This window comes from Tympanuchus pallidicinctus, unplaced genomic scaffold (genome assembly GCF_026119805.1).
Source record: "Tympanuchus pallidicinctus isolate F22 unplaced genomic scaffold, pur_lepc_1.0 scaffold11, whole genome shotgun sequence".
NCBI classification, from domain to species: Eukaryota; Metazoa; Chordata; class Aves; order Galliformes; family Phasianidae; genus Tympanuchus; species Tympanuchus pallidicinctus.
Genome location: NW_026294627.1, coordinates 16,260,076 through 16,377,827, shown reverse-complemented (window position 1 = coordinate 16,377,827; position 117,752 = coordinate 16,260,076). Strand labels below are relative to the sequence as shown.

Here is a 117,752-nt window from a genome sequence, read left to right as displayed (position 1 = left end):
ATTCTGACAGATCATCCTTTGCTGCCATCTGTCACACAGCAACAAATGTAATGGAATATTGGTGGGAAGGTTCAACCTCTACTGCCACACCACCAACATCTGCCTCTGGGGGCCAACATGATACAACGAGCCATTACTTTAATGACTTTAGTATTTAAAGGGTGCTATAAGAAGGAAGCACAGACCCTTTAGCAGGGTCTTTTGTGGTAGGATAAGGGGAAATGGTTTCCAACTAAAAGAGGGGAGGTTTAGACTGGATATAAAGCAAATTTTTTTTTACACTAAGGGTGGTGAGGCACTGGCACAGGCTGCCCAGAGAGGTGGTGGATGCCCCATCCCAGGAGACACCCCGACATAGCGGTAGGTGTCTCTGTTCGTTGCAGGGGAGTTGTAATAGAAGATCTTCAATAGTCCCTTCTAACTCAAAACAATTTTCTGATTCTATGACTTATGGAACAGCCTGTGTAGGTTTCACCAAAAATATATTCTACAAGTAATTCTGCAGGTTACACAAATTCACATGAGCCAAAAGCTATTTTCAGCCAAGTGTACACCCACATGCACCTTGTGGGCTTTTGAAAGCAGCTATAGTAGTCCTGTACTACAGGATTACAGTTTTGAGGTATAGGAAGGGCATCTTGCTACAGGAAACCAATTGAACTGTCAATCAGTAGCTTAAATCCAAGGAACTTTGGTGGTAGATTCTTGACAGGTATGTTGCCATATATCTTTGTGTCAAAGTTTCAGAAGTTTCTTCTCAACAGCATTAGCACCTGTTTGAAAAAGGATTTTACACTTGCATCAGTGACAAGAAAAATACTTTTTAATAAAGAAAACAGATTTTTGAATATTAGTGTTCAAATCGTTATCAAAATAAAACTGCAGTGTTGCTTTGAAAAGTAGGATTTATTTAAGAAATATTAATATATTGTCTGCATTCAGTTAGTACTTGAGTTGCTTTAAGTGATATTTTAATGAAATAAATTGTAATTGTTACATTTAAAGTAAAAAAGGGCAGTACCAACTTTAAGATTTCGTATTACTGAATACTTTGAGGATGGCTGGATTTCTACTTTGGCACACTGTCAAACGTAATAGTTTAAAAATAAACTTGACAGCCAAAGTGGATGTTTTCATTTCAGGAAGATATTTTTGTAACTGAGTTGTTATTTTTTACCAAACCTGTTTGCCTTCCTTTGCTTTGCTTTCAAGGTGTTTTAATTCAGTAGAACTGGCATAGTATTTTGCTTACTTTTACCACTTACAGATGAAGACAAAGAAACTCTAGGTTAGGCTCAGTGAAGCCTCACTGTAAAGCATAGCCTAAATGCTGGGAAGTTGTGGTCAAGAATCACTATTCCTATTTTCAAATAGTACATTTCACATTCTTGGAGTCTTGAGAAGATAATGGTGTTTCACAAATGCTAGCATCCATTTAAGATGAGTTTCATCTAAACACAAAAGGAGAAGCAGATTTTTCAAAATGTATAAAGTTTATTCAAGAACTCAGTTTTCAGTTTAATGTCGCCATTTCCTTTTGCATAAAGCTTTATAAAAAGATAGACAAATGTAAATAATAAAGAACTGAAATGGAAACAAAGAGGGCTGGGTCTGGACAATTATCGGTAAGTGTTCACTATCATTTGACCTTTTTAATTTTCCAACATGCAGTAATCTCAACCAGCTACAAGAACCTTCATAATTCTTTTTTTCCGGGGGGAGGAAGGAAGGGGGAGGTAAGTATGGAACAATACAGTTCACGATACGATGCTGAATGGTATTTTTTTTTCTCCATTTGTTCAACACTTTTGAAAATAAATCAGAGAACTGCCTAATCTTGATTTCCTGTGCTGTAATTTTCTGTTATTTACTGCAGTTTGATTCAGGTACATACAGTAATCTTGAAGTATTTAAAATTGATAGTAAGTTGTCCATATGGAGATGTGACAAATGATGATTTAATGATGTATGAATGACACTGACTTAACAATTCAGATGATACTGTCAACCGATTACAATGCCATAGTTATCATAAGCTTAATTTCTTCACTAACTGGAATTAGAAGAAAAAAACCCAATATGTTCTTCAGTAACAAAAAAATTGTTATCCATGCTTAAAAAAAAACCAGTAGTTTTTCTGCTTACAATTTAAAAATTGCTGTTATGTTTTCAATGTCCATTTTGTAGCTCAACAAAAAGAAGAATGAAGTCTAAAATAATGGAGAGAAACAAACATGATTTGGATAATCACCCAGCTCAGGACACAGCAGATCTCTGCACTACTCAGAATTCACCTCTGGACTTAGGCAAGTCAAAAAGTCACAGAAAGGCATACCAGAAATACTTCAATGTTTAACTGAGGTGTCATAATGCTCATGAGTGCTATTTAGCCAGGGAATGGCATGCCAGTTTTCCTGGGTGTACACCACAGCTTTGTATGTGTTAACTTGGAACAACTTCAATGGACAAAGTTGCAACAGAAATTGCTTCCAAACACCCAGCATTTTAGGCATTAGGTGAAACATGGAAAGGCTGGATCCAGTCCCTTCCTCTGCATTAAGTGGCAATTCATGTTTGAAAACATGCCCACAAAGCAGAAGCTTAAAATGAATAACTCAAATTGCTATGTTTTCATGGGCAGCAGAATATGTAGATTGTGAACAACACATTTAATTTCAGTCTCTGGCTAAAATTTAGAGATTAAGACTGGTAGATCAGTAGTTTGGTACCACACAGAAATGGATATATGGTCCTTACTTTAAGAATCATAGATATGGAGAAAACTCAGATGTCTGAAACCAGATGGTGACTGAACTCTCTGAGGACTTTAGTCTCTGTTTCACTGTTGGGCTATTTACAGATATTACAGTCCTCCAATTTTTTTTCTAGCAGTGGATTGCTGTCCTTTACTTATACAGATTTTCCATTCAACGGATAAACAAAGGCTACTCTTAATTTGGTCTGAAAGAACTTGTATGTGGAGCTGTAACCACTTAAACTGACTTTAAAGAAATGCCAAAGACATGTTTCTGTTAAAGCCTGTTTCAGTTGAGGATTTAGTTGCATTATTCAGTAGTAGGGAAATATTTCCCTCTTTAGAGACAAGAGCCCTGGGCTCAATCCTGGAGACAGATCCCTGAGCCTGGGCAAAAGGAATTTCAGACATGGAAGCTGTGTGTGGCTTCTTGCTTTGCCCTTAGGCATGATGTTAACAGTCAGAGCACTCTCCACAGAATATGGGAGACCTTAATTCAATTGCCTTCTTGGCCCGAAGGGACCCAAAATTTCAGCTCTCATGTCTCCTATCTTTTCCCATTGAAGCTCTCCTAGTTTGCATGAATTGCTGAGGATTCCATCCTGCTAATGAAAGGTAATTTTAGCATTGTACACTTCCATCATTGGACAAATGATAAAGGCAGCCCTTGAGGCAGGGACTACCGAAATTTTACTACAGAATGAGTGGATACTGTTAACTGACGGCTTTTTTTTTTCAACTCAGTCTTTTGTAGGTGTCTAGGATCCGAGACCAGCATTGATTTCTCCAACTCTCCAGAAGAGCCGAAGCACCAAGTGTAAAAAATGGCAGTTTTGGTCATTCTTTTGTTCTGATTCTCTAGCCTTAAAAGATGAAGCTTCTTTTCTGTGAAGGATGGGTATTATGTGGTTTAATAATTATTATGGTTTAAAATATTTCTGTAAATAGACTCCAAGGCACTATGTGATAGCAGCTCCTTCTTGGGAGAATATTAAGTGTATACAAAACAGCATCAATGGCATTGAAATACCATGAGATTACTAAATACAAATTCTGCTATCTGGAGGTGTGCAAACAATTTATTAGTGTTCAGTGCAACACTGTACAGGGGAATGAGTCTGCAGTCTCGTTTATCTGCAAGGTCAATAAATGGTTTCTCGGCTCTGGTGAGCATTTACTTGATACCTAAAGTCCTAATATAAAAAAAAGAATAAAGAGTAGTTTTACTCTCCCCATTTGTGGTGGAGTCCCACTCTGACAGCATCAGAGATATCAGTCAACAGCTGCAGATGGAAATGGAATAGTCCTCATAACTGAATCCCATGGGCTGCAAAAGGATTTTTTTCCCCCACCGCCCAAACGATTCCCTGCAGCAGACAACCTGGAGCCACATTAAGAATTATTTCTGTCAAGCTGGCAATTTGCCTTGTTGAATTAGCATGTGCTAAAATTAAAAAGGAGTTTTAAAATGAGTGTGATGGTACAGGCAGTACAACTATTGCTATTATAAAATATACTGACATACTTCAGTGAGAAACTTTGAAGACAAGGGAAGGTAAATAACTCCTGGAACTTTTGCACTGGTTAGTGAATCTTAGTGATAAGCAAATCAGCATGTATGCTGCCAAATTAAAATAGAAAGCTATCAACAAATTAACACCCTTTACACAAGACTTATACAAATAGCACATCTTTCATATTTTGTGTTATTGCAAGAACAAAATTGCATAGACCTTTTGTTGGCACTGCCTGAATTCCCCCAAATAATGCTTTGTCTTATCAAATAGTTCAAGTAGTTCACCCAATTTAATGTAACCCACTAATGCAGTATTTACATGTAGTGAGAGAAAAAACCCACAGAGCTCAAAAATATTAGCAATTACATAAACATCTGACTGAATAATAGTTCAGCAAGAAAACATTCCTTTTATTATTCCTTACGCTGTCTGTCAGGCTGTTTTGAAAGTGTGACTGCCAGAATGTATCGTCAGGGTCAAGCTACTCCTCTGAAGTTGAAATGCCAATTGTGCTCTTCTTCCCCCATCACCCTGAAACCCAGAGTTGTAGACACAGGTTTCTTTCTTCAGTAGCAGGTTTTTTTTGTTTGTTTTTAAAATGCTGAAAATTCCACTTTCAGTCGATGATCTTTAGCATTAATACAAAACTGGGAATTGCGAGGGCGTGCGCTGCCTGTTGTGGTGCTTCATTGGCAGACTCGGCTGTACTCCTGGCATGTGGAGCCCAAGCCAGCCACCGACAAGTAAAGTTTTCCATCTGGGCAAACGCAGATTTCATACAGTCCCTGGGACACCCCGGGTCCTCCTCTTGTACCCTCGGGCAGCTTAGGCAGTCTCACTGTTTCTGCATCGAGCAAAAGCTGCATGGGAGCAAGCAGGACAAACGAGTTTGTTAAAGATAAGGATGCATTAAAGCGTGCCATAAAAAGAAACTGATTTGCTGAGCCAGTTCCATGGTATCATAGAACCATCTGAGTTGGAAGGGACCCTTAAAGGCCATCTAGTCCAATACCCTGCTATGAACAGGGACACCTACAGCTATGTCAGGTGCTCAGAGCCCCATCCAGCCTGACCTTGAGTGTCTCCAGGGATGTGGCATCCACCACCTCTCTGGGCAACCTGTGCCAGTGCCTCACCACCCTTATTGTAAATAACTTTGAGGAATATACCTGAATATCTTCTGCAGAGCCTTGTACCTTGTTCAGTGGGACTGGGGCTCTGCTCTGGCCGAGAACCTCTTGGATTGCTACATCCAGGCACTATGGAGCAGCTGAGTGCAAGCAGGATCTTATTAAAAGAAATTTCTCTAATTTAATACAATATTATGCCAATTGATAGTATTATTTAATCTCCGCCATAAGTAAATATCTCCTCATTGGCAACATTAATTTTAATATCCTCTCTCCCAACACCTCGGAAACTTAATTAGCAGAACTTGAGAAAAGATTTGAAGTTATCCATTATTGCTAACCACAGCTGTAGAAACAGAAGGGCTTGCACTCACCACACCATCACTGCTGTGCAGTTTGATATCCATCTGGGAAAGAGCTTCAATATTCCCCGCTTGTGCTTTGATGTTAATGCCTCTCGGAGCATCCATGCTCAGAGACCGAGTTGGTGACTCCAGCCTGAAAGCAGAAGGAAATCCAAAGTAGTGCATTCTCATACATCCCTTTAGCTTGAGAAGTAAGTAAGCTTTGAGCAAGCACCTCACAGATCTCATTCAGAGTCACAATGAAGATGCAGCTGCTTTCTTCTTCAGGCAGACTTCAAAAAGTAGATGATTTAAGAATACTGAAGTGTACCAAACGAAAAGCATAACTGAATTCATAATGCAGATGTAAGGCACTATTTCAGACCTAGCTTCAGATTGTTTCAGTATCATTAATTTATTAAAATTCAAACTCATTTTTACATTGAATTTGTTTTCTTTTGTGAATATAGAAAACAGTATAATTAGTGCAGCCTTTAATCAATGAGAGCTTTGACACTGCTGCCAGTCACTGATTTCACTCCTTCTGTACGTGTTACTTAACTAGATGACACCTGAAACTTAAAAAACAACAGCTTAGCTTGAAATAAGAATTACACACTGTAGAAGTTGTACCCCTTGGTGCCAGCAGATGGCAGGAAAGCACCGTGTGAGCTCAGCCCTCACCTTGGCAGGGCGGCTGTGAAGGATCAGCGACAGCTGCTTGCCAAATAGCTAAGGCCTTGTTTCTTCAGAATCCTGATGTCATTTCCACAGTAGGTAGCAGGGATAGGAATAGTTATTGAAAATCATCACGAGGAAAGAAAAAGCCCAAGCTCAGCAATGAGCTGGTGATGTTGAGTGTTATGGGAATACTGTGGTGGCCCGAGTTTCCTTTACGCCTCTATTATCCTTTCTGTTCATTCCTTGCACAAATACAGAATAAGAGGAGCTGGGATGTCACAATACCTCCGTTGTGATTTGTGTACAAGAGCATGAGCACAAGTCTGTTCCTCATCAGAATTCTGTTACACAACCAGTTATGTCTACTAAGATTTGTCTTTGTGATTTAGCAAATTTTCTGACTTCTTGCTCTAGATCCTTACATTTATATGTTTGTGAAAAGGGAACTTGGTGCATATTTTTCTGCACTGTACAATTGACTCCGTATTTTCAATATTTAAAAATTAATACATTTTCATAAATTAATGTCAAGGTAGTTGTGTACAAGAAATGTTTTCTCAGTTCCTGCATAATGCAACTATTTTCTTAGCTTGTTTTAGGAAAAAGCTCTAAACACTGACATTTCTTATGTTTTTTTTTGTAAAGAATTTCACCTACATAAATAATCTATAGGTAGGCATGCATTTTTCTATTTAAGCTCTGTTACATATTAGAAGGAGGTGGATTGGGATAGATTTTTGAAGAGCTTATCAGATCAGGAAAAGCAATCAAGTGTCAGAGAAATAGATTGGCTTGCTATCAAACATAATGCTGGCAAGAAGCCTCCAGACTACAGAAGCAGTTATGGATTTATGACTTACACATCATTTAAATTACACAGCAGGCTTACATGTGGCATGTTAATCACAATCCCAAATGTCTGCTGCTTATATGGGACTTATTTCTAACTGTCTAATTAAGAAAGTCATTGGAGCTTCTTGGCAATGGAAGCTACAGTGCAACTCAAACAGCAAGGAGGAGGCTCAGGGGGATATTATCACTCTCTACAACTGCCTGAAAGGAGGTTGTGATGAGGTGGAGGTCAGTCTCTTCTCCCCAATAACAGTGATAGGAATGGCCTTAAGTTGCACCAGAGGACATTCAGGTTGAATGTTAGGAATGATTTCTTCTCAGAGTGGTGAGGCAGTGGCACAGGCTGCCTGGGGAGGTAGTGGAGTCACCATCCCTGGAGACGTTCAAGGAAAAGGGAGATGTCACTCTGAGTGAGTGACTGAGCTGACTTTGAATATCCCTTCGCAATGAAGGGCACAAGACTTCATCAGCCCTTAGACCTCAACTTAAAGTCACTTAAAATGGTTAGTTGGTCACAGCCTTGAGGTTCAGTGGTGCACAGGATCAGACTTCTGCTGTGAGCTTCAGGGTCTGGGGAGTGCAGCAGTGTAGGAACCCACATCGTCTTGGAAAGAGATGCTTCAATATGCAAATATGTGAATAGAGCACTGCTAGTGTTTCAAATGGCCATTAATGGGGCAAAATGGACTTATTATTAGTAACCTTAAAACTGTTGGCAGTTGCTCTGCACTGTGTACAGTTTGGGTCAGTCAGGAAGCAGATACATAACTGTATACAGATAATGGCTGATAATAAAATGTCAAGATTCTTCTCCTAGAAGATAAAAGGAAGAAGAGTGTAGAGAAGGTTGAGCAAGAGGCAGATGCACATCCCTCAACTTTCTTGGCAAAACAGAAATTCACCTTGTTTGAAAAGTGAGAAGATGCATAGAGACTTGCAGGGCAGATGGAAGTCCTGGAGTTTGTGGTCCATTGTTAGTGTTTGAATTCATGTGGCAAAATGATGAGGGAATGTATTTTTATCAATCACTTCATACTTTTTACTATTACCTTTTTATCACAGGCATATAAATCACATTTAACAGAATGGAGCAAGGATCTTTTTCATCTAGAGGAATTAATCTGTGTAATGCGCTGCTCTAAATGAGACATCTGTCACGTCTGTGTCTCTTTTGGGATGACAGAATCAGGATTTAGGAGTAGCTGCTGGGAGCCACGGTAGCCGTCACAGGTACATTAACACCCGGTGCAATGCAGGAGGAATTGATTGGGACCATACAATATTTGATGCCAAGGACCTGACACACACTGTATGTGTTCTGGGGTGTGCCCTGGATTCGCTGTAGCCTGGCTCTGCAGTCTGAAATCCCAGAAGAATGGCTTTCAGGCTGATTTCTAAAAACCATCCTGTTCATTTGCTCCAATGAGTTCCATGATGAGGACCAAGATGTAAGGACTGTGGGCAGCTGGAAGATTTCCCTCAGAACTATCTTTCTAATTTGAGTTGAAATCCTCACGTAGATTTCGGTTTGAAGTGTGAAACAATGGGAAAAAAAGGGAGATCTTATAATTATTAAGAAACTAACATCTCTAGGGTCAAAAAAGTAACCTACAGAGGATTCTGTGGGCTTAGTTGGCAATGGTTCTCTGCACGTGTCTGCGTTCAGCTTTGCTCTCTGATTAGTCTGAAGGCAATCTAATTCATCAGCATTGCAGCCAGACTGTATCCAGAGCATACACTAATTACATGGGAAAAAGAAACTGTTCATATTTTTTAATGGAATTTTAAACCTTTTTCTCTTTATTGAGGAAGCAGGATTTCCATTGACATGAGCTGGGGGAAAATATTTTCTAAACTGTAGCTGAAAGGTGGATAGCAAGCAGCACACACACACACTAATGCCTGATGCCAAGTTCCAGCCCATTTTCACTTATCCCCTAGCAATGTGATGTTTCAAGATCAGGCACATGAAGAAGGCAATAAGAATGTAGGAAGAGTATGACTGCCCACAGCTATGGATCTTGGTGTCCTGCGCCGTGGCTTTTGGTTGTCTGCCAGCAGGTCCAAAGGCAAAGAAGGACAAGACAGCAGGATTGAGCTCTCAGTCTCAGTGTATGCCTCACTTCTGTCTTGTTTTGTTTTGTAGAATTATTTTTGTTGGAATCCCTCCTAAAATTTCATCTATGTGCAAACAAGAAAGATGACTTTCACAGCATCTTCCAAAAACTGCATATATAGTAAGGACATTCAACAAACAGTTAGCTCTTACTGAATGTCAAAAAATACAAAATATTAATGACTCATTAAATCTTCCCTGATCATTTTCCACACAGTAATGGAATCACAGTTGTTATTCTGTCAGGCCTTGGCACAAAATTCTGATTTGACATAACTAGTGTAAATCTTTCAAATGTGGACTGACTTTTTTTTCCCCCAAATACTCCTCACATCACATACACTGAATTTCTTCATTTAAAGGTGGAACGATTGCTTCCTACCTGAACGATGCTGTATTCCATATTGTTCCATTCACTTTGATGCTCAAAGTCTTAGTGTCACTGATTTAAACTAAATGAACCGTAATGAACAAAATTTGACTGAAAAACAGCATCCATTTTCTCCAGTCAAACCCATTACTTGGTCAGTGGTTATATTATATCATCCTAATTTTTGTAACTTAGTTCAAAGAACCCATTTTCCAAGAGTTATTGCTGCTGGGAGTCATCTGCATTAGCACACACATTTGTTTCAATCAGACTAATGTCAGTATCTACAGGTCCCTCATACTATATCCCAAGTTAGTCTGTCATTTACACCGCAGTAAAATGTAATGTGAAAGATCAGTATGAAAACAGAATTACAATTATTTAAAATAAAAAGAATTTCTGCGTTTTTTTTTTTTTTTCTTCCAGCTTCTTCCAAGTACACCTGGTTGTTTCATTTCACACTAATTCACAGGAAGCATTAAGAATGCACAAAATGCAGCTTAATAGTAGGAAAACGTTTGCAACTCTAGAATGCCAAAGCTAATTCTCCTCCATAAGAACATTACTGTGCACGTCATAAAAAATGGAATCACCAGTACCTTGGGAAAATACAGAAAAGATGACTGAAAAGCAGAAAAGGAATAGGATACAACTGAATTCAGAGCAAGATACTATGAAGGTGCCTGTTTAGAGTTGTGCATTACACAGGAAATGTGTTAGGGAAATAATTGGCTGGAATGAATGAGCTGTACATAAATCAATTTTTTCTAGTAATTATGAAACTTTTTTTTTTTTTTTTAACTTCAAAATCATGGAAAAAATTGTTCTAATTTGTTTTTAAGAGTTTATTTTTAAGAGTCCCTCTTTTCTCAAGTCTCTTCTGCTAACTGATTAAGTACAATAATGAAAACATCGTTCTGGAAGGTCCTACCATTTTATCTGCATCTACTTGGGAAAATCTCAAAACATACCAGGCTTTGCTGGCAGTTTGTAGCATCTCTAACCTGCAGAACATAAACACAAACACACACTGTAATGCACTGAAACATCTCACATACTTTAGTTAGAGCAGGGCTACCCTGTAGTAATTACACAAGGATATAGTATGTTCTGCTCTGTCCAGAAGCTTTCTTCCTTAGGATGGCAACGTTATTATTACTTACACACACACACACAAACACACACATATATTAAGAGTCCAGATGTGTGGAACATGAGCAGTTTTTGGACAATATTACTCAAGATAAGCTGTTAATAGTATAACACAGGACTTTTGCGTGGCACATGTAAAACTGCTGCAGGATTATCACTTAAAATTTGTTCAAGTTGTTGAAAATAAAACCATCAGGTATTTATCTAAAATCAACAAGGTGTGAAAGTATGGTTACTAAGCTTAAAAATAGCCTGTTAAAGAAAAAGCAAAAACAAAAAACCCCCACAACTCTCTATGTTTTTTCACCAGGTTAGAAAGAAAAGGTACTTCTTTTAGGAAAATATGATGGTGTCATAACTTTCCCCAAAAGACAAAGTTCTATCACGGTCAGGGCATCCCAGCTAATTATTACATCAGAAAGGCTCATTACCTTGTTGCTAATATCAAACAAGAGTCAGTAATTGGCAGCATTTACTAGTCCTAATTACAAGGCTATGTAAAAATGATCAATAATTTCAATGAGTTCCAGGAATATAGGGGTTACTAGTGGAAAAAGCTTCACTCTGGGATTTGAACATAGCCCAGGATGGCGTGTGGTCTTGTTACATCATTGTTTCTCATGATGAATTTTCACTTCTTCAGAAGTTAACCAGACACAGCACAGTTGGTTAAGTGCGTGATACCTCTTGACAAATGCAGCTGCCTCTAGTAACAAGGACAGGCCTTCCCTTCTGCATTCTTCAAAATAAATAGAGAGAAATCGGCACTTTAGAGTTTAATTCATCAGATCTATTTTAGGTGTCTCTCTTGGGATAAAATGTGTAATTCCCTAATAATACTTGTTGCTTTCCACAAGGAGATGATGAGATCCGGTGTCTGAAGATGCACTCAAGATGCAAGAATGAGTTGAGATCAATTCAACCTGAACTATCTATCCAAGCAGTTGTAAACCACTGGAGCCATAATCCAAGAATATTAGCCCCTTTGAGAAAAGAATTTATGTGGGTTGTTCATATGTAAACCTACTGATACAAAACTATCAGAGAGCATCCAAAGGAAGGCTAAAGAGATGGGGAAGATCTGAAGGGGAAGGGGTGTGAGGAGAAGCTGAGGACCCTTGTTTGCTCAGCCCAGAGCAGAGCAGGCTGAGTGGAGGTGGCTGCAGCTGGAGTTGCAGCATGGTGGCTACAGCTGGAGTTGAACTCTGTGGTCCTTGTGGGTCCCTTCCAACCTGGTGTATCCTGTGATGAGAACCCTTCCCACTTCAGTGAATGAACTGTGAACGAGTCATTCTGCTTGCAGAGAGGGGAGAATTTTAAATCTGGATGAGCACCTGTGATGCATCTCTTTATACTGGGCAAACAGGTTCTTTATGTTTGGATTCTGTTGTGCGAATGCAGCTTGAATATATAAATTGAATGGTAACCAGAAGCATGTACTGAACAAACTGCATCACACAAATGAGGTATACACTTAGGATCATCCAAAGTGTTGACCAGATGCAGGTTTTTTTTTTGTTGTTGTTTTTTAAATCTGTTCCATACATAGAGGAAGTGTGGTCACTTTTCAAATAAATACCTGTATTATATTGATTTTTAGTTTATGTTGCTTTATGCTAAAAATTATCAAGGAGAAAGGGCAGATCCCTGAGATGCTCCATTCCTTTTGGATGGCATTTTAAAATGTTGCGATTATTTGCTGTTCTTTAAGATGTCAGCTGGTATCTGGTCAATTTCTCAGCATATTTTCCATTCCTTTAATCTAAGTGAAATTTTCCTTACGTTTTTATTTCTTGAAGTAGTCTACGTTCCAAATTTATAATCTAAATCTGAAAGGAAAGGTGACAGATGATTCCAGCAAAGTTCAATATGAGATTCTGGATTCAAGGGAATTGTGAAGCATAAGCACAGCAGGCACCAACACTGCTTACAGCTTAGAGAGGATTTTTGTACACAATTAGAATTACAAAGCCAGATTTGAATAACAGATGTTTCCAGTTTCTAAGGTTTTGGTGCACTTACAGATTTTCTTTAAAAGGGGATAAAACATTGCCAAGTTTTAATAATACTTTTAAAGCCTATAAAAGCAAGATTTTTATGTTTAAATGTTTAAAACAATATTTTTAACCTACTCAAGAACATAGGAGGTGTGATTATTACAGTGTGGTTATTTCTTTATTAGTGCTCCATCCATCTTACATTCTGAGATGCGTTATTCCTATTTGTCCACTGTCAGTCAATCCAGAGATATAGAAGGAATGAGAACTACATATCAGAACTGAGATATGATTAAAGTAAAAGCTTCTCTCAAGATGGACAGTTATGATAAAGAGTGGTAAGCAGGGCTAATTCAAAGAAGGTTTTCAGGACGACCTCAATTTTATGACTCTCTAGGTAATTAAAGACGACCAAGACCTCAGTGAACATGATTGAATCTGACACACCACAGAGGTTTCCAGCATGATTTTTCTCACATAACTATAATGACTTTAACTTATTCTAAAATTTTACTTTGATATAATAAGACTATTTGTATCACTGTTGTAAAAATCTGGTTAGTATTTTCATAAAATTGTCTTCCAGGATGAAATGTGCCATGCCTTTCACTTTATATACTTCAGCTAATGTATTCTTTGCTATCTAGAAGAATAGAAAGATTTCCACTCACTTGAATTCTTCACTATGTGCTGTTCATAATGTCCACGTGTTCTTCTCAAGTGAAGAGGCCTTTGCTGATAAACTGGTCATGCCCTTTCTCTCTTCTAATTCATTAGCACAGTGACAGAATGTGCCACACTCTTCATCTTCCTCACCACAAAGCCCTTGGGATAGGGGAAAGAACCTGAGTAGTGACTGTGCACATGCACATTGTATCATGGAGATCCGCTGTTGTGGAAATGCTCCCCTTTCTTCTTTTACATTTGCCACAGGCACTTACTTATGGTGGAAGACTCCTGCTTCATGCTTTCCCCAGCTCCCTTGTGTTGGCAGTTATGTAAGTGAAAAATAAGATAAGGCACTCCACCCAGTTCAGTGTTACATCTAAGACCAGTGACAGCACGATCACAGACTTAGAAATTAAGCTCCAGGTGGGCATCTGCAAGGCATCAATAACTGTGACAATTATAATGAAGTTTCTGAGGTAGCTTGCGCCCAATCACTGACAGCAAGTTCCCTTTTAGCAATCTTACAGAATCATCTGACATCATCAGGTATGCAGTTCCACAGGGCAGGGATAGTTATACCTTTGGTCTTCGCACTATTGACATAAGCAATCAGAACATGCAAATGGCCTTGTTTCCTACAAGCAGCAGAAGCCACTCCTATGGATTTAAACATGTTAAGTGAAATCTCTGACAAGCTGAGGCCTCAGGAAGAACATCAACCACTTCACTGGCACAAGTGAAAGTCTGTTAAAACAGCAGGTAGAAACCTGGCATCTGTTCCTAGGTAAATCTTTTCTAGCAAAAGTTTACTAACACTGGTGTGTGGATCTCCTCTATTCCTTTTACTGAGGTATCACTGAAGAGTTTCAGAGGGGTTCCCAATGGTCATCCAAGGATTCTCCCACCCCAGGAGGGAAGCATCTTCTGTGAGAGCAGGAGAGAGTCCCTTTGCAGACTCAGCATTAACGGACTATGATCTGATGAGCAGAGGTAAGTCGATCTCCTATGGTCGGATGGTTCATTTGTCCTTCATCAATTTATTTTGTAAGATTTCAAAAAGCTCTTAAATCAATCAGTTGTGGGTGAAATGACGAGTGACCCAGTTTTATCTGTGTGTATTTCGAATGGAGGCTCAAACTGTTCCTGCTAGCAATGGATGGCTCTTATGAAGTGCTGAATTTAAACAGAAGTGTGTTCAAAGTGAAGCAAGACCTCTCAGCAATCAAGACCAAACCCTCAGCCTGGAATCAGCAGATGACTTGGTGCAGAAGAACAGGCCTGGGGAGCTTTCAGAAGAAAAGCAGCAAGGACCCTATTCTGCTGCCAGCTCTGATATGTTATGCTACTACAAGCTAATCAAATTATGTTCAGATCTAATAAAAAAACAGAATCAGAAGAACAGTGAGAGAAGCATGAATAACCTCATTAGGAAAGAGAGCACACTGAATAGACCACTCCCACGAGCACCAAATTGAGAGCATTCTGCCTGCTGTAAAACTCACCAAAAGGAATTTGAGATAACAACTGTGTTGAGGTGAATGGTTAATGGCTGTGTTCTCTGGGTTGATTACTGTATTACTGCATCTGTATTGTTTGTAGTCCATGCATATGTATGCAGGTAGCTCCAAAAGCTATGCTTCCTATTTGTTATGCTGACCCACAACGTCAGAAACAGACGCTGGCGGTACAGCAGTGGAGGCTGAACGTTCCCACCAATATTCTCTTACACAGTGTGGCCGTGTGACAGATGGCAGCAGAGGGGCGATCTAGCAGAATGGCATCTGTCATGGAAGTGACTACAAGGAAAAGGTGTGTCAATGAATTCCTTCATATATACAAAATGTCACTCACTGAAATTCATCAGTGCTTGCTGAATGTTTACAGAGACCAAAAAGGGAATGTGAGCACAGTGAGATGGTGGATAGTGCATTTCAGCAGTGATGACAGTGGTGTGAAAGACAAATTATGTTTTAGGGAGCTATGGAGAGATTTGGGAGCATGGCATGCAGGATCTTGCTCATTGGTGGTGAAAATGCATAGCTAATAGTGGTTGCTATGCTGAAAAATAGTGTTTTTCAGCTGAGAATTTGCTCTATCAAGTGGTGCTATTGTGCTCTTTGTAGCTTTTGTAGCTTCCATGGAAATAAGTAAAAGGCATTACTTTTGGAGCAACTTACATACATGCTTACTGGAAATATGTGCTCACAAATAACACAGTAAAGATGGAGTAATTAAATACTGGGGAAAGGTCACACTGACAGATGAAAACTTCAGGGTATGTGAAAAAGGGTGATTGCTTTGAAGTACATTTCCTTGAGTTCCAAGTTTGAACAGTATGTTGATATTTCTCCTGAAGAGAACACAGCTCAACAGATCACTCTTTTACTTGAAAATCAGTATGTGGGCTCTCTTTTCCCAATTATTAACTTTTTAATAACACACTAGAGACATATGGCTAACATATTCAAGTAGACATAAAGTACAAATCTAAGATGTTACAAATGCAATGCCTGAAAAATAAGAAATAATCAAACATGACCTAAACTGGCTTATAAAGAAAGGTCTCTGAAATGCTGACAAAGTTTATGAGAAATGATATGAAGAACTACTGAAATTAAGAAAAAAAAAAAAACACAACACTGTAAATTGTAAACTCAATCCCAAGATGTTTCAAGAGCATGGGTCCAAAAAATAGCTTGTAAACCATGATGCAGAAAAGATATTTCATCTGGAAAATTATTTTCACTGCAAGATTCACATTTTCAAGAAAAGTCAATGTTTAAAAGATCAGATACAAAGTACTACCCAGGTCTATGCTAATGAAGTATTTTATAATATCTGAGTCAGAAATGTTTCTGAAAAGGCAATAAATATGATGTCCTGTACAATCCCACCTTTTAAACTAGTCTTTTCATATATTTGAGTTCATCAACTGAATGAAAAAATAATCTTTTATGCTACCAAAAGAAGTATTTGACAGTGTTTTCAGCTAATGTGAATACAGCATAATATATGAATGTAAAAGGATAACTAGTAAAATAATGCCAGGGCTCATAAAATTATATTGGAATAGAAACATCTCACTAGTCAAGGAGCAGAGATGCTTTGCAAATACTGACTCATAATTGCAAATTCACTTTCCCATTATGTAATTCACTCTCTTCTGATTGATTGGGCTTTTGATTTGCATAATGAATGCAAATAAAATCTCTGTTCTTCAATTAGTCAAATGCTACTTTTAGTCAATTAGCATGTGAGCATTAGTATTACAAATATGATTAAGCAATTATTTTGTGAACATTTTTACCCTGATTGGCTTTTATACATCTCCTCTTAGATTTCCTTCCTAGATCTTCCTAACAAAACCCCACAGAGTCAGTTTACACTTTTCTGTCTATCTGCTTTACCGATAGCAAATGTATCCTTGGAGTGCAAAAGGAAACATGTTATGAATGATGAAAAGATAAAAGTAAATCTTTGTAGAGTCAAAGAGAAGCAGAAGCCATCAGAATAGCAGAACTATTGGCTGCCACAAGACATAAGTTAAAATTAAAAGGGATGTATTGATCATATTTTATTTGAATATAGATGTGAAGGTTTAGTGGCAACCAACCAGTACAGCAACTTGCCTTAACTAAATACTGAGAAGTATCTATATAAGTGAGCTGTCAAACTGCCAGTATTCTACAACATGAATATCAAAAGCTAATAAATATATGTTTTGGTGCTTTTTAAGCTTTGAACAGAGGTACTTCATCAAAATATGAAGCAACACTTTTAAAATTATTCATTTCTTTATTTTGTTATGAATATCACTATAATATATTTGTTTTAAATGAGGCCATTTCCCTAGGAAATACTGAAATGTTCTCAGAAGATTGCAGCTCATAAGCTGTTAAATGCAGCCATATTCTAATAACATTATATATACATTTATAACCATGCTCTGACAAAAGCTGACTCTCACTCTCTGGAACAGTGACATCATTCCTGCTATAGTGCTTTTCAGATTCAAGAAGTGTGGAATGATGTGGGTCCTTTTCGACTTGGATGTAAAACCTCAATTGTAGAACTGGCAAAATACCACAGATTGACTGTAATAACAGTGATTTCCCATAGGACTTGTGCTCAGAATGCATAGTTGCTTGCTGTCAGACATCCATATGTGGCAAATATGTGAATAAAGCTGGTACTCATCCTTGAGCATTGTATTTATTAGGTACAGTATATGATTGGTTAATAAATGGTATCTTATCTAGACGTAAAAACTTTACGACAGCAACTAAAAAGTAGGCAATGTTATACCTAGGGATGCTTCAATTGTGAAAAGCAGAGTTTGTTACTTTATACCATTTGGAAGTAAGGGCAAGCACATCCTTTTTTCTTTACAAGTGAGTCATGAATTCAATCTATAAGACTGGAAAAGGTTTGGTGTGCTTCCTTCCAACTACGGAATGAAAGGACAGTTACTGACCACAGTATAATCGCATTGCTCTGTCTCCACTACTTAGCTATAAAAAGATATGTTCTAACACTTATCACTGTGTTTCCAGAAAAGCAGTCTATCTTGAAATTTGACATTTGGACTGTAAAGCCAGCAGAATGTGTAATTCAAGAAGGCCATTTGTGTCAGTGTTGTTGGTGATACTGTTCTAAATCAGAACAACAGAGAATGTGGTCCCTGTTCATACGATGCCAGCTGAAATGTTACAATCAATCACGGCTTTCCTGTCAGCACCTTGAAACACATAACTACATCCAAAGTGGATGGGATTTCTTGAAGCAATATTCTCTGTTCCCAAAGCTGCATGTTGTGGCCCTTGATATCACGTTCATCAATGACATGACAACGGGATCAAACGCACCCTCAGCAAGTTTATGGATGAGACCAAGATGCGGGGTGTGGCTAATGCCCAAGGGATGGGATGCCATACAAACTCAGACCAGCTTGAGCAGTGGGCCCAGGAGAACCTCATGAGGTTCAATAAATGGAAGTGCAGGTCTAGCACCTGGGACCCAGTAGCTTACAACAGTGTAATTGTTTTCAAATTACATTCAAAGAAGAATTCATACTTTAAAAGTAACACAGCACAATGGCTATTGAATAAAACAATTAGCTTTAAGCCTATTGAAATATTGTTAATTGATAATCTATTTAAAGCAAAGTAACAACCACATAAAATAACCAATATGTATCCAATTAAAGTTATAGAGAGCTTCTTGATGTGTAATTAAAGATTTCCATGTCAGAAGTGCTCATAAATACTTCATCAAAACAGACAATCATAGGAAATTAAAAAATTTACAACATAATCCGACCACTCCCTCCAAAACCAATGTTCCTTATAATGTAGAACTCTAAATATTGGCCAAAGTCTCTCATCCAAATTCTACTACAGTAGAAGAAAGTGGAGATAAACATGCAAAAAAATTAACATCCCAAGGCCATTCTGTCTCAAATGCAAGCACATGATATCTCACTGTAAATTAATGTTATATATCAAGAAGAAAATTAGAAGTGTCTTAACAAATTTTCCCTCTCATTTGCAATTCTCAATTTGAAAATTCAGTCAATAAGATACAGACAGTGCTCTTGATAGTTTAAATAATCTTCTGCTACTCTCTAGTAGTTTTTCCTATTGGAGAAAGAACTAAGAAGAGAAATCATGACAGAAAGTAGTAGACTGCCAAGGTACGAAAGGACAGAAATAAAATTACAAAGAACATTTCTTCATTTGATTTTTCTTTGAACCAACTTGTAAAGTGAAATAGAAGATTTTCATGAACTGAATGTAGATTAAGTTGAGCTCATAATCAACATATTATAAACTAATTTGAGATCCTCCAAATTACACAGAGTAATGCACAAAGAAATGCCATCCCAGGATTAAGGAGTGCTGAATCATAAAAGATACTTTATAGAGATTTTCTCACCCCAAATCATTTTTTAATTATACAGAGTTTTGCACCTTTCTAAATGTTTCTTACTAATCTGGTTCCTGAGACTGATAGAAGTTTCTAGAAATCTTTATTACTCATAAGTCCAAGACTGATTTCCTAAAAGCAACATTTATTTCAATATGCAGAGAAAGTCACTTATGTGTTCTGAAATTGTAAAATCAAGGTATATAGAAAAAAATATATTCAGTATATTATGTATTTTTTTGATACTTTGAATATTCACCACTGATAATAAATCATCTCATATTATACTTCAAAATTGCAGACCAATGTAATATTTTCTCGAAAAGCATCAATTTGTTGTATAAAATGGAATTTAGTAGTGGTTCTATATATTTTGTTAAAAATGCCTTGATATGAAAAATGCGAGCACATATAGCAAACGTGCTTATTAGACTTCTGTTTTGATGCATAAGTTCTTACCTTAGCTGTTTAAAAGCTTCTGCTTTCACGAGTGGTGTTTCTACAGAGTGTTCAAAAAGTGCTCCTTCAGGCCCTGGAAAGGAAAAACCCACCTGTACTGTAAAAGTTCAACTATGACAAATAGTGACAGGGAATTACAGCTACTTTGAGAACAGAAAAAAATACAAAAATATCTATTAATAACTGATGAAATAATTATTATGTAGATACTGTTTTGCTATTACTGTATTGGCTGGAACTACAGAATACAGAGTTAATGTTAAAGTACAGGTGTAAAGAATTAAAATGATGTTTAATGAGTCTGAAGACAGACAAATGTTCTACTACTTCTGACAAAAAAATGTAAATAGGATTTTTACAATGCAACTTCCATTAGAATTCATAGAGATAAGTAAAACTCTACAAAACCTTTGCAAATATTACAGACTTACATAATCACATTAATTTTAGACTATAGCTAAGGATAAAAGGTCAATTGCCATCTTGTTTTAAGCTCTATAGGAAAGGCTGGGCATTTGGTACCACTGGTACCCCGGAGAGAAAGACTTATCAACTGGCTTCTTCAGTTGTCAGGAGAAGGTCTCCTCAGCTTCTTCTTAAACAGGCTTTCTGCAGTACACACCACAGTGAGGCCCAAGTTGATCTGCCCTTTAATCCTGACCCATAAGTTCCCAGCTTCGTCCTCATCCGAAGTAAAGCACCACGAATTCCCGCTGCTCTCACAAGTAAAAAGGCAGCTCCCCCCTTGCCAGGCTGTCTTTCTTGGAAGACCTTTATTCCAGTGAAGTATTAGAGTGGCACATTTGACAACAGAATCAACTAAACCACAACAGCACCTTATCTGTATTTTGTAGCATCTCATTGCTGTAGATACAATTCTCTGAAACTGCCAAAAAGCCAGTGCATATTGGCACATCTCCATGGAACCTAATGATGTGACACTGTTTCAGTGCCATTAAATATCTAGTATTCCAATTGTATTTTTATAGATTTTCCTGTTATTTACATGTGCAAAAAAATCACAAATTTCAAAAATCCCATATTCATTTGCAATAAACCAGATAGATTGCATTATTATAAAAATGTAGGAAGAATACAATCACTTCCATTAATATTTTGCACAAGTACTAATAATAGGTATTCACAGAAATATGAAATCACGTATCTAGATATCAAAGTAATTATCAGGTAATAAAAGGTAAGTGGAGTTCAGCAGTTTCTTTATATGAACACATCTACTATGTTATGCTGACAAATTCACAGAATGACAGAATGGTTGGGGTTGGAAGGGAACTTTGGAGATCATCCAGTTCAAGTCCCTGCTAAAGCAGGTTTCCTACAGTAAGCTGCACAGGAAAGCATCCAGGTGGATTTTGAATATCTCCAGAGTAGGAGACTCCGAAGCCACTCTGGGTAACTTGCTCAAGCACCCTGTCTCACTCAATAAATAATGACATCAAAAGGAACATAAATGTGTCTATATCTTGTGAATTTTGTTTCCACATTAGACATCACCAGCGTGGATAGAGTCTGTGTTGTGCCTGCTTTACATTTAATTCATCTGTCATCTTTAGAATGCCATACAATAGCTATAGCTCATCACCAACTACCTGTAGTTTTGAAACTGATTCAAGTGGATTTAAAGGTTAAATGTATGGATGTTTCTATTCCTGGCTTTGTGGAATAACATGAGAAATTCAGTTTTACTCTTTCTCATACATTCATCTGAAAGTCAAGAAGCTGAGGTACCGGAGTATGAAAAGTGAGTATGAAATACTAAGGTCCCCTAGAAGATTAATTAAACATCATCATCTGCACTCTTCTTGCACCTTTTTTGTATTCAGAAAAGCACTGGTTATGACATTATTAAATACATCCATATCTTTAAATTGCAAATGAGATGACAAGCTTGGTTGATAAAGGTAAAAGTATGGGCGTAATAAATTTCCATAGGCATTTACTTTGATGCTACATCACATTTTGATTAAGAGATTACAGCAACACAAATCAGCCTGGAATGCATTACATGGATTAAAATTGGCTGATGGGCCTTAAACGTAATTGCAAACAGAGAACCACGAGTGAAGGAATGTGTTACTAGTGGGGCCAAATGTGATGTAACATTTATTCATGGATTTATATTTTTAAAATGATGAATTCAGGTGATAAAGATACTGTATGTGTAAGAGGCAATTAGAAGATTTATTTATATATTCTAGAGCATGCACCTCTAAGAAAAATTAAGACCTTGCCTTCCTGTGAGGAAACGTCTTCATTAAATAACAGCATTAAGTACGGCACACATACTGAAGAAAATCACCTCACAGTAATACTTCTTGGAAGATGACCTGAATTGATTTCTTGTGTACTTTATAACTACTTTATTTATACAAAGGAAAGATAAAGCTTTAAGATATGAAATGAATATTACTATATTTGGTATTTTATAGAATATAAGAGCAAGATTTTTTTAATGAGAGGATTGAAGCCAACGTTTCATTAACACCCCCAGTACACACATGCCATCAAGCAAATGCTGCCTATTTAAAGACTGACAGAATTTTTTTTTTGTCACATACTTAGCTTCTGAGCAGAAGCATTTAAATTTAACAAGAATCTTCATATCATGTTTCAGTACAGCTATTTACACTGAAAACCCTCCCACACAGCACAAGGAAACAAAATGGTTTAAGTGTGTTAACTCGGCCACTGTATGAAAGTGACCTAAATGAGCCACTGAGCTCATCCTAAAGACCTCATTGTGGCCTTCCACTAACAGAGAGCTAATAAACAGAAGAAAGGCAGACTTTTTACATGGGCAGATTGTGATAAGACAAGGAGGAGTGTATTTAAACTAAAAGAGGGGAGATTTAGATTAGATTACTCGGCAGAGATACGCCAGCACAGGCTGCCCAGAGAGGTTGCGGATGCCTCATCTCTGGAGACATTCAAGAACAGATGGATGAGAGGGGTGTGGAACTGGGTAGGATTTAAGGTTCCTTCCAACCCCAGCCCTTCTACGATTCTATGAAGACAACTGTACTTCATCAGCAGAAGAGATATCTGCCTAAGTATCCCCTACAGATGTGAGCCAAATCATACTGCAGGTTACACTGGCTGTTGAGTGAGGGTCCAGTTCAATTGTCTGAACATGTATATCTGGATCTCTGGGGTATCCAAAACTCTTTGCTGATCATCACTTTTCCCATAGATTTGGTCCTCTTGGAAGAAATGGGAGAAACACTGCTACAATTTCATTCTACTACATGTAACAGAAAATGACTGGACTGAAATAGCATGAGGTCAAGCATACCAAACTGCTGGAAAATGACAGTTCCGGAGGTGCTGGGTTGGATTTGCTTTTTCTTAGACTTTCATTTTTTCCTGAAATCACTGACATTGGTTCTCTGCTACACTGTATTTTAGTTTAAAACCGCCACGTTTTCTTATAATTACTGACATTTTCACAATTCACATAAATCACAGAATCATGGAATCACAGAATGGTTTGGGTTGGAAGGCTCCTTTAAGATCATCTAGTTCTAACCCCCTGCTATAGGCAGGAACAGCTCCCACTAGACCAGGTTGCTGAAAGCCCCATCCAGCCTGGCCTTGAACACCTGAGAAGTAAAACCAAACAGTCCCCCATATTGCATATAAAAAACTGCAAAATGTTCTTTGTGTATTTTAAGCCCTATAGAGTCTGTTTCTGCATAAATTTTCCAATTGATCTTCCTCTCTATCAAAAAATGTTTCAAAAATTTATCTCAGTGCACCAAGTATTACTAACTTATCCTTCATGGTAATAGCATCATTTAAATCACAATTTTAATAAATAAGTTTGAAGCATAGTAGGCATGAACCTCTTCTCACTAATGTTAATTTTACACGGAAATAACCTCACTGACTTTAATGGATTTATTTTTGATTTGTACTACAGTGTAGAAAAGAAACGAGCAATGTGTGTTTCTGCAGTATCTACTAAAGAAAACAGTTATCCTTGTAAGATTCATATTGACAAGTCAGAATACATGTTTAAGCATAACAATCTCTATTCATGTACAAATGATTTTACTTTGAGCAGAGAGAGATCTTTTCTAAATCAGTTAACAATTATGCAGTTTTTCATATCTTTGTTAAACATGTTTTTCTATTAAAGTTTAGCATCCCTTGGGCAAACAATAATCATTTGATATGGTTTCCTGGTTAAACAAAGTTGTATTTTCAATTAGGTTAAAAAGTAAAAAAAAAAAAAAAGAAAAAAAAAAGATAAAACCTTCAGGCATAAACAAAATTTATTAACACATTTATTATAACTCAACCTTTGCTTTGAAACATGAATCAAATGTGCTTAATATCACATCTGTGGTTCTGCACAGGGAAATAATATGAATCGATCCATCAAAATTAAGACCTCAAGATTTCAGAGGATCAATAATTAGCAAAAACGACAGTTGCAATAAAGTTAAAAATATTAAAAATGTAACTGAAAGCAAGTTACAGGATTATTTCAGTATTTTCTTTGACAGAGTCCTCCAGATAAAGGGAAATCACACACTGATGTATTTGTTTTAATGCACCCTTAATCCTGGAAAATGAAGGTTGATTTTATCAGGTCATATAAGAGGAAACAGCTTTTTGTGTGACAATTTTGACATCGTACTTTGTAAATGAGTACTTCAGTGATTTGCAGAAATAGCCCAAAGCAAACCTGTCTTTTGACAGATGACATAATAAATACACTATAAATACTATAGTGAGACATATATACTACACATAGAGCTGAAATACAGTGGCTTTCACCTTGAAAGAAAAAAACATATAAAAATGCCAGAGTCTAAAACATTTTAAGAAACAATACAGCTGATTTTTCAAATTGAAATGTGCAAGATTTTTTCATCATCATTTAAAAGTATGCTCTGAAAATGTTAAATAATTTAGAAAAAATATGCAAGTACAGTTCCAATCACTAACTATGCTTGAACATGGCATTAAATTAAATTAAAATACATATGTAGGCATATATGCATTCTTATATACACATATTGGTTTTCCCTTAAAGCTTTTGATTATTTATTGGAAAAGTTAGAGTACTTTCAGATATGTAGTTTCCAGTAAGTTAAACCCAGTATTTTTTAACATTTTTAACATGGCTCATTTTAAAATTATTTCATTATTCTCATGGTTAATAGTTGGGCATTTCTTAAGCTGCTACAAACCTGTGACTCGAAGTTTATCTGTTCCAATGACAACCTCATTTTCATCTACTGTAAAAAGTGGCTTGCCATCCTTTGAGTTGATCTGAAATTGCTGGCTGTGGAATTCTACCATTTTAGGACCTGCAAAACACAGTAGAATAATGAAATAATTACATCAGCTTTCTTTAACTTCCTATATAAGTTGCTAACCACGTTGTGGTCTTAATTTTGTGACTTATTTAACAATTAATGATCATGAAGCATTCAGACAGTGGCTCTGGAAGTACCAAAACTGAATGCGCATATTCACATTTTCCAACCTGTTGTTCAAAACTGTGCCTGGAGTCATGTTATCAAGTTGGGTTTCAAGACAAAATTTAGGAAATCCCTCTCAAATTGGTCAAGACAAACAATGCCTCGTTGAACCATTTGTATTCTTGGTGTTGAAGCTGCTTTGATCTGTTTGAGTATAGCAGTTTTTCTTTTTTTTAACATAGAAAATAATTAACAAAGTAATCCCTTTTGATTAGGGAAGCTCAAATGCTTTAAAATCCAATAAAAGGGCAGGACCCTCAGCTGCCAGTTTAGCTCTGTGTATCTAACAAATATTATCCTGTCATGTTCTTAGAGGATTTTCAAAAAGCTGGGAGTATTGTCAGTTGGATTTTGTGTGCAAGAGTCTTTACGTATCACAAGATCCTAAGTCCAGTAAAACATTTTGTTCTACATTTTTTCTTGGTGAGCAAGTATAGACTTAGGCCTTTATATTTCACATTTTAAACAATTAGATCAATTAAAAATTCACATCACATAAGTTTGAGTATCTGTTTAATAGAGTCATCATCAAATTCTATGTTCAGAATGTAAATTGTAGATAATTGTAGATAATGCTCTTCTCTAAAGCTCCTTCCAAAGCACATGCCTTCATTCCTGAAATTGCAAAAAGAGCTCAGAAAATACCAGAGAATACCAGAAAATATCAGAGAAAAGGTGTTACTCACAGGCAGGTAGGTAAATGAAACAAACGTGGTTCCATATTAATGCTTTAGTAGAGAATTGCGGTTGATTTATTATTCCTGTTCCTGTCCAGAAGCAGTAAAGAGCGTGATCTTTTGTTTATCCAAACAAATAAAAAACTGGCTGTTACTGTCTTTAACTGCTATTGCAATGGCAGTCTTTTCTTTCCTGCCTTTCATTCAACAACCACAATTACACTGCACAGCATGACTTTGGGATACACAAACCTAAGCCTCTCCTATCTGAAATGATAGAGGTCAGATGATTCAGGTATGCTGAGGATACAGTTTATTTAGGAGTGATTTTCTGTCTCTTTTATTGAAGAAGGTATATTTGGAAGTATAGAAAGGAAGGTATTATTTGGAGCTTTTATATCCTAAATAGGAATGAAACCCAAGAGACCAGCTTCCATGGTCCATAGCCAGCTGTAGAACTAATGGAGAAAAGTTGTGATTGCCACCATGTCTTCTGATCCTGGTTATCACTGGAGCTCGTTCTAAAAATCATGCAGTAGATGAGATAGAAATGAGAATGCTAATTTCTTTCTCATGCGAAGGTTAGACATTTTTGTTTTCAGGATTCTAAGTCTTTTGGTAGGTCTGGAATGCCTAAAACAATTTTTGTTGTTGTTGTTATCTAAGAATATTTACTGTTTAAAAGAATTTATAAGGAAGCAAGGATCCTGAAGATTGACATTTTGGTCATAAGTACTTTAGAGCAAATTAGGTGCCCAAGACCTTTGACAGGCTCAGTTCTAAGTTGCGAACTCTTATAGTATGTGAAATCTTTAAAATACAAATTGGAAGCTGACATAAGTGTATCTCAATTACTGTGAAAGCTTGCAAACGATAAGGAGCATTATATCTAAAACGCAACTCAGAAATGTCTATCATTAATATATATTTCATTTTTATTTATTTGTACATGATCACAGAAAAATTCTTGATAATGATGAAGACCCTGTATGTTTAGGGGGAATCTACTGATTTCTTTGGTACAAAGGGAATCAGCTTTGAAAATAAATTGCTGGGCCTAAATAGCAGAATCTCTGCTCTTTCCTTCTCAACACCTTGGTATATACAGAAGTTTTCACTGATTATAAATCACTTGAGAAAGAAAAAAGTAAATTTGAAAGAACTGAAGAAGTGTGGCATGATTTGCACCAGGCCTAACTTGATCTTGTCTATGAGTACATTTATCTTATTGATTTCCTAATTTGCTGAATCTATTTCACAAGCAATCTTGTCAAAAGAAGATTTTTCATGCCTCTCCTTGCAGGAAATGGAAAGAACTACCTCCAACAGAATGAATTGAAAAATGTAATTCGTACACTTGCATATTGCTAGAAAATTGACATTTAAAAAAAATTAGATTATTATGGAATGTAGACTAATTCACTCTGCTTGTATATGCAGATATGCATATACATATGCTGTATAACTTTTGCTCAAATCTTTTGCCCGAATAAACTTGGCCCAAATTCCATTTTCTCTCATCTAACCAAAGCAAATAGGAACAGCCAACACAAACACGTGTTGTGCAGACCGACTTTCTCAGCCATCCTGTCTATTTAATACCAATTCTGGCATAAAGAACATCATATGATACAACCAGAGCTGACGTATGTATTAGTTTAATTAATCTAGCTCATGTATACACACTCAGATCTAACAGTAATTGGCGCAAGGCTGAGATTCACTCTTTCTACTCCCAGCTAATTGTTCTTAACATTAGATCACATAATCATATTTTTGGTCCCTTCTCTATTCTACTCTATTAATACCTGATTATTCCAGTCAAATCAGTATACCTTTAACAGTAGAAATGGAAGGTGTCCTACTCTAAAATAATGAGATATAGGAAGAAAAATATACTCATATAGAAGAGAAACACAAGGCAAAATGGTATATAGATAAGTGCTCATCCTAGATGAGCTCCAAGTTCTAACAAGATAATATCTATTAGAGAGAGCCAAGGCAGAGGAGACACATGCATCGCCAATTTCTGTTACTCTATGTTCCTTGGCACAGCCTAGACCTGTACTACACAGAGGCCTCCAGACAATGTATGGCTGGGTGCTGCTCTTCCCAGACAGGATAAATGAAGTTCTCCATCTCTGGAGGAAAGAGGGTTTAGCTGTACAAAGAAAGTTATGATATGCCATCTGCCTCTGCAGCAAACAGTGTGTCCTGGCCTGTTCCGTTCGATGCCTTAATTTTTTTCCTCTGAGCAAGCTACAGGAATCTAAACGCTGAATTTAAGCACGCAGAGGGGCAGTTACCCAGCATCCAAGATGGGTGCATAGTGAACTACACACATTATATTTTAAAGCTATGCGTAAATAAGAAAAAGTGCGACAAGCAGTGAAAACATTCATTCTCCACTACATGCATTCCTAAAGACTCTAGAGTGGAGGCTGTTTGAAAAACACCAACCAATGGCCTTGCTTATGGTGGATTTGCATCCAGATTTTTCTTCTGGTCCTTGCAAACTTGATTAAATCTTTAACAAAAGCCATGTTCCATGGCTTTCTCAACACAAATGCACCAGTAAAGTGGAACAAGGACTGTCCATTAGATAATCCTCATTATGAAAGAATGATATGGATAACATATTACTTACTTTAAATCTTTGAATAGTATGCTAGAGTAAGCCAAACTAAAACATGTGTTTCAATCTTAGGGAAGAGACAGCTTAGTACATGTGGAACAAATTTCCCAAACCCAAAAATAGACTTTTAAAGAAATGGAAATATATTTCTTAAATCAAAAGTAGCACTGTATATATTGCAATACCATTAATTGTATTGTGATCCCAATAATTTTCAGCTCAAAACCAGCAACCTAATTCAACATCTGCAAGACTAATCTCTGATTTTCTAAATGTATTTTGTTTAGCAGCCTGGTATATAAACCCTAGTATGCATGTACCCTACCTGTAAGTAAAATAATTCTATTTAATTATGCTTCCTATTAAAATACTACAGTTAAAACTGTTACATGACTGAGCATAGGTTGTGGAAAGCGGTTGAACTATTTTGCCATTTCTGCCAGAGGTGCCACACGAATTTTCAGGTGAATGGGTTATTCTTGCTGTTTAGGATGACTAATAATTGCCCGTTGTTACTTTACATTTCCTCCTTTAATACAAGCAGCTCTGATGCAGACCTCAAGTGATCATCACATCATCACGTACCTCCTGACACTGAGGATGCCAGTGCAAATGATGAAAAATGGCCCTTTAATAAATGTGTTTATTTTAAGGCATGTGACCTTCCAGTTTTTCCAGTAGTGCATTGCCATAAATCTCTGCAAATGGGCACACTGCTAAGCTGTCTTCCTTTCTGTTTTGTCTCCTCACTCCTGATTCCCCTGGCTGGTTTTCCAAAGAAGGAAAGTCTTATGCTTCATGATTCCATTTTGGTATAAAAGCATTTGAAGTACTTCCCTTTTGTTGCTACCAAACCTTTGAGTTCCAGTGCAATATAAATGTAGAAGGATCTTTTATCAAAAACAAGGCCTGCCTGCTAATACTTACTCACAAAGACTTAACATCAAAAAAATTGGTAGTATGTAGGTAAATTCTTCAAAACCAGTTAGCTCTGCCTAGCATTAAGCACTTCTAGTGCATCTTCAGATTTCATGGAAGAAGAGGCTTTCAAGCACTGAGTTTTTCTAATATCAGATCTTTTCTTATTCTCATACCATGTATAACTTTGATAATTTATGGCTGTCACCTGCTCTGTGTGCTTCATTTCCCTCCTACCACCCAGAATCATAGAAGTTTTGAACATAAGACAAAATCCCAAGTGCTTTGGGGTATTGCTATGCAATTGAATTTTTTAGTTGATTATTATATTAAAACACCTTATTTAAAATAAGATCTCATTAAAAGTGCATTAAAAATGTAATACTCCTACAGATTCAGTTCTAGTTCTGTAAGTAATAAAGTACCAATAAATGCAAAGCCATTACATTTAGAGCCATAAAATTAATCAAATTTTCATATGGAATGGTTTGGAAGTGCCTGGTGATCTCTTATTGCAACAAATACATTATTAGAGAGCACATGCAGCATATTGGGTATATACATTTTATCTCCGTATCATATATCTCTTATCACTTTAGAAGCATTTCCTACAAAGGATATAAGCACACCTTACTGCTAGCACTTCTTACACTTTGTTATTCCCTACAGTTGAACAAAAGCCTTTGAAAAGATCTTTGAAAATCTGGTTCTGAATGATCAGTGCAAACACTAATCATATATACAATTGCAACCCAATCTAGTATAATTTAGGTGGCAATATTTCTCCTTCTCAGTATGAGGTAACTGAATGTCTTTATACATCTGAACATTTTCATTGCTCTGTTTAAATATAACGAAAAATAAAAACATGAAATACGTGATTGTAAAATTGATTACTGCATGTAGAAACAATGGCAGGAACAGATTACAGTGTCTTGATTAAAAATATATGATGCCATCATTTCTGTTGTCATTCCTCAGCAAATCCTTGAAGTTTCTTGATAAAGATTATAGTTTAATTCTACGAAGTTCTTTATCCTTTAATACTATTAAAGAATACTTTATCTTCTGCATAATGAATAATTGCATTACCTTTTTTTCCTCCAATTATACTTTTTTTTTAAAAAGAAGCCGTGGGTTAATTTTCATAAGATCAACCCAATATTGTTCTTTAAGATTACTGCCTGTGTACGCCTGCTGGATCTGGGCATAAGACTCAAGGTGAGAGGACCAGTTAAACAGAAGGAGAATGACCCAGCTGCCAAAGCACAGCTGTTTAGTGCCATTATGTGTACTCTAGTATTCACTGATCAGTTTTCAGCATATTATAGATGCCCCTGAGCACCTAAGACGAGGGCTAGGTCTGACCTTGGGTCTGTAAGTTTTCTCAGCCCTTGCAGAGTGCCAGATGAAGACAGAACCATAGACGGATGCAAGTCAGAAAGCACCTGTGGAGTTTGCTTCACCCAACTGCCAATGCACAGCAGGACCAGCTTGGCTGGAAATTAGCTCAGGGTGCTCAGGAGGAATGTTAACACCTCTAAGTAAAGGCTGTCCTTCCTGGGCAACCTGCTCCAGTGCTTAGCCATTTTAATAGTGATGTTTTCCCACACTTATGTCCAGTTATACTTTGTCTGACTGCAGCTATTGCCTCTTGCCACTGTTCAGTTCATTTTTCTGTGTGCAGAGTCTGGCTCCATCTTGCCTTTAGCCCTTCCCTGAGCAGCAGCAGGTAGCAATTAGAAGGCCATCTTCTCTGCAGATTAAAGTAAACATCACCTTCTTCAGCTTCTTATTTTTCATGTGCTCCCAGTCCCTGACCATATTAGTAATGCCCTGTGGGAGTCTCCCCAGTTTGCTGATAGCTGCGCCTTGCTGGAGGAGGTGAAGTAAAACAGTATTCCAGCTGTAACCTCAGGAGGAGGATAATGCAGCCCAGAATGCTATTAGACCTCGTTGCCACAAGGGTACACTGCAGATACATGTTCAACAGTTCGCTGAGGTGGGGGCTTTTTTTCTGCAGAAGGGCTCTAGCAACATTTTTTTTAGCTGCTAACTGCCATCCAGAGTTGAGTCACCTTTAAAAAGAAAGCACTGTTACACTTTATACCAGCGTTTCAGATATACTTAATTATCCAAATTCCATAAAAGATTTTAGTCACAATAAATTTCAGCTATTTATGTTAACCTTTATGAAGTCATCTAGCCTTAAACAGTGCCAATAATTCAATCTTCTTATTACTTTAAAGGAAGAAAGTACCAATTTGTCATATTTAGCATTAACTTCTATCCTGAAATTCTCCCCCAGTGACTTACATTAATGCTTACTATATGATATGAAGCAAAATATGTTGTTTGGGATTGTAAGTTTATTGAAGACAACAAAAGTGGAGGAAGATATAAAGCATTTAATAATTTGATTTTCTTTACCTATTTTGAATTCCTTATTCCCATGAAAATAAAGGAGGTAGGGAAGGAATTACTCAGAGAGTAATTGCTCTCTGACAAAAGCTAGGTATGCACAATCTGGTTCTTTTTCCATATAATAATTCACAAAAACACAATTTCCCAAATGTTAACTTCTTTACAGCACTAAACTGTCTTGACTTACACACAAGTTGTTTTTAATTCTTCAAGACACAAAAGAAGGGACAACACAGGACTCAAATCCCCTTGGACAGGTTAAACTTCCCCTTAACTGTGATGCTTACATATTTAAGCAACTACCTGATTGATTAACTTTTAGATAATTTTAAAGTTTGGTTTAAGTTAGCTTTGCTGACCCTGAAGATCATCACATATTTCGTCATAGAGATTATCACATTTGGGACCCAACAATCCGCTATGTTAAGCACCTTACTGCACACAGGATGTAAACATCCATGAATGGTAACCTTTTTCCAGAAGGGAATATCACTGAAGTCTAGATATTAAACTGGTTGTAATGACTAAATCACTATTTATATAAGTAAGCTTTTGTGGAGAAATACTTAGCTAACTTTCACTTAAATGCACACTGATTAGCACTTAGTATTTTCCATGATTTCTTCTAACATTTTCCAAAATTATAACCATTTAAATACACAGTAGTCTCACAAAAGTTTAAGAGTGTATGCATTTAATATAGAACAGAGACACATCTGTCACAAATTAAAACAGGAAATTAGGAAAAAAATAAGCAGCCACCTGCTATTCTCTAAATTTTGCCTGATCTGAGTCAACTAAGCTTTCCTTTTATATAAAGCTAGAATGTATGCCTTTATATGATCAGATTCATTGGCAGCTAAAAGCATTATACCCGGGAGGTAAAAGTCCCTGCTTTCATCCTCTTGGAACAAATAATGTAAGCTCTTGATCATAGGAAGACTTAATCACCTCAAAAATACTTCAGTGAAGTTTGCAATTTATCTTTCTATTAATTACTCCTACGTTGTATCTTTCCTTCTTATAACCCAGCTGGACAGCAATTAAAGTTGTGCAAATAATAATCTTGCTGCAGTACAAAGATCTTCAAGAAATATTTTCTGGCTTTTATCTTAAAGATAAGAAAGAACTTATTTGGACAAAAATTAAGTTTTTAATGAAAGCCTTCTGGGAAAAGTAAAGAAGGAAAAGCTAAATGATTTTACAATGCTATTAATTAAGTCAAATTTATAAAACTGGCTTCAGGGTTTTCCCTATAAAAACACCATCAAATTCCTCTTCCACACATCATGCTTCATTAACACTGTTTTCTTCCTATTATGTCTCTAATGAAGAAAAATACCATTGCTTGAGAATGAAATATCAAAACGCTTATAAGAAAAACAGTAATGATTTGACATTGGGGAGTAGCAGTTTACAGATGGCAATTAACACCAATGAAAACATATCTTAGGTACTGACAAACATCTGCTTCCTCAGAATGTTGTTCCTGCCTGAAAGAAGAGGGTGGAATGGCTAAGATTGATGTGATGTATCTGAAAAGACTCTCTAGGCAGAATTTTGACTGTAATTCTGTTTTCAGACTGTATAAACCATTTTGAATTTTACCATATTCACATGCTTTCACAGTGGTGCTGATTTCATGTTTTAAAGTGCGTAACAGCTTCATCACATAGTTATCTAAATCAATTCCCTCTAGTTTTAATAATTTAAACTGAACTCATGGCCTGAAGATACTGACATCACTGTTTCTTGGTGCACTATTTGATAGAGCAGATTCTCAGCTACAAAACACTAGTTTTCAACACAATTACCACCATTAGCTGTGCATTTTCATCAGTGATGAACAAAAGCCTTCATGATGCATTCCAAAAAATCTGTACCAGTGGAGGTAACCCACTTTTGCCAAAGCTGTCCACCATGTAACTGGGCTCACATCCACTGCTTGGTCTCCATAACTGTTCAACAAGCTTTGATGAATGTCAGCAGGTGACAGTTTTTCTGTATGAAGGAACTCAGTATTTAGTTGCTATTTATTTGTTTGTTTGTTTGTTTGTTTGTTTTTCTGACAGGCTGTTGAAAGTATTTGCATTCACTGAGGCTTCTGAAAGCAGTGTAATTATGGAACAAAGTCCAAAACATAGCAAAGTATGCAGCATTTATAAAGAGTCACAATGTCCAAATAATTTCTGCTAGAGGTATGCCATGCAGGTAAATTTAGGAGAATGTAAAAGTTTTCAAACAAGTGCTTTAAGGATAAAAGCTGCTCACATTTGAAGTGATTCATGACAGAAACCTTGTTCATTCTAGGATAATACATGTCTATTATTTCCATGTGAAGAATTCCATAGAAACTCTTGAAGATTTGTGTCACATCACTCTTGCGACTTCTACTGAAGACACTATTAAAATCACATTTAATAAGTCTTTAGAATATTGAGTAGATCATCTGAATCACAATCTTCTGTAAGTTAAAAGGTATTTTTGTTATGATTTTACAAGTGATATTAGATTATATTGTCATCTTTGGAATGTTCTCAAACTTATGTATAAAACTGCTTCTCTGTGGTAACTGTTCATACTGACGAGATGAAAGGAGTATTAAGAGGCAATTTCAGTATGCAGGAAATTGTTAAAGGCATTGATTCTTTAGCAAAGGCTTGTGCATATGAATTGAATTAGCTGCACAACTATTTTTCAGAATTCTTATAAGGGAACATCAACTTATCTACAGACACTTTGACTGGCTATGAAGAACAGCTCAAAATATCAAGCTAGTTGTAGATGGTCATTTACTCTGGTAGACTGTTGCTTGCACAAGTCACTGCTGCTTGACCACATCTTTAGATACTGAGATTTCTTTACAGTTATTAACTTTTTATTGGCCATCCAACACTTTTCTATCAGTCTAAAATTAGTATTATTTAATAGTAGTAATATTTGATGTCAGTATTTACAATGGTACCAATTACCCCAGTTATAATTATTTAAGACCAGTTACTAATGAATTTGATGAATAGAATTGCTAGTAAAAAAGAGATTACTTTGACATGAATGAAGTAATATGCAAATACATTTTCAGCACTTTCTTTAGGTATATTTTGATTTTCTCTGGTTGAGTTTTCTACTCTCTAACCTAAATATATACTGTAGCAGCTCTCAAAAGAGCAGGCCAAAGTGATGTCAGAAGTTGCCTGCTTCACTGTTGAACCTGAGATGCTTTAATAGTCAGACTTCCTTTAAGATATTTGAAATGTATGTATTGTAGCTTAAACTCTACTCTTTCCTACTTGTTGTCTAAGCCAAATACAACATGTCTGGACAGCACCAACTATTGGGCATTCCCTTGGGAACAGGTTAAGAGGCAGAAGATCGTAAGTGAAAACAACATGACTTGTACATTACTGAGAATGTGGACAGAAGGATCAAGTAATACAAAGCAGAAAAACAGAATTAAACTATCAGTGAAGAAAGAAAATACTAAATAGAAATGGCACTTGCTATAAAATAAGTCACTCTGTCCAAGACTGCTTCTGTTCAGCAGAAGACGCCCCTCTAAATACCACAATCCCAGTATGAACATATTGACTCTTCCCAGCCTATTGGGTATTCAGCTTGTAAGCCTTCTTTGATTCAGGTATCTCTGGATATCTACTGAGCATCTAGTTTTAATTCTTCAGGTATTTAAGAAAGCACATATCCATGTCTTTTTCATCGTGCACTTTTTTAATGCTCTCAGAAGAAGCTTATGTGGTGACTTAGAAGGGAGAAAGAGGAAATGAAAACAGAAAGGTCTGAAATTAGTTGTTTTCTTTGCAAAGCTTTGTTTTCTAAAGGTATGATTCATACTCAGTGGCCAGCACAATAATAAAAACACCTTTCTTTTCAGTAAAATACATCCTGTATGCTACATTCAGCATTGCAGCTCTCTTTGCTAATTAGAATTATACACTACAGGTGACTATTTCAGACTGCTCACTTAAGGACCTTAATTATAGTACATATCAGTGCCTGTATTTTTTTCCCTGCGTTGCTTCTTAATTCTTCATGCAGAAATATCTCCATGAGAAGTGATGGATCTTCTTCCTACCAGTCGTAAGTCATGTTTTTGGATTGAAATATGGAGGAGCATTATCTCCATAGGGGCATCATTCCCTAATTGCATTGTAAGTATATTAAAATATGGTAACAGAACTGAGTCTGGCAGAAATCAAAGCAGCTTTTTTCACTTTTATGGAAAAGAACCTACTAATGATGGGGTCACACATTTCCCAAGTGCCTACACTCAGGTCATAATATCCACACACATATTTACAGCACAACATTTCTACCAGCAGTTACAGGTAATGCAGGTTGGACACAGCCTGTCAAAAAATTCATCAGGCTTTTGGGTTACTGTATGACAAGATTTTAATAGCAAGTTTTGCAAACTGGGCAGGGATGAAGTTGGACAAATTAGTGTGGTGTTAAATGATCTGCTCTGCAGTCAGCCCTTCCCAAAGGGCACCCTGAGAACTTCTCATCAGGCAGGTTGGGAGCCGTATCTCAGCACAGGAGAATAGCCAGTCCCATGATGTGAATCCACAAGCAGAATGGAGCAGACAAATCATCTGCATATGTTCCATATCACTGAAATTTTGACCATGTGATATGTAAAGTTTTGGTCATGAAGTCACTGTTGTTATTTATTAAGTGGTAATCAGATTATTCAAATATAGCCAAACAATAATTAAAAAAAAAAAAAAAAGAGTCATGTTTAACTTTTTGTATTGTCCAAGATCCTTACAAGTATTTATTAAAATATTTCTAAAAGTAATGATAAGACTTACCCACGTTTAATCTGCCTGTGACTTCTCCATTGGAATTGCGAGCATTCACAGTCACATTGTGAGTAGACTGGAGAAGCAGTGATGAGTCCTAAAGCACGGAGAAAAAACTGTAGATTCAGCAGAATGCTTAGAAAAAGTAAGCAATTCTCAAAACACATAGTCTCATATTCATATTACAACCATCACTGAAAGTGCTTTGCAGTTACAAAACCATCCACAAATGTTATCAAATAATTTGGACAAATATTTTTGATTATTTTAATGATATCAGATTTAAAATAAGAAAGCAATTACAGAGAATGTTTCCAGTGGCCAAAAACTACAATACTGGGCTGATGAACATGAATGCTAACATATTATTTTTTGGAAAAAAAAACTGTTTGAGTATTAAATTTACTACTTTTCCATACACGATTGAGACTTCCTGTAACATCGTGAACATTAGCGACAAAGAGGGTATTAGCAAGCTGCCTGTTTGTGATTTCAAAGGGGGTCCTCATTCCCAAATGAACAGGTGAGTTTCTAACTGCTGGAATATCGTAAACCATAGAGCATCTAGGTTGGAAGAGACCTCTAAGATCATGAAATCCAACAGCCTCTTTCACATGTACGGTGTCTGGCAGTTCTGACTCAAGCCGGCATCTTGAAAGGTGAATCCTTGAATATCACTCCCAAGTCATGTTCCTGTTGTAATCTACTGCCTAGAGCATGAGTTAACCTGATAATTTTGTACACATTTTATGTGAAGTACTTTGCTATAAAAACTTACCCAGTAACACTGGTAAAAGCAATGCATGATTTGGAGTGCAACTTAGATATTTTTATTAAAATGGATGTAGGAAGATAGGCTATCTCAAAAGAAATTACTAAGTGAGCAGGATAAATGAAATGTGCTTTATAAATTGTATCAGATAGCAGTTATAAATCATTATTGTTAGTTCATGAGTTATATCAGCCAACAAAGATCAGGTAAATGTACTACGTTTAAGTACTGATGCTAAATCACCCACAGAGTTGGTCATCTCTGTTAAACTTATCCGACTGCTGTTCATCTAAAAAATGAATTACTCATTTGTGATATTGATTTTAAGTATGAATAAAGTATACTGTAGACCTGCTACTTCCACATGTTGTTGACTAATTAAAATTTAGTAACATATTTCTAAATGCATATCTTTCATCATGCTATGAATATGTATAAGCTAAAATGAAATGGTATTGCCCACAACTCTGTGTTGCCGTAATGAAGGCATAAAGTTGTAATAGGCTCCAGAGATGATGCATAGCAAGTTGATTTTCTGCAACATATTTTCTCAGCACTTTGGAGGCCTCATTAGGTGAGAAAAGCTGTTAGAAAACTGCAAAGAGAAAACACTTAAGGCAAGAGAGAAAGCTGCTATGATAGCCCAATTCTCTAACAGATGAACTTAGTAAAAGAAGCCATAACAAATAAGCAACTTTATGATAATAAATATATAGAGTGACACTCAGGAGAGCAAGCTACAGGCAATTAAGCCTCTCTGGAGGCTTATGCTCAATCGAGTTTAAATGTTTTAAAAACAAGGAAGCAAGCTAACAAGCAAGCAAACAAACAAAATCCTGATGAACGATCAGTTCATAGGGGGCAGAGACATCCAGTAGCCTCCAGGCTATAATTAATACATGCTACTAATGATCACAATGGGTCATTAGACAGCTAAGCATATATTAGATGTTGCCACACCTCTTGCTTTCTATATTTTACTAAATCTACTAAAAGATGGAAGGAATATTAAAAGAGCACAAAGGACATCTGAACATTGCACAACTATTTTTCTGGGCAGAGGAAATGAAGTACTAGCTATGTTGGTTTTAAAAAGTTATGTGTCTTATTGGATAAACAACCTCCGGGGAAATTCATGTAAGCACATAAGCAGTGTTCCCACTGCTTCTGAGACAGAAGAGAACACAATATAAGAAACAAAGTGAAAATACAGATTTAGTAATAGGATCTCTATGTCTAAATGAACTGTTCTTCCTACTGGAAATATTTATTGCAGAAAGAGAGAAAAAAGAAGGCTAAATAGACATAAAGTACATTGGTACCGCTGGAATTTCAGTTATGGAGCATTTCAACCAACTCATTCTAAATTCAGCATTAACCAAGTTATCTGATAAATTTATTTAATTTTTCTCTTGCTGTAGTGATTCCAATGCTTTCCCCTTAGTTTCAGAAGTCTCATACCTGAATGAGACTCATACTATTTCTTTCAATGACCTGATGAGGATAGTTATGTGTCTGATGGAATAAAAGAGTCAAATTTGGCTTTTAATCTCATTGAGGAAGACTTTATTCTGTGAAATATCCCACTGGTTGATTATATTGTTCATAACTGTTTGGTGAGTTTGGATGACAGAAGATATTTCCAAAAAGTATTTCTTTTTGTTGTCAAGAAACCAATATTGCTCTCTCAGAATACCAATATACCTGTGTAAGTTTCAGTATTCACGTAAATAACTCAAAATTAATTCAGGTTCTTTCTTCTTAATCAAAATTAATTACTCCAATTGAAATCTGCCATACTACACTCAGTGTTTTAAAGTCAATCTGCTTAATAAATGCCTTCTTCGACCAAGTACGCTATTCATATTTTCCCCCAATAATACATTTTTCAGTCTATGTAAACAAAATGAAATCTTTCAGTTTAGTTATGTAAATTTTATAAATGTACTTATTTGAAATGTCATACTTCTAATACTGCTGTGCAAGAATTGGCAAAAATTGAGTTTAGTAGAGAAATAATAGTTTTTCCTACGAGATCTTCTGATTTTATAGATATTTGAAGAGTTTTATGAGCTTTTAATGAATGAGTAAACAAAACATGCAGTTTCATGGGGTAGCATGTGTGAAAAATAGTCCCAGTAAAAATAATAAACTTTCTATGCACTTCTAAAATTTTAGCATCACTTGTGTGCATTGACCTTCCTAATTCATTACTGACCACTTTTTAAGCATGTACCTACAAAGTAAAATTTGCAGCAATGTCAGAACAGTAACCCAATGATCATGCTTGTAAAATATTTATCGTATTCTTGTATCGTACATTCAATACAATGTTCACATATTTCTAAAAGACTCTTACAAGCACGGAAAAATGTGTGTATATAGTATGTATTTCATAAAATGTATATATATATTTTTTAGACATTATTTTTTCCTTGACAGGTACCTAGACTTAGCATAAATCCAACTGTTCATTACTGCATTAATTTTATTCCAGCACTATATAGAACAACTATTTGCTTACCACTCGAGAATGGATTTCTTTGGCATAAAGTGGGAATAAGAATTCAGATTCCCCTTCCAGACGAAGGCCTTCTTTTGTAACACGTAGATGTCCCATTCCTGTCTGAGGAGTAGAAGGAACAATTATATGCATTTTAATATTGTTGCTCTATTTATTTATTTCTTTTCTTTTCATAAACTGAACATTTCCAGAGCTCCCTGCCTCAAACCTATAGGTAAAAATACAACTCATTTAAAAAGGTGAGAATTTCTCATTTATTCCTGGTGCGTTTTTCTTTAATGAATTCTAGCTTTCAAGAAACAGTGAAGTAGATATTTTTAAGGAAAAATACAATATTACAGTCATTATCTCAAAAGGAAGTGCTCTTGTACTGCCTGAGCTGAAATATCTTTTGTATCTTCCTTCTAAATATATTGTGAACAATGAAGTTTTACACAAAAAAGCTCAAAACCAAATCGTATGGTCAGTCATAACTCATCATCAATCAGTGGTATACTTCACACAGGATGCAATACTTTTAAGCCTATTGAAAAGACAAAGGGAGATTTTTATTTGCAACTGTTTTCAATAACGACTGTTTTTTTTAAATTCATTTTTCTTTCTCAGATCTGTTTCTTCTCCTCTGACTGTAGGCTAAGGCTCCACCTCTCACACTACTACATTTCTTCCTGTTGCTTGCGAGTTCTTGTACCTTCCTCTTTCTCACCTAATCCCTTCCTCTCAATTTTAGCCCAGTTCCACTTTCTGCCCTTTTCAACCAATTTAAAACTTTTCTCTTTTCTCCACCATTACCACAGAATTGATAACGTGAAAAATGAAGACTTCCAGATATCCCAAGGTATTTAGCTAATTTATAAAGGATTTGCCCCCTGCCCCAACAATGTAAAAACTGGGAAAAATGTTGACAAAAAGTACTTCAGCCTTTACAACTCAGCCACACATAAAATTACTCCAAGTACAAATGGCCTAAATATACAAGAAGTTGGTGGGAGGTCTAGATTAAAACAAAAAATCCCAAAACAATTTCCATTCCAAAACACTTTTCTATTCCAAATATTGTATTTTATTTTATCCATTCCAAATACTTTTTTCTCCATGTAAGGAGAGATAAGGCAATATACGATAGGCCACTTATGATATATCAGTGACCTATTAGATGATTAATTAAAAAATACTGTTTTTCATCCCAAAAATGGCTTTAGAAGACTGTGGTTATTTTCTAGTTTTGCATGTTCTCACTGATGAAGTTAATTATTTCATATGCAAAACATTAAGTAACATAACTAACCATCATTTGGTGAAAAATATTTTGTAATTATTCCTTTATAGGCTTGAAGAGAGATGAACAGAAACAAGCATGGCTCAAACTTTGTAAGGTATGAAATGTTTGTGTTAGTAGTACATTCCACAGAAGAATACAATTGAGATTCCTATTCAGCATGGATTTATTTAAAGAAAGAGGCTTTTAAAATAGCTATTTATGGAACCTGTTATTTAGTTTCAAGTATTTTACTGCTTTGAAATACACGATGTACTGACTTTTCTCAATGGCACTAGATTAAATTTCTAAATTCTAGCCATTGCAAAGCTTTTAAAGAGTAGCTAGTATAAACTAACAGATCTCATGAGACAAAACTGAAATAATATCTATGATGAGCCACCTATGGCTTTTGTAATCAATTCCTAGGCACCACTGAGTGATATAGGGATATGTTTTTTCCAACTTGTAATGCAGAACAGAGATAATTTCAACACTATAAAACACAGAGGTATTAAGACAAACAATTTTGAAAAATGTGATAAGAACATATTAGAATATTTAAAAGAAATAACATTAACAAAAGCCTTTAATTTAATGAACTAAAGGTAGGATCTGATTATCTGCTCTTATCTCATGCCTTTTCACATCAGGTGAAAGGAGATTATAATAAATTTCATAAGGTTTAAACACTGTTGCTTATTTTTCCTGAAATATGAAGAACTAAATATGCAATATTAACACAGAATCATAGTATGATAGAATGGCTTGAGTTGGAAGGGACCTCAAAGATCATCTAATTCCAAACCACTGCAGTGGGAAGGACTGCCAACCACTAGGTCAGACTGTCCAGGAACCCATCAAGCCTGGCTGCCCAGGGATGGGGCAGCCACAGCTTCTCTAGGCAGCCTGTGCCTGTGCCTCACCACATTGAGTAACAAATTTCTTCAAAAACAGCAAACATTTTCTAATGGCTCAGGTATGTCTCTTTTTCACCAGATATTCTACTGAACCATTGTCACAATACTCATGTTCTGAAATATTTGAGTAAGAGCCTCATCACCCATTCTCATCAATTGACCATGGGAAAATTCTATTATTCCCCAGTGATAACAAACAAATTGGAGTTACACGGAATGACAAGAGAGGGATTTAGGATAAACAGCCACCCTAATGCATTGATATCCAATGATTAGTTCCATAAAAAGAAAGAATATAATAGCAACACATGATGTTATTTCAACAACCATTCTGCTTCTCACGTGACGACTTAAGATAAGTCAGTTATTATTTACTGAGTATTGAGACTTCCTTGGTGATAAATAATCTTGCTGGTTTTGATTTCAAAGATTTGATCATGTTCTTATTCAAGTCCTTGAATGAAAATATTTCTATTGACCTGAGGAAAGAGTCCAAAGGTAAGTTAGATGCAGACTTTAACTTTAATGCAGTTATATCATATGAGAGAGAAAAAAAGAGAATGTTTCATTAAACACAGATGTATGGCAAGCCTGGACTTCTGTTATCCTGATGGTGGTGACTGTCAGTACCTGAGTGTGCCAGTCCTGATCTCTAATACACCACTGTGCATATCATCCTGAGACTCTTATGTTGTTTATTTACCCAAAGCTCTCAGCAAAGCACGTACTAAGCTATATAGGAGAATAAAATGGTATCTCTCTGTATACAGTGAGCAGATTTTGCAGTTGCTGCAAGCTTACTGATATGGGAACTGCTAGCAGCTACTAAAACCTTATACAGTAAAGACGCAGTTCAGCATTAATGTTTGCAATGGTGGAATCAGTTATTCATTTCAAAACTGGCAGATACTAACTGAAGTAACAGGATGCCTTCCAGTGCAGTAGAAAACTTTTTTATTGCTTGGAAATGCTCCTGAGTACGTAAAGACTTGTAGAAAGAGAGACAAGTGATTCTATAATAAATGCAAGCTCTGAGAGTATTCAAGCCCCATAAAAGCTCCCAAGAGACCAAAAGTCTCCTTGATTCAGAATCTTGGTCTAGGATATTTGACTGCTATTCAATCAATTACCTCCATAGAGGTACTCCAAGGTGTCTAAAGTAAGTAGCGACTACTACTAACATCTTAGCTAAGGCCATTACACTATGGAGCATTTGCATGGGAAGACCATCTTGGATGGACTGTCATTCTCTTAGACTCTGGAACATGACCAATGTGAAATATTTTTCATCTGAAATCATAGGGAAGCAGCTGTGTGCTCCACAAGGCAAATAGAGATGTCCAGTATGTCCACAAGATGTGGAAAAGTCCTTCCATTTCTTCCAAAGGATAGTAAAGGATTGAGTCCCTCAAGACCAAAAAGATCCAAAAGACTCCTGATGGGCCTGGTGGTATGTCCCTCTTCTGCCAACAGATGTCTGCCTTTACTAAAGTGCAGAAATGACTTAATAAGGTAAATTTGGCTGGATTGGTATGGCTCGCACAAAAAGGACTGTCTTCTCAAAGCATGATGCAGTCACCTTCTCTCACTGAGTTGCTGTCATGGTAGAATCTGTTGCTCTAGCTGATGGTCACTGGTGGGTAAGGAAAGAGCAACTGATGTCCTCTTGGAGTTGTGCAAAGTATTTGATGCTGTCCCACATGACATCCTTATCTCTAAAATGATGAGACATGCATTTGACAGATGTATAAGTTGATGAGTAAGGAATTGCAGAATGGTTGCACTCAAAGGTCTGTGGTCAATAGCTTGATGTCTGGGGAGAGATCAATTATGTGTGGTGTTCCCCATGAGTTGGATGTTGGGACCAACCCTATTTGCATCTTCCTTAGTGACATGGACTGTGGAATTGAGTGCACCCATTTTCCACATTGAGTGGAATTGAGTGGAAGCAAATCTGCAAATAATACCAAGCTGTGTATCTAGTACTCAGCATACTGGAGGGGGAGGATGCCAATCAGAGGGAACTTGACAGGTTCCAGAGGTTCAATGCCTATGTGAACCTCATGTAGCCCAGTGTGCAAGGGTATATGGGTCAGGGCAATCCTAATACATGAATACAGGCTGGAAGATGAGTGGATAAAGAGCAGTCCAGTGGAGAAGGGCTGGGAGGTACTGGTGGAGCAAAACCTTGACGTGAAGCAGCATTGTGCCCTTGCAGCTAGAAAGTCAGAGCTGCATCAAAAGAAGCACGACTAGCAAGGCGAGGGAGGTAATTCTCCGATATCTGCTCTGGTTTGTGAAGACCCACCTGCAGGACTGCATCCACATCTGGGGCCTGAAGGATAATAAAGAAATCGATGTGTTAGAGTGTGTCCAGAGGAGGGTCACAAAGATGATCAAGAGGACTGCAGCACTTCTCCTATGAAGAAAGACAGAGAAACTTGGATTTGTTTAGCTTAGAGAAGTCTTTGGGGTGACATTTATACCCAGCTTTCGATACTGAAGGGGGCTGGAGGAAGTATGGGGAGAGACTCTATCAAGGACTGTAGTACCAGTAGAAAGGTAATGGTTTTAAACTAAAGGAGCATAAATTCATATTAGACATCAGGAAGGAATTCTTCACTATGAGGATGGTGAGACACTGGAACAGGCTGCCTGGAGAAGCTGTGGATGTTCCATCCCTGGAGGTGTTCAAAGTCAGGCTTTGGATAACCTGATCTAGTAGATGTCTCTGCATATTGCTGGGGGTTGGATCTTTAAGGTTCCTTCCAACCCAAAGCATTTTATGATTCTATGACCAAGAAAGTCGCATGTAAAGAGATGCATGTAACTTTGGGAGTATCAAAAGTAGAAACAAGCAATTGTAACTCCAGGGCTCTTGCACTCATAATGACTTGCTCAGCTGAGAATCATGCAGACTATTGCTTAAAGATTCAGAAGAGAATCAACTGTACGTTCAGGATTTATTTTCCAAGCCAATGTAATAATATAGAAATCTCCTATTGAAGGCACGCAGCCTTTAGAAATGAGATGAGGGATAAGGAACTTTCATTCATTCAGTTTATCGTGTTTCTAGACATCTAAATTCAATCAGTAACTTTAACCTGCATTTTCCTTCCAACACACAAACTGATATACATGTATTCACTATATTGCAATAACCACTACTCTAATTGTATCATATCATTACAGCTTCTGCACCTACTCAGTCTGTTACTCTCACACTCTTCTAAGTAAAGGAAAATAAACTTGTGGTCTATCTATCAGTTAAGAGATGTACAAAAAAAAAAAAAAAAAAAAAAAAAAAAAAAAAAAAAAAAGCATGTTTTCCAATTTTGGGAAAAAATCGAATACTGGAAAGAAAAGCACATCCACATTTTCGGATGGCTGAAACAGTAAAATCATTTGTTTTAACACACACTCATCTCAAATTTAAGTATTTCCTGTCTCAGGATTCAGTTCAGCTTCCTGAGTATTCCACATTTTCTGAACAAAAAGTCCACACATACTTTAGTTGCCAATAACAATATTCACTCCAGAGTAGATTAGATGCAGTATTTCCATGCAGGTAAATACTTTTTCTTACTTACTGAATACTTATATTGTATGTTTAGGTCAACCCAGGGAAAGACCTTGGCAAGTTCAAACTGAAACACCGTTTGTTGTGCCCCAAAGGTAGCTCAATTAATGGCTTTATAGATCCAGCTTTCACTGCAGTATTTCTTGCAGCTATTACTATTTAGAGAACTTGCTTTGCAAACAAGAGTGCACTGTTTCATTGAGATAATAGGGCTGTGGGTAGAGATTGTTAAAGAGCAATCTGCAAAAACAGGATTGGTAATGAATCTGATGAAACTCTCTGTTTGACTTACAATATCTATTTTCGTGCTAAGTACGTGCTTGGTATAACAACATTACTGATGCCTCATCTCATTTTCTTTTGCAAGGACTCTGTTTCCTGAGCTCAGATGGAAAAGGTTATCCAACTTTTGTTCTCAGACAATAATGGAACCTTTTCTGTCAAGAATATTGGTCAAATCAGAGCAGTTAGCAACAGCAAGCATTCCTGGTACAGAAGTTAATCCCACCTGAACCACAAAGAGTTGGATAAAGCTTGAAACACAACTTTCAGATGTGCTTAGAATAAGAGCTGGTAATATTCCACAATCTAGAAAAGTAGATGGCCATTCAGAGCTCAAGAATTTTGTAAGGAAATGGCTATGGAAGATGCTGGAAACATTTTTTTTACCTTTGATGAGATTCCTTTTATAAAATACAGTTAATATTTATGATGCAGAGTTTCAAGGTACTTTCAGGTAATTTTCTGTCGTGACATACAGAATAGCAGTCCTTCTGAAATCAATATTTTAACTATAACAAGTACTGCTCAAGAGGAAAAAACCAGCTTCTCAAAACAGCTTCACATCCAGCTTCATTTTCTTTTTTAGCAAGGACCAAGCTCTTTCTCTACTTCAGATTCAAAGCTGGATAATTGCTAATAAAAATCCCATTACATTTGGCATTATATTCTCTGTGACTGGTTTAGTCAACTTTAGAAATACATGCTGCTGTTATGCATATTTATTCAGGAATGGAGTTTGTTATAAATCATCTAATTAATCTGTAATTGTAACATTTACAATCATGCAGCTTAGCCAAAGAAAAGGAATTAGATTTCTCCTATTCGTAAAGCTTGGCAAAAGGATTTTTTTTTTCTGAATAATACATTTCTTGAGTATCTCTGGTGAATAAGGGATATTTGCATGGTGTATGTGATTACAGAGACTCTGGATTTATTCAATAATGTAATCCTATCATTTGTACTAGGGGACAAATCATCTTTGGGTCTCAGCACCTTCTGTAAGTACACAGTGTCAGACATCTCCAGCCTGACAGAATTTGCTGTCTAAATAGTCAGGATGACAAAAATGTGAGATGAGAAAAGGACAAAGACACATCTCTCAAGAAGCCCTGCTGAAGAAGTCTGTGTGAAATGAATGAATTACATATTTTCTCATGCTTTGTCTTCCAGCTATGATGAAGATTTTAAAATTATATACTCATATTAAGTGGTAATGACTGCAATTATAAATAATTAATCTCTAATAACAACCCAACCCATACAGGTATTTTTGATATAAAAATAAAATCACCTTCTATAATGGTTCTCCAATGACATTATTGATAAGAAAATTGCTGTCGTTCCTACAGAGCACAATGGGAATCTACTTCTTTTTCAATTTTCCATACAGTGCATCATAGTAAATCCTGGTGTGGAACTGACAGTAATACTTCCTTTACCATAGTGGCATTAATACAGCTAAATGCTATGAATTAATAACACAATAGCTTAATATGTATATTGTATAAATTAATTATACTATACGTCTAATAAATAATAGTAATGATGAAGAAATTAAGTATGAAGTTGAAAATGATGAGAGCTTTTTGCAATTCTCTTTTAGTTATATTTAGAATTTTTTTCCACAAGTGGTACAAATCCTTGCCCTACTCTGTAGCTATGATCTGATCACACATTTTCAAAGATATGATGCCTTATTTTTTCAATTTTGGATAGAGATGAATTAAGAAAACTTTGAAAAGCACATGAATGTTTTGTACTTGTGAAGCCAACATTTTAAAATAGAAAGTAAAGGGAAAGCTTCATGACATATTTCCCAACACAGTTAATGAGAACTTTGTTTACATCCTAACTCTATATTAATTAAATTATATTTATACATTATTGAATACATTTTCCCTACAACCACATATATAAAGAAATAAATATTTAGAAAAGTGTAGTAAATAGGCACATATGAGGCTATTTTAAGAGTGGAGAAATATGAATTCTCAGAATCATTTTGTTTGAGCAGGCAACGAAGGACAGACCAGCTTTTCAACTGGAAGAAATTTTAAAAGCTATAGAAAAAGAAATTTCTTTCAAATATATGAGAACATTGCAAGATGTACACAGCTTATGTAGAGAGATGTTATCTGTACTAAAAGTGGAGGACAAATAATCAGACTTCGAAAAAATGGATGAAACGGGTAATGTAAATGTTAGTTAATTAATGAAGAACAAGGTGTGAAGATCTCGTACTGAACTTTGAAAAGCCAAGAACATAAAGGTTTTTCATTTATTTCTGTGGGCATGACAGGTAGATTTCTTAAAGCAAGCAAACAAGCAATTGGAAAGCTTGAGTGGAACAAACTGGAGGAGTGGTGGATTTGGGGATTTGTAAAAACAGTAGTAAGGCTACTAGTAAAATCTTTATTACACTCAAAACATCTTCAAAGACATGTAAAGGTATCACGGAAACCACTGTTAAAAAGTGGTTAAAAAGAACTGATAAAAAGAACCACTGTTCTTTTTAATTTGAATCAGGGAAAAATAAATTACAATTTAGCCAAAGGCTACTGTATGATTCTGAAGAATGATACATTCTGTTCTTTGTTTCCTACATACTCATCCTCTTAAAAAAAAAAAAAAAAAAAAAAACACCAAAAAAACACCAAAAAAACCCACCTGTAAATTACAGAGTTTCTATTGAGAATAAGAGAGAGAATCAATGGAATCCCAGAAGTATGGTTCGTTATTAATACTACTGAAATTGTCCCGCAGGCAGATCTCTATAGTTAGGTAAATGGATTTCTAATTCAAACCTTACCAAATGGGAATACTTATGTGGAAAACTGATTGTTAGATAATATCCATTGCTCTTTTCTAATCTTTTGGTGCAAACAGGTCCCAGTCTTGATGGAGGCCCCCCTGTGCCAAGCACTACAGATTCTGATCTGATGGCAGGATTTCGTGCATGAAATCACTTGTATGCAGAGCATAGAAATTTAACAGTTTGTCCAATTTCTCCACCTCACAGCTATTTCAGTATGTTGGGTTTGACACTTTAGGTTGAGTGGAGAGTAGATGTGTGCTGCTACGTGCTTCAATGGCTTTATTCCAATGGAGGTTCTCTGGAAGTCCCTGATCCAATATTTTGTTTTCATCAGTGTCTTCTACCTCAATCATTCTGCATCATCTCTCGTTATTCTGAGAAATGTTACTGTAAATCTTCACTGATTCTGTGAATCTCTGTAACAGTGTTGTTGAGTATATGACTATCTAAAGATACATAAGAAGACTTCAAGAAAGGTAACCTCTGTAACGAAGTCAGCTGACAGAACTAGGAAAAAAAACCCACATATAAAGTTTCATGGACTTATGTCACTCGTGAGCTCCATGAATTCTAAGTGCCATCATTACTATTTCCTACAGCAGAATATCTCCAATTGCTCTTGGGAGCAAATATACACGTAAGAAAAAAGTAGTTGCATATTAGAAGTTACTAATTGCATCATGACACAGCAAAGAAGATATGCCAGGCCAAGAGACCAGAACTTCTGCTATTCCTTTGGCAGAGGGTTTGTCAAAATGTCATTTAAATTTGTAACTTAAAATTAGCAAAGCAGCATCAGCATTTGAAATAAAGCTCTCATGATTTCACTTGCTTGTAAATTTGCACGTACACTAAAATCAGCGTTTTAAAAAACCTTAATCAGTATTATGAATTAATCCAATAATTGTAAACTTAGATTTATTTTTATTTTAGCAACTATTCTTTCATACATTTTACATACTAACGATCTGATTTGTAATATAATTTAGATTAATCAAAACCACAGATCACACTACAGAGAAGTTCAAATTTCTTGGATAACTGATTTTCTGGAGTATGTAGTTCCCACATTTTTTTCAGCTATTATTTTTTCCATAAAACAATTAGATATTCACTATCTGATAAAGACAATGAGAATAACTGTGATCCAGTTGGAGCAAATTATATCTAACTTAATTGAAAAATGGAAAAATAGAACTCTTCAGGATGGTTCAGAGTGGAAACTACAGAATATTGGTGTTCCGATATGAGAAGTCTTCAGTAAAAAATAGGATTAGGATTGGTGAATAATTAAATATTTTTTATTTTACTTGACTATTAAAAATGTAGCATCTTCAAAATGGCAACTAATTCAGTGAAGCATACATTTTTAATGATGAAGTGCATAGGAAAGCTGTACAGGTTCATTAGCAGATGTCTTTTTAGTGAAGGAAAACTCTTGCTGTGAACGACTGTTCTTTATCATACACTTTTATTGCTGTCTAGTCTGGTTTTAAATGTTCCAAATGATTGGTCACCCACAATTTAATAGGACATGCTATTGTACAGTCTAGTAAGTCACGCTGTCAGAGAGTGTTATTTGATTTCCAGTTGAAAAAAATCACCTTTCTTCATCACATTATTAGTTTCATATTTTTCAAATTTCCTTAAGCAATCTTTTCCTTCTTTAGTGCCTGAACTTATAAAGTGGTTAAATAGTTGTTCAAATAATTATTTAATTACATAGTAAGTTAATGTCTTTCAAACTACGACTGCTACTACTCAAAATAGTCATAGACAGTGAGAGTGTGAAATCACAGTAGGCACACCAGAGGAGAATTACTGCATCTTCCAATGTTAAAAATGTTATACAAATGTTATACAAATATATATATAAATATATATACAAATATATATAAAAGGTTGGTGGCCCTGCCTGTGGCAGAGCAGTTAGAACTTGATGATCTTTTGGGTCCCTTCTAAGCCAAACCATTCTATGATTCTATGATCCTGTGATCTAGACCTGTACCGTTATCTACCACCTAATGCATATATAAAGCTAGTTAACTTGCTTGGTATAAAGTTACCTCTTCAATATTTCCTCATACAAATGAATGTAAATAAATTGACATTGCCTTATGGAAAACTTCACAAAATAATTTAAAAGATCAAATTTAATACTTTGTCTACAGGGAATATTAATTGCACATGAGAACTAAAAAAGATTAGCAAAGTGGAAGACCCCTCTCTAGTCAACAAATACAGAGATCTTCCCAATTCCCATTGTCTATGTCAGTATGTCTACCTGAAGCGAAGATACAAGAGCAGGTTAAAATTTAGAATCATAGATCATAGTCGTTTGAGTTGCAAGGAACCTTTAAAGATCATCTGGTTCAAATCCCCTGCAATAAACAGGGCAAGAGCCACGATCAGAATACATCTTGATGAACTGCATCTTGAGTGCTTGGCATCCATATACAGTTGGCTGCTGCCATAAGGTGATCACAGATTGCTGTAAGGCTTAGTATTCGGTCTTGACTTTCTCCTCATTAGCGACCCAGACTCAGATCATGTTTAACATGGATGGCAGAAGAACATTATATTGAGTGCAGATTCAGGTCATGTTTAACTCACAGTGAAGATAAAGCTCTGAAGACCTGTCTGCCTGATTTCATAATTGAATTAACTTGTGGTTTCTGAAAAAGATGTTCTGTTACATTAGAGATGGTGATCCTCTGCTCAGGTGTATTTTTCATACTTGAGTTTGAGAGCAGTATGATAACAATCTATAAATTCAACAGTGATCACTATTAAAGGTGAAGTTCTGAGGAACTGACTAACAATTCTATATGTTACAATGGGGTAGGGCAGCTGAAGATGATTATATTCATGAGAAAATATAAAATCAGCATCATGAGCGTTGTTTTACCTAAGGAATATAAAGATAATGGAAAGTAAAATGTGAAAAGATAAAAAAACAAACAAACAAACAAACAAACAAAAACACCCATCACAGAAATCACAGGTCTGCAGCAATGCAAGCAAAAGATTATAAAAAGATTATAGCTATTAAATCATATCAGTTACTTAACAAACTAAGAAGCCAAATAGTTCTTGTTAATACCTCCTGTTAAGCAGCTAATCTCTATAAAGCTACAAGTATTGTATACAATATTATTCAGATTAGCTCAACACTGTCCAATTTTCCAAACTGTTTCCCAGTCACGCAGCCTTCTGGAGTCAAGTCAACACAGAGCTGGTATGTTGGTCAGTTATTATTCATTAATTATTATTAATATGTAGATATTCATAAAATTTGAGAATCTAATTTCAAGTAATAGACCCTCAAAAGTCTTACTCATTTGTGCAACAGATCTAGACATCTTAATATCCTTGCAATTAAATCTGGCCATCACTGAAAATGATCATCTTAGGAGTAAAGTCTCTAGGGATAAAGAGTGGCAGTGATGACTGTTTACATAAGAACATGTGGTTGCAGAACTTAACTGGGATGTTACTCTTCCAGATTTTAATTCCTCTTTTCCCCGGGAAAATCTGTTCTCATATCTTCTTCCAGAGATCTATATCATCTAACCTAAAGTTTTAGTACATTTAATCTCATGTTTTCATTTTCTAGATTGTTCTTCATATAAATTCATTAAATATTAACTAGAGCAGAAGCTACAACTCAAATCTGTCTCCAAAGTGAGTAACATAATCATCTGATAGTTAAACTGTGCGTTATCTCTAGTCCAATAAAATGCAATGATTCTCTATAAATTAAAAACTTTAATTAGAAAGACTGAAAGATGCCCAGTCCTATAGGCTATACCACAGTAAGGACTTGGAAAAGAGCTAGGAGAGTATAAAATATTCTTACATGTCATATATTCAGTATTTTTCTAGTTAAGCATTTTATGATTTGATAGTGTTTACAAGAATGAACTTTAATCTCATATGACAGCATCTAGTGATGCTTTAAAATTAGCATGTTATAAGCTGAAAGTTAGTGAATCATTTTTTAAAACTACACAATCATTTTTATCAATTAAAATAAACAGCGTGAAAGAGGAAACTAAAATACATTTTCCAGTGAAGCACTTATTTATTGTTCTTCAGAAGCATAAGAAAGGTTAATGGCAACATCAGATAAGACACAAGACAAAACTACTAAAAAAAAATCAGTTTGTAAATATCACTCAAAACAGGAGGGGCACTATTATATGTCTGCTGTAATTAGTGCTAAGTAAAGGTAGATAATCACTTTCCTTGGTCTCTCCCTCTGTCCCTGTTCACACAGCCTGGGACCCGTTGGCTTTGTTGCTATGGTGGTTACTGGCTCACGCTCAGCTTGTGGCCCACCAACCTCCAGGGCTTTTCTCATGGAGCTGCCTCAGGTTGGGACTCATTCTTTCCAAGATCAGAACCTTCTGTTTGCTTTTCCTGAACGTTATAATGTCAGACCATTCCTGTAACCCCTCTAGGCTCCTCTGGACATCACCCCTAGTTCTGAAAGCACTGATTGGAATCTACAACTTGGTGTCATCTGCCAACTTGATGAGTATACATTCTTTTACCTCTTCTAAGTCATGATAAAGATGTTAAATAGGAACAGTCTCAAGATAGATCCTTGCAACATTCATTATAGGCCTCCATGTAGGTTTCCATGTAGAATACAGTGTAGTACTGCATAGGCCTTACTGTGCAGCCAATTTTTTTACCCATCTGGTTGCCCAGCCATCATATGGACAACTAGGACACAAAAACATTGTGGGAGAATGCCAAAAGCCTTGCTGAAGTCACGTAAGGACATCCAGTACCCTCTCCTCACCTATAAACCCAGACATTTTATCACAGACTGTAATGACACTGAATAGTCAGCATTAACCCTAAGTAAATCCATGCTGACTGTCCTCAGTTACCCACTTCTCCTTCATGGACCTTGAAATGTCTTCCAAGCACATGTGCTCCATTATTTTCCAAGGAACTGAAGCGGGACTGAGCAACTTGTAATTCCTCAAACTGCCCTGTTGGCTTTTGTTTTTTGGCAGACAAGTGCAACACTTGCTTTTGCCCAGTCAGCAAACATCTCCCCAGTTTCCTTAACACTTCAAACATGACAGAGAGTGATTTTGCAAGGGATCATACAGTTCTCTCTGAATCCAATTGGACCTTCTGGTCCCACTGAGTTGCGTAGGCCAAGCTCTGAGAGCTAAAGGGGAAGTCCTGGAAGAACTTGGTGAAGACTGAGGTAAAGAAAGCAAGGAATACCTCAGCCTTGTCTGCGTCCATGGTCACTAATTTACCCGTCTCATTTGGTAGTGGACACGCAGTTTACCTATTCAGCCTTCTACTACTAAAGTAAGAAAACAAGCTCTTAATGTCCCTTTTAAGTCTCAACTAAAGCCAAGCTTTGTCTTTGCTGACACAGGAAGCCTGACACATTTCCTTGCCCAGACAACATTTCTATATTTCCTCTTGGGAGCCTGTCCATTCTGTCAGTTCTTCCATACTGCTTTTTGCATTGGAATACCATCACAGCTACACTCTGTAGATAAACCAGGCAGCTTATCTTCTTGAGTGTCAGGATAGATTGTTCCTGCATACTGTCCTTAGCCACCAGTAAGTTTTCATGACTAATTTTATCCTTCAAATCCTCTACCCTTGGGATTCCATATGTCAGGTCCAAAGATAAACCAGATCAGCACAACTGAAGTCCAGAATCTGTATTCTGCTATACTCCTTCCTCATTGCCTTCAGGATCTTAAATTCCACCATTTAAAAAACACTCCTACTGATTACCACATCCCCATACATCTACCTTGTTCATGAGCAGCAGACTACTGTGTGTCACCTTTAGTTGACTCAGCCAGTATCTATATTCAGAAATTATCCTGGACACCATCTAGAAATCCTGACTGCTTTCATCTGGCCATGTTCGTCCTTGTGAGGGCTGTTAGTATTCCTCCTTTTCAGAACTATTATACACTTCAGAATTTCTCACAGGGCTCCTAACCCTTAGTTCCTGCTGCAGTCCCAAATTCCTTCGGATTTTTCATCTCTAAGCTTTTTGGATAGCATTCCCCTTTAGCACTCAGAAAGCCTCAAAACATAAAAAGTGGAATCTGAAATTTCTATTTCATGCACCATTTTGATCTATTATATACAGGGGGCAAAAAACTCCAAAATAACAACAAAGAAATCTCTCAATTTTTTTCAAGCGTTCTAAGTTTCATGCAGAATGATTTTCTATTTCACTTTATTCACCATACTATAGACATAATTATTCAGTCTTGAATTCCCTAAAACTACTGAATCAATACTTTTCTTCCCTTATTCCCCTGAATAACTTCAGGTCCTGTCCACCCAAACTCCACAAGAGCAAATGAAAACATGGATGAGTCATATCTGATACTTACAAATATGGAGATGCTCATATACTATGTAAATGGAGCACTACGAGAAAAAGGGTTACATTCTATCTTCAGGTAGTTCCTTTTCAGCATAGATTTCATCAAATGGAATGTAATTCAATTCAGTCATGCTTACTTAACTCTGAAGGCCTCTCAAACAATGAAGCTCAGAAAAATCTCAGTCTTTCATCATTGTTCTGAATTTCTACAGGGAAATTACGATCTATTAATCCTGCAACACATCTGTGTCTAATTCATGTTCACCCTTATCGGCTTAGCTTGTTTGGTAGTACTTACAGGAGAGCCAGTATGGCTTCACCAAGGGCAAATCCTGCTTGACCAATCTAATGTCCTTTTGTGATGGTGTAACTGCATCACTGGACAAGGGAAGAGTCACTGATATCATCTATCTGGACTTCAGTAAGGCCTTTGACATGGTACCCCACAACATCCTTCTCTCCATATTGGAAATACATGGATTTGATAGGTGGATTGTTCAGTGGACAAAGAACTGGCTACAGGATTGAGCCCAGAAAATGGTGGCCAATGTCTCAGTGTCAGGATGGAGATCAGTGATGAGTGGTTACCCCCAGGGGTCAGTGCTGGGCCCAATACTCTTTAGTATCTTCATCAGTGACACTGACAGTGGGGTCGAGTGCACCCTCAACAAATTTGCTGATGACACCAAGCTGTAGGGTGTGGTTCGCACACCAGAGGTATGGAATGCCATCCAAAGAGACCCAGACAGGCTCAAACAGTAGGCCCAAGCAATAAATCCAAGTGCAAGGTCTTGCTCCTCAGTCAAGGCAACATCCATTACCAATACAAGCTGGGGGATGAAAGGATTGAGTGCAGCCCTGCCAAAAAAAAAGTACCTGGGAGTACTGCTGGATGGGAAACTGGATATGGGCCAGCAACGTGCTCTCACAGCCCAGAGCCTGATGAAATTCTGTTCACAATTATTGTTTTTTTTATCAGTGAACACAGCATCTTGTTTCTCTAAATCTAAAGTATATTATAAAATATATATTTGTATATACTCACTATGCTTTTTTTTCTAAATATGTTTATCAACCTGAGAAAGAATACTGCTTTTTTGTTCTCCCATTATTTTACAGAGAAGCAGTTGTTAAAATTTTACTAATAATTAATATTCTGATATTTTTAATGAAGATGACATCTCAGTGCATTTTTTAAAATTAGGACCGAGTAATTCTAAAGTATTTGCTAAAAATAAAATTCCTATTATTATAATAAAGCATAATAAATAGCATAGTCTCTACATAGTATACTTGGAATACGTAATTAACAAATATACAAGTATCACCAGATCTAAGAGATGAATGTTTGCCAAATAACTGATGACTACATAGGAATAATATTTCACAGGTACATTCTACCTCTTCACAATAATGGAAATGTTTAAATGGATAAGGAAGGTATTTATTAATCAACTGATTTCCTAATGGTAAATAGTTTACAAGGGTGGAACTCAAGAACCACAAAAATCATATTCTGACGATATACCGTTACCTCTCTTTTTCAAACAGTTAACCAAAACTTGGAGCCCTAACATTTATTTCCACCAGAAAAAGCATTTGATCATTGTATTGTTAACTTCTGTGGTTGTCACCCTCGATTTTTATAAACAGTATTTCCTTAGACATAGCGGAAAGGACTACGATAATTCCATCACACTTCTAGGCTTTGAGTCACTATTTCACAAGTTGTATGCCAGGATTACAGATTCTTAAATGGAGAATTAGGAAGAACTTTATAGCCACGGCATGCATAGTCCATCCATCAGATGAATGTAAACCTGCCCTACTTGAGCTGGTATTAACTGCTCTTGTTGCCATGGCATAAGAACATTCAAAAGTTTGACACATTTGGTGCCTTCTTCACAGGTACCTAGTAGGAAATAGTGGTTCCTGTAAGTGGGTCTTCTGATGCTGTTCTGTTAGTCCTGACTATGCTGGAGAATACCCAGTTTCAGATAAAGAATCCAAAGCAACAGAAAATAAATTTAAAATCTGATTAAAAATATAAATCTCAGCCACGTAGAAAACTATTTTAACAACTATTCATGTACTTTGTGATTCACGATGTGCAGGCACTAAGTGCTCATCTTCCATATGAACTGCCTAACAGAAAAATTATATGTGACCTAAGATGTTCCACACTGTAATCTGTATGGCAGTAACAGAGCTGAAAAGAATTTATGTGGGGGAAGACACTAGAGGGGAACTCAAGCAGCAGTAATGGGTCCGTAAGTAGCACTTAAAATTAACCTACTTTCTTTATAGCAAGAGAATGTAGAGTATAGAAATGCTTCTAAGAAGATAAAATGCCCTTCATTTAGAGACAGAGGCGCAATAACGATAGATAATGGAAATTTTCTTCACAACACTCTTTCTTCAACAGCAGGGGCAGAGCTGGAAGGATTCACTATTATTGTTTTTCTAGTAGCAGATCTATTCATATCATCTATGCATCATAACTGCATGTTAGGGACAAATCAGCTCAGCTTCAATATTCACTGATGCATTTTATTGCATTCTGACTAAAGCTACATCTTGCAGACTTTCGAAAGTTACTCTTCAATCAACTACACATAAAATTACATTTTAAATATTAATACATATATGACAGTGGAAAAATATTACAGTTATTCCCGAATAACACATCTGCTTAGCCTCAGGCATGAAGTAGTATTAATTACCTCTGAGCTTTATTTAATTGGTTAAATAAATTGCCAAATGTTGGATGCTGATAAATAGGAGAAGGAAATTAAGAAATAACCAGCACCTATAAGCAATCTTTTAGCGCTAGTGAATTCCAGCATATGAGAGAAAATTTACAGCTCATGTATTTATAAAATATAAACTAAACAGAGACTGTGAGACAACAGTAAAATATGTTCTTTTTCATAGTGTTAGAACCTGCTATATAAGTTATATATAAGTTACCAACAACCTCAATAATTTAAGTGGTTATTACTAATACAGACATTACAGATATGTATACTCAAAGACAGAATGTAAGTATGCATTCATATGTATATATCGGCCAAATACAAATTACACTTGGGAAGGAAGAAAGAAGAACCACGTATTGCACACAAAGAAGCCAAAGTGCATGTGAAATAAGGGGAGTGATGAGGCAGGAGAAAAAGGAGAATATGAAAATAATGGAAAATTAATAAGGACACTTACTGGAGAAAACCACATCACTTTAAGAATCCAAATTGTCAAAGAAAAATTCACAACTAGGATGATTAGCAGGAGTAGAACAAACAGGTAGAGGCAACGCTTTCTCCAACCATAAATTCCAATTTTGTAGACATATTCATTCTTTGGCCTCTCTAGGCTAGTGCCTGGTGTTGTTGTAGTGTATTGTTCACGTACCATCTGCTATGTAAAGAAAAAAGAAGAGACTGCTTAGTTATTAGAGTTAAATAAAATATACGTGTGTAAAAAACAAGGAAAATATAAATATTTAATTGTACTACAAACTCTTACGATTTTAGCTGGAAAATATTTTCATCATATCTCATTCAAATTACAATCATAACTTTTTGGTATAGTCAATGTAATGCTTCAATACATGAACTGTGTCAATTATTATTTTCAGGAGGCTTAAGTTTATTTTATCCTATATAGTATGTTAACAATTCCCTCCAATTTTTCGTAATAGTCTGATTCTTCCTGCACAAAAGTTTTAATAGGGACACATCTACAACACATAGAACAAAATTACTACAGTGTAAAAATACTTCTAGACTTGATAGAGGTGCCTTGCCAAGTGCAGCTTCAAGAATTCTACATATTCTTTCCTCTACTCAGTGAAAAATAAAGCATTCCTTCTGTTGCAAAACTTAGCTGTATAACAGTGGAATGACAGAATTCATAATCTGTATGTAAAGAAACAAAATGGTTCTTTATAATAGAAAGGAAACAATTATTAATTTTTCATATACTCATACAGATATATCATCAGTAAAAATGTTACTTACGGTACTTATACAATTCCCACTTTATATTACAAATCGAAAAGAAGCATTTTCTGAATTTAAATAAATCTTACCAAATTGTACTTCTTTAAAACATAGGGATTTTCAATAATTTCCACTTCTCCAGCACAGAGATCACCAAGAATTCAAACCATTCCTTAAAACTTGCACTTCAGACACAAGAAAAAAAATCTCAGCAGCTGAAGCTGCTTATCAAGAACAGTAATGGGTAACATCTGTCTCATTTCCACTGCTATAAAATGAAGAAAAAAAAAAAAACACACAAAAAACACCAGAAAAACTCACAACAAACAACCATGCAAATCAAAAAGAAAATAGGTATTTTAAGTACTTCCTATGAGCTAGGTATATCCACAAGTATTATACGTCCAAAAGTAGCTAAGTAATGTTCCCAGATGAGAGTGCCTTCAACAGATAGGTTCCACACGAGGTCTCATCTCTAGTCAGAACTTCCCCCTGGGAATTAGATCATTTTGCTCTGCATAGAGTTTTCAGAATGTGATTAAATTACATCCTGTTCTGCTGCTGAATTTCTCTTAAGTCACGGAAAGGGTTCCTTCAGGTCTCCTGTAGAATCATCCTGTGTCTGTGACAAGCATGTGGCTCTTGATACTGACCCCCATCCTTGGAAACACATCTTTTTTTTTGTTTGTTTGTTTGTTTCTGTAGCTTCCTATCAAGCTACAAACCAGAGAAAATAAGTTTACAAGTAAACAGAAGCCTAAGCTCTGTTTGTACAAATGCAGCGTTCATCTTATTTCTGCATTTACATTCAAAAATATTTCAAAAGTTATAATTTGCTGTTTATTCATAACAAAAATGAGATTTGATCATCAGCAGTTCATAATGTAACTACGCTACAGCAATGGTCTCCTTAATTTGTTGCTGTTATCAGTCACAGTTGCTCATGATACTGTGGAGGCGAATGTTTTCTTGTGTGCAAAATACTGAAGATGGCATAATGACTTATTAGTGGAGAATAACAGATTCTGAAATAATTTATACTAACATTACTGCACAACAATGCAGATTTACAAGATGGCATTCATACCCACTGTGTGAACTACATTTGCTTAAAACTACCAGATTATATATATATATATTTTTTGCTATTGTCCAGCTAACCACTATATAACATATCAAGTCACTAACACAGAAGCAGTTTCCAATTATAAGTCTAATTTACAATTCTCTGTCAACCGAGACAAACTGGGACAATTACGCATATGATGGACTTCACAAAATACTTAGAAAAGCTTTTTTTCCCCCATGTTCAAATAAATCTCTCTTGAAAATTGTAACTTACACCATAGAATGCACTAACTGCTAACTTCTGATAAAAACAGATGTACTCAGAGAAATAACTTGTAGTTTTTGCTCAGATACAGTATCATGCAACAGTCCAATATCCTAACACTGGGGATCCTCTGAGTTTCTTATTGTTTCCGTTAGTCCACACATGGTAAATGTCAGTATAACAAGAAACAAGGCAGAAGAAAGCTACAGAAATTGTGTAGTAACAGAAATTTCCTTCACAAGACAGACTGCTTGTTGTTTTAAGAAGGAAAAAAAAAAAATCACCTTCCAAGAATACTTAAAGGGTTATTTCAATAGGGCTGAAGGAAAAGCGATCTCTCTTCAGAAACTGCACCATCTCATGAAGTTAGCTGAGCTTTCAAAAAGTCTTTAGGTGGAGCACTTAAGCTTTTCCTTGTGTGCCTGTTTCCTACATCCTCAGGATAAATTTCTCAGTAGAAACAAAATCTGATAAAGAATAAATTAATTCTCAGATCTTCATGTTCTTATGTCAGTCTCACCACAGTGGTCTCTGAGGTTGGGATTCATTTCTCCATGAAATACCAACAATTTAGACTTCACTATCTGAGCCAGACAACTCGGATTCTTTTTATGGTCAATGAGATAAATCCACTCCTGCTAGGAATTATGTATCTGAATTATTTTAGATGTATATGTTAGACATGCAATGAACTGCACCTGAAATGTGATCATCTTTTCTGCATAAAAAGAGGAATAAAGAGTGCCTGGGATGACTTGCATCTCCTCACACCTACACACTTTAGACATAAGCATTTGGTCAAATTAATTGCAGGAATGATTTCCAGAAGCATTTAACAGGAAGATGGGATTTTCTTGATTCCTGTTTTCCTCAATTCTGTTTTCACCCTGTCGTAAAATGTATATTGTGTGAGTGGAGGGTTTTATGCATAATCTATTATGTACTGGTGTTTAATGAGGCAAGGTTAAAATCCATTATGCATTTCACCAAAAAACTATGAGTTTTGTGATTGCTTTCAGCCCTTCAGAAATTCCACAGGGGACATCTCCCAGTGCAGTTTTGGTCCCTGCACAAATTATTTTTTCTTGACAAAAAATGGTTCAATTGTTCCCGAGCATTGGTACTGCTGGAAAATGCTTTAGTCCTAACGAAAGGACAGTGTTGGCCTAGGCAACAGCCTGCTCTGAAATACATACAACTTTTCTAATTAATATAATGTTTCATGATTTCTAAGAGAATTAGTGGCCTAGTAACAAGCAGTTAAAGGTGAAATGCTATAAAAATTTATACTTTGGATGTCCTTTTCTGGAGGAATCAACAACTCTGAGTTTTATAATGGATGGTATTACTGACTTTCAAGAGACAAAATTACATAGAATAACCTTAGGTTTGTTTGTAGAAATCAAAGAAAAATTCCTTTATGGCCTAGAGCTGTTTTAAGAAGCTGGACTGAAAGGAAAAAGCTCTACATGGAGAGATCTCTTGGGTGTCTGGGGAAGTCTGATACTTGAAAATGCTGCATGTAGCACACAAAATTCATACCTGTTGGAGCACATGTTTAAGCTGCTGATGAAATAGCTGTGAATTCTTCACACTTTGATACTAAGACTGCTTTCTGGAAACATGTAGCCATGAAAGAACATCACCGTGGACCTATTCCATTTTTTTATGAAGCTAAGATTTGGAGACTAGTCTCTGTGATTTCCATGACAGGGGCCCAGGAATCCAGGATTTTTTTAATATTAGTATCTAAATATTGAAAGACTGCCCATCACTAATGTTACTGTTGCCTTTAGGTCAGTTTGGGCCTTAAGTTCAAAAGCTATTCTGCTAGCTCAGGGATATTTAATGAAGATAGTGTTTTGAATTTGCAGGCTTACCAGAAGCCTGCTTGGGAGAGCAATCATGAGTTAATCATGTTATTTTCAGGAATTAGTTATGTATATGATTACTGAAGAGAAAATACTATTTTAATTGAAATAAGCGTTTTTGATGTTTTTCTTTTTTAAATTGAATTGGAAAAAAGTAAAAATACATTTTCAGTAGTTTTGGTCACAAAAATCTGTTTTCTTCATGAATATTAAGTGCTTAGAGGGAGGGCATTCTGCTCCTTTACTCTGCTTTCCTGAGATTCCACTTGGAGTACTGTGCTGAGTTATGGTGCTCTCAGCACAAGAACATGGAGCTGGTGGAGCAGGTCCAGAGGAGTGATGATCAGAGGGCTGGAGCACCTCCCTTACAGGGTAGGCTGAGAGAGTTAGGGCTCTTCAGCATGAAGAAAAGGCTCCAGGATCTTACAGTGGCCTTCCAGTACCTGAAGAGGGCCTACAGGAAAGCTGGGGAGGTATTTTTTATAAAGGCATATCACCATACAGTGATATACTATATGTCACTATGTCACTATACAGGACAAGGGGAAATGGCTTTAAACTGGAAGAGGGTAAATTTAGACTAGATATTAAGAAGAAATTCTTCACTGTGAGGGGTGGTGAGACACTAGAACAGGCTGACCAATGAGGCTGTGGATGCCCCCACTCTGGAGGCATTGCAGGCCAGGCTGGATGGGGATGTGAGCAACCTGGTGTGGAGGGAGGTGTCCCTGCCCATAGCAGGGGGTTGGAACCAGATGACCTCTAACATTCCTCTGACCCAAACCATTCTATGATTAGATAATTATGATTATTCTGTATTAATAAAGTACTTTGTCTTTCTGTCATATAGCAATCAATAGCAAACAATTGGAAAGCAAAATTTTAAATATAAAACTGCTTTAGTTTGCTAATACAATAAATAACTACAATTCTATTGACAATTATACAATTGCTATCATTTTATATCTTTGGACTGTTTGTAACTATACTTTCAGCAGAGAGGAAAAGCTTAGCATTCAAAATTCCTTTTCAAGTCCAAGTTAAGAACTGCTGAAGTCTTGTGAACAAATTTGCACCACTGATGCTCATACAATACACATTTTTTTTGAAAAAAAATCAGACCACATCAGTCATTGGAACTTCTCTTTTTATGTAAAGGATATTTATTTACATGCAAGAAGATTATTTGTGTGAGGCTGAAAGAGGGGATAGAGTGCAAAACTATAATAGTTAGTAGAAAGACCATCTGCATCATTTTAACCTTCCCTAAATTCTTTTGTCATTATAAATAAACTGTAAAGTAAAAGAAAATTACATGTCAACTCAGGCAAGTGAGAACTATTTTACAGTTTGCATACAGCATCTTCATGGAACATTATCTTCATTAAAGCTTTTATATAACAGAGGGATTTGGCCTCTTCTCCCAGGCAATGAGCAGGACAAGGGGTAATGGCCACAAGTTGTATTAGAGGAGATTTAGGTTGGATATAAGGAAGAACTATTTCTCTCAGAGAGTGGCCAGGCACTGGAATGGCTGCCCAGGGAGGTGGTGGAGTCACCGTCCCTGGCAGTGTTCAAGAGGTGCCTGGATGACGTGCTGTGTGATGTGGTTTAGTGCTTGTGGTGGCAGTGGTGATGAGGAGACAGTTGGACTAGATGATCTTATAGGTTGTTTCCAACCTTGTGATTCTATGATTCTATATTGGTCTGGATGTGTATTATTATATAGTACGAACACCACAAATACATTAAGACTGACTTCACAATTTGTTGGCATTCAGGCATGCAATAAAAGGCACACTACACACACACTATCTGGGCACTGGAGAGTTCAGTGATGAAGAAAAGAAATAGCTTAGCATTGCTGTGGCATTTTTCTGCCAGAGGAAAAACCGGTTGTTGATAGAAAAAGTAAGAGTGATCAGGAAGCTTTGGAACCCATAGGGAAATGCTTGCTATTCAAATTCAAACAGACAGGGAAGTTCAAACTCTTATGACTAGATGAAAAGTTTCTAATTCCTTTCAAACTTCTCTAACATATTATATTTAATCTTACCTGGCCTTGATTTGCTGTGATTATATATATGTATTATTTTATGGTATATTAGTTTCAATTGTAAACTAATGTCATCAACTTAAAAGTGCTGGATCCGTGCTGCATAATCTGTGGAAGCAGGCAGAGAAATTCACATGGCCTAGCTGATTGTTTGCATACCTTGCAGTGAAAATGTATGTAACAATCTTGAGATGATTATAATTAATATGTTTATACTGATGTAACAGATGAAAAATAGTCACTGACAGCATGGAATGATGGGCTATATTAAAAATTATTATTTGTTGAATATCTGTGTGCCTTTGAATCTCACTTACAGTAAAAATATTTTTCAAATGTTTTCCATTTGATTTATTTTTCCTCCCTTAATATAGTTTCCAAACATTAAGTAAATCAGAAAAAATCACTGTCATGATATTTCATTCAGATTCAGAAGACCAAGCAAGACTAGACAGATGTAACTTAAGAAAAAGATTTATTTTTTTCTTTTCAAGTTCTAAAATACTGTTTGGACACCTTTACTGTATTTTTACATTTGACCAGATGGAGTTTTTATCTTTGTTTTTCCCATGTGATAGAACTAGTGTGTTATTACTTCTAATAACTTCTCTTGCACTTACATATTCTGGTTTACCTTCTTGGTTCATCCAAACAACTTTTTAGTATCTATTTACCATGAGAATTCAACACAATATTTTGAAATAGTCACCGTGCGAAATTTTGTTTCCTTCAGATAGAGAGCTTCCTCTTTATGTAACGTCCCTTTTTATAGTTAAGAACAATGGTTAAGATTCTTTGGCTACAGCTGCACCATCAAAGATATCTGCTCTAACATCAATATTGCTATTGTTTCAATACACCCCTTGATAACAATATGAAAGAAACTCTGTGCACTGATCAGAAATAAGTCAGGAAATGACTCTGCTTCTTGAGATACTGCTCCTGAAAGCAGTCATTGATGGGATTGTAAACTGTAGTCTTATTACTGGATGTACTTACGACATTTACTCCATGAACGTAAAAGAAAAAAATACAGTTTTTCTGATATTGTTTCTGATCTACTACAGCAAACTCAGGTAAAGTCATTGGCAGTGTAGTCTTTATTATTTAGCCTCCATTAATTTATTATTTAATTATAATTAAATATCATTAATAACCACATTGCTATATCAAAATAATACAACATGAATATTATATTCATATTATTAATGATACAATTAATTATATTAATATAATTAATACAATTAATGATATTATTATTCTGCTCTGCTTGCATAATTCAGTAATTGAGGAATCAGCCTAATTGATATAATTGCTTCATCAGTCTGTGTTATAGTAAACTTCTGTGAATACACTACCACTTGCTTGTTTTTCCCATATGCTTTTATCTTAGTGTCACCCTCTGACATTTTTTTTCAGTTACGCTTTTAATATGACTATTAAACTTCATTTAGTTTCTTATCTTCCTTAAAGCAAAGCATTTTATTTATTCTATCTTATTTTAAAGCTACAGAAAGACGTATAGTTTTCCTTTATTTCCATTCTTCCACATATTTTCATACTGCCAGCTTATGTTTTACTCCATAGATGGAGATATGTGGTTTTTATGACTTCTTCATAGCACACCAAAATCTGCTCCCCTGCATTTTTCACCTTTCTCTCAGTCTTGTTTAAAAAGCTTCAACCTTTTTGAAGTATCAGACACCTGGTTTCATTTCTGTTAAAATGAATATGCCATTTCTGTTACTCATACACTCTGTTCTGCCTTAATCATGTTCTTTCTGCATGGCCTTGCACAGAGGAGTAAAAATATTTAAAAGATTGTTACCATGGAAGCCCTGGTCTTCAATTATCCATTTCTTAGTCTGAACTTTGCTCACAGAACCTATTAGCTAGCTTTCTAGACTCAGTAAATTCAGTCTTTCCCTCAATTTCAAGGTCATGGACTTGCACATTCTCCTGGGCCTAGCTGACTGAATCAACAGTTTTCCACAATACACTACTGTCTTCCTTTACCTATCGGACAAATACATAAATAAGGTTTCTTAAACATTGACAGAAGGTACAAATTATCATATAGGTCCTCAACTTGCCTACCAGTTACTTGCTGAACAGTAGGTGGAACTACTTTTGATGAAGCTTCCCCAGTCTTGCACACAGCACTGGAACTACTGGTGTTACAGATACATTCACAGTCAAGAAATGCTTTACCTTATCACATCCTACTACATTTCCTGGGTGAGTAGGAAGTTTCATTCTACTTAAATGTTGCTAACATACATGGATGAGAAAATGGTGATTTCCAGTTTAATATAACAATTTTTTTTCAACATGATAAAATTCCTACAACTTTCCCAACAGACACACTTTAGCACTTTAATAGTGAAGTCTCTTGTCTATCCCAAGATGCAGCTTAGTTTAACATATTTGATGACATGCTTACCAGAGTTTTTGTAGGGAGGTGACTTGTTTCTGTGAACGCTGACTCTATTACCAACCTGTCTAGGATGTTAAGAGATTAGAAAAATGAAGAGGTTAGCTAAGACAGCATATGCAGAACTTCCATCACACCACCCTCTTTCTTTGTCCAGTCCTAATAGGTAACTACTTAAAATTTCTTCTACTCTCTTGCAAATTGATCGGGAAGGTTAAGGATTAAGTCACTCCAGTTCTCAGTAACTGATAAGCATGCAGAAAAATTGCAGAGGAGACTTTGGTCTTTCAGTAATAGGTATTAAGCCTTGTGGGGCTTCTTAGTGTAACCTTCCCTTCCTCTTAAATGAAGAAGAGGGAAATAAGAGATCTACGCTTGCTTGCCTAAGATGCATGCACGTTAGCACTGTCCCACCGTTGGGAATCCTCCACCTGTGCAGATTCCATAAAAATACACTCTTTTACAACTTGTTGTCCACTCCATGATTTATTTTAGTAGTATTTGTAAATGACTGTTTACATGGGTTGATAGTGATAGGACAAGAGGGAATGGTCTTAAACTGAGATGGGAGGTTTAGGCTAGATATTAGAAGGAAGTTTTTCACCCAGAGAGTGGTGACGCATTGGAACAGGCTGCCCAAGGAGGTTGAGGATGCCCTATCCCTGAAGGCATTCAAGGCCAGGCTGGATGTGGCTCTGGGCAGCCTAGTCTGGTGGTTGGTGACATAGCATGGGGGTTGAAATTAGATGATCATTGTGGTCCTTTTCAACTCAGGCCATTCTATGATTCTATTTTAGGGAAATACTGTTCATCGGTCATCTACCTGAAAAAACATCAAGATAGATAAATGGAGCAAATTTTAGACAACTGAAACTAAGAACACTTGTCTTAATGTACCAGTATGTGAGAAACTGATGAGAATTACAGCTGTCCTTTGAGGGAATGGGAGAGAAATCGAGGATCATAATCAAGCCCAAATCCTAAAAAGCTACTCAGCTCAGGATACAACAGTAATTCAACTGGAAATGAATTCCAGTGAACTTACAAACTTGAAATTGCTTTCAGATCTTCCAGTCACATACAGCTGCATATGTTGGGTTCAGAAGTCATCCAAAGGCTGTTAGTGGCGAGCACATAAACACTGTCAATTCCAATACCATAACATTCAACCTTTACCTCCTGACTTGGTGCACTGCCACTCCTTCCCACATCCCTTTCCTATATCTGTTATTGAAAATGATGAACAAGTCAAAAGAGACGGAAAGAATTCTGTTTAAGAATTCTGCAGGAGGACAAGGAAGTACAGCGAGAGGAGTATGCTGCACAGCTTATAGTATAAGAGGAAAAGGCAACTCCCACTGCTATTGCTGGGAAGCCTGAATCACTGTAGGGATATTTCCTTCATAGTGGAGATGCACCTCAGGAATATCAGCCTGAAAATAAAACACAGCATTTCACTCACATTTATTATTTTAGATGATGGCACTTATAGAGTTCTGCACCTCAGTGCCTGACAAATACAAGAGTGAATCAAAGGGGAACGACTATCCATTCCCTTTTCATTCCGTTTTCTCATCAATGAAGGAAAATAATAAACAGAAAAACTAAGAATTAAATATGGATGCAGAAAACATTACTATTAAGAAAACTTCCTTGGTAGCAGTAATAATTCTATCTTCAGTAATTAAAACATCAGTTGTACTCTTGAATAATAAATAATGCATTATAGGCTCTTAAAAATCCTTCAATAATAAAATCTCCTTCTTAATCAATAAACAAGATATTCTGTGATAACTTACAAAATAAACACAATGAAAAAGAAAACAACTAAATGAATTGAAAGAGCAAATAACACCGCAGTTAAATCCAACCCTGATGCTAAGAGAAACAGACAAGTCTTTAAATGATAAATTTAAGCTCTGCAGCACCTATCTCAAAACAGACAGATGAAAGGAAAAAGGCAAGGAATACAGAGAGCTAACATGTCCTTAAGAAAAACAGCACACACAGGCAGCCACTGAGGCTGGCAGAATCTTTCTTCTCCCTCCTCTTAGAAGTTAATAAAAATCCTGTCTTTATGGAAAATAAGAATGGTGTGCATTTAGTCTTCTGTGTAAATGGCTTTCTCACTAAAAAGGACAAAACAAAATTAAAAGCCCAAGGATGACTTGAGGATATCATACATTTTCCATCTATAAATAACAAAATGATAGTCCTTACAGGATTATAAATTACACTGAGAACTGAACACTGCATGCTCTCTTATTCTGATCATTTGATCTTTCCAGGTATCACAGAGCTTTTCTTTGGGCCCTCTGGGGTGTTATTCTTTGTAAGTAATACAGCTTTACAGTGTGATCTGGGTATTAGCTGACATATCAAGAAGAGAAACAGACAGGAGATGGCTGCAAAATTACCAAACTTTTACTATAATCTCACTGAGGTCGTCTTTGTTCACTAGGATTTTAGTTATTTTAGTCAGCAACAGTTAAATTATTCTCTTATTCAGAACAGACATGCACACTACACAATGCAGATAAGTCCTTTCTGTTCAGCCTTATTATGGTAATTCATTGGAAAAGACCGACATTGAATTCTTAGATTAGTTTGCAAGTAACTTAGTGGACTACATTCTGAATAATATAATGGAATATATAATATTCTATTAGATTATTCTATTTCTATATAGAATATATAATATTCTATTATATATATAATAGAATTTATAAATAAATTCTAGAATTTTCTGTAACTTTAGATATGTAAAATCAAACAACTGCTTTAATTATCATAAAGAAGTGTGATATTTGCAATCTACAGTATCTAATTTATGTTCTTATCACATCTGACACATCCCAAGCATCCAATTTAAATCATTAAAACTCAATCCTGCATGCTGCGCTAGTAAAATCTGCAGCAGTGGAGGTAGCAATCTGTTGCTGCCATTACTGCAATTGTATGATGTTGGCCCATGACGTCAGAGGCAGATGGTGGTGGTATGGCAGAAGAGGTCAAATCTTCCCATTAATATTCTGACACATGTTGTTGCTGTGCGACAGATGGCAGCAAAGGGGCAGTGTGACACAATGGTGTTTGACATGGAAGTGTGTATGAAGTGAAAAAGTGTGTCATAGCGTTCCTCCATGCAGACAAAAAGCCACCCATCGACATTCAACTTGCTGAACGTTCGTGGAGACCAAACAGTGGATATGAGCACAGTGAGGTGGTGGGTGGTGCATTTTAGTAGTGGTGACAGCAGCTTATCTCTTTTGGTGAAGATCTTTCTGAGAAGAAAGATGTTTTCATAGCTGGTGAGAACGCATAGCCAATGATGGTGCCTGTGTTTAAAATTAATGTTTTGTAGCTGAGAAGTTGCTCTATCAAATCGTGTTCTTGAGCTCTTTTGTATTCCATGGAAATAAATAGGAAGCATTACTTGTGAAGCAACCTATGTATATTTCCTTTACTAGAGCTGAAGCTTTCTGGTATAGAATCATAGAATCATAGAATCACCAAGGTTGGAAAAGACCTAAAAGATCATCCAGTCCAACCGTTCACCTATTCCCAATAGCTCCCACTAAACCATGTCCCTCAACACAACATCCAGCCTTTCCTTGAACACCCCCAGGGTCGGTGACTCCACCCCCTCCCTGGGCATCCATTCCAGTGCCTGACCACCCTTTCCAAAAAGTAATACTTCCTAATGTCCAGCCTGAATCTCCCCTGCCGTAGCTTGAAACCATTCCCTCTGGTCCTATCACTAATGACACGAGAGAAGAGGCCGACCCCCAGCTCACCGCAACCTCCCTTCAGGAAGTTATAGAGAGCAATTAGGTCTCCCCTGAGCCTCCTCTTCTCCAGGCTGAACATTCCCAGCTCCTTCAGCCTCTCCTCATATGGCCTGTGTTCCAGACCCCTCACCAGCTTTGTTGCCCTCCTTTGAACACGTTCCAGGGCCTCAATATCTTTCTTGCAGTGAGGGACCCCAAACTGGTCTCTGGTCTCTGAGACTATTAGTCTTGTATTTTGATACTGAAACTATTTACAAAATGAATAAAATTGTTTATAACAAACCTTTAAGTGTAGAAGAGTCAATTCAGGCATTTTTCCTGTAACAAAAGCACTAAAGCCCGGGAACTTGCACTGAAACACATGTGTACTTTGTAGTCCAACAGCCAGCAGTTTTTGAACTACTCACAATGAAATATTATTTGCCAAGAACAAAATTAACTCACAAGATCCCACTATCCTAGGAAAAATGATATTTAAAACTGAGTCATCTGATCAACTGGCTCACAACAATGTTTATGGCAGGAGGCAGATGATCTTCAAGGTCCCTTCTAACCTAAGCCATTCCACAATTCAATGATTCAATGACATACTTACAAACCTAAGAAGCTGACAGTAGTAATTCTTTCCTTGCCAGTCTCCTGTTCTCTACTAGAAACAAACCATCATAACATCTATACAGAATGGAAAGAGCTTTCATAAACATTCTTAGCAGATATTTAACATTGCAATTGTTTTATTATTTATTTATTTATTAATGAATGATAGTAAGGACGCAGCTACCCTGTTTAAGAGAATAAGAAAGCTTAATAGTATGGATGACAGACAACCCTTTGACTGTTCCAGTCATTTGTCAATCACTAGTACAGATCTAGCTCTCAATTTGGATTTTACTTGACTTTCGTACCTTTAGAATGCCCTAGTCTTTCAATTTATGTTTTATGTAACTTCCTAGATCAATAAACAAACAACCAAACAACAACAAAAAAGAACATCAACAAATAATAATTCAACATACTGTTCACATGAAACTGACTTATCTGCATAGTTCTACTCTTTGAATCTTTGTAAAACTGCTTGCAGTACTGGATCTTAGTCTTTCATGTGGATGAGGGATGAACCAGATATTGTGCCAGAATACTTCCTCTTTACTTTATTTACAGTTTGACAGTAATAATGTTAAAGAACCCCAGATTTCCTTTTGAGTATTAAGTAGGAGTGTCTTATATGTCCCAGAAACCAGATCAGCTCTTCTGCAGTAAAGCTATGCTTACTTTCTTTGTTTCCCTCATGCAATTATCTCCATTTTTTAATTATTTGAGACATTCTCCTTTGCAATCTACTGCACTATTCCCAGGTTTTGTTGAATTTCTTCTACTTACTGTCTTACCAACTTCCTTTCTTCTCTTAAACAATCTGAGTCTTCTATGGCTCTTTTCCTCCCTTGGTCCTGATTACTCAAAATAGATGAACACCTAAACCATATTTATCTTTAGTTCTTGTCTAATGTCTCGTCTGTTCCTTTAAAATTTAAATTTATTGAGAATTCCAGCCTTTTGACACATCTATTCCCATCTATAGTGTTTCTCCTAGACTCAATACTCTTGGATGACCAGAACCAGCCTTTGCTTCTTTGAGGAGCTTGTCCCTACATACATCTTTTCTCTCCTTGTTTGGCTTTTGCTCCCACTGCTTTGAAATCAAGTCTTCCTCCATCTTCCCTACAGACACCAGCAGAGGTATAGGAAAACATCCCACTGAGAGCATAGATTCTTATGGATGAAAGGACCTCAGCTCTCACCTCCACTTACAGTCCCAAACCTAATGCAGGGAAAATTGTGCTTCATCTCTGTGAGCAGAACTGACAAGACTTGCTGAAACATTTCTCTCATATATGCTGAACTGTGATCTTATGGGTTCAACGAAAGTTCAGAGAGATTTTCACAGGGTATAAAATGAGTATTTGCTTTGGTGCATATTGTTATTCATTTGCTGACATTTTTTTGTGCAAAGAATTCCCCTACCTTACATATAGAATAGTAAAACTGCCAGGGTTAAGGCATGCACTGTGGATACTGGCAGGTTCAGCTGACAGCAAAGCCTCAGAATGGCTCAGCCTTTGCCCCCTGGTTCCCTGCCAGGCATGACCAGGGCCACTTTTTGACCACTTTATGGGAACAGTAGAGATGAGGGCTCCCAAAAGAGCACTGTGTTTTTCTGGAGATGAAAATTAGTTGCACAGATGCAAGCTGTGTCATGCCATTTGCCTTCAGAGCTGAGGATTAGTCTTTGCTAGCACATACGTGACTTACTCCAAACAAATAAAGATGAAATTCAGCTACAGACAAGTGAATATCGTCCTTATTGTCCACTTCAGAAATTATTTCTCCCTCACTGGTTTGTGTTAACAAGAGTTTGTGATAACATTTAAGTGGTCTTAATTAAATACAATGAATTGAACAGTAAGAAGTTCCGAAACAGTAAGCAGAAACTATTCTCCTGTACAGAATAAATTCAATAGACATCTCACTAGCTTTCTTTTGAGGAGATTACCAAGATTATGAAAGCTCTAAGTGGTGAACAAGAATGCCATCTGTTACACAGTTATAAAACTACTCCTCAGTAAAATGTTCCTGACTCTGTAAAAGGGAATAATCAATCATCTGAAATTGGAGAAGTTTTATCACCTTGTGACAGCTCAAAGGAAGTGAACTGTTGTGTGTGACGCGGTAGTTTCATCAGGCTGTGCAGCCTGGCAAACAATTTGACATTTCAGATGTTTCATGACATTCAGATTCATACTCTCCATATCGTATTTTCACACCACAATTTGTTGCACCTGCAAGAGCAACACATTCAGACCTGGAAGAAAGCGCCAGACACAAAAATAAGGAAATGTGAGTTCCCAGACAGCTCTATGGAACTATTTCTGTATTCTCACTTATCTATTAAAATCTCTGCTGTCCTCCAGAGAAAAATCTCTTGCAGTTATATTTATATTATCATTAGTAAGTCTTGAAACCTACAGCAAGTAAATTACAGAAAATATTCTATTCTTAAGAAAATACATTTTTTCTTTAAGCAAGACTATGTGATTTCGAGTGACAGTGGAATGAGCCCATAGTACCTCTAGAAGTTTACAATGACTCTTAACCTGGGTGACTAATTAGAACCTGTCTACTTTAGAGTGGCCTGCATGTCTTTGGGTATTGCTAACATTAAGGAACTTATTTGCATATCTTGCAAAATAGATGCTTCCCATGTAAAGTTATACAGACAAGATCTGTAGTTTGTTATTCTCAGCTGCAGTGAAGATAAGTTTTTCATGTACAATACAACATTATTTCTTAAGTACAAAGGCTATGACATGTTTTTGGGCTTTCAGTTTTCCTTTAATGGAAACACCACCAGGAATCTCAAAGAACTGGTAGGCACAAGTGCTTTTACATCTTTTTCCCAGTCCCTTGTTATCCTTTTTCTGGTTAGTTTTACAGTGGAGTGAAGTGGGGCAGATGCACCAGAATCACAAAGTAAACTCAGTGCCTGGGGTCCAGGGCTGCAGGAGAAATTGAGAGAACTTGGCTAAGGGTTGTGAATGTCCTTTCAGGAAGGAAGGCTGGAAGTTCTTTACAGACGTGAAGAAAATGAAAGCAGTCCCTCTGCTGGACACAAATTATTAAAGAATGTCTGCTGTCATCCTCTCATGTGGATCTATACCAAACACAAAAACTTCTGGAAACGGCAAAAAAAAAATCTTTAAAAAAATCATTTACATGTTTTTAATTTCTAGGTGTGTGATCCTTTCTGTGACACAAGAGTAATCACCATCAAGGCCAAAATGAGTCTTGCAGAAATTCTTTTCTCACTATAATTTATGCTTTACAGGGAGCAGAGCTTTCAGGAAAAGTCCTTTAACATTATCTTAAATATTGTTCTCTGGAAAAGTATTTCATGTCCTCTGTGCTGGAAGAGGCACTGTCTGTGACAGCCTAAAGAAGCAGCTCTATTTAAATACATAAAAGCATATGAATTGGCATAACTTTTTCTCTTTTTCCCGTGCTTGCTTCTACTTTTCTTAAAATACTAACTACTTCCAGGAGGAATGCTGCTGTCTCTTTACAGGCATACTCCCAGTTCACACAGTAGACTTAAGTACAATGACAAAACATACAAACACAGATAACCCCGTTCTCGAGTGCAGTCCACTGTCAGCTGAAAACCTTGAAAAGTAGTGCATTAGCCTTGTTAAATGATTACATACATTATAGAGAGATATAATGCCCTTCTGTGAACCTTTTTTGAATAGTAAGCTGAAAATATATTGAAAAAAAACCTCACCAACAGCAATGGAACGAGACACAGAGGCTAGAGATGAAAGTAAGCCCTTGTGTCTCCCCTACTAATTTAAGTGATTCACCACAGATAAGATTTCAAAAATCTGAAAGAATTATTTGGTGTTCAATCTAGAAAGTCTCGATTGTGCCTTTTTTGAAAAGACACGTAACTAAACTGCAAATTTGAAATTCACTTCCCTTTTCTGCAGTGAGGTAAGCAAGATGCACTCCTATTTATACTACCTCATGACATATTTTAAATGTCTCTCCTTTTCCGATGAATTTTTTGCATCAGACAACACAAACTGATGTGCTGCTTTTGCACTGCAGTCCTTGACATAACAGTGTTACTACACATTTTTATTTACACAGAAGAAAACAAATTCATTTAAAAATGTATTAGACACATAAGGAAACCATCAAAACACACGTACAGCAGAAGCCTTTTTAGGTGATGTTAACTTCAAATGTTTAGGCAGCAACTGCCTCTATGTTTCTTCAGCAGCTGTGACAAAGCAGTAATGCAAAAACACAGGAGACGAAAAACATAGCAAGATGTACAAATACTTTTCATCAATATGCCACTTATTGGATTAAACTAACAGGAAAGATACAAAAGTTACAAAACACATACCTCATTTTTCCATTAGCTGTACAAATCAATAAAGTAATAAATAAAGAAACAAAAGCTAGAATTGCAAGAGAAGTACATACACATTCCAAAACATACTGAGAATAAGATCTCTCATTTAACATCTATGTACCTTTTATACCTCAAAGTTGATTTTTTAATATAAAGTATATTAACAGAAATGGAAATAAGCAGTTAATACTAAAGCCTAAGTTTACATTAAATTTGAATTACATCACCGGATCAAATACTGCAATGTGAACAGTATGATTTGTATTTTGCATACTTCTGCATTTTAAAGGTCCTACTTTGAGGAAATGGAAAACAATTTCTATTAGAGTCAAAGAACAAGCATATTACAATCTCCAGGAAGCATGTCCCTGGTCATTTTTTGGACTAACAAGGGAAAAAGCATCCATAGAATGTATTATTTGTTATTTTAAACTCAGATTAGACAGATTATTTGCTGATCAGTTACTGAGAATATTGCCTCATACACCCATCAATTTTTGTAGCCTGAGATTTCACCAGAGAACCAACCCAGAAGACAATAAAACTTGGAATATTTTATCAGGAAGCTCTAATAACTGGTATCTGCTACCTACACATCTGTTACAGCTTTATTTACAGTTTGGACCATACACAATGAGCAACTGACAAGTTCCAGAGCTTTTGCATCCATTTGACAGTTTACGAAAAAAGAATTAGACATGTAAGGGCTATTACCTAAACTATTCCTTGTGGATTGAAAGAAAACTACAGGTCATTCTGAAGTACGGGTTCTGATACGCTGTTACACAAGATTCTTTGTTGCATGCTCAGCTTGTTTACTATCTGCATTACAGATTAAACTAGACTCTTCAAGAGAAGAATTTACTTCTTGGTATGGTGATTTCACATGTAAGTATTTCTCCAGGAAGAGAAAAAGCTACCAATTAGGCTTTTCTAAGTTCAGGTTCAGGAAAAGTCCACGCAACTTTCTAAGTGCAATTCTGTTATGAAATTTTTCCAATTATCTAACCTAAATCTCCCTTGGTACAACTTGAAGCCATTCCCTCTTATCCTGTCACTGTTACCTGGGAGCTGAGGCAGATCTCCACCTCACCACTACTTCCTCTCAGGCAGTTGTAGAGTGCAACAAGATCAACTCTGAACCTCCTCCAGACTGAACAATCCCACTTCCCTCAGCCGCCAACCATAAGACTTGTGCTGCAGACCCTTCACAGCTCTGTTGCCCTTCTCTGAACATGATTTAGCATCATGAACTTCACCTTGTACAAGGGCTACGTATTACTTGAATCAAAAGGAGAAAGCTGAATAAAATTCCCCAGAGACTTCAGAACATCTACCAGTGTTCAAATCTATTTCAAGATGGGAAAATTGTCTTGTAAATGTTCTCATTTCATTTCAGCTGTGAAATATCAAAATATGAAATCAGACATATAAAAGAGATAAAGTCTCCGCAATATATTTTAAGTACAGTATATTAAATACTGAGAAGAATCCTAGTGATAAAAAGTGAAGTAAGCAAACTTGAGAGACATAGATGGAAAAAAGGGAGATAGATGGTAAAATGGGGAGATAAATTGCCAAAGGAATGTTGAATAAAGTCACAAAAAGATTGACAAAATATCGAAAGATGGAATCTTCTGATAAAGCAAAGGAGGAGAAAAGAATTTAGCTTTCTGCAGCCTTTGATTTTCTTCTTTTACGATCTAGATAGTTATATGCTTTACTTACTCAAGAAATCAAAAATCATAGTTTATTTCTAGGTAATTCCAATTTTAATTGTCTTCTGAGTTAAAGTCATATTTTAGTTAGTATCTGAGCATTTCTGATACAGAAAGACAGTCATTTTAATATTACTAATATAGCAAGCACTTTAGATGTTCTCAATATGGCTAAAGGAAAAATGACCTAATCTTCCACAAACATGGCTAGATTCAGTTAACAAAACAAGTCAGCAGGTATAACTTATAGAACTATCAGTTCTATAAATGTTTAACTAGACACAAAATTAATGAAAAATATGAAAATAAATGCTAAAAAATTAAGTGTGCGTATGTGATTCTTGTAGCTAACCATCAAGTTATACATACGCATATATTCACATAAAAAATGTTTATGTTTCAGTGAGAATCATTTGTTTTAAAGCTAATGCCAACACTTATCGCATATCACACTCCACTTAAAAAATGTTGAAGTTCATATTCCACTTTCTTATACAGAAGTACTTCACTCACCACAGAAAAGTAAGCAACTGTGGCATGAAATGCAGCAGCTGTTTAACAGCTTCTGGCAGGTATACAGAGAGGCTTAATGAGAAGACTGCCCCAGGTAGCCAAAGTTACAGATGAACTACATAGTGAGAATATTCTTACCCAAGCTGAAAATGTGACCAAGATATTGAATAAACTTGTTATTGAAACTGTCATGATAGTTTTATCTTGGCTTAATAAAGGAAAATGTGTAATCACACTCTGTCACTGTCTAAATTGTCTATCTCCCATCACTTTCCATCCTTCTTACAGAAGTTCTTGAGCTTCTTAGTCAATTCCAATCATTCTGCAGACACACAGAGGTCTTAGAAATCATATATTCCTATGAACTTTATGAGAATGAGACAGAAGACAGATGAAAGCCCATAATGTCTCCACTGAGAAACTGCAATTGTCAAGAAGATTATCATCACCTCTTATTACATACTAGAAGTCCTGGAGGAGAGAAACACTTTCTAAATGCCTCTGTTAAGGAAAAACCTCAATCATCTCATTAAACATCTAAGAGAATCAACTTAGAAATAAATTTACTTGAAAGCAAGATGAATTTAATTCCAAGTCATGAAAACAATTACAAGCTGTAAGATGCCAGGACCTGAGATTTATATCTCACACAAAAGGCATTACTTTTCAGAGGAAGAAATAAATCTCTCAAAACTATTCAAAGAAGAGGGCATTTGTACTCTCAGATAATTTTCCTGTGCTGTTTGATGGAGGCTTGGGTTTGTATTATATAATATTTCCAGCTTTTCCTTTCAATTGTTCTTTCAAAACTATTTACCCATACTTAAGTACATTTCTGCTTGAAATTCCTCCATACTAACAACAGATTGTCTAATTACAAATTACACACCTGTGTAATTACAAATCTATTACAGAATGGACAAATATTTTATTTTTAAATTATTATTGGAGCCTTATAATTGCAACTAAAAACTAATATGCAACTCGCTTTCACCAGTGAGTTTTCAAGCAGGAAAAAATTTGCATATCATTTGGAAAAGCCATAAAAGCTTAGAAAAGAGATTTTAAATGGCTCCTTCTAATACTGGGCTTAATATGGATCCTTTTATTTTTAATTTAACTCCATGCAGTGACTCTTACACTCGGACAAATTTTAGGGTCATTTGTTTTCTTTCATTATGTAATGGAAAGAAGGTCTGTACTTCACACGTGAATATCACATTTGTTTAGAAGATAAACAGACTTTCAGCCTAGGCAAGGTAGAATCAATTGTGAATATACCTGGCAACCAAAGTTACCAAAATCGTAACCAACTGGAAACTTTCAGGACTCTATGGCACATAGTTACGATAGTTCCCCCATTCGGATGTAGCTATGCAGGCCAGATTTAACCTTACCAAGCACAGATCCCACAAAATAGAGAGAGGCAAACTCTGCCAGGACGTGATTGATCATCTCCTCAAGAATGTATTTAAGTTAGAATGGTAAAACCACTTGTATCTCTATAAACGTAGCCTAGGTGACTGGCGTAGACGCAGTCAAATCACATTCCTGTTGTAAGAACTTATGTGCTCATTCTGACGCATGATTAAATCTTCAGTGCTAGCACCTGGCAGAGACATCAAATATCTTCCACTAAATCATTTGATAATGAGTCAGAAATATACTGGTATCAAATTGGTCATTTTCTTGCAGGCAGTGAAATTATCCAAGAGAAAACATACTTGAATCCACATTGTAAGAGGAGTTCTGTATGCATGCAGTTATACACTCCTTATTTGTTCAAGTTTGCTAGATTCAAATTCCAGTCAGTTGAAGCTTATTTTGGTAATAGTTCCTCAGATGGAAAGTTAGTATCAGGCTGTCAAATCAAAAATAAGTGTTCAGCAGAAGCAAAGGATCCACTCTTCATTAAATTGAACTTTCAGTATGTGATAGATAACTGAGAGAAACTTAGAGCTGCAACCATCAGAGATTTACTATTGAAAACCAGAGATTTATGTAATTCTGTAATACATTTGTATGCTCATATGATGTTGTGCAAAAACTTAAAAAGCACTAAAAGTTAGCTTCTTAATATTACACAAATGCAAGTTTATACCATGCAACTTCACATTGCATTTAGCTGCTAAAACAAATATATTCAAATTACCAGAATCAAAGTTATAACTTTGTATAAAAATTAACACTTAAATTCAGGTCCGAAAACAAATGGTATGAGTAGCAACATGATTCTTATACGAGGACAGAAAAGGCCTGGAATGCTGCACAGAAAATCAGATGAGAAGGAAGTTCAATATAACCATATGTTAAGTAAAGATCAAATAAAAAACAGCTTGATCTTAATTTGCAAACATTTTAATACTTATAAAAATAATTAGAAAATAAGTTTCTTACCTTAGAGATCTGAAACAAAGTGAACTTCTGAATAAACTACAATCAGACTCTTCCCCAGAGGGATCTGACTAACTTTTCCACTACTTTCAAATCTGGGAGTGGAAGATATTTTAGGCCTGGCCAAATATCACTAGAAGAAAATTTGCTCACATGTTTGGCTGTGTGTTGCATTCCACTCTGTTGCTCTGGCGTACAGACGTGGCTAATTTTAATCCGTGACATAAGCGGCCAATTCTATTGCTAAAATGGTTGTGTGCTGACTCCAGATATGAACTGCCCCACTGTAAGATATAGCCAGTGCGTAGTGCATACTAAAATGGCACAACCTGTTATATCTGAGATCACAAATCCCAGCTGCTTTATTAAAATTTGAGAATATGAAGCATTTCACAGAATTCAGGCATAAATGCTATTAACATAGATAGCTGTTAAGAGCAAAATTAACAGACAAAACTTCTGTTTTCTGCATCCTTGAGTAATATCCAACAAAATAGTCTTTTTTTTTAATAAGCAATTTTAATACTAACATTATTCTAAATAGAATCTCTAGTGGTTGGTACATAAGCCCTCTTTCAAAAACACTTATGCAAGAAATACTTACGTTAAAGTTATATTTTACAATTATAACAGGACATACGACATTTACATAATAATTACATTAAGAATTATTAACCTTCTCTAAATGTTAATCTGTTCTTGGTATTATGAAAGATGCACATAACTAATGAGAGCCTCAAACAAAATGTTTCATACACTGTAGTGTATATTTTACAACATTCTTTTAGAAATTATGAGCCATCTTTCTTCAACGTCATTTAGGCTTCTAGTTTTCAGATGTAGAAAACAAGAATTTCAGCCCTGCACTGCTTACATTAGACTGACTGTACATTGACCTACAACTTGCTGTTTAACCTATGAGACTGCAGAATCTGCGCTGTAACTGTATGCAAATTAAAAAGTATTAAAGCATGCATATGCAAGATTTTACACAATAGAAGACCAGTAAACGTGCTATGCAGTCGTCATCCATTTGTCTGGTCAACTTTCTCAAAGCACAGTGTTTCCTTTTCTCTAGCTATATACTCACAGTGTTATCATGTTTTAGAAGATGAAGTTCCTATCAGACGTTCAGCAGCTGCAGATCATAAATTTAGGGCTGGCCACAGGCTTATAAGATACTTTTTTGCTTTTATGAACACTGAGTCCATTAATTCTTTATGAGACTGTTTACATTACACAAATCGAGTTGTTCTTTTCTGTACAAAAGAATTAATTCACTGGTATCTGACATAAAGGACAAACATTCTTCATAATGAAATTACATCACACAGTAGTTTTCTTTATGGACAGAACTTTTGTGTTATTTTCCATGTCTATTACTGCTCTTGGTATACCTGCAAAGTAAAAACACATAAAATAAAAAGAACAAATAAATACCTCAGTTAGTATCTTCTGAAGTTCTCATGAAGTAGGATAGGAGCAAGAGCAACTGTCAGTGAGCTCTGTATCATCTGAAGGTGGCTGTCTTCCTATTTAAATGTAAAAAATGGAAAGAGAAAGGAAAAATTTTCAGGAATATATAGGAATGAACAAAATAAATTCCTGAATTGCCCTCCTGAGTACTTTAATTGACAATATTGTAAAAGATGTGGGCCAAAACACAGAGATTGAAATTATAGTACACACTAAAATGAAACACTGGACACCCAAGCCCTGTTTGGTCTGCACATGTATGCCAGCATTGTTTACAGTGAATGGAATAAAAATTTTTGTCCAAAATGTATATGAAAAATAATGAAGACTTCTGTTGTAATATTAAAGTTCCAGTTATTATTAGAATGCATTAGCGTAATAAGCAATTACTTCAGTCATGGAGTCTCATTTCATCTGTATGAAAACCAAGTCTTCCTCTCAAGTGATTATTGTCCCAGACCAAGAATCCTAATGTCCTGTCTCTCACCAGCAGCTGCCAACATCCTTTTCATTTGGATTTTGCTAATCAGTGACTGATTACATAGTTCTGGAGAGGTTACGTTAGATAACATTCTGGAAATGTTTAGCTAGTTAAGCCAAACATACTCCACATTGTCAGGACCTCCTCTTACCAGTACTTGCCTAAGCAGAGGAAGAAATGGATACAGGATTCAGAGGCTGTGTTCTATGCTCCAAAAAATTATAAACACCTGTATATTCAGTTTTATAACAAAGACAGAATTATTCATGAATTTCAAGTACTTGAAAATGCATGCCATGGGAAAAAAAAAATGGAAAAAGATCCCTAAATTGTGGTTTGAGTATTCTGCCATCAAAATACACCACTTTTTTCATACAGATAGTTTACAAGTAGTTATGTGTGAAAACCTACAAGTTTTCAATATCTCCTCAAAGCACAAGACAATGAAATGGTGGAGAAGATGGTGACTATCAGCTTAACCAATTCATCCAATGAAAAGACAAACTAAATGGAAATTTATACGGCCATAAGAGCCCTTTGGTCTTACTTGTATCAACTTCTCTAACTTATTAAAATAATTTCCAGGTCTCTGACATGTTTAAAGAACACAATAGGAACTTAGGGCAGAAGGACAGTCTAGTCTCTCTGGAAAACAGAATTTATTTCAGTAATAAGAGCCAAACAAAGTTGGCTTGTTATAAAAAAATTAGTTTCACTTTAATCATCTAGGCTAGATTTTCTTGGACTACTTGTTGCAGGGAGGTGTCTGTCTATAAGGTTTTATATACTGTAGTCAGAAAACAGATCATCTGCATAGTCAGAAGAGTATCTGGCTACCACTGCCTTTATTCCATTTACAATATCTTTGTCCTTGAGGCCTAAATCTCGCTAATGTCATTAATACTCCCTTCTCACAAGAAAACAAGATATCCCAGCTCTCTTGTATTCCCAAAATTGCATTGCAACAGATATCCCTCTTCATAATTATTAATGAAGTAAACTGAGAATAGAAGCCCTCTACTGCTGAACAACTGTGATTATATGACAAAAAACCCACACCAAAGCCACACAAAAATATTTATCTGTTACAATCACTGAATGAAAAATAAAACTGAATCCTCAATCAAATAAATTGGGGGTCAACTGTATTAACAAACTGTCAGAAGAAATGAAATATAATTAGTCACTAGCCACCTCTGGACTTCTAAGAACAGAGGGGACTATGTCCTATGAGTAGGGCTAGGGTGAATATTTTATAAAGGGATGTCATCTTCTAAATCTGAACAAAACATTGAGCCAAAAGGAACTTAATCTTTCCTATATATATAGAAATATTTGAAAGATACTGTGGCATATCTTCAAGCTATAAAGTTCAATTGTTTAAAATAGTTACTTGCACAAAGTAAGAAATATTACAACAGCAACATTTTGGAATATAAGCACAGTATAACTTTAGTGGAGAAAGTAATAGGAACACATATGTACTAAGACTTTAAGGCATATCTGTTGACACTGTTTCATTATGCCAGTACCTATAAAGAGGTTCAAAACAGCTTTGGAACTCAGAATAGCTATATTTCATCACAGTATGAACAAGAATACTTAGCTCCTAAAACAGAAAAATATAAAAGAGTTTGAAGACAAGATAAACATAAAAGGACTTATTTCTAAATATCCAACTGCCCAGCATGTCAGAGCACAGCAGGTCCTTGTGTCTGGTTTCTGTGAAATGTTTTCATACATGAACAGCTGGCTGTGGGGCTGTTCCCAATCATCCTATCAGTATTTCAATTTCTGCTTCAGCTGTTATCTTCCAACTCAGTGCTACCACACTCCTCTATCAAGCAGATTCAAACTGACAGAGGGTTAGTTTTGTTGTTCGGTGGCTTTGATGGATTTTTTTGTTTGTTGGTTTTGTGAAGTCATATCTTCTAATTGGATTGCATCTTCACATATTTTTTATTAAATAGCTCCTTTACTTCTGTGAATTTAACTCTGTACGAACCTGTAAAAAGGCTAAATTGTGAGGCAACAAGTTAAGAGCTGCCCGTACACACAGTACTCACTGCAAGATGAGCCTGACAGGTGAATTGGAATAGATCTAAGATAAAACAATGAAGTTTTTTTAAAAAGCAAATAATTAAGCTTACCATTGCTAGAGGTGCATGCTGGGGAGGGCAAGACTAATGAAGCTTATGTGTCAACTAGAAGACGTGATGAAGGGATGCTGCTATAGTAGTACCCTAAAAACTGAAGATGCTGCTTAACTTAATACTGCAGAGAAAAAAAGAAAAAAAACCCACAACACTACTTAACCTTAAATGTCCAAGCAGATTTGAAAAGATTTTGCCCTATTACAAAGTTCAGATAATGCTTCTACAGTATCAAGTATGAAGTGCAACTACTGTTGACTTTTGGAAGTTAACTGCTAGCTTTTTCTCAGGAAGAAAACCAGAAATGCATACTTGGATTGCAGGGGAATTCTTCACTATTCTGTACAGGACAGTGGATTAAAACCTTTTTTAATGAGTTCATTCTTCTGTGCATTAGGATTTTTATTTCAGTGTGTGATGCGCTGAGCACCCACTCACAGCTCCATCAGCAAGGAGATCTCTGCTGGTGACATGGACAGTGGGATTGGGTGCATCTTCTGCAAATCTGTGACTGACAGACTGGAGGGAGGGGATGCCATTAAAAAGGATCTAGACAGGCTGGGAAGGTGGGTCTGTGTGAACCTTTTGCAGTTCAACAAGGTCATGTGCAACGTCCCATACCTGTGTCACTAAAATCTTAAGCATGAGTGGACTGGGAGCAGCCCTGGAAGGACTTTGAGGTATCAGTTGATGATAAACTCAACATTGTCTGGCAATGTGTGCTTACAGCCCAGAAAGCCAATTGTATCCTGAGCTGCATCAAAAAAAGCACAGTGATGGAGGTGATTATCCTCTCCCCTTGTGAGGACTCATCTGGTGCACTGTGTTCAGATCCGGGGCCGCAGCACAAGAAGGATGTGGCACTGTTGGAGTGGTTCCAGAGGAGACCACAAGGTAATCACAGAGTTAGAACATCCCTCCTAATAAGAAAGGCTGAGGGAGTTGGTCTTGTTCAGCCTGGAGAAGTCTCTGGGGAGAACTCATTGTGGCCTTCCAGTACTTAAAGAGGGCTTGCAGGAAACTGGGAGATTGGCTCTGGTTTTTAACGAAAAGAGGGGATATTTAGATTAAATATTATGGGGAAATTCTCTACTCAGAGTGGTGAGGCACTGGAAAAGGCTGCCCAAAGAAGCTATGGGTGCCCCATCCCTGGAAGTGTTTGAGGCCAGGTTGGATGGGGACCTGGGCAACCTCATCTAGTGAGTGTTTTGGTGACTGGCAACTGTGCACAAAGAAGGGTGACTGCAACTGGATGGCCTTTAAGTTCCCTTCCAATTCAAAACCATCCTATGTGTCTATAATTAATTTCAGGGTAGAACAGGTTTAACAGGCCTTCGAGTGTGTGCATCTGGAGCTGTATCATCATATTGCAAAAAACATGTAGTGTAAGTGATGACTTCTTGTGCTGAACTACAGTTCAGAATCCCAGAATGATGCACTTACTCCAGACCCTCTGGATCAATATTGTCATTATCAGGCAGACAGTGGAAGCTCATCATTCAGCTGAGAATTTTTTACCCCTTCTGAGGTTTCTAGGAAGACAAAAAGAAGACCAATAAAAAAGGAGAACAGAGAAATAACATTTCTCATTAACTACCATAAGAGCAATCTGTGCTCTCACCTTCTATGGAAGAAATGGAAACACCCTAAAGGAGTATGAATACAACAGTACAGCAAACCATTTTTTAAGAATCTGTTTTGAAGATCTGAACTTGTATAAAAGTAGAGACTCAGTGCCAAAGATCAAGACACAGCCCTTGAATCATCAGATTTAAGCTACTATTCACTACAAGACAGTAAAACAACAATTATTGATGTCAACAATGTATCTCAACAATCTGTTGGCCTTACTGAGAGTCTAGGTTTCCCAAAATGAAAGCAGAAAAAATAAGGCACATGAGAAATGTATTTAATTAGGAACTTGCCATCTGGCATAAGCAAGCAAATTATAAGTGTAGCCTTTTTAATATAGAAGTTATAATCAACTGGGGAATAGACCATAAGCTATTTCTTGTATGATTGAAATGCATAAGTTAGGTATGGGGATACTGTAATTATCAAGTATTTTGAAGCACTATTCATGAGGCCAAGCTGTGGGTAACCACAGCATGTGGAGTGGCAACAGTAAAACTGCTGATTTGAAATTGATAGGTATAAATCAGTAATTTTGGCAGCCTTTGAGAATTTGGCACTTTATTAAGTAAAGTTAGAATATACCTGAAAAATAAATGGCTAAGTGAGTTTGAACAAGAAGTAAAAGCATGTATAACCTTTTTATGAAGTACTATTTGGAGCAATATTTACTATAATTACACATCCCATTCTGACAGATTATTTTGAAAAATAAATAAATAAAAAAAAACAAAGTACAGAATGGGCAAAAAAATGCAGTAGCCTCTACTTGTTACTGTACTGAACAAGAGATAACTTGCTTAATTTTAGTAATAAACAACATCAGCATATGATCAAATCTCTTCTTGGTGAACTTTGTAATAGTTGGTGATTTGTAATAGTTTCAGAATTACTGGTCAAAGAAACAGAAGTTATGGTTAAAAGTCCTTTTCCTATTGTAGAATCGTAAATCACTTAGGTTGGAAAAGACTTTACACATCATTGAGTCCAACCATGACCTAACCATACTACCCTAACTAACAACACTCTGCTAAATCATGCCCCTGAGCGCCACATCCGAATGATTTTTAAACACATCCAAGGATGGTGACTCAACCATCTCCCAGGGGAGCCTATTCCAGCGCTTATCAATCAAAACACTTTGCTTTACATCCTCACTCCTCACACATAGGTGGCTTTGCATCAGCTAAAGCGAGAAAAGCTGTGTCCCACTTCATCTGATCAACTCATCTGCTGTCTGGAACTCTAGGGCCTACAAAGGCTGCTTCATTTTCATCTGAGCTAAGACCCAGCCATCATCTGTTTGAAAACTGTTGCAGTGCTAAACATAAAGCCAAGTCGCATACCAGCCCCTTCACCAGGAAACAAATTCCAGAGACTCACCAATCCTTTCCTAGGATAAAGATGTCTCACAGCCTCTGAGCTTCTGTTTCTTTTTATTTTTATTTTTTTTAATCCTTCAAAGTAGACAAGCACCAGACTCAGTATAAAAGTGAATTGTCCCAAACAGAATGGTCTACAGTAAAATTACCTGCAATATCCAATTTATCCATGACTTACAGTCCTCTGTAATGTTTCTAGCATTTCCTAAGGAAATATATTTGATGTATCTTCTCCTTCCACTATAATGTGTATAATGTATCCTAGGGACCTGATAGAACTGGCTGATGTGGTTGGCAAGCCTCTCCATCATACTGAAAAGCCATGGCTGTCAGGTGAAGCCACCAGTGACTGCAAAACGCGAAACATCACTCCCATCTTTAAGAAGGGGAGAAAAGAAGATTCAGGAAACCACAGTTTGGTCAGCCTCTGTGCCTGGGAAGATATTGGAGCAGATTCTCCTGGAAGAGACGTTAAGGCACATGTGAGATAAGGAGGTGATCTGATACAGCCAACATGGCTTTACCATGGGCAGATCATATCTGACCAATCTGGTGCCCTTCTATGACAGATTGGCAGCACTGGTGAACAGCAACTGATGTCATCGACCTGGACGTGTGCAAGGCCTATAACATGGTGCTATACCCTATCTTTATCTCCAAATTTGGAAAGATATGAAGGGGTGACTATTCAGTGGATAAAGAATTGCCTGGATGGTCACAGCCACAGTGTTGTGTAGAAGGGCTCACTGAGAGAGGCCCTGAGTAGAAGGAAAGTTCTGGGTTGAAAAGCTGGACATTGAGCCAGTAGTGGGATCTGTGACCTGTGTGGTGATTGTTCCCCCTCTACTCTGCCCTTATGAGACCTCATCAAGAGTACTATGTAGAGCTCTGGGGCTCACAGGGCAAGAAAGATGTGGAGCTGTTGGAATGGGTCCAGAGGAGAGCCATGAGGATGATCAAAAGGCTGAAGCACCTCTCCTATGAAGACAGGTTCAGTGAACTGAGGTTGTTCAGCCTGGAGAAAGCTCTGGGGAGAATTCATTGTGGCCTTCCAGTGCATAAGGTGAGCTTATAAAAAGAAGGAAGACAAATTTTTTACATGGAGTGTAAAAAGATGCAGATGGCGACAGCACAAGGGGAATGGTTTTATACTAAAAGTGGGAAGATTTAGATTAGATGTTCAGGAGAAATGCTTTGCTCAGAGGGTGGTGCAATTCTTAGGAGTCTATCTGCTGGTTGCTCTTTTGCTTTTCTTTGCATCTATATCCTGCTTTCACAGACCTCCTCAAAGCTAACCCCTCACAACAATGACCTTTCTCTTTTTTTTCTGCAATCAACACGCTGATATCTTGGAATATTGCTTACATCTACCAAGTGACTTTACAAAGCGCTTATTTAGGTGTACTGGGCCCATATATTTAATCCCCAGTCCATGTTGCCTGAGTTAAGATCAAGAATGGTCACTGTTGTCTTTTTGAATCTTATTCCTCTTTGAGTTTTGAGGAACTGAAAAGAAGGGAAAATGAAAATTAAAAGGAGAGGAATCTGTACCAACAGACTCCAGCCAAGCTGCCAGTCTGTCTTTGCTATGTGACACAAAGGATTGTCTCAGCACCTCCTTGTCAGTGATTGCTATGCTCCCTGAAACACCAGTGCACAATCCAGCATACTTCCTTTGTGAGAAGCCTAGACAGTTTATGGGTGGGAACAGATAGCATTCATCAGCACTTCAATTACCTATCACCTCAGAAGCTTGAATTTTCCTGATATATCAGTGCTGTGGCATAGCAACACTACTTCGGTTCAGTTTCCTTTTCTTTCCTTACTTTAATCTCTACACTTTAATCATACAGACATAGATCAGGACACAGTCATCTACATGAAATGCTCTGCACTAAGCATTGCAGGTGGACATTGTAATATGGGCTTTAAAGAAACATACAATCAATTTCTAACTAGCAAGGCTATATCTCCTTCCTTCCTTCGTTCATTCCTCCCTCCCTCCCTCCCTCCCTCCCCCTCTCCCCCCCTCCCTCCCCCTCTCCCCCCCTCCCTCCCTCCCTCCCTCCCTCCCTCCCTCCCTCCCTCCCTCCCTCCCTCCCTTCCCTCCCTCCCTCCCCTCCCCTCCCCTCCCCTCCCTTCCCTCCCTCCCTCCCTCCCTCCCTCCCTCCCTCCCTCCCTCCCTCCCTCCCTCCCTCCCTCCCTCCCTCCCTCCCTCCCTCCCTCCCTTCCTTCCTTCCTTCCTTCCTTCCTTCCTTCCTTCCTTCCTTCCTTCCTTCCTTCCTTCCTTCCTTCCTTCCTTCCTTCCTTCCTTCCTTCCTTCCTTCCCTCCCTCCCTCCCTCCCTCCCTCCCTCCCTCCCTCCCTCCCTCCCTCCCTCCCTCCCTCCCTCCCTCCCTCCCTCCCTCCCTCCCTTTTTTGACTTGCAGAGACACATACATGATTTAGACCACACCTTTTTATACTTTCTATACTACACTGAGATCACTAGCAAACAAATGTAAGGAAAAAATAAATTCATGTAACTGTAGTACATTTAGTTATCTGGTCTTGTTTAGTTTATATGAAGCAAGCCAATGTTTTCAAAAGATACATGATGTATTAGTATGATTTCATGCATTTCGTCAGTGCTTTTTATTTGCTTCGTGCTATTATTTCTACTTGCTGTATATTTAAGTACCTTAGGTAGGTTTCTTTCTTAACTCATTTGGAACAATGATTTATTTCCATGTAGTCTATACATTCTTAATACGCAACTGCTCTGAATCTTCCCTTTAAATGTGAGTAGGCATTTGCTTTTGTTAATTATTTTAAGGCTTAACAAAAGATGTGGAGGAAATGTCAACTTAACTATGTTTAATTAGAGTATGGGTGTATAAATAAAAAAATCAACATACAAAAATATTTGGGGCTACCCAAAATTTTAAATTGCATATGAATAAATATATTTGTAAAGCAAACACAGATCTATAATCCCACACTTACTAAACAGAAAAATTAACATTTTTCTTACTTACATTTCTCTATGAAGAAAATGATGGTGACTTTAAAATTGTTTTTTCAAACAATTGTATTGAAAATTTCACATAAAAACAACTGATTGTTCTGCCTTGATCCAGACAATAGATCCAGCGGAGGGCAAAGGACCAAATTAGCGAGATGAGATAAAAATTTGCAAGACAAACATATGGCAGCTAACAGCGTGTGAATTTCCTTTGAACTGAAGTTTAAAAAAAAAAAAAACAAGAAACAAAACAAAACAAAACAAAACAAAAAAACACTTAATACTTATGTTGTGTTACCAAGAGATAACTAAGAATAAAAAACACTATAAGTATTTTTTTGTCCTTTGTGAAATGGTAATTTTCATGGACCAATACAGTGAAGGTTCTGTTTCATTTCCTAGGAGAAAATAATCATTTATCACACTGAGATACATATTTAATGCATTTGGTAAGGAAACACTACTGATAACTTGCTATCGCTGCATAGTTCTTCTCTGCAAGAAATTGCAAAGCAGCAAAACTGCAAAGCAGCATGTATAACAATGTCACATATTAACAAATCTCATACTTCATTATGGTCCCACACCACATTGTTATCTCTAAAATGGTAAAATGTGGATCTGAAGTATGGACTGTTCAGTGGATAAAGAACTGGTTGGATGGTAGCAGCCAGAGAGCTGTAGACAGCAGCTCTACGTCCAGGTGGAGGCCAGTGATGAGTGGCGCCCCCCAGGGGTCCAACTTGGCACTCGTAATCTTCAGCATCAGTACTGATCATGAAGATAGTGAGATTGGGTGTGCACCTTCAGTAAGTTTACTGGTGACACCAAACTGAGTGGTGCACTTGATAAAATAGAAGGAAGGGATGCTATCCAAAGGGATTTGGAATGGTTTGAAAAGTGGACCCACATGAAGCTAATGGAGTTCAACAAGGCCACGTGCAAGATGTTGCTCTCGGGTCAGGGCAATCCCAAATGCAAGTAAAGACTGAAAGAAGAACTCAGTGAGAACAGATCCATGTAGAAGATTTTGGGGGTTGCGGTGGGTGAAAAGCATGACGTAAGCTAGCAGTGTGCTTTTGCAGCCCATAAGGCCAATAGTATCCTGGGCTGCATGAAAAGAAAGTGGCCAGCAGAGAGAGGGAAGGTATTGTCTCCCTCTACTCCCCTGTCATTAGAGCCATCTGTAGTACTGTGTCCAGGTCTGGGGCCTCCAGCACAAGATGTGGAACTGTTAGAGTGGGTTCAGATGAGGCCATGAAGGTGATCAGAGGGTTGGAGCACCTCTTCTACAAAGAGAGGCTGAGGGAACTGCGCTTGTTCAGTCTGCATAAGGCTTCAAGGAAGCCTCCTTGTGGCCTTCCACCACTTAACGTGAGTTTACACAAAGGAGGGAGACTGACCTTTTACACAGGCAGATAGTGACAGGACAAGGAGGAATGGTTATAAACTAAAAGAGGGGAGATGTAGCTTAGGTATTAGGGGAAAATTCCTTACTTAGAGGGCTGTGTGGCACTGGCACAGGCTGCCCAGAGAAGCTGTAGATGCCCCATCCTTGGAGGTATTCAAGATCAGTTTGGCTGGGGCCCTGGGCAGTCTGATCTGGTGCCTGATTTAGAAGTTGGCAACCCAGCCCATGTCAGAGCAGTCGGAACTGGATGATCTTTAAGCTCCCTTCCACTCCAAGCCATTCTATATTCTACGACTCTTAAACTGACCCCATTTGATCACAGTCGATCACAGTTGTTGGTTTTACCTGCTTACCTAAGGATCAATGAAGATCACCCTTGTGCAAATATATTCACTTCCCCAAGTCAGTCTTCCTTAACGTGAATAGTGTAAGTGATTTAGATAGATGGTTCCCATTATTTTGAGAAACTTACAGTAAGGTCCATCTCAGTTATAACAGGAAAGGATGGCCTGTCTTTGGAGATAATCTACAGCCTTTCTTTTATTTTATGAGGAGATGTTAGTTGTCTCACCTTTTTTGGTTTTTATTCTTTTTCTTTCTTTTTTCAGTCATCCCAATTAGATGTTTACTTACCTCACTGAAATTAACACTTAATATTAAGAGAAAACAGAGACAAAATTTAAGGCGGGATGCTTGCAGTCATTAGAGAAACATGACTTACACGTAACTGCTAAGATAACTCTTAACACAAATAACTCTAATAATAAAAAAAGTAGTGTGTAATTTTCTTAGTGAAATTACCAGAAATCTATCTGCTACATTTGTGTTAGTCTGTGTTCATAATGAGAAGCAATAGCCTTCTGAATGAACTACCTAAAAATCTAAATGTTTGCCTTAGTGAACTGAATAATTAATAATTAAGAGAGAGAGGATATTTATTTTATAAGGAATAAAACACTGGAAGCTACTGAAAATTTACACTAAAAAACCTCCGAAAGGAAGTTTTACAACTTAGCATGCTCAAAACAGTTAAATCTGAAAATTTTCCTATGTTACTCAAATCATAGCAAAGCAGAGAATTTGGCCACTGTAGACCATTTGGCAAATGTTTAACATGTTCTTTACAGCACTAATGAAACTAAGATGAAAGCAGAAAAGGATTATATGAGCAAGATTATCACATTATCACAGTGGGAACTCTAAAGAAACAGAGAAAGAGCCCAAACAAGGAAAGCTGTGTGTATGTCTATGAGGTTGCTACAGGCAACCTATGGAGGAGAAGAGGCAATAACAGAAGTCCCAGCCAAGTTTAGGACAAAAAAAGAAGCCCTGGTATACCACATCAATTAATCCTTCCATCAGACTTCTCTTGTTGCCTTGAGATCTACTCAGCTAGAATATTGGTCCCATATGTGTTACTGATCCACCAATGAAACCATACTATACCACACCATACCCTACATAGCTGTGTGACAGCTTTTTGCATAAACAACAGAAAACAAGCAGTGTCCTTACAAAGATTTTTTGAAAGTGAGTCCACTGAAGTTTCCTAAGTTATAAATAGTATGTCATCTTCGAGTGTCTGTAAATTACATTTTACTTTCCCTCTTAAAATCTGATTTGATGAGTAGTTATTGAACTTAATTTGAGGTAAAATTTGCTCACTCAATATTTACTATTTGACTGCTTCAACTAATTTAGAAATTAGGCAAATTACAGTATAAGAACAAAATATTATCTATCTTGCATCTATCACTAAAGCAGATGAATTTTAAGCTTTTCACCATAGGGTTTCATTCAAGAGGCAAAAAATAATTTTCTTTTCATCAAATCCCTGCCTGTGAAACTCCAGTTCTGCATTACACTTGGGAATTTGTCTATCAGCATTCAGACACACACCACATTTTAGATAGGTAAAGAAACAAAGCTTATCTCCAAATTTCTTATTTTTACTTTTTATCTTTGCTCAACATTTTCTCTCGCTTCTCAGCTGAAAGGGCTGTCATACTTCCAGTCTCTTCTTTACCCTGGTGTTCTCTCTTAGTGGTATTTCTGAATGACTTTAGCTTTCAAAATCAACAAGAAAAAAATCTCCCTAGCAGTAAAGGTGATATTCCTTTGGATAATTCACAGATACATTTAAATAGAGGGTGTATTATCCTTTATTTTTAAGTGTAAACTTAAAATGGAGTTATTCAAAAAGCTGATTGTAAGTTTGAAAGCAAAAACTTCTAGCCAAATTCTAAGTCAAAAGTATACAATCATTTACTTTATCAGGTTCTTTTCATCACAACTTTGCTGTCATGATACATACTTCAGAAATCTAACAATTTGATTTATCTCATTTCCTTAAGGTTTTTAACTTCTCAGGGAACAATAGCAACAAAAACCTATGTCAAAAAGCTGCATCTAAAACTTTTAAGATGCATCAAAGAACCGAAATTATACATGACAATGCCAAAGACTGACAGAATGCAACAAAGCTTTTATTTTAGCATCCAATTTTCTGAGAATTAAAGAGCAAGTATCAAAGTAGTAGCAGTACTGAAATGAAAGTTGAAAACTGTCAACTTTTGATAAGAAGATTGTTTTTAAAGAGCTAGAAACCAGTCAAACATACCAAAGTCAATCAAAGGTAAATTAACTTAAACCTTCAGGGTTACATGAATCAGGTACACACTAAAATACACAGAGATAATCTTTGTATTTGATTATGTGTTAAGAGTCAGTTTACTGCTTACAGAAAGGCAGAAGAGGCTATTACATTAATCCAAATTCCGTAGAATATAGATTAAAGGAAATATCTTCCATTGTTTGAGTAAAGGAGCATAACAGTTTATTTGAGCTGTTAATTTCATTTTTTCATGCAGTGAGTTCTGAAATCTACTGTGGCAAACTGTGCATGGCGCAGGTCAATCTTTTAACAAGCAGCCCTGTGGATGATCTCCATGGCTTTAGACTCTTCAGATAAAAGACTACAGCTATCCAGACATCTAATTATGCAACACAACCTTGTTTGAGGGGAAAACAAATGAAAGACAGAAGAAGGAAAAACATTGCTTCTTCAGGCTTCTAGGTTGTTCTACAGAAAAGGAAAGAGGGAGAATATGAAGAAGCTGTGCTTGTTGTAAAGCAGTGTCTAAATACTCCTGAAAAGAGACCTTATGTTTTCATCAAGGAAATATGAGGTATTTAAAAGTGTAGGTTCTTAATTTATATTGGCTATACTATTTAACAAATCTTTCTTGTCTTTCAGTGTGTATTTTTTCTTATAACACTTTTTCACCTGCTCTTTAAAATTGTCTTCTACTTACAATGAAAGGAAGATTACTCACCACAGTACATTTCTTTTAAATGAGGTGCCTTACTCAAGTTCACACCCATGAGCACACTTTTTTGTACTGGTGTTTGCACACAGATGTTGGTGCAGAAAGCATTTCACCTAAATACCTTTTATATCAGCAGAAGTTAGGTGTCACCCTATCTTCTGCCATAAAATGCAATAATAAGAATGGCTGTGATTTGTATAGGATTCTCAATTCCTACTAACCCCATGTCTCCTGGAAGGATGAACTCTGAAGAATAAAGGAATAAAGGAAAGCTAGTGAATGGGCATGTCAGCAATACACAAATAAAGGAACTTTAATTCTTTCTTTTAGGTACTTTCCAGACACACACTAACAGTATGTAACATCAGTAACAGAGTAACATCAGGAAGCTCTGCCATAGAAACTGATTTTAAAACTCTGAAGAAATCTGTACTGCAAAATGAATGCAGCACACCTCTGAAACAACATTTTCGGGTACCAAAAATGTATACACATAAATGCTAGCCACCTTACTGTTCTAGTTTGACCCAGCATGCTGCTAAATGCCACCATTTGCTTACTTACTCCCCTCTCAGTAGGATGGGGGTCAGAATTGGAAAATTAAGGTAGAACTCATAAGTTGACATAAAAACTATTTATTAAGGCAGAAAAGGAAAAGAGACATAACTGTAATGATTATATATATATAATATATAAATATATTTACAAAACAAGTGATACACAACCTGCCGACTGATGCCCAGCAGCACCAAGCAGTGGCAGCCCCCACCCCTGGCCAACTCCCCACCATTTTATAGTTTTTTCACATGATGCCATATGGTATGGAACATCCATTTGACCAATTCAGATCATCTGTCTTCTCTCTGTCAGCTCCGAGCAACTTGTGCTCTCCCAGACTTCTCACTGGTAGGACAGTATGGGAAGCACAAAAATTGAAATGTCCTTGGCTCTGAACAGCACTGCTCATCAACAACTAAAACACTGGTTTATTATTAATGTTGCTTTTCTCCTAAAGTCAAAACATAGCATCATACCAGACACTATGAAGAAAGTCTACCCTGTCCAGCTGAAACCAGGACACTTACAGATACTTAGGATTAGTGTGTATGTGCTTGCATATCACAGAATCATGGAATGGCCTGGGTTGAAAAGGACCATGAAGATCATTGAGTTTCAACCCCCCTGCTATTTGCAGGGTCACCAACCACCAGACCAGGCTGCCCAGAGCCACATCCAGCCTTGCCTTGAATGCCTCCAAGGATGGGGCATCCACAACCTGCTTGGGCAACCTGTTCCAGTGAGTCACCATACTCTGTGTGGAAAAACTTCCTCCTAATATCTAACCTGAACCTCCCCTGTCTCACTTTAAGACCATTGCCCCTTGTCCTATCACTGTCCACCCTTGTAAACAGCCATTCCCCCTCCTGTTTGTACACTCTCTTCAAGTACTGGAAGGCCACAATGAGGTCTCTCCAGAGCCTTCTCTTCTCCAAGCAAGTTCCGTTAACCTTTCTTCATAATATATGTATATATACACAGATATATAGAATCATAGAATCATACACATGTATATACATATATATATATACTCAATTCTGATAATGTGATTTGAACATCAGTGGGAAACACCCATAGGCATAAACTGACGGAAGGTCTGAGCTACTGTTTTAATCACTTGGTCAGTCGCTGAATGGATATAGTGGTTTTGATTTTCTAGTAGCATAAACTGCTGTGGAAAATTATCAGAAGGATCTAATGATACTATCCTTATTTTTGTTCTTTTTTGCAAAGCACAAACAAGTACTGCATGAGTAGCTGTTATCCCACTCACCCCTCATTGTCAATACCTACAAATCCATAAACAGAGAGGAAACAGAACTGTTAGCATCCCAGTTCCAATTCCACCCTGGAATTCTAAGTTTGGAACTCTGAAAGTGTACTAAGAAAATCCTAGGTGGGGAAAACAACTGAATACAAACAATGAAACATCAGAGAGCCCAAATACCTCTCTAACTCACAGTGACACAGTTTGTGGGCCCCATGGTATGAAGCCATGTTGGAGCAGTGCTGGGAGAGCTGCAGCCTGTGGCAAGTTCACATGGGATCAGTTCAGGAAGGATAGCATCCATAGCAGGGAGCTTGCGTGGAGCAGGGGCAGAGAGAGACCATGGAGGCACAGCACAGATGAAACACAACAGTCTGACTGTGGCCTGATGGCATTATTGCCCTGTGCTGCACAGAGGTGGGGGAGGTAGAAGAAGGTGGTTGGAGGGAAGTTGTAGTTGTTTAGTCTTCACTGCCGTCTATTAGCAATAAGCAATAAATTATATTCATCACAGTGTTTGTTGTGAGTCATTTTAAAGAGACAGACAAAGTGGAGCGGGGGTATGTACAAAGTTTATCATAAACACAGCACAGGAGATACTGGCATCTCACATACTTTTCATGTTCATATAAGCAAAGTCAAAATTTATTTCTATCTGCAAGACATACAGATTGAGCTGCTGTCCCTGTATTGGCCTGAACAATTACCAGTCACCTGTGGAGCTGGGCATGCACAGCACCCATCACTACATAAATTAATGTTCTGAGACTGATAAGGATAATGTCTGAGGAACAACAAATAACTGAACTGGAAGATATCCAGGACATTAGTAGGAGTTCTACACTTGCAGTATGCATTCAGCTAATGCTAACAGCCAGGGAAGCCAAGAGTCTTTCTTGTCAGTCCAAAAATCTCTGTAGAGAGCTATACAACAGTTGCCACAGTTATATGCACTGAGACAGTCATTTAAATAGACTTCATCTAAAACCTAGTTCTCTTAAATATTTTCCCTATAAGCTTGGTTGTTTAAAATACAATTTGTGGATATATTTTGTATAATTAACCATGACAAGACTCACACTGAACTTGCTTAATATGAAATCATTCCTCAGGGGTGAGAAGGAGGTTGTGCACTCCAAAGACAAGTATAATTCTTCTGTTCAACAGGAACAGGTGCCAGAATGTGGAAAAGTGGGTCTCAGATATCTTAGACTTCTACACAGAAAAATCCTAAACACATTCCTGATTTCACCTTACTAGGGCCATCTAGTTCACTTTTATCAACCAGTCTGCTGCCCAGTGAGGGAAGACTAGGTTGACAGTTGGTGAAAGCAAATAGGGCAAACAGAATCCTCCCTCACAATACAGCTGTGTCCTGCAGACCTTGAAGTACAACATGGTCACTGATGCCAAATCACAATGGCTGTGTTAGTTCATATTGCTAAAAAGCATAAGACAAAAGCAAAAGACATAGTCTCTGGCTGTTTGGGCGCTCTCTTGGAAGAGTAAGTAGTAGGCTCCAGTAGCTACTAAGCTTCAGAATTAGGTGTCCTACTTCCCTGTCCATTACTCTAGCCTATGATCAAAAAGGTAGATAGGTTCTCACCTATACCTTTCTTCAAGTCATCATATAAAATAAAATTCAGTACTTCTCAGTGCAAAATAACACCTTTGTTTCTGTTCTGGAGAAAAGATTTTGATCTTTTAATATTTATATCCAACACATAATATGATTTTCTTTTACCATATGTGTAACCACGTGTGTACTATATTCCAAGTCATAAGCTATTTTAAAGACCCACAGGACTGCAGACCAGATCATACTTAATACAGGAAAACATATTCCAAAACAGCCTGCTTGAGCACATTAATATGGAGAAAGTTATATTATTTTGGCTGCAACCTGTATTCATAATTGCAGCTTGGACATGTGATGTATGTGCAAAGATCACTTATCCCTCTCTCAGAAGGGCAACTTCACTAACATTTAACCTGTCTTTGACATCTGCTAATAATTATCACGTCCATTATTACCTACATATGTATCCTGTGCCACATATTTCACATAATATTTTAATAGGTGCAATATATGTCAATATTAATGCTCCGAACACCAAATATAAACAAATAAATAAGACTTTTTTTGTAAGACTGACTTTCACTTACAAGCAACAGCATTTTTTCTTTCATCTGCACAACATATGTGAGATAGCCACTTTTACAGTTTCTTGAAAAGGGTGCTAGCTCAATTAGCAGGGCATGACTATAACACACTTGATACTTACCCTTTGGTCAGCTACCGTCTTTTCCAGAGAACATCCTCTGTCAGACCACGCTCTGAACTAATTTTATAAGCAACAGCAGTACAATCCACTTCTGGTGTTTTTTCTCATGATCACAGCATAGCTGAGGTTTTAAGGGACCTCTGAAGGCCATCTGGTCCAAAATAGATTCTTGGGCCAAAAGTCAATAAAGACATACTCCACTGGCAAGTCCACAAGTAGTCCGGAAGTCTACTTCCAGTGGGATGTTGATAGGTAACATTTCAAAGAATCAAGGAACCTGCTTTGTCACATGGTGGCAAATAAGATCTCATGCCAATGGAGATGCCATCAAAACACAATCCACCTTCTTCCATTACTGTCCTACAAACATCTTTTTGTAGTACAGTAGGGCTAATCAATTGGTTTAGATGGCACCAAGTCAAACCAAACTACTCGCACACACTTAAGCTAACACTGAATAAGTAGTATTGCATTGTAATATATAATATTTCTGCAGAAGGATGGAAAAAAAAATTGGCTATAATACTTTATTTTCAGCTTTGCAGTAATAAAAAGATAAAGCCTGATAAGTTTGGTAAATGTTCTGCCCTTGGCCAGAGGTTGTCATGACCTTGTTTGTTACTTATAAAGGAAAACAAAGATACAGTATTTTTGTTTAGTTGAAATATTTGAACTGCCTGCTAGGATTGCTTTTGATTATAATTACATAAAGGTCAAGATGCTTTGACACCATGTGGTTTTGATAAGGTGCTCCCATGGTTAACCTACAGAAAACTGTGTGACCTTAATGTTGCTATCAGTGCAAGGCTGACAAATATTAAAAAGTGATTGGTGTAGCTAGGAAATATTACATATCAACATCCTTGTCAAACCACAGAGGGGAGTCAGCAGAACTGCCACCTTGGACTTCTGGAGGGCGGACTTCAGCCTCTTTAGAACCATGGTTGAGAGGGTCCCTTGGGAGGTAGTTTTGGAAAGCATGGGAATATTTTATGGAAATTGTTTTAAAGGTGCAGGACCTGACCATCTCCATGTCACAGAAGACGAGCTGACGGGCAAGGAGGCCGGGCTGGCTGAACAGAGACCTTTGGCTGGAACTCAAGAACAAAAGGAAAGTTTATGGTCTCTGGAAAAGTGGACAAGCTACTTATGAGGATTACAGGTATGCAGTGAAGCTGCGCAGGAAGAAAATTAGAAAAGCCAAAGCGCAATTAGAACTGAGCTTGGCCACTAAGGTAAACAGTAAATGCTTTTATATAACATAAAACATTAATAGCAAAAGGAAGGCTAGGGAGAACCTCCATCCCTTGTTGGATGCCAAGGGCAACCTGGTCACCAAGGATAGGGATAAAGCTGAGGTACTTAATGCCTTCTTTGCCTCAGTGCCTCAGTCTTTAATAGTAAGACTAGTTACTCCCTGGGAACACAGTCCCATGCACTGGTAGATAGGGATGGGGAACAGAATAAGCCCTTCATGATCCATGATGAGATATACTTTTAGACCTGCTGCGAAAGCTGTTTGCTTACAAGTCCAAGACCATATGGATTGCACCCTAGAGTGCTGAGGGAGTTGGCAGATGTGATTGCCAAGCCACTGTCCATCATTTTTTGGCAGTCCTGGCTAACTAGGGATGTCCCAGTTGATTGGAAACTGGCAAACGTGATGCCCATCTTCAAAAAAGGCCAGAAAGATAATCCTGGTAGCTACAGACCTATCAGTCTCACCTCGGTGCCCAAGAAGATTATGGAACAATAATCTCGGGAACCATCATGGACCAATTAAAGGTCAACTAGGGGATCAGGCCCAGTCAGCATGGGTTTACGAATGGTAGATCCTGTCTGACAAACCTGATTTCATTCTGTGACAAGGTGACCTGATTAGTGGATGAGGGTCAGGCTGTCGATGTGGTTTACCTGAACTTCAGTAAGGCCTTGACACTGTCCCCCATAGCATTCTCGTGGAGAAGCTGGCTGCCCATGGTCTGAACGGGTGTGTGCTCTGCTGGATGAAGCACTGACTGGATGGCTGGGCCCAAAGAGTCATGGTCAATGGAGTTGGATCTAGTTGGTGGCCGGTCACGAGCGGTGCCCCCAGGGCTCACTACTGGGGCTGCTTCTGTTTAACATCTTCATTGACGATCTTGATGAGGGGATCAAGTGCACCCTCAGTAAGTTTGCAGACAACACCAAGCTGGGAGGGAGTGTTGATCTGCCAGAGAGGAGAAGGGCACTGCAGAGGGACCTGGACAGACTGGATCAATGGGCCAAGGTTAACGGCATGAATTTCAATAGGGTCAAGTGCCGAGTCCTGCATTTTGGTCACAACAACCCCAGGCAACCCTACAGGCTTGGAAAGGTGTGGCTGGAAAACTGCTTGATGAAAAGGGACCTTGGTGTTCTGATGGACAGTCGGCTGAATATGAGCCAGCAGTGTGCCCTTGTAGCCAAGAAGGCCAATGGCATCCTGGCTTGTATCAGGAATGGTGTGGTGAGCAGGACTAGGGAAGTCATCCTGCCCCTGTACTGAGCACTGGTGAGGCCTCACCTTGAGTACTGTGTTCACTTTTGGGCACATCAGTACAGAAAGTATGTGGTGGTACTGGAGTAGGTGCAGAAAACGGCAACGAGGCTTATGAAGGGCTTGGAAAATTAGCCCTATGAGGAGAGGCTGAGAGAGCTGGGGCTGTTTAGTCTGGGGAAGAGGCGGCTGAGGGGAGACCTTATTGCTCTCTTCCAGTACCTGAAAGGGGCTTACAGTGAGAGCGGGGCTGGTCTCTTCTCACTGGTGACAAGATGAGGGGAAATGGCCTCAAATAGTGCCAAGGTAAGTTTAGGTTGGACATTAGGAAACACTTCCTACAGAAACGGTGGTTAAACATTGGAATAGGCTCCCGAGGGAGGTGGTTGAGTCACCGTCCCTGGATGTGTATTAGAGCTGTTTGGATGTGGTGCTCGGAGATAGGATGTAGCAGAGGGTTGTCAGAATTAGGGTAGTATGGTTAGGCTGCGGTTGGACTTGATGATCCCTGAGGTCCCTTCCAACCTGAGTAATTCTATGATTCTGTGATTCGATGTATCAACAAATCTAGCTGAGATGTAAATATACAAATGAAATATTAGAAGGTATGTATTAAGCAGTTGGTTTCTTGGAATTTCTTTTGAGGTAACACTGATGAAATATCAAAATATTGCTCTGCTCCACCTTGCAATAGGTGAAGAAAATGACTGGTAGGAGTTGTGACAAAGCACATGACAGGATTTAGCTGGTCATTAAAAAAAAAAAAAAAAAAAAAGGGAAAAGAAAAGGTTAGAAAAGATAATTGGATTCTTATAGAATTGCAATATAGTCTGATATATCTAAGTAATACTGTACCTTCTGCAAGTGAATAAAAGGTTACGTAGATAGAACTCAAGTGTTCAAGAACAGAAAGTCATCAGAGCCACAGTTTTTGAATCTTTTTTTTTTTTTTTTTAATATGGGAAAAAGCACTAATGAGTAGAAGGCTCTCTTGCCTGAAAGAGACACTTCTGTAATAGACAAAGTCAATCTCTTACAGAGACAGACAACTGTTTATCAGTGACAACGGAGAAGATCTATGCAAGATTTATAACTATCAGTATCACTGAAAAAAATCAGGGATTCTAATGAGACTTGAGGTGTACTCTAACTCCACTACAGACTCTCCAGTAAGTCAAAGCTCAAGGAAACTTCTGTAATGAAAATTTACCTCTATCATACTTAAAACTTAACCTGGGATGATGTTAATCTGGAACTGCTCCTCTAGGCTAAGCAAAATTTCTACTGCAGATTCTCCTTCCAGCTAACCAAGCTCACTGTAGAATTTTGATATGAACTGAGGCCAGGCAGATTTTCATTGTGGTTTCAAAAGCCAGTTGGCTTATGCTCAGGCATACCTGAAATAAAAAGTCATACATATTACAGAGAAGTGATAGGACCACTTTATAAGAGGCAAGAGTTTTACCAGACAGGGAAACAATATGCAAGAGAGAAACCAAGAAATTGGATATAAGATGCAAACAAAGGGAAAGGAAAAAGAAAGTGTGGAGTTGATGTAAACAGTCGGTAGTGTAAAGTAAGCTGCCCAAGAACAGCTGCAGATAGTGAAGTTACAACAGTACATGGAGAAATGAACAAAATATATATATATATTTAAAAAAAAAAAAAAGGAAGATGATATAGCCATGTGGACAGGAACATTCTCATACCCAATCTGAAATCCAACTCAAAATTAAATCTCTAGGTGTTTTTAGAATAACAGACTGTCAGAAAATCCACTGAAAACTGTGCTTAGATGTTTAGATGGTATTGTAAATCACAGAGAGGACAACCTGCTAATATCAATGTCTTCATTTATTCAGGTGATACAAGACTGTGTTGCATAGCTATGAATGATGAGTAGAGATACTCACACGAAAAGGTAATACGGTAACATTTACAGCTTCTATCCACCAAATTTCAAAATTACCAAATAATAGAATACATAAAAATAACAGAGAAGTCACAAAGGTGATGACAGCCATTTAGCATTACACAAGCAAGAGCTATTCAAATGTTTTATCCTCGAACAAAGAACGTCAAGGGTAACTTATAAGAAATGAGTCAGAGACCTGATACTCAAGGGAGTAGACATAGAAAAGCACTCGCTACTACCAAGCACAGGACGCTTAGAGAAGTTTCCACCTTCCTTAAGAATGAAAGATGTTTGGAGCAGAAGTTTGTTTCTTTACATGATTTTATTACTTACGAAAATGTAATAGAATGACTACTTAAAAATGTGAAAGCTCTAAAAGTTATCTGACTGGGATAGCGATTAAACACAGACTATCAGAACTACCATCTTAGTGTTAACCAGCAGTATCACCAAAATCACTTCACTTGTTCTTCAGCGAACAGTGTAAAACTCAGTTCCTGTGAAACAGAAATAATTATGATGCTGAATTTGTAGAAGTAAGCTCACTTGTGACTACCTGTAGGATGTGAAATTCTTTTCTCTGGAAAGCACTTCAGCAACTTCCACCTTAATATTTTATATTGCACTAGCATCTGAGCACTCTAACTTTTACCAGTCTCATAAATGTCATTTTCATATGGATTAATCATCTATCAATTACACATTTCATAGTCATAGATTTTTTAAAAGTTACTTATAATGAAATCATAAACAAAATGCAGGAAAAATATATTCAACTTTTCTATTTTCAGCTGCTTTACTGTCAGCTCAGACTTCAGTTTTTATAACCACTTATTAAATTCTTCATTAAATTCTCCTAAATTCTTCATAATAAGCAAAATATTTCCCAGTACAAGGCAGCTCCTGAATTTCAAGCAGTTACCAGCACAGAGAGGAAATATGTAACATGAAAGTTTGAAGTATATTGTATTTCTGAACATACGCATTTGTCAGAATTTGATGTTAGTTATTTGATTAACTTTGTGATTACTAAAATTGCTTCAAATGTCCTTTTAAAGTATTATATTTAAAAATGTTCTGGTAACATGTTAAAGCCATGCCAGAACTATGAGTAAACATAATGCACATGTTTTCCCATCCTGCTTAGCAATTTTACTCATATTAGCATCACAGTTACAGAATTTCCACAAAAGCTGCTGAAACTCAAACACTACATATATTTGCACACATCTCTATGCAGACAGACATGTCTAATTCCAAACATGATTATCTACAGCAATATACAGGCGACAGCATTATCCCAAACACTCTGTGGGGACATACCCTCTTCCCTATTAAAGTCATTCTTTCCTTGTTAAAGGAGACTTATTTCACACACAGTAAGTGTACACCATTTCCCAGAACTGTTATCAGAAAATTATTTTAATATCCACTGTGAGTAGATAAACGAAACTGGTTGGAGTTATCTTTTGGACATTTTTATATACTGGCACAATGTTCTTCCTATTATCAACAGTCAGTTGTTGTCAGTTTCACTTTTTCACTTGTTACTGTCAAATGGTTCTAAAGAATAATGATAGTGTAAGACTGTCTTACAAGAAAAAGATAGAATCTTTTATTTTCATTAGAATCACCCTATTTCCTTATTCTTCTGTGGCTATTGAAGATAGCAGCTGTCTTTATTTCTCATGCCTTGTCAAATGCCTGACTTGTGACATTTTTTGACTTGTGGCACTTGCACATATCTTGTGCAGCTTGTGACACTACATGACTTGGTCAGAATAGGTATTTCATATATTTTCTGAACTTGGAGGACTTTATGAAGCAAGAACATTTTGGCTTTGGAAAATGAGCGAGATTCAATACTGAAGGGGAAAAAAAGGGGAAAAAAAAGAGAAAAAATAAACATGGAGGAGTCTCTCTGTTGGAAAAACTGCACTCTGACAATGAAAGACTTTCTCAGTTGCCAAAACAAATGCATTTTAGGTGCCTCAAAGTACCTGAGCCATCTACAATGAGCTATCGGATCTGGGAGGCTACTGTTTTTCTACAGCAACCACTACTGGCCAGGCAGGACACCTAAAGACCCATAGGCCCATCTTCAGTCAACTGAATTGTTCCCTCATTGCCTATTTTAAAAGTAGCCTTGGAATTAATCAATTCCTTTTTTTGTTTTAATCAGCTGTAAACACAAGGACAGTATTTAACTAATATGCATATTGATATCTATTCTGTTTCTCTGGTAAGTAAGGGGGCTGATAAGAATGTTTCTCATAAACAACATCACAGCTGATCAAGCCTAAAGACAGCGAGTGCGACAACCTTTGAAGGATATATCATATTTGTAAAATATTAACAGGTCTTAGTAACTTGAAATTGGATCAGAAGTTCCTTCAGGGTAACTTATCAATTCACAGGAGGGATCCTGCTTGTGTCAACAGTGATATTGATTGAGAGAGGCCTTTATATCTGAGCTGAAATTTTGTAAGATCTTTTTCGTTGTGACAAATCTTGTGCCTTCCTTAGCCCTGTAAAAAATATTAGCTCAATTGCTGCAACTCATAAGTAAGAGACAAAAAAACCTATGTAGTAGCTCAATTTGTCAACACAAATTGAGGTTCAAAGAAGTCTTCTGCTATCTAATGAAGAAACATAGGCTTGTGCTATCTTTCAGATTGTTTTGCCACATCAGTGAAAATGTAATAGCTAGGAAAAGTGGACGAAACACTGACATATGTGTAAGGTACCTTTAGGTGACCCTATCCAAAGTCACATTACTCAAACTCCACAAAATATTACAAAACCATACAGAGCTGCAGTTTAAATGAAAAGATCTTCTATTTCAAAATAATAAATTATTTCAATCTAGTCACTCCTGTTGTTAATTAAAAATATCTGCATGCTGTGTGAAAAGATTGAGTCTATGCTCATCATTTACACAATGAGCTGGAAGCTGCAAATACACATGGTAAAGAGACTGACCCTGAGTCAGAGATTATACCTGAAAAATGACAGTTCAATCAATAAAGCCTAATGATGGATAGATGAGGAGCAGACTTTACAGATGGTGTCAATTCTTGGATATTTGCATGAAGAGCTGATTTTTGAATAGTCAGGGACCTTGAAGTCAGCCTGTCAGCCAAGAGTGGGTCCAGCAAATGTCTTTGCTAGAAACATGAGCTGAAAAAATGAGAAACATCATCTGTCTGGTCACCAGCTTGATGATAGGACTACAGAAAACACATGAATCAGCATGCATGACCAAAAATGATTATCTGGCAACATAAGATCTTCAATCAGTTTTGCATTCATCACAGATAAATGTCTGGCATGCTCAGATATATGTGCAGATGCCAAGTATATGAGAAACCTCAGTGAAGAATTTACTGGCATGTTTAGGCACACTTGCATTTTTGTTGGAATCAGGAACTGAATGGATTTGTTATTAGCATATTCCTGGACTCAGCTGAGCAAAAAATAACAATAGATGATGGATTTGCTTTATCGGCTGAATTGGCTGCGAGATAACCTATCATTCAGATCTAAAATAAAAACACATCTGGAATACAGAGACAAACAAAAACTGACATAACTTCCCTGTATCTTTGAAATATTCAGAAGAATTGAGTAAGTGTTGTGTAAAAGTTGTTGGTTAAGGACAATAACTATTCTTATTAAAAGTTTTAGATACCTCCTCTGTCTTAGATTACTATGAAAGTAGATAATCTCCAAACTGAGATTAAAACTCATTAGTTTTAATGAGAAGATAACAGAGGCAAAGAGCATACTTATGAGGAGGGAAGGACATTTCCCTTTACTACTGATATTTCAGTTGTCTGAGACTTGCCTTGCTTGCGAGAGCAAGGAACATGAAAATTCTCTTACCACACATGGACACTTCCTTTGTAACTGAAAGATGAGCATTTCAAAATGTAGAAATTATTCCAGTTCTCAAAAAAAGAGCCTCTAAGTAGGAGTTAGAAAGGCATGTGCAAGCTGGACAAAGAGTGGAATCATGCATGTATCATAATTATATAGTATTAAGAACCTAGTAACTCATGCTGATGGGTTACTGCAGACACTTCAGAAGTATAATGATCTACCCTACAAAGGAATGATGCACCCGTGATAAGACTGCTATTTTGCTCTCAGCCATCAGTCAAATTTGCTGTTGAGAAGATAGCATAGTATAACAACAGGCTATTATTAAAGAAGACGAAAAAATGACCCTTTCCATAAATGTATGCATTTTGCCTTGAAACCCTTCTATTAAGTTGGGGAATAAAAAAGTGCTTAATGCTTGTCTGAGTAAAGTTAACTTTCTCTTCTTTTGAGAAATTAGAATTCAAGCTTTCAGTAACCTTAAATTTGCTATAAGCCTGAGCACAGCATGTTCAATATTAATATGAAACTAACTACACTTTTTAAAATGTAGTATCTTTAATTGTATTTTCCCCTTCTCAATGCATGCCTTCGCATTTAGAATTAAGAAAAACTGGTGCAGTACTACCGTATTGGCACGGACTTGCATCAAAGCAATGTTCAGTTGGATCAAGAACTGAAATGTGTAAAATGCTTAACCTAATGTTTTGGAACATGAAAATTCCTCTTTTATATTTTATCTAAATTATTTTCAAGACAGCTGTAAAACCAGAATGAATTACATTTGACTGAAATGTCCTGGCAGTTCTCTCCTTGAAAAAGCAGTGATGAAGGAGTGTACTTATTCCTCAAAGCACAGACTTTTTGGCAGTATTAAACCAACAGGTACCACAATTTAATGTCATGACTATTAATTACATTTCAGTTCAAAGGAGTAATAAGTGATTCAGATAATCTGAATTTTGTGCTGCAGCTTTCTCTGCACAGGCTAAACAAGAAGCAAGCCTTGAATTAAAACACCACATTTGACAAGATAATTTAATTAGACTGCAGTAGTAGGCTACCTGAATGCATTCCATTCCTTTAAGAAGGATGCAGGGGGAACACAGTATACATATAGCTTACACTGAATAGAACAGTGACATTACTTGGTATATCAAGTCACTATCTTGTTTCTGAATAAAAGGATTCGTATGAAAAGAAATGCAAGAAACACGCCAAGGACTGATATTGTCATTGGCAAGTTCATCTGCTTCTTTGAGACTGGCTGAGAGAAATCCTATCCCACCTGATCATTACCAGTGATCTTATGGCCCATCATGATGAAAAATCTGCTTTGAGTTCTTTTACACACATGCCCTCTATAATATCCTGTAATAACAAGTTTGACAGCTTAATTACTTAACAATTCATTTTACTTCATTGCTGATAACTTTACTGCTTGTTTTCATCACAGAATGAAAAATAATGGTGAATAATAAGCCCATCTTCACTTTTTTTCCACTCCACTCAATGTTATTGACTTCTATCATACTAGTTTTTAACACCTTTTACAAACTGAAAAGCTGTAATCTGTTTGATCATCTGTTAAAAAAGAGTATAGCATCTCCTTGACATGTTTTCTGCCCTTCCCTGAATTGCTTATAAACTTGTATTTTTTTGAGATAGAAGAAAAGTAACTGCATGTGTTATTTACAACTAGCAGAAATACTTTTTTCAGGACATAATTTTTATGTTGCTATTGGTTCTTATTATCTTAAATCCCAGTATTTCATTTACTTTTCTGATAATCACTGAGCTATGAATTAATATTTCACGTTAAATTCAATAATTCCAGTACTCCTATTTGAGGAGCCAACAGTATTGAAAGAGAAATGAATTAAGGCAAGCATCAAAGCAAAGATCCCTTTAAATTCTGCAGTGTATATTCAGAATAGATGTTAACATGCCTAGGAAGTAACACTAAAGCTTTAGTTGTAACTATCTTGATAAATTCACTATTATTCAGCAAAAGCCCTCACCTCCCTACTCACTTTCTTCTTCAAATAATTACGAGCTCATTCTACAGCATCAGCACCGCTTATCCCAGCATACCTCACTGGTAACCTGTCTCATCCTGGAAAAAAAAACAAAACTATTTCTTCCTAGTATCTTTTCCAAACGTTTCAAGTAACTATTTGACCCTAAAATAATCTGCTCTTTTACAGCTCAGCTGCTTGGAGAATTTTTGGTAAGAAGCACTTTTAAAACTTTGAGGAAAATTCATGTAGTTTTCTTATGTGATTGTTTATATCAGGAGACAAAACCTAAACATCTATCTCATAGGACTGTATTCCAGAACTGTTTGCCATATCAGATGTCAGGGAGAAGTTAACATGCTGAGGCTTGAGACAAATCAACCAGGAATATACAGAAGCGTCCTCTCATTGCTTGCAAAGGAGACCTCAGTCGGATTTGGCATAATCAACTTGGGAAACACGCTCTTCTGATTTTTAAAGCAGATATTTAAAAGCACATATTCATTGCAGGTATGTGACGGAGGAGGAGGCCAGAAGCAGCAAGAATCAAAGCCATCCTTTGGAGAACAGAACAGAAAAAGTGGAAACATTAGAGGGCAGCGTGACAGAGGGCCTACAAGCAATTCTCTAAAATAAACAAAGCCAGTGGAGAAAAATGGTGCAGGCAGACATCAACAGATCTGGATTTCCACAGTCAGTAAAGGATCAGGTAGAAGCTGTTAAGATTCATCTTTTCCTGGTATTCAAGAGGTCTTCAGAGTGCTTCCTGCTTTTTTATTTGATACAATCATTTTTTACTATTATAGAATAACTGGAACAAGAACGTTCATCACCCTTCCTGCTAACACTGAGGATAACAGAAAGCAGAAAACGAGTTTCATTAAACTAGTAAACGATTCTCAACTAAGTATGAAGTAGTTGAAACAAGACAGTACATCCTCTTATTCATGGCCTTCAGTCCTTTACTATCCAACCCCAAGAGTTCAAAAATCAGACCACAAAAATACCCAGCTGTATTCTGCAGCCTTGCATATGAAAGAAATAACCATCCCCTCTAATGACAGAAAAAAGGAAGACAGCGACTGCAGAAGTGCTTGAATAATCTCTTTCAACATCCATCAGTATGTAAAGAGACTGAAAAGAAATAAAGGTGAATATCCACTATTCCAGCTCTAGCAGATCTAGGCCTCCTTCATAATGCATAAGAAACTCATCACATGCCTAAAAAGATCCTGTGAGGACCTCCAATCACGCAGGTAACTTAGCTTGATTTCCTTCTAGGTCATGAAGAACACAGGTCATCCAAAGATGGCCGCAGCTCAAGTAGCGTGCTCAGTTTTGAGCCTTTCAAAGGAAAGAAAGAGAAACAAACAAAGGAAGGGCCCTGGAGTGTGTTCAGAGAAAGGTAACAAAGCTGTGAGGGTTCTGGAGTACAAATCTGATGGGAAGTGGCTCAGGGAACTGGGATTTTTCTATTTGGAGAAGGCTCAGGGGAAACATAATTGCTTTATACAGCTGCCTGAAGAGAGGTTGTGGTGAGGTGGCATTGGCCTCTTCTCCCAAGTAACCAGTGAAAAGACAAGAGAGAATGGCCTGAAGTTGTGCCAAGAGGGATTCAGGATGGATGTTAGGAAATACTTCTTCTCCAAGAGAGTTGTCAGACACTGGAATGGGCTGCCCACGGAGGTGGTGGAGTCATTGTCCCTGAAGGTGTTCAAGAAACATTTAAACACTGTACTGAGGGATATGCTTTAGTGGAAAATATTGGTGATAAGTGGACAGCTGGACTGGATGATCTTAGAGGCCTTTTCCAAACTTCGTGACTCCATGATTCTAAGGACGAATGTCCCATGAGAATCATTAATTTGATCTTTCTCTTTGGATAAAAAAGTGGGTTTGGCTGGTACCAAGACATGTTTTCTAAAAACTGAACATTTCTTTCTGAAGAAGTGGCTTCAAACCCAGCATCAGCTCACACAACACTACAGGGTGAAAGGCTCTCTCTATACTTCCACAGTGGCTGCTCCCATGCATTTTTTTCAAAACTGCTTAAAACCTTCCTTCTCAAATGATTTTGGGGAGTTTGCTTTTAACAGTGGAGTGGGAGATTCCAGCAACACATATTTAATCAGGCAGGTTTTTCCATTTCGGTTCTCTGTTGTTATTTAAGTCAAATATCTGCAGGTTTGTGAAAATGTTGCCAGGAAAATACTGAGTACAATTTGTTTGCATGCCTGTGTTTGTCTGTGAAAAATAAGGGTTTCTTTGAATCTTATAGCAAAAACCTTCATGCAAGATTTCATATCCCAGAGAAAATCTGTATTTAAAACAATTAAGCAAGAGAAATAGTACTGTTCTACAAATTTTCACATCATCATTCACAAATAATTAAGCAAAGTAATTTGCACTCATTCACAGAGAAAATTCATTTTGGAAAAATTGCCAGATATTCAAAGAATTTCTTTGTTTCTGAAATCAAATAAAGTTCTGACTTTAGCACTCTTAATCACAAGTAATGTTGTTTTTTGTTTGGTTTGGTTTTTGTTTGTTTTTTTTGGGGGGGGAGGGAAGGCATATGCACTCGAAATTGTCCTATTCTAAAAAAATATCACTTTTCTACTACACAGAGGAATATGTTATTACCAATAATTTTTACAATACTATTCTGTAGACCAACTCTCATAAACCTGTAGAAGACAGCTCATGTTTATTTTCTACAGAAATAGTATTATGAAGTTTTTAGAACTGTTAATAGCAAATGTATAACAAAGAAAGTACTGGCTGCTTACTGCACAAACACAAATAAATAATTTATTTGCGTATATCTGTATAATTTACATATGCTGCAGTTCAGAAAACTAATTGTCCAATTTCAGAAGCTGATAGTTGCGTGACTTAAATCAACAGCACTATTGACAAATATATTAATTTGGAACATCATAGTTTGCCTCTTCACTGGAGTGGAAAAAAAGATAATTAGATGTTCAGTATTGTTTTGTTAAATCTAAGCCACAGAAAACAGGTAAATTTAAGACCAAATTTAATACAATGGAAATTTATTAGGAAACTTTAGCTCGCCAAGACTTTCAAGGACATACACCCCTATCAGACAGTCGATTTTTACTAGCGTTTATAGTTTTCCTCTACTGTTTCATAAATGTGTACAAACATTGCTCTTGCATGACCATTAGAATTCATGTAAAACACCTCAGTTAAGCACGTCTGTAATATGAAATGTTATTTGCCATTGTTTGCTGATTAAATCCACCTACCATAAATAACTGTCAGAAAACAAGAAGTCAAACTAGTACTTATATTACATTGGTAATTTTCATCAGATTTGTGAACAGCATTTTAATTACAAATAATAGAAATTATATGATTGCAATGTACAATCTCCACACAATGACCTGACAGCCACAAGGAGGTATTTGGTTGTTCAATGAAAAACTATTGCATTAAAAAGAACTTCTAAACTGGAAACATCAAGAACACTTTATTTTCTTGAAAACTACAGCAACTACAGGAAAACCTAGACAGCTGAAGTACAAACTACTGCTTTGGGTTTTACAGTAGTTGGTAACAGACGGTAACAGCTGTATTTACGCACTCCTATAGCATCTATAAAATGAAACACTGTTGTTTTAAAAATAGGCTACAACAACATAATCAGAATATCTTTATGACAAATTCATTGATAAATGAGAAGACATTTTTAAAAAAGATTCCTAGTCCAATCTGCTAGATATTTATTGCTTTCTTAATAGCTTAGTTGACAGGTATATTTGTGAATCTGAATATGACACCAGCCTAGGAGAGCTACAAGTTAGAAATGGGAAAAGAGATTCGAATTCAGAATAATCATACCAAATTGAAGACATGATCTACAAGAAACTGAGATGCAGCTAACCAATGTATGTTTAGCTAAGAATGATCAACTGAGAAAATACAGGAAGGGAAACAATACTCAGCCATTGTTCAGAACTGAATTTTGGTGGTGAGAATTACCGAGAGAGTGAAAAGTGACTGGCAAGCATACTCTTGCATAAAAGATATCACACTGGATTTCTAAGTACAGCCTTGAGTACGAACTAATACTTTCACCTGACTTGTTGGTATGGCCACAGCTCCATTTTCACAGATGGTGCTCTACTTAAAGACTATGAACTCAAAGAGTTCAGAAGGAAATGTTATCTTCCAGAGGTCTAGAAAAGGTAATCTAAAAGTAAAACCGAGCACATTAGGAGTTCTTCAGCTAAGAGGAGACTGGCTGATTAACAACTGAAGAGAGGGCAAAACACAGAGAACAGGCATGCCAACCAGAATCACAGAATCATAGAATCACTCAGGTTGGAAAAGACCTTAAAGATCGAGTCCAACCATGACCTAACCAAACTACTCACTAACTAACAACCCTCTGCTAAATCATGTCCCTGAGCACCACATCCAGTTTTTAAACACATCCAGGGATGGTGACTCAACCACCTCCTTGGGAGCCTGTCCCAGTGCTTAAGAGCTCACTGGGCTATCAGCGGGAGTGTTGACTGGTTGTGGCTGTCAGAAGGAATCCTTTCCCAAGAGCTGACTGTGGTGTTCACTTTCTACAGATCTATGGTATGTGCTCCTCAAAACCCAGCTGCTGAACTCATAGCTAAGACAAAATTTTCTCTCACTGGTATTTCAGTTCTTAACAGCCTCTTACTCCTACAGAAACACTGTTCTCACTGAACTAATTTCATCACTATTTACCGAATCCAACGGCACCAGACAGGCTTACCAATGAAGTAACAAACTTCCTAAGTTGGTTTAAGAGAAGTCTCCAGGAGAAGACTTCAGAGTATAGCAATAAGAAGTTCGGAAAGAGACCCACCACAAAAAAATTACAAGCGCAAATACAGTCTTCAGGTAAACACAGATTCCTCCATGTCCAGGTATACATTTTACCTTGCATCCTCAAGGTATGTATTATTTTCAAAAGGCATTAACTTAGTTATTATGTAAAAAATTCACCATCCAAAAAGACCCCAAACTCCTGACTTACTGCTCTTTCCCAAACTTCCCACATTCCCACCTTAACAGCATGTTATATTCCTTCCTCAGTTCACCTGCCGATTTTCAATGCTTAAGGCTTCACACACTGTCAAACAACACTTGCCTGGCACACAGAACTGTTTAAGCTCGCAACTTCTAACACGACCTCAGCTTCTAAATAGCAACAATTACATGCCATTTGGACACGTTATCAGAAAGGTTATCAGCAAATGAAGCATTTTCTTCACTATGATATAAAAAGGCAAAATTGCACACTCCACCTCTGGGCAGCTTAAGCACTCCGCATCAACAGTACATTTCCAGAGTTTAACTGAGACACCAAAATGAAGAAAATTAATAAAATACCTGTTTACAGGATTGAGCACTAAATCCACAGGAATGCAATATAAATACTACAGTCAAAATCTTAAATTAGATCTCATATCACTACATAATTCCTCATCCTAACACTCAGTTACACTCAAGCCGTCATTTTACAAGCAATACATTCACAAAAATGCATTGAAAAGTTACTCGGTGACAGTTCAGAATGATATCCTTTAATGCACCACACGTGCCTGCCGCTATGCAAACCAAGCTTTAACTGTCATGCTGTCAAGAAAAATGATAACTCCCAAGTTGTATTTATCTTTTTAAGGAAGTAAGAGCTACAGAATATCTGACAATAGAAAATTGTTTCACACATTTAAGAAATTCTGCCACTTGCATGAGAACTCAGGGAGAAGTTATGTTTGAAGTTAACAACGAAAAAAAAACACCAGAAGGCATCACAAAACGCAGCAAGGTGGAAAGCATTTCATGTTCTACCTATGCTTGTAGTTCTTTCACTTATTCAAACTTCTCTTAGTTTAATACAGTATACAAGTCCATTAATGAAAGAACAGAGCATACATGCAGTAGCCCCAAAGCTGCGCTGGGTCATGGAGCTTTTTAGAGAAAATAACTGTGCTTATTAAAAACTACCATCAATCTGAAAATCATCATAAACGTACTGCCTTATGCATAACCATTGGGATTACCTGCAGTAACAGATGAACGATGCTCAAGCTGTTCTACTTTTGAACTCCTAAATTTGGTCCAAAACTCATTATATTATAATCTAGTGAAATTAAGCTCATTACATTTGATTACTTCCTTTGGCTTTTGCAACAAACACTGTGGCATTACACTGGCACAGTGTAATGTGGAGATTTGGAAGTAAAACATTCCCTGCTACAGCTGATAGAATCCTTGAGGCAGATTCTCTCTGATTCTCTCCAATTTAACCCATGCAGTACGTGCAGAACACTAACGATGAGGGGGATCTTCTCACTTCTGAAACGGGAAATCTTTTCACCCTCAGGGCATTTTGCAGTGTACATTACTTTGGGCTGATAAGAAAGCAGGTTTCTGAAAGTATTGATGCTTTCTATTTCTTGCTTTAAAGTGATCCAGTATCAGTTTTTCGGCTTGTAGCAAAGGCACCCGGATTATGTGGGGCTCTCTGCTCACCTGTTCTTTAAATGATTTCAGAAGAAAAAAAGAAAAAAATCTCAGTGCCTCTGATAGAAACCATGAGAAAAGGTGAGCAAGGCACCACTGTGGAACACCTGGAATGGGATTTATCCTCACACTGTGTTAGTTAAAAACCACACATTTGTTGGAAGTTTACGCTGAACCCACAAAAGTCCCGTCGGAAAGCCCTCGGCAGAACGGGATTCAAAACAAACAGCGTATTTGGGGCTATGCCATACAGCCCACAAACGCACCGAACTCTCCTGCAGCGCGCTACTTTGTTGTCGGCTGTCCTAAGCACAGCGAGGCTGGCAGGGGAAGCCAGCAGAGCCCGGCACGCAGCGCCAATGCTGCCAGCTCGGTCCCCCCGTACCCCTTCCTTTCCCTTCCCCCCGCCCGCAGCGCACAGCAGCACGAACCGCCCGAGCCGCCGTCGCACCGCCCCGCACCCTTTCGGACGGCGCCCGCGGCTCGCCCCGCCGCTCACCCGGGGGGCTGCAGGCAACTTTCCGGCCGGGCCGGGATGGGGCGAGGCGAGCAGTTACCTGATGTCCCCGCTCGGCTTCAGGGCAGGGCAGAATCCCCGCAGTCCGCCGCATGCCCGAGAGGACGCCGAACGCCCCGGGACGCAAGTCCTCATCCAGCCTCCTCGTCCCGGCGGGCGCTGAACGGGCGCCGCGCTCGCAGCCTCGGCGGTGCCGCGGGGAGGGAAGGAGGCGCGGAGGCGGGAGGAGAGGAGGCCGAGCGGGGGGCGGGAGCCGGCTGTCCCCGCCCGCCTCCCCACGCCGCCGGGGGACGGGCAGCAGCGGGGAGAGGCGTCGCCAGAGCTGCCGCCCTTCCCGCCGACAGTTCCGAGCTCCTACAGCGCTCGGTCTGCACGTAGCCCAGTCCTGCGCGGTGGCAGCAGGTCGGCGCAGCCCGGCACAATGCCGGCGTGGAGGGCACGGAGCAGCCGGCGCCCCTGGAGGGCGCTCCTGTCCCGCCGGGAACGAAGGTGCGGGGTTGGGAGCGTGAGGTCGTGCGTCTCGGTGGAAGGGCAAGGGCGGGGCAGAGTGAAATTTGGGAGTTTGGAAGCTGTTTCCTGGAAGACTCAACTATAGGATCATAGACTGCCCCGAGTTGGAAGGGACCGTCGAGGAACATGGAGTTCAACCCCTGGCTCCACGCAGCACCACCGAAAATCCAGTTCCGAAGTCTGAGCGCTGTCCAAACGCTCTCTCGAGCTCCGTGCCCACAGCCCTGGGCAGGCTGTTCCATGCCCACCGCCCTCTGGTGCAGACCCTCCCCCTCTTCCCCTCACCCCCAGCCGCCCTCCCC

The 117,752-nt window shown here is 37.2% G+C and overlaps 1 protein-coding gene across 14 annotated transcripts; it reads right to left on the bottom strand.

Moving 5' to 3' along the window:
• Nucleotides 1-1,701: 1,701 nt before the first annotated feature.
• Nucleotides 1,702-117,102, bottom strand: SGCG (sarcoglycan gamma). 14 transcript variants are annotated; one of them, XM_052669098.1, is made up of 12 exons: nt 116,981-117,102; nt 82,020-82,111; nt 77,237-77,353; nt 67,198-67,256; nt 59,584-59,762; nt 58,713-58,910; nt 40,251-40,352; nt 36,964-37,051; nt 25,187-25,306; nt 19,968-20,040; nt 5,777-5,900; nt 1,702-5,132 (listed from the first exon to the last, which is right to left on the bottom strand). In XM_052669098.1, the coding sequence occupies exons 6-12, from the start codon at nt 58,905-58,907 to the stop codon at nt 4,959-4,961; spliced, it is 876 nt and encodes a 291-aa protein (XP_052525058.1). In that variant the 5' UTR covers nt 58,908-58,910; nt 59,584-59,762; nt 67,198-67,256; nt 77,237-77,353; nt 82,020-82,111; nt 116,981-117,102; the 3' UTR covers nt 1,702-4,958. The 14 variants fall into 14 exon arrangements, with proteins under 14 accessions (XP_052525058.1, XP_052525098.1, XP_052525109.1 ...); XM_052669138.1 differs by having other exon boundaries at nt 58,713-58,907; XM_052669149.1 differs by lacking the exons at nt 59,584-59,762; nt 67,198-67,256 and adding an exon at nt 73,665-73,839.
• Between the last annotated feature and the right edge of the window lie 650 nt (nt 117,103-117,752).

What these genes read in the sequence shown, in the direction of transcription:
- SGCG (XM_052669149.1), bottom strand. Translation starts at nt 58,907, where the DNA reads ATGGTACGTGAACAATACACTACAACAACACCAGGCACTAGCCTAGAG. An exon ending in AAGTGATGTGGTTTTCTCCA is followed by an intron (nt 40,353 to 58,712) that starts GTAAGTGTCCTT and finishes TCTACTCCTCAG; the next exon opens with ACAGGAATGGGACATCTACG. An exon ending in AGATAAACTTCGAGTCACAG is followed by an intron (nt 20,041 to 25,186) that starts GTTTGTAGCAGC and finishes TTTCCTTTCCAG; the next exon opens with GGCCTGAAGGAGCACTTTTT.